The sequence below is a fragment of the Salmo salar genome, chromosome 13 (assembly GCF_965601325.2).
Source record: "Salmo salar chromosome 13, fSalSal1, whole genome shotgun sequence".
NCBI classification, from domain to species: domain Eukaryota; kingdom Metazoa; phylum Chordata; class Actinopteri; order Salmoniformes; family Salmonidae; genus Salmo; species Salmo salar.
Window position 1 is genome coordinate 55,248,653 of NC_138303.1, and position 144,179 is coordinate 55,392,831.

The 144,179-nt window shown below is 42.9% G+C and overlaps 4 protein-coding genes across 9 annotated transcripts in view; 1 reads left to right on the forward strand and 3 right to left on the reverse strand.

Moving 5' to 3' along the window:
• Nucleotides 1–12,992: 12,992 nt before the first annotated feature.
• Nucleotides 12,993–70,222, reverse strand: zzef1 (zinc finger, ZZ-type with EF hand domain 1). 4 transcript variants are annotated; one of them, XM_082960205.1, is made up of 56 exons: nt 69,667–70,222; nt 68,663–68,807; nt 68,244–68,438; nt 67,852–68,035; nt 67,282–67,481; nt 66,447–66,657; nt 65,918–66,034; nt 65,055–65,233; nt 64,424–64,525; nt 64,216–64,307; nt 63,881–64,026; nt 63,508–63,613; nt 61,498–61,716; nt 56,099–56,169; nt 55,587–55,819; nt 55,261–55,394; nt 55,064–55,134; nt 54,850–54,964; nt 54,393–54,561; nt 53,505–53,626; nt 53,097–53,219; nt 52,646–52,815; nt 52,306–52,387; nt 51,052–51,253; nt 50,718–50,836; nt 50,283–50,532; nt 48,676–48,755; nt 48,351–48,444; nt 47,670–48,228; nt 47,287–47,451; nt 46,982–47,101; nt 46,588–46,749; nt 46,120–46,252; nt 45,056–45,194; nt 44,736–44,901; nt 44,368–44,501; nt 44,097–44,225; nt 43,816–43,985; nt 43,426–43,630; nt 42,896–43,089; nt 42,314–42,600; nt 41,606–41,780; nt 37,178–37,310; nt 36,740–36,987; nt 36,211–36,525; nt 35,873–35,973; nt 35,488–35,623; nt 35,206–35,391; nt 34,757–34,930; nt 34,444–34,587; nt 31,627–31,795; nt 31,173–31,271; nt 30,730–30,895; nt 29,585–29,735; nt 23,931–24,002; nt 12,993–18,715 (listed from the first exon to the last, which is right to left on the reverse strand). In XM_082960205.1, exons 1-56 carry the CDS (start codon nt 70,078–70,080, stop codon nt 18,635–18,637), a joined length of 9,258 nt encoding a protein of 3,085 aa, XP_082816331.1. In that variant the 5' UTR covers nt 70,081–70,222; the 3' UTR covers nt 12,993–18,634. The 4 variants fall into 4 exon arrangements, with proteins under 4 accessions (XP_082816331.1, XP_082816329.1, XP_082816330.1 ...); XM_082960203.1 differs by having other exon boundaries at nt 56,099–56,190; XM_082960204.1 differs by having other exon boundaries at nt 61,489–61,716.
• Nucleotides 70,223–71,806: 1,584 nt separating this feature from the next.
• On the forward strand, nt 71,807–74,441 carry LOC123726158 (neuferricin). The gene is made up of 3 exons (XM_082959730.1): nt 71,807–71,812; nt 72,189–72,274; nt 72,821–74,441. The coding sequence occupies exons 1-3, from the start codon at nt 71,807–71,809 to the stop codon at nt 72,945–72,947; spliced, it is 219 nt and encodes a 72-aa protein (XP_082815856.1). The 3' UTR covers nt 72,948–74,441.
• Nucleotides 74,442–75,648: 1,207 nt separating this feature from the next.
• On the reverse strand, nt 75,649–114,416 carry LOC106567412 (ankyrin repeat and FYVE domain-containing protein 1). 3 transcript variants are annotated; one of them, XM_014136617.3, is made up of 25 exons: nt 114,063–114,407; nt 109,922–110,135; nt 109,484–109,602; nt 109,044–109,179; nt 108,650–108,773; nt 105,375–105,524; nt 102,954–103,119; nt 102,451–102,655; nt 102,147–102,215; nt 101,757–101,962; nt 101,477–101,574; nt 101,045–101,258; nt 100,814–100,912; nt 98,067–98,220; nt 97,625–97,793; nt 97,235–97,353; nt 90,451–90,607; nt 89,949–90,149; nt 88,892–89,068; nt 88,202–88,349; nt 87,823–87,913; nt 87,508–87,632; nt 81,959–82,105; nt 78,396–78,486; nt 75,649–77,849 (listed from the first exon to the last, which is right to left on the reverse strand). In XM_014136617.3, exons 1-25 carry the CDS (start codon nt 114,070–114,072, stop codon nt 77,717–77,719), a joined length of 3,522 nt encoding a protein of 1,173 aa, XP_013992092.2. In that variant the 5' UTR covers nt 114,073–114,407; the 3' UTR covers nt 75,649–77,716. The 3 variants fall into 3 exon arrangements, 2 of the variants coding, with proteins under 2 accessions (XP_013992092.2, XP_013992093.2); XR_014380108.1 differs by lacking the exons at nt 75,649–77,849; nt 78,396–78,486 and adding an exon at nt 86,415–86,595 and having other exon boundaries at nt 81,981–82,105; nt 114,063–114,416; XM_014136618.3 differs by lacking the exons at nt 75,649–77,849; nt 78,396–78,486; nt 81,959–82,105 and adding an exon at nt 84,670–86,595 and having other exon boundaries at nt 114,063–114,416.
• Nucleotides 114,417–138,635: 24,219 nt separating this feature from the next.
• LOC106567414 (ubiquitin-conjugating enzyme E2 G1) overlaps nt 138,636–144,179 on the reverse strand; it is a 10,215-nt gene continuing 4,671 nt past the window's right edge. Inside the window, exons 3-6 of the mRNA XM_014136621.3 lie at nt 142,790–142,887; nt 142,341–142,519; nt 141,748–141,871; nt 138,636–141,514 (exon numbers count right to left, since the gene is read on the reverse strand). Of these exons, the coding sequence (XP_013992096.1) occupies nt 141,785–141,871; nt 142,341–142,519; nt 142,790–142,887 (364 nt within the window). The 3' untranslated portion in view covers nt 138,636–141,514; nt 141,748–141,784. The remainder of the gene's footprint in view (nt 141,515–141,747; nt 141,872–142,340; nt 142,520–142,789; nt 142,888–144,179) is intronic.

Below are 144,179 nucleotides of genomic sequence, written 5' to 3' on the forward strand. Positions count from 1 at the left end.
CCTATTCTGAAGTGAAAGCCAGCCAGCCCTGTTTGATCTCTATGGGGCCAGCCAGGTGCTGTCTGTGCATTCTGAAGTATGAAAAGAGAGAATAGAGAGAGAAGAAAGAGAAAAGAGATGGAGAAAGATGAGAGGGAAAGGGAGAGCGAGAGAGAGAGAGGGAGAGAAGGGGGGAAGAGAGGGAGGAAGAAAGAAAGAAAGTGAGATAAAGAGAGAGAGGGGGGGAAATTGAGAGAGAGAGGCAGGAGAGATCTGTCAGTGCTCAGTGTTGCCTGGCCTCCACGCCTACCTGGTTAAGGCACAAACACCCAACACACCCAGGCTCATATTTAAACAGCCACGGGGACAGGGCAAGCCCTGACAGCCCCAACTCTGCTCCACCCCACTGCCTTCAGAAGGACAGGGCAAGCCAGACATAAACAAGGCAGACCATCGAGACCCAACTCTGCTCTACCTCACTGCACTCTGGTGTCCCTCCTGTCACTCAGAGCCCTGAGGAGCTAAACAAATCAAATTAACATGCTTAGCATGGCTGCCATGTCTGAGGTCACAGCTACCTATCATCACTATGCCTCCCCTGTTCTCACGTTGCCACACTCCCAAGTCGTGTTCATCACTGGGCTGTGAGGAGGAAGCCTAGAATCGAGGCAAGCCTCGACCTGATACCACAGGTGGGTCCTGCTGGGCTGACAGAAAAGTCTCTAGTCTAGAATGAAGAGAAATGAGATAAGACAAATTACATAAAAAACATGGCCTGTTTCTCTCCCCATGCAATCAGAGACAATAGCTGGTGGTGTGATCTGAAGTAGCAGCTAAATATGGGTGGAGGGATATCTCTATGGGTTGAGTATTGAGTTCAATACCTGTGTCTGATTCCTGCCAGGTTATTTAAAATACTCAATTACACGCAATCCTCGTGGGAGGTGACCCACCACTGCCCTTCCTGTCTCCAGTGGGCACCATGAAGTAGGTCTCATTATGACGACCAATCAGGCTGCCTGGGAACGGAGGAAGAAGTTGTGGAGCCAAGGGCAGTGGAGACAATGACATCACATCATCCCACCATAGGCTTGACCATCTGTTTCTTATGGATGCTGCAAAGCCCTGTGTTATTAGCCTGGTCTTAGATCTGTTTGTGCTGTCTTGCCAACTCTTATGGTCATTGTCATGCCAACAATGATCATAGGAGTTAGCAAGAGAGCACAAACAGATCTGGGACCAGGCTATTGCTAGATGCCATAAACTTTGACTGGGTCAAGGTACAAGTGCTTGTTGTGAAGACTTGAAAACAAGAGCATAGATTCTGTTGAGACAGCATAATAAAGGATTCCATGGCATCAGCCCAGTTACTTATTTTTCATCCAATGAACCGAAAGACAAACACACACGCACCCGGAATACTGAAAGAGAGGGAGAGGGAGGGAGAGCTGTAAGCTTATATATAGGCCACTGACATTTCATGGTATGTTTTTGAAATAATTTAACTATAACTATGGCATACATCTGCATAGTTTGAGTTTGGGAATAGCACCACAATAAAGAAAGAGAGAGATGAATCCAGCTTTGATGATGCCAATTTAGTGAACGTTATAAATTGAGTCAGTTTGATCTAATAGAAAATCACACAAAAACATGGCTTGTGACACAAATAATGTTTTAATGGCGGTTTAAGAAGGGAGGGACATGGGTGGGAGGGTGGCAGTGGCATACTTCCAGTGGCGTCACTGAAGGAGCCGCTAATCTTCAGCATTGGACAGGACTGCCCATTCCTCAGACTTATGTGTATGTAATGTGATGTTCTTACACACAGTCTAAAGAAGTAACATTATGTCTATATATAGTTTAAAATCAGTTATGGGGCAACATAGTTCTGGAAGATCTTGGAAGAGAAACAAAGTCCTTGAAAGTACATGTGGGCTTATAAAATAAAGTTTCCCCAAATTGAATTAAAGCAAATCGTATTTAGTGGGAGTCCCACCATAAAAGATTGAATTGGACCTCTCCCAGTGACGTCATGCCAACTGTGAACTGGCTGCCAGGTCTGACCAGCCAGACCAGGTAGGTAGACCTTGGCTTGATTGTTCCTGGAAAATAATATCAAGCCCTCAATTTTCTCTGCAGCCCCCTCTTCTCTTTCTACCTCAGTCTAAATTGACCATTGTTCTAGTGTTTTTACAGTGGTGCGGTGCTGATATCCGGCGTGCGTAGGCATCTGTAATGGGCTACGCACCATCAGAGTGTCACAGGTTATTTATAAGCCCACAGACTGCAGGATGTGTCCCCATGTGATGACATCACCATCACCACCATCTCTCTCTCCCTATTCTTCTTCCAAAATCTCTCTCTCTCCGCCCCCTCCTCTCTCTTGGGTGAACAGTGGGTGAGAGAGTTGGGATGAGGAGGGGGGAGATGGTGCCAGAGCACTGATTCACCCCTAGTGTGGGGCTATATTGTGTGTGTGTGTGTGTGTGTGTGTGTGTGTGTGTGTGTGTGTGTGTGTGTGTGTGTGTGTGTGTGTGTGTGTGTGTGTGTGTGTGTGTGTGTGTGTGTGTGTGTGTGTGTGTTTTGCAAAAGGGCAGTGAATCACCTCTCTGGAACCATTATTGAATATTTCCTCCATTTTATGTCATTATCGCCCGGACGATCATCATTCCCATCATCACCGGTGTCCCTGAAATTGTGAATCGTGCAGACAGAAGCGAAAGAGAGAGGAAGAGAGCGAGAGGTAGAGGAAGGGAGAGAGAGAGAGAGGTAGAGAGAAAGTAAGAGGGGAGCAGCTGACCTGTGGACAGAAGCGAAAGAGAGGCATGGGAAAAAAGAGGGAGAGGGGGAGAGAGAAAGAGAAAAGAGAGATGTATAGAAAGAGGGAGCAAGAGGGAGAGATAAAGAGAGAGAGGAGGGGAGCAGCTGAGGTAATACTGAACGAGGTAATGACCTTCTTCCTTCACTTTAAAGGCTGAGAAATGAGTTTAATTAATGTTAGGAAGTTGCATGTCCTGCCAAGACACAAAGAAAAAGGACAGCAGATTTCTAGAAATGGAATGGCAAGATAGGGCTCCAGATTCCAGAAAAATCAAAGAATGGTTACTTGGAGGAAAATGGGGGAAGGTCATGCTTTTTCAATTTCAGTTAAGGGGAGGGTTTAGTATTTTTTAAATCTAGTCATGTAATTTGTAAATTATGACATTCCTACATTTCTCAGTGTTTGATTCTCCGCTGGTCGTGCAATATCAAGTGTGCCTACAGGCTATTTAGTGTGGTTTCAATCAAATTATCCATAGCCTATAGGCTACAAAGTGCATGCTCAGAGAAGCACAGAGCAAAGTTATAGTCTAAGATAGCTGCTGGGATGGTGTAAATACAACTAGGCTGCATTACACACGGCAATGGATATTCCAACCCTGAGCCCCGGTCTGCTCTGCTCTTGCTAATCAACAACGTTTTTGTCTGCTGCCTAACCAATGGCTGTGCTGTGTAGACCTACAGTGGCAGTTCAGTAGGAGAGTCAAAGGCTTCTTCCATATTTTTTGTTTGATTAGGCCTAGTCCAAAAAATGTTGCGCGGTCTAGCCTATAACCTATGTTCTGTTAAGTTTGAGGAGAGTGCGAAGATGAGAAGAAGGACCGGAGGTCAACTTTGATAGCTTGCTACTACTATGTTTCTTGCCCATGATGTATTTATCAGAGTAAGACAGATTCGAGTAACTTACATTGTGGCGCTGAAACTTGAAGCAGCAGCCGCAGCACAATCAATTGGAAATGGACAGCTTGTGTTGCTGAAAGTAGGCAAATTCGAGTAGGCATAATTCATTTCAACCGTCTACATTTTAATTAGACTTTAACAACAAGAGGGCTTTGTGTTGGAGCCTATTTCTTCCTATTTAAGAAATAATAGGTACGCCAACCTGTTTTACAGATGAAATTAGGCTATAGGCTGCTATATCCATAGATTTGTTAGTCAATTCCTCCACCCACAATGCACTCTTTAAATAGCCTACCTCTGTCAATGAAGGGCTGTTAAGTTAAAACCAAGACTAGAATTGAGGGTGTAAGAGAGGGTATGCCATAGGCCTACGTTTTATTAAAGAACATTTCAAAAAAGCACAGGCCTACCCCTTGTTAGCTTAAGATTTTAAAGAACAGAAAATGGATCCGATAATATAAAGTGGTCAATCACAGCACTTTGGTCAACGATACTTTATGCTAGAAACCACCTGTAAAATACCCAGAAGCAAATGGGGATATTTGTTTAGTTTCTTAGACATTCAGAGGCTGAGCTACAACCTTCGATAGCCAAGGAGCCCAAAAAGGTGCTTTGCAGGTAAAATGGTGCCGACAGATAGGGCTGCCGTGCTTCGAGCTCTTAGGAAACTTTGCAGTATTTAGTATTTTTTTCTGTATTATTTCTTACATTATTGGCCAAGGATTTTTTTTGTGTTATTACATACAGTTGGGAAGAACTTTTGGATATCAGAGCGGCGGTAACTCACTAGCATTTCCAGCATTACAACCAGGAATAGGACTTTCCCGAACCTATGTTCGTATCCCCCAGGGCAATTGAACTGATCGCAGAGGCTGTTCTAAAACTCATCCGGCAGAAAAGAGGCACTCGGAGCTGACTATAAGTCCGACTCAGGAGGCGCGCACACAACCCACCACTTCCGAGTATATTACTCGCTAATGTTCAGTCTATGGATAATAAAGTTGATGAGCTCAGGGCAAGGACTTCATTCCAGAGAGACATCAGGGATTGTAACATAATCCGTTTCACAAAAACATGGCTCTCTCGGGATATACTGTCTGAGTCCGTTCAGCCAGTTGGGTTCTCAGTTCATCGCGCAGACAGGAATAAATATCTCTCCGGGAAGAAGAAGGGCGGGGGTGTATGTTTCATGATTAACTACTCATGGTGTAATTGTGATAACATAGAGGAACTCAAGTCCTTTTGTTCACCCGACCTAGAATACCTCACAATCCAATGACGACCGTATTACCTCCCAAGAGAATTCTCTTCGGTTATAGTCACAGCCGTGTATATTCCCCCTCAAGCCGATACCACGACGGCCCTCAAAGGACTTCACTGGACTTTATGCAAACTGGAAACCACATATCCTGAGGTCGCATTTATTGTAGCTGGGGATTTTAACAATGCAAATTTGAGGAAAATGGTACCAAAGTTTTATCAACACATTGACTGTAGTACTCGCACTGCCAAAACACTCCACTACTGCTACTCCAACTTCCGGGATGCCTACAAGGCCCTCCCTTTGGGAAATCTGATTACGGCTCAATTTTGCTCCTCCCTTCCTATAGGCAGAAACTCAAACAGGAAGTACCTGTTCTAAAAACTATTCAACGCTGGTCTGACCAATTGGAATCCATGCTTCAAGATTGTTTTTATCACGCAGACTGTGATAAGTTCCAGGTAGCCTCCGAGAACAATATAGACGAATATACTGATACGGTGTATAGGAAGTGTTTAGGAGATGTGGTACCCACTGTGACTATTAAAACCTGTATGTGGCAGGGTCTACAGACAATCACAGACTACAAAGGAAAAACCAGCCACGTTGTGGACACCAACATCTTGCCTCCCGGACAAGCTAAACACCTACTTCGCCTGCTGTGATTGTGTGTAGACCCTGCCACATCCAGGTTTTAATAGTCACATACATTGTTAGTGCTGGGCTGGAATAGAATCCTGCACACTCAGCATATACATCCAGGAGAAGGATTTGCCTGCTACAGTTGTAATACATTTGTAGCCTACATTGTGTGTGACTTTAAAACGGTATTGTTGTACAAAACATTTGCTAACATAAGTACACATACTGTACAACCCATGGCATACAAGGATGTGCCAGCAGTCTCTTGGGGCATTCCCTGGGACCTAATCTGCAGACAGGCTTTCACAGCTCTCCATAGTCCCGTGTGGCTCAGTTGGTTGAGCATGGTGTTTGCAATGCCAGGGTTGTGGGTTCGATTCCTGCCCTATATTAACCAGGACACCTACTCCCTTTTTTGACAGCTGGAGCAGGAAATCCTTTCACCCTCCTCCATTGCTGATTCCTACAAATGCATTTGGAGCATCCGTTTTTAATTTACAATGATAAATAGGCCTATATCAAGATAACAAGCTAACATGAAGTTAGCTAAGTGAAATATCATCAGCTAGTTATAGTATGTAGCTAACAAGCAGCTTATTAGCCTACACACAGTAGTAGTCTGCTGTAGTTAGCCAATAATACAGTTTCTTTTTAATGTGAACATGTATTTACTTACTTAAATAGCTTCACGCCTATGCCCATGAAGCAGCCAATCTTTTGGAGAGGTGGCACCGCTTCTGGTTGAAACGTATGATAAAAGTGCTGCCAAATCCAAGCTGAAGCCATGTGAGCACTGCTTTGGTCCCAGCTGCCTGGAGAAACACAGCGAGATCAGGGCCCGTATCCACAAAGCATCTATGACACCACCAAGCTCCGGCTCAAGGGCACCGACCTGGCCGGCTACATCAAGAGATCCGTGGTGTGATGCACCAAGGGACCTGGCCTGGGTCTGTCTGAAAATTACCACTCTTGTAATTTTGATTGAATAGACTGACAGACAGACAAGTGGAATTAGACGGGACAGAGGAAGAGCAGTGGGGATGGGATTCGAGAACATGCAAAACAAAGACGTGCATTACACATGTATTACACAAGATGTGTAATGTTGTACCTCTTATTCACGAAATTCATGCTAATGATGGGTTTTTCAGCTAGCGCTAAATTGTCTCCAATTCACTCTTTGAAGAAGAGTTCGCCTTGTCACAGAATTGCACAGAATGCAATGTGCGGCACATTGACGACACATGGCAACGTACATAATGTACACAATGGGCGTTAATACGATTTCAATGGAGTTTACCATCTCCTCAAAATAATCTCTGGTACTACTAGGAGGCAGTAGTATTGTATCTAGAACCATAAAAATTGAGTGTGTTCAGAAGTTCCTCAAATCCACAGAAACACCTGTAGTTCTTTAATAAAATAATAAATCCAAATAATTAAATGTTTTCAGTCAAATTTTTTGATAGTGACAAGTAGAGGAAATTCAATTATAAGGGAATGTATTTGTCAAATTTAAATATAAAAGTATTGTGTTTTCATAGGGAATGTAAAAGTCAACAACAAAAAATGAATTGGAAAAAAATTAAAAAAGATTAATAAAAGAGTATAAACTAACAAAATCTATTCAAGTTCCTGGTCCATAGTCTCACACTAAGTACTAGCGATCCTTCTGTATATGTTTTTTTTTTTTACTTGGCAAGTTTGTTAAGAACACATTCTTATTTACAATGATGGCCTAGGAACAGTGGGTAAATTGCCTTGTTCAGCAGCAGAACGACAGATTCATAACTTGTCAGCTCTGGGATTCGATCGAGCAACCTTTCGGTTACTGGCCCAACGCTCTAACCACTAGGCTACCTGCCGCCCCAAAATGGGGTTACTAAACTCTATGGACTAGGGAGCTGCATCAAGGAACATTTTAGCTTTACTGAAAGTGCTTAATCTTGAAAATGTACTGCTGACATGCACAATTTCTTCCCGCGGCATATCCCTAATGAAAAAGTCCAACAGACTGCACTGGATTCATCACAATTCACTGAATGCACTGCTTAGTTCATAGAACTGCGGTTAACGGAGTAACCTTAAATATTTGCTAGCGGTTGGGACAAACAGAGCAGTTTCTATTTTCCTCCTACGAATGTGGCTCTAGCTTTTGAACGGTTGGAGAAAACACCCAGAAAAGTGCTTTGAATAATAAAGCGATTGCCTAGCTAGCCGGTCCCTGGCACAAAAAAAGTTTGATAAACGCTGTTATAGAGGACATCTCCAGTTCAAGAAGACTGTTGCAATATGTTTTGAATAATGTATCATTTAAAATAGATGCCCTCTTTAACAGTGTTGGTGTTGCCAACTCCTCAGTAAAGGAAAGTAGCTATTGGCTGTCCTAAAAGTCGCTAGAAGTTGCTAAATGACGTCATCGCCTAATTTACATAATTGGCCATGTAATTGTGATGGACGCTGAAGAAGAGAGGAATATCGTCGTGGGAGAGACAAAAAGTGAGTAAAAAACACCCTAAATATGTTTAGAACTACAAATGAGCAAGCTGCAGAGAGTGGCACACACAGCGAATAAAAACCAGATATTTGAGGCCATACTCCTCCTTCAGCACTTTATGGACCCCATTGTTAATCTCCGTCATAACAGAGGCATTGTCAGTCCCTATCCCCAGGAGTTTCTCTTTTTTAAGACAACACTTCTCGAGGAAAGCCACAACAGCACGGGCTATAGATTTGGCATCTCCTCCCTCCAACTCAACAAGCCCCAGAAATGTTGATACAATTGTCTGCTTGGTGTCACTAAAGTACCTTATCACAACCCCCAGGTACTTAGAAACACTTACATCCATGGACTCATCGAGGAGGAGGCTGAAACGCTGGTCACCCACATCTGCAACCAACCATATACGACCATCTGCTAGAACACCATTAATCATTTCTGTGCACTTTGTCCTGTGCATTTTGAAGTGGGTAGCAGCAGTGGAGTCTGAGAAAGCAGCTCTACATGCTTCTCCAATGTGATCACATGCCAGCATATAGCTAATGCCATGGTGGCCTTAGCGTTTTTTGCAGAGTCAACTTTCTTAACCATAAATGGTATGAAATGTATGCATTCACTACTGTAAGTCGCTCTGGATAAGAGCGTCTGCTAAATGACTAAAATGTAAATGTAAAATGCAGCTTGTTTTGGGTGAGGCTTTGCCTTTTGAGTATGTTTTGAGTTGTCATGTGTTTTTTTACATCACTAAGTTTGGCGTAGAAATCAGCCTTACAATACAGGCAGTATGCTTGTGTATCATCTCCAATAAACGGCTTCAACCAGCCTTTGAATTCAGGGTTTGATTCCCACTCCTTTCTGTATTTTTAAGTATACAGTTTAGACTGAGACATGATGAGCTAGCCAGCTAGATGTTTAGCTTACGTCACAGAGAGGCACACACACAGTGGACAAGGTGAGTAAGTGACAGACTGTGTGAGTCAAATGCAGTGATTTATTTCAGACAAAGAACATTTTACATTTACATCCCGCCCTGAATGTAAGCCAGGGCGGGATCAGCCAGCGGCGGCTTCCCGCATGCGCGATTCATTTTCAGTCTGGACACGGAGGGGTGAACATCTCCTGCTCTGACTGCAGCTGGGAGGGACAGGGCCGCCTGTGAGTGCTTTGGGACAGGGGTGGGGCCCACGGCCGCACCCACTGCTTGTTGAGAAGAGTAAGAACGATACGTGCTTTCACGTCAGTCTCCAAAAATCTCCAATAACATCAGAAAAAGTCGCTAGATAAGCCGCTAGTCAATTTTTTGAAAATGTGTCGCTAGAGGGGTCTGAATACTCGCTAAATATAGCGACAAAGTCACTAAGTTGGCAACACTGCCTCACATAGTATATGCACATGTGCATGGGTTTGCTTCACGTGGTTCAAAGCATGGTAGCCAGGCCACTAAAACAGCGGAGAAGTTGAGCCTTGCGCTTCAACGCTCTTAGTTGTTGTGGAAATTGACCCACTATGCTGTTTACTTTTTACATCTACAACATATCGAGTCTACCTGTTAGTCCTTTTTTCACAGTTACTTGCGATTGAAAAATGTATGCATTTAACATTTTTGGCCTCCCATCCTATTCTAACCACCTCTCGCAGCTTTGTTACCTGATGAAATTGCTGTACAATATGATCTTGTTGCCATCTGATGCGCATTCAGGTGTCATAAATCAGCACTGCAGAGCTCTACCTGTTTTATTCTGTGCATTGTATTACTGTTGATGATATCTGGAAATGTGCATGTACACGCTGGCCCATCTACAGTTGCTAGCCCCAATTCTGACTTGTGCTCTGATATCTGCTTCACTGATTTCTGCTCTCATAAAAGCCTGGGTTTTCTGCACGTTAACACAAAAAACGTATTACCTAAAATGGATCATTTGAAAGTGTGGGTTCACAGGTCCAATCCAGATGTATTGGTCATTACTGAGACGTGGTTAACTTCTTTGGGATAGGGGGCAGTATTTTGACGTCCGGATGAAAAACGTGCCCAAAGTAAACTGCCTGCTACTCAGGCCCAGAAGCTAGGATATGCATATAATTGGTATATTTGGATAGACAACCCTCTAAAGTTTCTAAAACTGTTAAAATAATGTCTGTGAGTAAAACAGAACTGAAATGGCAGGCGAACCCCGAGGACAAACCATCCCCCCCAAAAAAATCATCCTACCACTGATTTCAATTGCTGGCACTTTTATAATAGGGCGAAATCGTGCCCCATTGCAGTTCCTAGGGCTTCCACTAGATGTCAACAGTCTTTAGAAAGAGTTTCAGGTAGGTTTTTGGAAAAATGAGCCAGAAATTGTAGTTTTTCTAGGTGGCTCCCATTTTGGCTGTAGTGTTTCCAAGCGCGTGAATGAGGGCGCGTTCTTTGGTATTTTTCTCCGGTAAAGACAATAACGATTCTCCGTCTTAAATTGTATAGTTTATTTGCGTATTAGGGTACCTAAGGTTTGATTATAAACGTTGATCGACTTGTTTGGATAAGTTTATTGGTAACGTTTGGGATTCATTTTGTATGCATTTTGAAGGAGGGAAACCGAGTGGATTATTGACTGAAGCGCGCCTGCTAAACTGAGTTTTTATGGATATAAAGAAGGACAATCGAACAAAATAACTATTTGTAATGTAACCTTTTGGAGTGCCAACAGAAGATCTTCAAAGGTAAGGCATATATTATATCGCTATTTCTGACTTTCGTGTCGCAACTCCCTGGTTGAAAATGATTTGTTATGCTTTTGTGTGCTGGGTACTGTCCTCAGATAATCGCATTGTTTGCTTTCGCCGTAAAGCCTTTTTGAAATCTGACACGGCGGCTGGATTAACAACAAGTTAAGCTTTATTTTGATGTATTGCACTTGTGATTTCATTAAAGTTTTATATTTATAGTAATTTAATTTGAATTTGGTGCTCCTCTAGCATCCCACTAATCCGCAAGAAGTTAAGGAAGAGTGTTTTGAATCCCCAAACAATTTGATTTGCTGGTTTTAAGCATGAAACTTTCAAATAGCTCTTTGTTGACTGTTGCTGGGTGCTATTGTCCTCCATCAGCACCAGCCTGTACCCTACCTGCCCTAAGCTCTCTCCTGGCCCCTTACACTAAGTCTGAATTTGTCCTGCTAGGTGACAAACTGGGACATGCTTAATCCACCTGACCTGAAGTCCTAAAGCAATGGGACTCCCTAAATCTTTCTCAGGTTATTACCAATCCCACAAGGTATGACTCCAAACACCCAGAAAAGGCTACTCTCCTCAATGTTATCCTCACAAACAATCCTGACAGGTATCAGTCAGGTGTTTTCTGTAATGACCTTAGTGATCACTGTTTTACAGCTTGTGTTCATAATGGCTGCTCAGTGAAATGACCTGTCCTGATTTGTCATAGACGCTTGCTAAAAAAATTGAATGAGCATGAACTGGCCTCTGTAAAATGGTATAGAATCAGCTTGATCCCCTCTGTCGAAGACGCTTGGACCTTCTTTTTATATTTTCAGTGGTATTGTTAACAAACACGCCCACATAAAGAAAATTAAAATTAAAAACAGGTTCAGCCCATGGTTCGATTGTGATCTTGCAGCGTTACTCTACCTCAAGAATTGCATTTGGCGAAATGCTCGGCACACGTATACTCAGGCTGACTGGCTCTTGTTCAGGAAAATGAGAAATAAGTGCACTCAGGCTATCTGGAAGGCCAAAGTTAGTTACTTTAGGGAGTGGCAGGTCAGGGTCAGCAACCGAAAGGTTGCTAGATCGAATCCCTGAGCTGACAAGGTAAAAATGTCTTTCTGCCCCTGAACAAGGGAGTTAAACCCACTGTTCCTAGGCCGTCATTGCAAATAAGAATTTGTTCTTAACCAACTTGCCTAGTTAAAGAAAAAGGAGCAGTTCTCTCTCTGTGGATCTAACCCCAAGAAGTCCGGGAAAATGGTAAAAGATCTGGAGAACAAACCCTCCTCACAGCTGCCCATGTCCCTTAATGTTGGTGATCTGGTTGTTACTGACAAGAAGCACATGGCTGAGTTCTTTAAGTAAGGATTCCTATTTGACGCCTCCTTGCCCGTCCAACATTTCCTCATCTCCCACCTCTTCTAATGCGACTATCCCTGATGCTCCTCCCTCTTTTTCCACTGTCCCGCTACAAAGTTTCGCCCTGCAGGCATTCACTGAGTCCGAGGTGCTAAAGGTGTTGCTGAAACTTGACCCCCCAAAAAACATCTGGGTCAGATGGTTTAGGCCCTTTCTTCTTTAAGGTTGCTGCCCCTATCATGGCCAAGCCTATCTCCAACCTTTTGAACCTCTCAATAATTCACTGACTGGCTTTCTTGATGTCCAAGGTATTCTCTCTGATATGCTTAGGTTATATTTCAGCTTAGGTTTTGGATGTGTCACTGCAACCTTAAGAAGGTCCTCAATGATGTCACCATTGCCCTTGATTCTAAGCAATGTTGTGCTGCTATTTTTATTGACTTGGCAAAAGCTTTTGATACAGTAGAACATTCCGGCTAAGGAGTATTGGTGTCTCTGAGGGGTCTTTGGCCTGGTAAGTGACCCCAAACTTTTTAACGGTAGTGTATATATATTTTTTTATCCCCCGTCCCCGCAGGAGGCCTTTTGGTAGGCCGTTATTGTAAATAAGAATTTGTTCTTAACTGACTTATCTAGTTAAATAAAATAATACAAAATAAAAAAAATCCAGTGACACGAAGGCTGTAATAATGTGGTATGACAGCTCCAATTTAATGCTGCCGAGTCTGACTTGTCTCAGAAAATATTTCAAAGTTTAGTTTCAAAATAAGTCCCTATTGAGTAGGAGCATCTAAGACAGAAAAAAAGACAGAGACAAACACGTCCCGCATCAAAATTGTGTTTTAATTAAAAACGGATAACAATTCAATCCAAGCAGTACTCCCCCCCCCCCCCCTCCAATGTGCCACTCATACAAAACCAAAAGAATCAAAGTGTCTAGTCTTCAGAGAACAATAGAATATATTATAATTCTTCTTTGTATGGGGGTTGATATGAAATACTTTCCTCTTTTTCCCCTGCATTATTATTACTATGTGCAATTAACAATATTCACAACTATGTACATTCAAACCTAAGTCAGTTTCAAATAAACTTCACCAACAAAAAAACCCAACAAAAACCTTTAAAAGTAAAAAGATAGAAAAAAGCTAAAATTAAACAATATATTTATCTTTAAAAATATAATTGAAGACATTTACAATAATATGAGAGTTCAATTATGATTTCTTCATTTTTATTTTACTGTAGGCACATTGTAGATATACTCCCCTACATATGTATTTTGACATTGAAGCTAAAAACGTTTAATTTGGCTCTATACTCCAGCATTTTGGATTTGAGATTAAATGTTATGAGGCCACGTCACCGTTTTGAAAGTATTATCCTACATATCTGTTTTACAGTTTATAAATGAAAGCACTTTATGTATCCAGTGCCCCCATTTGAAGGTGACATAAGTATTTGGAAAAATTCACTTACAGGGTACTCTTTAGCTGACAACCGCTTTGCACTGTTTTACTATGGCTGTATTCATCAATCTAGTAAGACGACCCAGAAAGCTATGGCCTTTGGCTTTTTTTTTTTTTTTTCTTTTTTTTTTAAACTTTTCAACCCATACGATCTAGTAGTACATAAAAGTATAATAAGCCATATACAAATATGATGATATCACAGTAAATTCATGACATGTCAATGAATAAAAATGTTCATACTTTATAATCCGTCTATACATAGTTAATCAGTTTTAGGAACATCTACCCAAAATATTTCACCTTTATTACTTTACCCAAAATATTGTGACATTAGTGATGTCATACCAACATTTTGGCCATTTAAACGGCACGCGTCCTCCGTATCAACAAGGGGAGATTCTCTGCAAAAAGGCATTTTTATTGGTTCTACTGATGTGCTTTGTGTCGGTCTTCGACATAAAAAAAACAGTGTAACTCATTTTAGGTTTAAGGAAGTGTGTAAGTCGCATTCTTTATCATATATATATATATATGACTAATTTCAACTAGGCATATGTCACGCATCACTACTTAACAGGAGAGCCAATTCAACGTAATCAAAATATTATTTACAACCATCTGCTCGATAGGAATCCAGCGTTGTCCGTGTCATGTCTGTGTCGTGAGCAAGTGAGGTCGGGCACTGACGTTGAGCGTTTAGGCCTGGGTAACAGTGGGCGTTCCAATTCATCCCAAAGGTGTTCGATGGGGTTGAGGTCAGGGCTTTGTGCAGGCCAGTCAAGTTCTTCCACACCGATCTCAACCAACCATTTCTGTATGGACCTCGCTTTGTGCACGGGGGCATTGTCATGCTGAAACAGGAAAGGGCCTTCCCTACAAAGCTGCAAGCACAGAATTGTCTACAACGTCATTGTACACTGAAGCATTAAGATTTCCCATCAGTGAAACTAAGGGGCCTAGCCCGAACCATGAAAAACAGCCCCAGGCCATTATTCCTCCTCCACCAAACTTTACAGTTGGCACTATGCATTCGGGCAAGTAGTGTTCTACTGGCATCTGCCAAACCCAGACTACCAGATGGTGAAGCGTGATTCATCACTCCAGAGAACGCGTTTCCACTGCTCCACAGTCCAATGGCGGCGAGCTTTACACCACTCCAGCTGACGCTTGGCATTGCGCATGGTGATCTTAGGCTTGTGTGTGGCTGCTCAGCCATGGAAACCCATTTCATGAAGCTCGAGACAACCAGTACTTGTGCTGACATTGATTCCAGAGGAAGTTTGGAACTCGGTAGTGAGTGTTAAAACTGAGGACAGATGATTTTTAAGCGCTATGCCCTTCAACACTCGGCGGTCCTGTTCTGTGAGTTTGTGTGGCCTAACACGTCGCAGACGAGCCATTGTTGCTCCTAGATGTGTTCACTTCACAATAACAGCACTTACAGTTGCCCGGGGCAGCTCTAGCAGGGCAGAAATTTGACGAACCTAGTGGTTCGAAAGGTGGCATCCTATGACGGTGCTACGTTGAATGTCACGGAGCTATTCAGTGAGGCCATTCTACTGCCAATGTTTGTCTACGTTTGCATGGCTGTGTGCTCAATTGTATACACCTGTCAGCAACGGGTGTGGCTGAAATAGCCGAATCCACACATTTTAAGAGGTGTCCACATGCTTTTGTATTTATAGTGTATAAAACGATGGGAAATGAATAAAATAAGTAATGTTAAAGTATTATCAGTCATTTCTTGTCTTAGTATTTGGTCCCATATTACTAGCATGCGATGACCACATCAAGCTAGTGACTACAAACTTCTTTGATGCATTTGCAGTTTGTTTTGGTTGTGTTTCAGTTAAGGTTGTGACCAAGAGAAATTCATGTAAATAATGAACTGTGATTTTGGAATCACTTATTGTAAAAAAAGAATATAAAATGTTTCTGAACACTTCTACATTAATGTGAATGTGACTATGATTACGGATAATTATAAATTAAATCGTTAATAATGATGAGCGACAAAAGTTACAGAGGAACAAACATCATACCAGCAAAACATGCTAACCTCTCACCATTACCAATAAAAGGGGAGTTAGTATTTTTGGGGGAATATAATATTGGTGCCTCTAATTTCTCACTCATCATTATTCATGATTCATTCACGATTATCTGTAATCCATCATTAGTGTGTTCAGAAACCTACTCTATTCTTATTTACAATTAAAGTGAATTCATTACTCATATAATAATTCATTATTTAGCATTCATTTCCATTGTACACAACAGAAACAACCTAAACAAATTGTAAACGCATCCAACACGTTTGTAGAGTCACAAGCTCGATGTAGTCATTGAGTGCTAGGAATATGGGACCAAAGTACTAAACTTCGGACTACTTTAATACACTAAGTGAATTTGGCCTAATTTGTATGGTATTTTCAAATGGTGCGGATGAGATACATTAAGTGCTTTCATTTCTAAACGGTGAAACAGATACGTATGAAAATAATCTCAAATAGAAGGTGATATTCTGTACTGTCGCCTCAAAACATTTGATCTCAAATCCAAAATTTGGGAATATAGAGACAAATTAAACTTTTAGCTTCCCTGTCCAAATAAAGATGTCGGGGAGTGTACGTGAGGCGCTGTTGAACTGGATTCTCTGGGAGGGAAGAGACGCCCATGTCGGCGGTCATCTTGGTGGCCATGTGATGGCCATTTTTAGATGCTCAACACTGGCTGACGCTCATGTAAACAAAAACACTGGAGACCATACAGCCTGTGTCATCGTCAGCTAGCACCCAGCTAACCCTCTCTAACCTGTTCTCAATAACAGTACAGGACCTCCAAAATAAAAGAACACATCTCTTATAGTTTTCCTTCCTTTCCCATATTTCCACACAATATAGAGCAGTTATGTGACAACACATCCATAAAGTGCTCTGGTTGGAAGAGATATCCTATCAGACACATTTAATGATTTGACAAAAAGGGTATTCTTTGGCATCCGTCGTCTTCCCTATTAAATTATGCCACACACATAAAACAAAAACAAAAATAGAACTCTGAATATTGCAATGAATTTCCATCACCATACTAAATAACACTGCAATAGAATCGTCGATCCAATTCACCTCAAGGAAGCTGTTTTAAAATAAAGGGCTTTCGTCTTTTAATCTATTTGATCAGGAGAATTTATCAAAAGGAAAAAAGGAATAAAAAATAAAAATAAAAAAAACAAAAGATCTAAAGAACTAAAACAAAAACAATTTAATTCTAAATGTGATCATGAAACATTAGAAGTTCATATGTTTCTGATAAGAACCAATCACACTCCAGAAAGCTCACACACCTATCTGACCACAACCAATCACATCCCCGCATCAATATCTCAATCTGGCATGTCATTCAGGTCAAATACTCACTATTTAATAGAGAGGTCCACATACTGCATGTGTTATAGCCAATTCTCAAGTAGTTTTAGCATGACAATGAAGGAACACAAGCTAGAGGTTGGTTATGGCACATTAAGCATGGACCGCCAGGCTACTATAATAAACTAGCCACATTATACGGTGTGTGTGTGTGCGTGTGTTTGCTGTACAATGGGCTTCATATCACACAGCTGACTGACCCTGTTCTCCCTTAGCTTTGAACAGAAATGTCAGGAACACACTTTTCCCTCATGTGTGTCCTTATAAGCTACAGTACAGTATAAAGCCAGAGTGTGAATATATAATATAACCCCATCAATACATGACCAGTGTCATGCAGACAACTCTACAGTGGTGCGTGGTGGTCGAGCATTTCACTCGTGTCATAATTAGCCAACACCAGTGACTGTCGACAAAAGTGAGTTCCCCTGTTAACCATTGGTGCCATGTCCATGCACTGTGTCATTTTACCATGTCAACAGGTGCATATACCTATAGTCTGTGTGAATATACTGAAATCCAATATACCTTGGAATATACTGAAATCCAATATATAGTGGAACCTAGATTACAATTTCTCCCATTACGTCGCTGCGTGAAAATACTGAAATCCAATATATAGAGGAATCTAGATTGCAACTTCTCACATTCTGTTTCCGAGTGAATGAGACTAGGAAGTATGACAACATGAGACTGTTTCCAGAGTAACCTGTATGACCCTCTAAATGAAGTACTGTGATATAGACAGATGACACTGGGGCCAAAAACAGTTGTCCTCTATGTTCACAAAAAGGAGGAAGCTGTGGAGAAAACACAGTGGAGATGTTAGGTCGGAGCTCAGTTCTCTATCCCCATGGTGACAAATCTGAGGCTCAGGAGCCTAAACAGAAATGTTCTCTCCTGTTCTGGGTTGTAGCTGTATTTTTAGTTCTGCTCTACATTGTCCACAGAGAGACAGGGCTTCGAGGAGCTAGGCAAGGTGACCCGCTTTCTCCATGAGCGACCGATTTTCTAAAACCAAGGTGGCTTTTGTTTAAAAATAAAAAAGAATAAACAGAAAATAAACAGAAAATAAACTTCTATTTCTCCACAGAAAGGTGACAAATTTGGCACACTTAATTTGCTTTAGCACAGCATCTTAATCCTAAACAAAGAGACACAGCTAGGCCATCTTCTTTCTCTGAAACCCACACGATGCTGATACATTGTATTCACCTAAGGCAAAAAGGATTGTGATAGAGTGATGTGTTGTTGTCGAGTTAGCCCCCCTTCTCCCCAGTCAGTAGAAATAGTACAAAGAGATGGAGAGGGAAAACAGGGGGATTGAGAGAGGATAGAAATGGGGATTGAGAGAGAATAGAAGCAGGGAAGGAAGGAGTGAATCCCTTTTACAGTTCTGCTGTTGTAGGAAGACATTCAGAGGGTGTTTCTTCCTTTCTCTCCATCCCCTTCATCCCTCTTTCAGAGCTGGCAGAGACAGGATGTGAGGATATCCACCCCTCCAAGTCGCTAGCTTTCATTTTCTCCTCTCTCTCTCCACTGTTCCGTCTCTCTCTCTCCATTCTCAGGGGGATGTATTGAGCAGCTTGGTGGATTTATTGGGGTAATTGATAGCCAGACTGATGGCTGCGATGTTCTTCAGAGCCTGTGAGATAATAAAAAAAAAAGAGAGGAGAGTGAGTGAATGAGCAAGTGAGTGAGAGAGGAGGGGATGTGGAAGTGAGAGAGAGAGAGAGTGAGAGGGGAGGAGTTGAGCAAGGAGAGAAGAGTAACAGTGCATTCGGAAAGTATTCAGACCCCTTGACTTTTTCCACATTTTTGTGACGTTACAGCCTTATTCTAAAATGTATTAAATTGATTCATCAATTTACACACGTCACCCCATAATGACAAAGCGAAAACAGGTTTTTAGAATTTTTTGCAAAAAAACCCCAAATACCTTATTTACATAAGTATTCAGACCCTTTGCTATGTGACTTGAAATTGAGCACAGGTGCATCCTGTTTCCATTGAGCATCCTTGAGATGTTTCTACAACTTGGAGTCCACCTGCGGTAAATTCAGTTGATTGGACATGACTTGTATAGACTGGTGTGTGCCATTCCAAGGCCCCAAGGTTGATAGTGCATGTCAGAGCAAAAACCAAGCCATGAGGTCGAAGGAATTGCCGTAGAGCTCCGAGACAGGATTGTGTCGAGGCACAGATCTGGGGAAGGGTACCAAAATATGTCCGCAGCAATGAAGGTCCCCAAGAACACAGTGGCCTCCATCATTCTAAAATGGAAGAAGTTTGGAACCACCAAGAGTCTTCCTAGAGCTGGCCGCCCGGCCAAACTGAGGAATCGGGGGAGAAAGGCCTTGGTCAGGGAGGTTACCAAGAACCCGATGGTCACTCTGACAGAGCTCCAAAGGTCCCCTGTGGAGATGGGAGAACCTTCCAGAAGGACAACCATCTCTGCAACACTCCACCAATCAGGTCTTTATGATAGAGTGGCCAGACAGAAGCCACTCCTCTGTAAAAGGCACAAGACAGCCCGCTTGGAGTTTGCCAAAAGGCACTTAAAGACTGAGAAACAAGATTCTCTGGTCTGATGAACTTTTTGGCCTGAACACCAAGCATCAGGTCTGGAGGAAACCTGGCACCATCCCTACAGTGAAGCGTGGTAGTGGCAGTGTCATGCTGTGGGGATGTTTTTCCCCATCGGCAGGGACTGGGAGACTAGTCAGGATCGAGGGAAAGATGAACAGAGCAAAGTACAGAGAGATCCTTGATGAAAACCTGCTCCAGAGCGCTCAGGACCTCAGACTGGGTCAAAGGTTCATCTTCCAACAGGACAACGACCCTAAGCACACAGCCAAGACAACACAGGAGTGGCTTTGGGACAAGTCTCTGAATGTCCTTGAGTGGCCTAGCCAGAGCCCAGACTTGAACCCGATTGAACATCTCTGGAGAGACCTGAAAATAGCTGTGCAGCGACGCTCCCCATCCAACGTGACATAGCTTGAGAGGATCTGCAGAGAAGAATGGGAGAAACTCCCCAAATACAGGTGTGCCAAGCTTATAGCATCATACCCAAGAAGACTCAAGGCGTAATCACTGCCAAAGATGCTTCAACAAAGTGCTGAGTAAAGGGGTCTTAATACTTATGTAAATGTGATTTCAGTTTTCTATTTTGAATAAACTTGCAAAAATGTATACAAATCTGTTTTTGCTTTGTCATTATGGGGTATTGTGTGTAGATTGATGAGGGGAAAAAACTATTTAATACATTTTAGAATATGTCTGTAATGTAACAAAATGTGGAAAAAGTCAAGGGGTCTGAATACTTTCCGAATGCACTGTATAACCTTCCAGTGTACCTACCTAGCTAATCCAAATATATATTTGCATTTATTGATTAACCTCAGCTTGAATTCATGGTGCTAGCAGCTGCACATAATTGGTTTTTAATGGACATAAATGAGCACGTGAGAGCAATAAATGATAAATGTAATAAAAACTGTTGCACCTACAAATGTAGTCATTCCGGCATTTAAGTCCAATTGTCACTTTAAGGAGGCTATAGTCTTGTTTCAATCCGATGTCTAAAATTTGAGCTAGGTAGGCACAAGAAATACTCTTAAAAATGAATTGCTAACGGCCCTGTCAAAAAAAATCTGGTATGTGGTTCTCGGTAATGGCCGGACGGTTCATGACGAGAGACGGGAGTGTATCGTGTACCTCCAATCAAGTTGATTTGCGAATTTTAATCAAGATTGGTGTCATATTGGAATAGATATGATGGTAGGGAGATTTGAATTGAACACTGAGCTTCAACCAATGCCGATAATAGACTAAGATCAATGAGGTTTTAGTCATCTTTAGACAGGTAAACCCTTCTCAGCTCTGACAATCAGACATTATAATTTTAATCGTGCATCTCCCACCCCCAGAATCCCCCCTCCCTTCACACTGCTTGCCTGCTGCCCCCTTGCACCTCTGCCCTGTTCGGGATCACAGCATAGCGGGGCGGAGATGATGTTCGCTAAGCCACGCATGATAATGAGAGGTAATTACCAGATACATTAGTACAGAATGCAGCAGCAGCCCACATACAGAGCACCGGAAGGGGTTTGTGTGTGTGCAGCCTGCTATGTGTCACTAGCATTATGATTCACCATTAGAGGAGGAAATGAGGAACAGATGAATATCATAACTAAAGACCACCGGTATTCTCACTCTGGGACTCATCACACCCTGATTGACAAATGGGAAAACAGATCAAATCAAATTATTTGTCACATGCGCCGAATACAACAGGTGTAGACATTACTGTGAAATGCTTACTTACAAGCCCTTAACCAACAATGCAGTTCAAGAAATAGAGTTAAGAAAATATTTACTAAATAAACTAAAGTAAAAAATAAAATAAAAAAAGTTACACAAAATAACAAGGCTATATACAGGGGGTAGCGGTACAGAGTCAATGTGCGGGGATACAGGTTAGTCGAGGTAATTTGTACATGTAGGTAGGGGTAAAGTGACTATGCATAGATAATAAACAGCGAGTAGATAATAAACAGCAAGTAGCAGCAGCATAAAAACAAAGGGGGGGTGGGGGGGGGGGTGTCAATGTAAATAGTCTGGGTGGCCATTTGATTAATTGTTCAGTCGTCTTGTGGCTAGAAGATGTTCAGGAGCCTTTTGGACCTAGAATTGGTGCGCCGGCACCACTTGCCGTGCGGTAGCAGAGAGAACAGTCTATGACCTGGGTGACTGGTTTTTGAAATATTTTTGGGCCTTCCTCTGACACCGCCTAGTATATAGGTCCTGGATGTCAGGAAGCTTGGCCCCAGTGATGTACTGGTCTGTAGCGCTACCCTCTGTAGCGCCTTACGTTCGAATGCCGAGCAGTTGCCATAACAGGCGGTGATGCAACCAGTCAGGATGCTCTCGATGATGCCGCTGTATAACTTTTTGAGGATCTGGGGGCACATGCCAAATCTTTTCAGTCTCTTGAGGGGGAAAAGGCGTTGTCATTCCCTCTTTACGACTTTCTCGGTATGTTTGGACCATGATAGTTTGTTGGTAATGTGGACACCAAGGAACTTGAATCTCTCGACCTGCTCCACTACAACCCCGTTGATGTGAATGGGGGCGTGTTCGGCCATCCTTTTCCTGTAGTCCACGATCATCTCCTTAGTCTTGCTCATGTTGAGAGAGATCAGGCCTACCACTGTTGTGTCGTCAGCAAACTTAAATTATGGTGTTGGAGTCATGCATGGCCACGCAGTCGTGGGTGAACAGGGAGTACAGGAGGGGACTCGACATGCACCCCTGAGGGGCCCCCGTGTTGAGGATCAACGTACAGATGTCTTGTTACAAACCCTTACCACCTGGGGGCAGCCTGTCATGAAGTCCAGGATCCAGTTGCAGAGGGAGGTGTTTAGTTCCAGGGGTCCTTAGCTTAGTGCCCACAAAGCTCATCACTATGGTGTTGAACGCTGAGCTGTAGTCAATGAACAGAATTCTCACGTGTTCCGTTTGTCCATGTAGGAAAGGGCAGTGGTGAGTGCGATTGCATCTGTGGATCTTTTGGGGCGGAAGAGTAATTGGAGTGAGTCAAAGGTTTCCGGGATGATGGTGTTGATGTGAGCCATGACCAGCCTTTCAAAGCACTTCATGGCTACCGACGTGAGTGGTACGAGCGGAAGTCATTTAGGCAGGTTACCTTAGTGTTCTTGGGCACAGGGACTATGGTGGTTTGCTTGAAACATGTCAGGTATTACAGACTTGGTCAGGGAGAGGTTGAAAATGTCAGTGAAGACACTTGCCAGTTGGTCCACGCATGCTTTGAGTATACGTCATGGTAATCCATCTGGTCCCGCGGCCTTGTGAATGTTGACCTGTTTAAAGGTCTTGCTCACATTGGTTACGGAGAGAGTGATCACGCAGTCGTCCGGAACAGCTGGTGCTCTCATGCATGCGTCAGTGTTGCTTGCCACGAAGTGAGCATAAAAGGCATTTAGCCTGTCTGGTAGGCTCGCGTCTCTGGGCAGCTCGCGGCTGGGTTTCCCTTTGTAGTCTGTAATAGTTTGCAAGCCCTGCCAGATCCAACGAGCGTCAGAGCTGGTGTAGTAGGATCCAATCTTAGTTCTGTATTGACGCTTTGCCTGTTTGATGGTTCGCCTGAGGGCATAGCGGGATTTCTTCTAAGCGTCCAGATTAGTGTCCCGCTCCTTGAAAGCGGCCGCTCTAGCCTTTAGCTCGGTGCAGATGTTGCCTGTAATCCATGGCTTCTGGTTGGGAAATGTACAGTCACTGTGGGGATGATGTCGCCGATGCACTTATTGATGAAGCGCCGTTGACTGATGTGGTATAGTCCTCAATGCCATTGGGTGAATCCCAGAACATATTCCAGTTTGTGCTCGTAAAACAGTCCTGTAGCGTAGCATCCGCGTCATCTGACCACTTCCGTATTGACAGCAGTCTTAAAAGTGGTATGTCAACGTCATTTGTATAGCATGGATGGAGTATGTTTTGGAATATTATGGAGATCTGGGTCTGGAGGCACAGTGAGAATGTCAACTAACCTATATGTTTGAGCCCACATTCCAAAATGCATCATTCATGATATTGATAACCATCTAGGTCACAGAGTAGTCCTAGGCAAAGTGTAAGTACTTAGAAGATATTTGAAATAATAGTTTCTAAGCAATACCATCCTGGGTGAGTAGAATATGTAGTTACAGCTCTAAATCTTTATATGAGATGAAAAAAGAATGTCGCTTTCTACATTGCTAGCATCATGATTCTGGTGGTCAATCCCTGTCTTCAACATTACCAAGTACAAAGTGGTGCAAGTCTAACTAAGTTCTTACCAGTGCTGTGCGGGCTAGGAGCTGCTCATTGGTGGTCAGGGCTAATAGGTACTCCTGGAGAATGCCTTCCTCCTGGAAAACAAAGACAATGGTTTGTAGTCCTTCTCAATAAGACCTTGCTCATCCGTCCTTACATGCTTGCTACACTGTGACTTCCACTCACAGGACATACATTGAGTAATAAAACTGAGATACAAACAGTGAATATACTATGGCTTTCAAATCATTGATTTCTGCCAAAAGTGCCCATACAACCTACAGTACACATTCACTGGAAAGAGTTCATGAAACATTCCAGAGACAATCTCATTTGTCACTGGGAGAGTTTCTGACCACTTAACTCAAGAGTACTGAGAACAGTTTTCTGTGGTATGTAGAATTTAGCGTAGGAAAATCCTTCAAAATTACTAACAAATAAAATAGAGCTTCCAGCAGAAGAAGCCAATTCTGAGAAAGAATAACTCTGTCATGAAGACCTGGGTTCAAATAGTATTAGTTTTCTGTCAGATACTTCAGCTGCGCTTAATTGAGCATGTCTGGCGCAATGGAACTCATGTAATCTTCCCCAGAAGTGCAACTCCAAACCTCGCCCACCTGGCACTCCAGACAGGCTCAACCACACTCTGGAATTAGACAAAAAAACTAATCCTATTTGAACCCAGGCAGGTCTGGTGTTACTGTTATTATGTAACCGTGGAGAGAGAGAGAGAAGAGTTCCAGAACATAGATAAGACTGTGACTGGCCAAATTGAGCTTTTATGGTGTAGCTAGTAGGAGAGGGAGACACAATCCAGGCCCTCATACCTCCATCCCTCAGTCTCGCAAGCTGCTAAATGTGACCCTATTCCCAATTTAGTGCACTACTTTTGACAAGGGTCCATAAGGCTCTGGTCAAAAGTAGTGCACTATATAGGGACTAGGGTGTATTTTGGGACATATCCTCACTCTCCCTATCCCAGCCTGCTGTTTATACCAAGGTAACATCTTGGACTATTTGTACAGCTGACAGTGCACGACAATCCCTGACATGTATACTTCAGGAGATATAGGCGAATATAACTAAAGGATCCATTTGATGATGTTCGAAAAGCCTTTATACAAGTCACTTCCTGTCTGAAGTACATTGTGTGTGTGTACCAAATAGCACCCTACTCACTACATAGTGAACTGCTTTTGAAAAGCAAAATTAGTGCACTATACAGGAAAAAGGGTGCTATTTGGGATGCAGCCTTTGTCTTAGAGATTAACATCTTCCCAAGGTGCTCTCATGCACATAGAACAAACGTTTCGGAAGTTGGGAACCCAGACCCAAATCTCCCATGCACGCCAGCCAGCTCTGTCACGTGACACTACATAAGACACTGTTTGGGGATGCAGCAGAAGTGACTGTATATTAACCACTGAGCCTTGGCAGTTCATACAGTATGTCTACTGGTTCTGGATGATAAAGTCCTGCACCAGATAGACCAGACAGGCTACAGTTGACAACTAGTCAAGCTGGCTTTATTTGGCACATTAACAGACATGTTGATTCAGGTCTATTGTTTCTGTCAAATTAACCTCAAATATGAGGAGCGTGCTATTTGGGAGGCTTACATAATGTACTTGGGTCCTCCTTGTTTGTTTTTTTGAAAACCTAATAAAGTAAAGGCTCTGAAACCTGACGCGTCAACATGTTCAACAGCACGCCATGCTCGCTGCATCAGTGTCAACATGGAACTGTGAACTACGCTGAATGTCATCACCTTACTGGGAACTGCCCCATTCGTCAACACACTGACAAAGCAGATTCAATGCTCATAATTATTTTTAGGACAAAGGTGACGACGTATCTATTACACCTTCACAACTCCTGTAGTCTGGTCTGAGCATAGACATCTGTATAATATATTGTCAGGGTGTGTGTGTGTGTGTGTGTGTGTCGATCTCTCTCTTTGTGTGTGTGTGCGCGTGTGTGTCATAGGACAGAGTTCATGAAGTCCATCGTGATAATGTCTAAGGTTTAGACACACACACACAAAACACAGACTAGTGAATGCTGAGGCTATGGTCAGTGTTTCCCCTCTGATTTTTTCAGTGGTGGTGGCAAGGGTAGTGGGGGTCATTTGGGACACACAAGAGTGTGCTATATGTATGACAAGGCCCTGCACACCTCTGGTATTCCCCTCCTCCTCTGTTCTTTCGCAGAACACAACACTTCACTACCCACCAGTTCAGATATGGAGAGTGAGTCAGCAGTAAATAGGCTTTGCAGCAAACAAACACATTTAGGTGTTTGTGAGAGTGTTTGTAAAAAAGCAAGTATTTTTCTGTGGGTTGATTATACAGAGAGAGATGAATTATATACAGTACCAGTCAAAAGTTTGGACACACCTACTCGTTCAAGGGTTTTTATTATTTTTTACTATTTTCTACATTGTAGAATAATAGTGAAGACATCAAAACTATGAAATAACACACATGGAATCATGTTGTAAACAAAAAGATGTTAAACAAATTAAAATATATTTTATATTTGAGATTCTTCAAAGTTGCCACCCATTGCCTTGACAGCTTTGCACACTCATGGCATACTCTCAACCAGCTTTATGCAGCAGTCACCTGGAATGCATTTCAATGAACTGGTGTGCCTTGTTAAAAGTTCATTTGTGGATTTTTTATTATTTTATGCATTTGAGCCAATCAGTTGTGTTGTGAGAAGGTAGAGGTGGTATACAGAAGACAGCCCTATTTGGAAATAGACCAAGTCCATATTATGGAAAGAACAGCTCAAATAAGCAAATAGAAATGACAGTCCATCATTACTTTAAGGCATGACGGTCAGTCAATACGGAACATTTCAAGAACTTTTTGAAGAAAGTTTCTTCAAGTGCAGTCGCAAAAACCATCAAGCGCAATGATGAAACTGGCTTTCATGAGGACCGCCACAGGAAAGGCAGACCCAGAGTTACCTCTGCTGCAGAGGATAAGTTCATTAGTGTTAAATGCACCTCAGATTGCAGCCCAAATAAATGCCTCACAGAGTTCAAGTAACACACATCTCAACATCAACTGTTCAGAGGAGACTGCGTGAATCAGGCCTTCATGGTCAAATTGCTGCAAAGAAACCATTACTAAAGGACACCAACAAGAAGAAGAGACTTGCTTGGGCCAAGAAACACAAGCAATGGACATTAGACCAGGTGAAATCTGTCCTTTGGTCTGATGAGTCCAAATTTGAGATTTTTGGTTCCAACCGCCGTATCTTTGTGAGACGCAGAGTAAGTGAACGGATGAAGCATGGAGGAGGTGGTGTGATGGTGCTTTGCTGGTGACACTGACTGTGATTTATTTAGAATTCAAGGCACACTTAACCAGCATGGCTACCACAGCATTTTGCAGCGATACACCATCCTATCTGGTTTGCACTTAGTGGGAATATTATTTGTTTTTCAACAGGACATTGACCCAAAACACACCACCAGGCTGTGTAAGGGTTATTTGACCAAGAAGGACAGTGATGAAGTGCTGCATCAGATGACCTGGCCTCCACAATCCCCTGACCTCAACCAAATTGAGATGGTTTGGGATGAGTTGGACCACAGAGTGAAGGAAAAGCAGCCAACAAGTGCTCTGCATATGTTGGAACTCCTTCAAGAGTGTTGGAAAAGCATTCCTCATGAAGCTGGTTGAGAGAATGCCAAGAGTGTGCAAAGCTGTCATCAAGGCAAAGGGTGGCTAATTTGAAGCTGGCTACTTTGAAGAATCTCAAATATATTTTGATTTGTTTAACACGTTTTTGGCTACTACATGATTCGATATGTGTTATTTGATAGTTTTGATGTCTTCACTATTATTCTACAATGTAGAAAATAGTCAAAATAAAAACACTTGAATGAGTAGGTGTTCTAAAACTTTTGACTGGTACTCTATATATACACACACACAGTATATCCAACAAGTCAGTTGGTCAAATGTCTGCCCTGCTAGAGCTGCCCCAGTCAACTGGAAGTACTGTTATTGTGAAGTGGAACCGTTTAGGCGCAACAACGGCTCAGCTGCGAAATGGTAGGCCACACAAGCTCATGGCCCGCTGAGTGCTTAAGCGCATAAAAATCGTCTGCGCTCAGTTGCGACGTTCGATGAGCAGGTGTGCACATACTTTTGGTCATGTAGTGTATATAGTTAGATAGATAGATAGGATGGATTCCTCTTAGGTGAATCAGTGTCTGGACTGCGTGTCGATCTCAGGCCATCACTATGGTACCCAGTGTAACTGCGTGAGTGCTAGTGAGAACTCCTACTGCCCCCTGCTGGTAGAACCACATAACACTCCCACATGAAAACAATCAACCTTAGTTTGAAGCCCCACACACACACACACACACACACACACACACACACACACACACACACACACACACGTCAACAACAAAAACAACAGCAACACATCCACCATAGGCATTAGCCCAAACCAGACAGACAGACACCCAGACATACTCATTTCCTCTCATCTCCCCAACAGCCAGCGGTGGAGATCCATCTCTGTGACAAGTAAACAGATCACTCATTTCAGTAATTTCACTGTTGGACTGGCAGCTTCAGCCTCATTCATTCAGTGGGGAGAGGAGAGGGAACTGGTCTAGTCGAGAGCCTTTATAGCCAGTCAGGTTGAATGGGTATCTATTTTTAAATAAGTAGACGTGACGGCTCCGTCTGCACTAGCTCATTTTAAGAAAAAAAATGTCTCCACCTGTCAGAAGACAATGTAGATGTGACTGGCTCAATTTAAGGGACACCAAGCTGGAAGGATCATTTCCTGCTGGACTGCAAAACACATGCACTCCTTCATTCAGAATTCAAGGCAGATTAAAGAGCGACTGGTCACCCACGCACCTATTGAAGGTTTCAGGTGGGCAGCTCTCTCGCGCGTCATCCTCGCCATCTCTCCTCTCGCTCCCTCTTCCTCCACTCACTCACTCACTCACTCACTCACTCACTCACTCACTCACTCACTCACTCACTCACTCACTCACTCACTCACTCACTCACTCACTCACTCACTCACTCACTCACTCACTCACTCACTCACTCACCCACCCACCCACCCTCCCTCCCTCCCTCCCTCCCTCCCTCCCTCCTCTTTCTCTCCCCCTCCCAGGCTCCATCCCTCTCTCTCCACCATCAAGCTAGAGAGATAATAAATAGTGGTGTGCCAGCCAGGTAGCAGGTGCCAGGGGCTGTGTTGTGTGACAGATGGCAGACCTGCTGCTCTCTGCCTTGGGCCTGGACTGGGCCCAGCAGGTGAACAGGTGGGCTGAATAACACACTGAGGGGTCAGGGCTATGTGACAGTGCTATATTAACCTTCCTAGGTGGAGACAGGCAGGCTAGCTGACAACACAGATTATCACATGTTAACACACACACACACACACACACACACACACACACATATATATATTGAGAAGAGCATTAACACAACTAGAGTGCCAGCACTATCCATAGACTGGTAACTGGTTCTTCACATTGACATGTCTGATAAAAAAGGACGAGCTCCTTCGGTATTAGTAAACTACGTATGAACCTGTACAACCTTTTACTTACTACCCTCATGTCATAGAACGTTATGTCCTTGGACAGCAGCAAGTGTGTCTGTGTGTGTATGCTTCTCACCATGGCCCTGGCTTCAGCGATGAAGAAGAGCTCAGTGAGTGCTCTGTGTAGGGGCAGCAGTACAGTGATACTGGTGGGGTCCTGACTCAGACCACTCTCCATGGTCATGAACAGCTGCCATAGAGGCCTCAGCAGGGTCAGCTCACAGCCCCTACACACACACACACACACAGAGATATAAGAGTTAGAGACTAGCACACACTCAAACACGCACGAGTGCCAACACACACACACACACACACACACACACTTGTTCAGTGTTTTTCCAGTGAGATGTGAACCTGCAAGTTGGGTCAAGTTAAGCTCCGTTAGTTGTCACCATTAGACGACATCATACATCTGTAGGATAGTGGGTTCGGTTCCTGGGATTACCCATTCGTAAAACGTATACACGCCTGTCTGGAAGTCGCTCTGGATAAAAGCGTCTGCTAAATCACATGTATTATTATTATTATTATTATTATTATTATAACACATTGTGTATTCTATTTTGTCAGGGTGATGTCACTACGGCCAGACGGGGCCAGCGGCATGGAAAATATGCAAATCCTCCAATAGATATGTGACCTCATCTCCATGGCAACTATCAGGACATTAGGCTTCTCTGGAATACTCTTAAGTAAAAACTGTTTTCTCTAGCTCTAGGGGAAACACAGACGCAGAGGATATTCTCTCTCTAGGGGGAAACACAGACGCAGAGGATGTAGATGTGTTCGTAATCTTCATACTGAGCCTTGAAATTGGGTACAAAAAGGGTCACCAGAATATCATCCTAGGAAACGATTAAATGGTTTCAGCTGCTAATCAGTAGGTTTTACCAACGTTTCAAGTATAATAGTGTACCCCAATATTTGGGACAAGTTTGCTTTATGGTTCTAGTAGGCAAAGAGTGCGGTTGAGTCGTGTGTTTGGGAGTGTGAATCCTGCTTGTTACTTTACGTACCTGATCCTAAACTAGGCTAGGTAGTGCCTGAAGTCCCTGAAAGCCTTGAGCAGGTGACAGAATGAGGTGTGTGTGTGTGCATACTGTGTGGATATACAGTGTGTGTGTGTGTGTGTGTGTGTGGTGTGTGTGTGTGTGTGTGTGTGTGTGTGTATGCGTTCAAGATGGATGCGAGGGACAGGGACACTGGGCGGAGTCTCACCTCTGTGATTGACACTGCAGGAGGCGGAGCAACAGGTGGATGGCCTTCAGTCTTTGGTTCCCGGTCTGGCGGCAGGCCACGCCCACCTGCCACTCCCAGATGTCAGCCAATGGGAGGTGGCTGAGCACTTGGTCGTCAGCCAACATTTGTTTTAGGATCTCAAAACCTGTTTGAGGAAGAGACAAAGAGAGATTTAGACGTGAAAGGATAGTTTCTATTTCCCTCTATGATCAGACAGAGCACTCAGTAGCTCTTTTTCTCGTGTGTCTGTGTGTGTCTGTGTTCAGTCAGCTGCATTAGACTCCCATTATAAAAGCTTAACCACATGTGACAGGTCCTCAGCTGATGCTATCCCCGGCCCACTTCGTTCATCAGTCTCACTCTCCCAATACCGCTGCAGTGTGTGTATGCAAGTGTGCGTACATGCGTGTGTGTAGACCGACCTGTCTGGAAGCGGCCCCTGTGTCCCCCGGTGACAGTGAATTTGTATCCCCACTCTGTGTTGCTCATGTCTGATATGAACCTGTAGTGCAGAGTATCCCCTGTGGAGAAAACACAGAACACATATCAGTAATCAACAGATCATGAGACTACACACACACCACACACACACACCACACACACACACACACACACACACACACACACACACACACACACACACCCGGTGAAACTATGTAGATAGAAACCACATTGTGGAAACATCTTTAATACCAACCCCGAAGCGATTCACTTAATTGGGTGGCATACTTACTCCTAGTCCACTCTCCCTCGCCCAGACCCCCCTCTCCCAGCCCCTCTCCTAGTCTCCCCGCCACCTCTCTTCCAGACCCCTCTCTCTCTCCCTGCCCTTTGTCCCTGTCCCAGCCCCCTCTGTCCATGCCCCTGTCCCCTCACCAGGGATCTCGAAGTCAGTCCATTTCTGTGGGGAGCCGCTGAAGTTGTGCAGGTCCTGGAGAAAGTCAGAGCTGCTGCCCATGATAAGTTCATCACAGCCCTCCTCAGTGTAACAGCGGGAGTCAAACTTCACAGATAGGTAGATGGCCCCCGGGATGTGCACCTTGTCCTACAGACAGAGACAGAGACAGAGAGAGAGAGAGAGAGAGAGAGAGAGAGAAGCTCTACAACGTCATTGCTCGGCTGCAGAACAGTCAGTCCAACGCAAGCTTCCTCCAGTAGGCCACAGTACATATCTGGTGTGGAATTATCTTAATATCAAAAGAATGAAAACCACTTCCACATGCTTATATTTGAAGTTATGTATCATTTTCTTGCAAATGCTCATTGATACTGATATACAGTTGAAGTTGGAAGTTTACATACACCTTAGCCAAATACATTTAAACTCAGTTTTTCACAATTCCTGACATTTAATCTGAGTAAAGATTCCCTATCTTAAATCAGTTAGGATCACCACTTCATTTTAAGAATGTGAAATGTCAGAATAATAGTAGAGAGAATTATTTATTTCAGCTTTTATTTCTTTCATCACATTCCCAGTGGGTCAGAAGTTTACATACACTCAATTAGTATTTGGTAGCATTGCCTTTAAATTGTTTAACTTGGGTCAAATGTTTTGGGTAGCCTTCCACAAGCTTCCCACAATAAAGTTGGGTGAATTTTGGCCCATTCCTCCTGGCTGAACTGGTGTAACTGAGTCAGGTTTGTAGGCCTCCTTGCTCGCACACGCTTCTTCAGTTCTGCCCACAAATTTTCTATAGGATTGAGGTCAGGGCTTTGTGATGGCCACTCCAATACCTTGACTTTGTTGTCCTTAAGCCATTTTGCAACAACTTTGGAATTATGCTTGGGGTCATTGTCCATTTGGAAGACCCATTTGCAACCAAGCTTTAACTTCCTGACTGATGTCTTGAGATGTCACTTCAATATATCCACATAATTTTCCTCCCTCATGATGCCATCTATTTTGTGAAGTGCACCAGTCCCTCCTGCAGCAAAGCACCCCCACAACATGACGCTGCAACCCCCATGCTTCACGGTTGGGATGGTGTTCTTCAGCTTACAAACCTCACCCTTTTTCCTCCAAACATAACGATGGACATTATGGACAAACAGTTCTATTCTTGTTTCATCAGACCAGAGGACATTTCTCCAAAAAGTACGATCTTTGTCCCCATGTGCAGTTGCAAACCGTAGTCTGGCTATTTTATGGCGGTTTTGGAGCAGTGGCTTCTTCCTTGCTGAGTGACCTTTCAGGTTATTTCGATAGGCCTTGGATGATTTCTTTTGATTTTCCCATGATGTCAAGCAAAGAGGCACTGAGGTTGAAGTTAGGCTAATTGACATCATTTGAGTCAATTGGAGGTGTACCTGTGGATGCATTTCAAGGCCTATCAGAAGCTTCTAAAGCCATGATCATTTTCTGGAATTTTCCAAGCTGTTTAAAGGCACAGTCAACTTAGTGTATGTAAACTACTGACCCACTGGAATTGTCATACAGTGAATTATAAGTGAAATAATGTAAACAATTGTTGAAAAAAAAAAAAAATTACTAACCGACTTGCCAAAACTATAGTTTGTTAACCTTCGCGATTTGACAACATCCAGTGAAATAGCAGCGCGCCAAATTCAAAAACAGAAATACTCATAATAATAATTCATAAATCATACAAGTGTAATACTTCGGTTTAAAGATGAACTTCTTGTTAATCCAGCCACAGTGTCAGATTTCAAAAAGGCTTTACGGCGAAAGCAAATCATGCTTTTATCTGAGGACAGCACCCCATCAAACAAACACATGACATTCATAATTCAACCCGCCAGGCGCGACACAAAACTCAGAAATAACAATAATTCATGCCTTACCTTTGAAGATCTTCTTCTGTTGGCACTCCAATATGTCCCATAAACATCATAAATGGTCCTTTTGTTCAATAAATTCTCTTTATAGCCCCAAAATGTAAATTTATTTGGCGCGTTTGATTGAGAAAATACACCGGTTCCAACTCACGCAACATGACTACAAAGTATCTAATATAGTTACCTGTAAACTTGATCCAAACATTTCAAACAACTTTCCTAATCCAGCTTTAGGTATTTTTAAACGTAAATAATCGATCAAATTTAAGCCAGAAGAAACTGTGTTCAATACAGGACGAAAACAAAGTGGAGCGAGCTTTCAGGTCGCGCGCCCCAACCACAACAGTACACTTGACTTGACCCTCGTTCTGAACAGCCATATATCTAAAGACTGTTGACATCTAGTGGAAGCGATAGGAACTGCAAGCAAGTGCCTTAGAAATCTAGATCCACATAGAAAACCCATTGAAAGGAGAGTGACCTCAAATTGTTTTTTTCCTGGATGGTTTGTCCTCAGGGTTTCGCCTGCCAAATAAGTTCTGTTATACTCACAGACATAATTTTAACCGTTTTAGAAACTTTAGAGTGTTTTCTATCCAAATCCACCAATTATATGCATATCCTAGCCTCTGGGCCTGAGTAGCTGGCAGTTTACTTTGGGCACGCTTTTCATCCGGACGTGAAAATAGTGCCCCCCTAGCCTTAAGAAATTTATGAAGAAATTTGTGGAGTGGTTGAAAAACGAGTTTTAATGACTCCTACCTAAGTGTTTCTAAACTTCCAACTTCAACTGTATATCCTATATTGAGAAACTTGTTGACTTTCTAGTGTGCCTGTAGAAAGTGAGATGTGCTAAGAGTTCTCAGTGGGGAATTAGATCTATGTGGTACCTACCTCAAAATTAGTGTTGTTGTCGTAGGGGTGTTTGGACTCCCTGACTTGCACGGCCATGCCAGGCTCCTCCATGAACTGACACGCTGTCAGAGACAAACTACCCAGCATGCTCTGGCTGCAGCCAACCAGCACTTTCTGTAGAATCTGGTGACCAGAGGAATGAGTTAACCCACATCAACATGTAGACACCCTACACACTTCCATACCACTCACTCACACACAAATTTGTGCACCCCCTCTCACCCATTTCCAGAGTGGAAGCTCAATAACTCCCAGTGTGAAACATCACACACACACACACACACACACTTACCCTCTCCCAGAGTGGTCTCTCTTCCAGCTGCATCAGCATGTCCAGGATGTAGGCCATGTGTGATGCCCCACTTAGCTCCAGAGCCTCCTCACTCAGTGGCGCCCCCTGGGGCCAGTCAGCCAGCAGCGACGCCAGCACGTGGCGGGCATACAGGGTGGCGATGGCCTGGTTCACCTGAACATAATGATATCATCATATCATTTAGAAGACCATTTTATCCAAATCCACTTGCAGTACAGTGACTGCATACATCTTGAGAAGGTACAGATTAAGACAGGTCCTGGCCTAAAAAAGCATGTTCAATGGCTTAATATGTGTCCGGGATACAAGCCTGTTTAGTAAACGTGATCCTTGCAGGAATCGAACCCATAACACTGGCATTGCTAGCTAATGCCATGCTCTTACAGTACCAACTGAACCAGACAGACAGGACCTCCACCTCCACCTACCTTGACTAGGTACTGTCTAACAGAGCGGTTGCTGCGTGCGTCAAGTTCCTTGTGTAGCAGGGCGGAGGACTTGGTGCGGCGCTGCTTGGCGTAGCTCAGCTGGAGGTCAGTCTCCGTGTTGGTGATCAGCTTTTGAGTCACCACCGTGGTCTCCTCCGTAGCCTTCTCACAGTGACTGGGCTTGGACTGGGAGAGGAAGGGGAGTGGGTTATTTATCCACTTGTTCTATTATCTTACTGACACCAATTCTTCAAACTACGTCATATGTAATGCAGTGCTCACCACACAGGGCACGACGATCATGTCAGTGTCCACAGCCTTGGTGCTCCTCTCCTCAGAGCGAGGTCTCTTGGTGGGCTGCCACTTCTGAGCCAGTGTCCTAATCGTCTCGTCCGTCTTTATCACGTCTCCATCAAACCTGCGGGTCGTCAACCAAGTCAGCCACCACCACGCAACGTCATAGCAAAACATTGTCTGGGATGGATGAAAGCTACACAAGTCAGGCATGAAAATGACATTGGTGCAATGGTATTCAAAACACATTCTTTATGAAGCATATATTTTTTTATTTCTGTAAAGTGTGTTGTGACTGTTAAATGCACTTTAACTCAATTGTGATTTGATTTGTATGGAAGAATGTATGACAGGAATGTGATCTAATTCTCACCTCTTTTGCACCTCCAGAAAGAAGGAGTCCGTTCTCTTCATCTGCAGCTCGTACATGGCGCGCAGGATGTGCAGGGGCGCGTTTAAGGCATCATGGGTAATCTGAAACAGACACAATTCAGAGAGATTGTTACAATTCAGAGAGAGATAGATCGTTACTTTCTCATCCAAGTGGTTTAGTGCTATTAAAGCAGTGGTTAACAAGTTTGCCTACAGACTGGAAACCCGGGTTTGAGACCGGAGATCCAAGGGGATGTTGCCCTTCGATACATTAGTGTCAGAAGTAGGATTTAAAAAAAACTAAAACAGTACAATGAGGATGTGGGCATCCCTGCTGACCTGGAAGCAAATCTTAGTCTCTTCGTCGAGCCCCTCCAATGGGTCAGGCCGGTTGGGGTCGGGGTCATCAGCACAACAACTAGAGTGGTCCGAGTCATGCTCCTTGTCTTGCTCCTTCTCCTCCCTCTCCCCGTCCTGGCCCTGGGCCATGCTGTGGATCTCTCTCTTGGAGGAGTAGAGCATTATGGAGAGGATCTCCAGGTCTCGGAGCAGCCACAGCTTACTGAAGCCTGTCCCCTTACTGCACTTCCTCACCAGAAGCTGGGTCAGACCGGATTGTTGGATGGCCTCCTGGGCCTCGGCAACGCCGTGCTTCTACAGGGAAGGAACACAACAGGAAATGTTAGACAAAGTCTTCAAGGTCAACCACTAGAAGACGGAAATGGACATTCAATAAAAAGAAGAAAAATTGAGAAGAAAAACACAGCACTGGTGATTAACATAAAATGTCATTTAAAAAGAGAGAGAAAGGGACATACTGTAGAAGTTGAGTGATGATAACCAAAAGGTGGCTTTGTTTCTGAGGTACCTTGAGTGTGTTGTAGAGGCCCTTGAGGGCCAGTGAGACGACCCATGAGGCCTCCACAGCGTCGGGGGTGCTGCTGTCCTGACTGCTCTGCAGCAGGTGGCTGATGATGGAGGTGAAGTTACTGAGGTAGCGGGTTAGCTGGGCCTGGGGGGGTCCCTGACCCTGACCTACGCCCTGGACCTGGGACCCTGGGCTGTGGGAGCCTGTAGCACTGGAGTCCTGCGGCTGGATCAGCTGGTAGTCCTTCACTGTAAGGACAGGAGAGGGGTGGCATACAGATTCAGAAAATCTTTATTGCCCCGTTGCTGGGCAATTTGGTTGCAGCAGTATAAAAACATAAAAACATACACACAAATGTGTGAGGGTTTAAAATACAGCTCTACTATGTGCACCATGAGCAAAATGTAAGAAATTAACTGTGACAGTCCGTCCTCTCACCTGTCTTTCTCTTGCGGGTCTTGACATCCACCACAGCAGCGTGGTTCTTCTCGGTGAAGTGCTTGAGTAGGATCATATGATGCTGCTCGTTGGCATTGTCTATGAACACTGACTGGGTGCCCATACACAGCACCTAGGATAGCAGAAACAGCCAGGGTCAGACAGAGGGCACAACAGTGCAGGGCAGGTCTACAAGCCCCTTGAATGTTGGACTACTGGAGGAGACAGCAGCAGGTTGAGTGATGCAGTATGAAGACACCAACACCATCATCAAGTTTGCTGAAGACAACGGTGGTAGGCCTGATCACTGACTACGCTGAGACAGCCTATAGGGAGGTCAGAGACCTAGCAGTGTGGTACCAGGACAACAATCCCTCCCTCAATGTCAGCCAGACAATCGCGATGATCGTGGACTACAGGAACCGGAGGTCCGAGCACGGGTCGGGAGCTTCAAGTTCCTCGGTGTCAACATCACTAAAAGATCTATGGTATCATGGTTCACACAAGCCAACACAGTTGTGAAGAGGGCACGCTTTTTCTCCCTCAGGAGGCTGAAAATTCTTTGGCACGGGCCCTCAGATCCATTAAAAGTTCTACAGCTTCACCATTTGTGAGCATCTTGACTGGCTGCCTCACCGATTGGTATGGCAACTACTTGGCATCTGACCGCAAGGCGCTACAGAGGGTATTGCTTACAGCCCAGTATATCACTGGGGCCGAGCTCCCTGCCATCCAACCCATGTCACAGACTGTTCTCTCTGACACCACACAGCAAGCAGTACCGATGCACTAAGTCTAGAACCAACAGGACCCTGAACAGCTTCTACCCCCAAGCCATACGTCTGCTAAATAATTAAATAGTTTACCCATCACATACAGTGTATTTGGAAAGTATTCAGACCCCTTGAGTTTTTCCACATTTTGTTACATTACAGCCTTATTCTAAAAAGGATGAAATAGTCCCCCCCTCAATCTACACACAATACCCCATAATTACAAAGCAAAAACATGTTCTTAGAAGTTTTGGGAAATATCACGTTTACATAAGTATTCAGACCCTTTACTCAGTACTTTGTTGAAGACCTTTGGCAGCGATTATAGCCTTGACTCTTCTTGGGTATGACAATACAAGCTTGGCACACCTGTATTTGGGGAGTTTCTCCCATTCTTCTCTGCAGATCGAGTTCAAGTCCAGGCTCTGGCTGGTCACTCAAGGACATTTAGAGACTTGTCCCGAAGCCAATCCTGTGTTGTCTTGGCTGTGTGCTTAGAGTTGTTGTCCTGTTGGAAGGTGAACATTTGTCCCAGTCTGAGGTCCTGAGCACTCTGGATCGCTCTGTACTTTGCTCCGTTCATCGTTCCCTCGATCCTGACTAGTCTCCCAGTCCCTGCCACTGAAAAACATCCCCACAGCATGATGCTGCCACCACCATGCTTCACCGTAGGGATGGTGACAATTTTCCCCGAGACGTGGTAATTCAGGCCAAAGAGTTCAATCTTGGTTTCATCTGACCAGAGAATCTTGTTTCTCATGGTCCGAGTTTCCTTTAGGTGCCTTTTGGCAAACTCCAAGCAGGCGGTCATGTGCCTTTTACTGAGGAGTGGCTTCTGTCTGGCCACTCTACCATAAAGGCCTGATTGGTGCAGTGCTCAGAGATGGGAGAACCTTCCAGAAAGACAACCATCTCCACAGAGGAGCTCTGTCAGAGTGACCATCTGGTTCTTGGTCACTCACTGACCAAGGTCCTACTCCCCCGATTGCTCAGTTTGGCCGGGCGGCCAGATCTAGGAAGACTCTTGGTGGTTCCAAACTTCTTCCATCTTCCACTGTGTTCTTGGGGACCTACAATGCTGCAGAAATGATTTGGTGCCCTTCCCCAGATCTGTCCCTCAACACAATCCTGTCTCGGAGCTCTACGGACAATTCCTTCAACCTCACGGCTTGGTTTTTGCACTGACATGCACTGTAAACTGTGGGACCTTACATAGACAGCTGTGTGCCTTTCCAAATCATGTCCAATCAATTGAATTTACAGGTGGCCTCCAATCAAGTTGTAGAAACATCTCAAGGATGATCAATGGAAACAGGATGCACCTGAGCTCAATTTCGAGTCTCATAGCAAAGGGTCTGAATACTTGTGTAAATAAGTTCTGTTTTTTATTTTTAAGAAATTTGCAAAAAATTCTAAAACCTGTTTTCACTTTGTTAATATGGGGTATTGTGTGTAGATTGATGAGGATTTGTTTTTATTTAATCCATTTTAGAATAACTAAATGTGGAAAAAGGCAAGTGGTCTGAATACTTCCCGAATACACTGTTTGCTGCTGCTACTGTTTATTATCGATCCTGTTGCCTAGTCACTCTATTTCTAGTTATATGTACGTATCTAATTCAATTACCTTGTACCCCTGCACATAGACTCGGTACTGATACCCTGTGTATATAGCAAAGTTATTGTTACTCATTGTGTATTTATTATTACTTTTCTATAATTTCTCAAGTTTCTTTCTCTCTGCATTGTTGGGAAGGGCCCGTAAGTAAGCATTTCACTGTTAGTCTACACCTGTTGTTTACAAAGCATTCAAGGAATAAAATTAGATTCTAGATTGAGTTCCAGTAAATTATTGTCAATAGTATGTAGGTATATAGCATTGGATGCTCCACAGAGGAGGACCAAATAAAAATGAGAATAGTGAAACATAAAAAGTTATCCTTTTTAGAGATATATAGTTTTATTTAAGCCACCAAATAATTGATTCAAACACACTGTTTGCAATGAAGGTCTACAGTAGCTTCAACAGCACTCTGTAGGGTAGCACCATGGTGTAGCCGGAGGACAGCTAGTTTCCGTCCTCCTCTGGGCACATTGACTTAATACAAAACCTAGGAGGCTCGTGATTCTCACCCCCTTCTATAGACTTACACAGTAATTATGACAATTTCTGGAGGATGTCCTCCAACCTATCAGAGTTCTTGCAGCATGAACTGACATGTTGTCCACCCAATCAAAGGATCAGAGAATGAATCTAGTACTGAAAGCATAAGCTACAGCCTACAACTAGCTAGCACTACAGTGCAAAAAATGGTGAGTAGTTGAAAGATAGTTGAACAGTTAACAAATGAAATTCTTCAAAAATTAAGGAGAAGCAATTGAGTTAGCTGTATTTTGTTGTATTTTTCACAATTTCAATTAGCTAGCGAATGCAGCAAGCTAGTTCAGCCTACTCAAACACTCGACTCAAACAGAGAGGAATGTTATGTTACTTAGCGGGATATGGCTATCCAACACTGGAACTCTTCCAAGTTAAGGTAAGCTTTGGGTTTTATGAATTTATTGCCACCGGGGGTCCCTGCTGTAGCTGTTAAACTGCTTGCTGCTGACAGTACACGGTACTGCATGATTGTAGCGGGTTTGCTAACGCGTTAGTTCTAGTAGGTATGTTGACAATGACTGTAATAGGGTGACAACAATGTAGGCTGTGTGTAGCGATTATGATGAAGGTTTGGCTTGGAAAGGTTTTGCGCCTGGTCACAGACAGCTGATGTGTGGTAAACTGAAGTCCACAAGTGAAGGGAAAAGGTGAGAGGAGAATAGATGCGAGAAGGAATTATACAAGTCAAAGGGATCATGCTGTTTGTATGTGGCTGCTATGAAAGTCAACTGTGTTTGATCAGGCGATTCTGTTGAAAAACGTTTCTTATACAGAAGCAAACGGAACGAAACAGGGATAAACATACCTGAATTTGTCCAATAGAAACTAATGTTTGCAACTGTTGGACTAATGATTACACCCTACATTGGTACCATATTCCTCTCACGTAACTACTACATGAAGCTTGTGACTACAAACTCATTGGATGCATTTGCAGTTTGTTTTGGCCTATGTTATCCCAAAAGTCTTACAAAACCGATTAACTAGCCTGCTAATATTGTTGCACTTGGCTATGTCTAGGAGTCTTAGGCCTAGTTAACTGGTCTGTAACCTGAATACATTTTTGAATTCATGTGAGAAATCAGCATTTGAGGACTGTGTTGGATGCACATGTGCCCAGGGAGACAGCAACCTTACGTTAGGTCCGGGGACAGCATTGTCTTGACTCTTTTGAGTCGGCGAGCCCAAGCAGATTATTATGGTCAGATGGTGACGGAAACAAATATATGCAAACAGGAAAACTACAAAACAGGCTAATAAAATGCCTCATAGCCAACAAACAAAACCAGCAGCCTCACGGCTTGCAAGCTGGGACACTGACAGACGATCACCCTAATTGGCAGCACCTGATGTGCTTATCAACCAGGCTCAGCACCTGGACAAGGTTGCTGCTGCCCCCCGTGGGAATGGAATGTGGACGCTATAGTGAGCTGTAGTGTGCTGTCTAAACTACCTAACCTATTCCATAAAAATAGTAACTGAATTAGTCAGTACCTCAGGGAAGCCGACCAGCACCAGCAGGGTGAAGAGGTTGGTGCGTTTGAGCGTGTGTGGTAGTTGCCGGACACAGTGGTCAGTGAAGGCTGCTATGACAACACTCCACTGGGGACAGGCGTTCAGGCTCCGCAGGATATCAGCCACCGAACACGCCCAGTCCAGACCTATACGACTATATTTCAAAAGAGAGAGAAAATATATCTAGTGACTTCATCATAACAATGACTGTCAAGCAACCTCTTTAGATATGTCCTATTTGACAAAGAATGGCGTTAGAACATTTCAGTTGAACGATTTGAATGCACAATCCAAAATGTTACTATGAGCTGCAAAATAACTCCTTTTTGTAAGGATTGCTGTGGCTTCTTTGTGGCAATATTCTAGGACCTTGCCATTCCTAGTACATATAACAGACATCCTACATGGCCACCTGATTATTTACAGCTTCAGTTTAGACCGAAACAAACATTTACATTCGCCACACACTACCTGCTATACTGTTTGCTAATGCTAGCGAATGTTGGTGGGTAACACAAAACAAATGGAATATGTTAGCCAACATTAGCTAACGTTTGCAAACCATTTCCCTCATTGAACGCACATCTAGATCTACTGGATGTCCTGTTCCACTCTCCGGTTCACTGTGGTTTACAACTCATATATAAACACAAACAGTGAATGCATGTCTATGGTGCCATTGTTTACCTGTCCAGACAGACAGCCCCCAGGCTGAAAAGTAGCTGGGTGGTCTTCCAGCCCTGTGTGTCAGCCCCGGAGGCAGCCCCCTCTCCAGGGGTGAGCAGCTCGTACTTATCGGCTAGGGCCTCTCTGACGGCCGCGTCCGCCTCCAGGGGTGGTATCCTCAGCAGCAGCTGCCCCAGCAGACCCAGGGTCAGGTGGTAGGTCTCGTTCAGACACCCGGCATTGGAGATGACCACCCTGAAGAGCTGTGGCAGGATGGGGCTCAGGCTGGACAGAGCAAGGGTGGAGCCCTGGGGGAGGGGGGAGATGCAAGAGGTCAGATGTCAATGGATAAATAGTTACAGCGGTAACTACACAGTAATAACTGTAGTAACAATATTGCATTAACATGTAGTTGCATAGTAACCGTTGTTAGTTATTACTGTGTAGTTACATAGGGCAACTTAAGTGACCGCTTGAACTTAAAAAACGGTGTATTGGCTCTGAGCCCCCTTGGCTATTCAGAACAATACAACTGAAGGCACTTCATAGACTCAGTATGGACTTCCTAGCTTCTCCTGCTCTCTTGTAGTACAACCATCTTACCGGTTTGGCTGGAGGCAGCATGGCAGCTAACAGTCCCAGGATCCTCTCTCTGGAGCACTCTGCAAACACATGCTCCTGGATGGGCACCTTGGCCATCTTCTCCATCTTCTCATCCCTCTCCTTCATCATCTCTCTCATCTCTTCTATGTCCTCAGGCGTTGGAGAGGTGATGGTCTCTGAGCCCGACTCTGGAGCTGGGGGATACAGGGAAACAGGCAAAGGTGAAGGCAAAGGTTAACTTAGCTTCATCTCCAGACTAGACTAGGCGCAACAGTCATGGACAAAGATGGATGGATGGATGCTATGATACAGACTGACACACTCATTCAAACAGGTCGGTGGACAGGATGACTTAACCAACATTCAATTCAGCTATAAGATATGCGCAACATTCTTGTACCATTTCACCAATTGGTGATGAAAACTAACAATGGTCTGACACGCATTCAATTGAATGGAATTCAAAGCGACTACTAAATTCCATGCGGGGGGCGATTAGAAAAGCACAAGGCTGGTCCTTCCCTCCTCACCTCTGACCACAGGAGAGAGTGTTCCCTCGCTGGACAGAGACGGGGTCTGGCTGAGGCTGGACGAGTCTAGGGTGTCCTGTTTCACCAGCTTCTTCTTCCCCTTCACCTGTCCTCCTCCTCCCTCTGACGTGGAGCACACCTCCAGGGCAGCAGGGGGAGACTGCACCTCCTTCTCCTTCCCTTTCTCCTTCCCCTGGGCTTTACTCTGATGGACAAACAGAAGAAGGATCGTCAGTGTGCGGTGGTGTATTGGAGCAGTAGAAGTGAACAGCTGCAGGGGGAAATTGATTTTGAAGCAGAATCATATGGGTAAAAACAGACATTTTACGAAGAGTAGTGACACAATATGGAAGCCGAGGCCTGGCTCCAGCCCAGGGTCTAGTAACTCACCTTGTCCCTAGACGGCAGTGGTGAGCAGATAGCAGTGGTGGAGCCAGACAGAGAGGAGGTGTCTTCTGTGGTGGTGTTGATGCTGAGCTCCTGGGAGGGTGACTCAGGACACAGCTCACTCTCTGACTCATTAGAGGCCAGCAGAGACAGCAGGGCAGAGGACCGCAGACCTGCACACACACAGGGATGGAATGATTCAACAGAAACCCTAACAAGTTGCGATATGTAACTGTATAATTTCCCCCCATCCCCATAAGATATGCAGGTGCTGTGAGGCCTACCTTTGCCAGTCTGTCCCTTGAGCAGGCACTCGGTAATGAGCTGTGAGCAGCGTGTCTGCAGGGCGGAGGCCTGGGTCAGGGTGTCTGGCCCCAGAGGCTCCCCCTCCTGCTGTCTCTCGCTGCTCAGGTCTGAGGTGTAAAGAAAAGAAACAAATACTTTTCAATGACAATTACAACTCCATCAAGTTGAGTGCTGGTCCCATTTTGTCATTGTTATGTGACAGACTATTGACTTTTTTTATGCCAGAGGATAAGAGTTGAGCACATTTACCTGAGGTGTACAGGGCCAAGGCAGCAAACAGCAGCCAGGAGTAATTGTGGATGTAGGGCTGGATGAGACGGTGGCGGTCACTGATCCTGATGGTCACCATGGGACAGACGGTGATCCGATGGGTCGGGAGGTGACTGGAGGACGACATGAAGGAAAAACAAGAGACAGGGTGAGAGATAGTAAGCTGTTGCAGTACCTGTGCATTACCACCACAGTCAATTCTACTGAGGAAGATGTATCAGCTTTAGCAGGTTTTACAGATTAGATAGAGACATAACATATAATAAGCCTTATTACAAGACATTATAAAACCTCATACACGCTTTTACCTAAAGTGTTTCTGAAACAAAAATGTCTTAGTATGTTACCTGTCGGGGTATTTCTTAGCATTGTAGCAGCCGAAGCAGAGGTCAAAGTCTTCACAGACATTACAGTTGATCCTGCTGCCCACAATGAGGCCCTGGCAGTGGTCACACGCATACTCCATGTTCACCATCTCATGGTCGTCCTCGTGACCCTCGGGTTTGGCACCACCTAGATACACACAGACGGTCAAGGTGGTTTTGAGGAAAGATGCAACTGTTTCACGTTCTCACGTTGAAGCTTAAACAAGACACTTCAGGTCCAGCTCTACACAGGTAGGGTGTGTGTGTGTGCGCATGTGCAATGAGAGTGTGTGTGTACTCACTGAGGAAGCAGGTCTTGCACAGGTCCATGTCCATACACTGCAGACAGCGGTACCGGTGCCAGGGGGCCATCCTCTCACAGCCATCACAGGAGATCACCACGTTGAGCAGGTCACAATAACGAGCTATGAACATGTGCATCTGAGGACAGGAAGGGGTTAACTACCTCAGCATTTTGGACAATATCATGGACACGGTTGGGGTCAATTACATTTCAATTCAAGAGGTAAACTGAAATTCTAATTCCAATTGTCCTCAATGCATTTCAATGACAAAATTGTAATTAGAATTTACATTTATGTTAAATTCCTAACTTCCTCATCATGGCCATTCTGTATCTCTGAGGTCCTGAAAGAACCCTGTTCAGGATAAGTGTGTACACCAGCAACGTATTATTTACATGGCAACTTTCCCTTGCTATTTTACAAGTGACCACATAATATATCAGAGATTAGGAGATGGTTCTCAGAAGAAGACTGAGTAAAGGTTTGCCAAAGAATTATTCAAACTGCAGAGATCCTGGATGTCTTTCAGGATCAGCTGCTGCCTTAAAATACTGACTCACTCAAATATCATGGGAGGTTATGGCAGAAGGGGTTGTCTGTTTTTATTTGACTAAAATAAGTAACTTAGCACATGACCACGCAGTAGGGATGTTAACAGTTAAATTTGACCAGTCATGCTTATCAGTCTATAGGTTAATTTGCATAATTTAGTGGAATTGAATTGACCCGTCTGTATTTACGTTAGTCATGCATCTTATTTATCCCACATGACACCCACCCTGTTTGACAACCCTGTTTCGAGGATTTTAAATTATATCTAACTCAACCGTTTATCTTTTAAATGTTTTGTCATTCAGTTCCAGAAAGTCACTTTCTGACAACATCTACCATTGCCAAATACGTATAAAAAGTTTAGTTCAAATCCAAAGCGGAGCGGTCAAAAAGTGATTGAAATCAAATGGAACGACCCTTTATCCAACCTCTCAGATCTACACAAGTGCCGAGGGGGTAAGGACTAGGGATTGAGTATTAGGGATTAAAAAGGTCTGAGTCCACTCTACCTTTCTCCTGTCCTCCATGGAACCCTCCTCGTCAATCTTGTCATACCACTTCTCAAACATCCCGTCCACACACTCGTCCATCCAGTCCCGGTTCTTCTTGTAGTCTGCTATCTCATCCTCCTCCGTCCACTGACTGGGGACAAAATCAGACAGGGTGAAAGATGAGACGGCCATTTTCTCACATTTAGGTAGCATGTTACCTTCAGGTGATATCCTACCCTTTTGGTCTGGCTAATATCTAACGAGCATGGTCTTCAAATAAAAACTGATAGATATTTTTTACAGGCCACAACACTCACTCTTGTATCGCATGAAGAAGAATGTTGTGTCTAATGCAAAAAAAATGTACGTTATGTGGCAGATATTATGAAGATAGAGTAGTTGAACCCTTGGTGAAATGCTACTAAACAGCGCCACCAATCCACACCACTAGTTGGCACCATTCCTCTGTCTCTCCTCAGGCAGTACCTGATGGCAATGTCGTGCACGCTGATGTTCTCCTGGGACATGGTGAGGAGGAGGTCAGGTAGTTTAATCTGGAGGAACAGGGGGAGGTCCTGCACCTCCCAGCTCATGTCCAGGAGATGCAGCAGGCATGTCTGAACACAGGAAAGGGCAGGCAGCAGGACCCTGGGGAGGGGAAGGGAAGAACACAAATTAGTTATCAATCAGCACATTTAATGGGAGACGGGAGGAGAGAGCAAAATGGGTTTCACTTACTTTCTCTATACTCACAAACGCTGTGTAATAACTGGCACAGCAACACAGCCGACCAGTATAAATCTTATAACACAGGCTTATAACACGTTATGTCTCTCTATGCAGGAGATTTTCAACTGAACAGGGATTAATGAATACATACTTCTCGTTGAGACTGCTGAAGCCTTGTACTGCCTCCACCAGCATGAGGACTAGTCGATGGTAGGACCGCCTCACCTTCTCTCTCAGCTCCTGCCCACTGCCAGACAACTGGGAGAAATAACTGCCCAGGGAAAACAAACAAACAAACCCTGAATGAGTGTCTTAACAGGAATATTAGGTGGAAATAGATCATTATATCAATACAAATCAGTGGATCTCAATCAGACCGTTATGTATGCAATCATGAAGCCTTTATGACAGCTACATTACACATTATAAAATCAGTCTTGATAGGGTCAGACGGACCTGGTGAAGTCTTTCTGGCAGGCCAGCAGTTCCTGTAAGAACAGAATGCAGGGGGCCTGGAAGAGGTGTGGCTTCCCCAGGGACAGTAAACACTGCTGCACCGTCTCCAGTACCTTACACACACTCTGAGCCTGGGCCTTGTTCAAGGACAGCGTCTGCCGGACACTGCACAGGTAGATAAATATAAATACACACACAAAAACAAAGGCTTAGCAAAACATAAATCACAACATTGGATCTAGAGAGCAATTCTGTTCAATCTAACAGTTTAAGATCGACAATATAATAACACATCTATAAATGAGTTAAAGGAAATCACTGCTTCCTAATCAACAAAGCCAAACAATGAACCCTTCCAGTGTGTGGATGACAGTGACACATACCTGACAGTAGTCAGTGTCTGGTCCTTCATGAAGTTGATGATGTGTTTTAGGAGAGGGTAGCGTTCCTTGATAGAGGGGGCAGAGCGAGGCTCTTCCACGGAGCGCAAGGAGAGGAGGCGGAGGCGGCCCCGGCTGAAGGAGGGAGCCTTCCGGGGGAAGGTGGATGGGGAGGCAGGCTCTGCTGCCCCTGGCTGGTAGGACAGGCTCTCTGTGGACCCCAGAAGTCCCTTGCTGGATGGGCCCGACCCTGGGTCAGAAGCTGTCGAACCTTGGGGATGGACCCTGAAAGAATGAGGGCAGCCTGGTGCAGGCGCTGGGCCCACAGCTCCAGACCTTGCCTCACAGCCCCCCACCTCAGAGCCTGCTGCCTGGGAGGAATGGGCTACCAACGAGGTGCTGGGCTGAAAGTCCCCCTCTGATATGGAGGTGGAGCGGAGGAGTCGAGGCTGTAGGACAGCGCTGCCCTCTGCTGCCCTGGAGGAGTCGGTGTCCAAGCGAGAAGAAGCACCACTGGGGGGGAATCTCAACAAAAGATAGGCCTTCCCAAGGACCATCTCAGCTAGAGAAGGAAGTGGCAGAAGGGAAAGATTTGAAGCATTTGTTCATAAATATGCATGATTCTAGTTAAGATATTTGTATCAGTACGTTTAAAATACAAATCAAAAGGGTTGTAGTGCTCACCGAGACCATCCATGGTTACTTCACAGCGGCCCTCCTTCTCCTCCTCCTCCGAGACATTCATTTTGCCCACCAGATACCGCTGCTTCATCTCCAACTGAAAACAACAGAAGAAAACACAACACACTCACACCACTGATAGGGGCCTTTGATTGTGTGTTATTTGTGATTCTTTCTTTTGTCTTCTGTGTGGCTGTGTGTATGTACGCAGTTCCTAGGTTCATTTCCACTAGAAAGATAATTAAATTGTGTCGTATTAAATTGTATAGCAAATGAATGAATCAAAAGGGATCATTTGAGTTTAATGACTCATTCAAAAGACACTCACCATCCATGTTTTGATGCTCTCAGCCAGTGAGAAGACCTGCACAAAGTCTTCACTCAGACTCGCCTGACCACCCTGGCTGGCTACTCGTACAGAAAGGGGGGGGGGGGGGGGGGTGAAGGAACGTATAAGTCAATTCATTATCCAAATTTAACAAATGTGAATCTAGTTAAAACAGTGGATATCAACAACAGCGCTGAACACATAACAACCATGATAGGGATTAGAGTCCTATTCTCACTGGCCACCAGTACGCCTTTTCACGTTTTCTAAACATCCATAGAAGAGCATAGCACGGAACAAAATGTAAAATAAAAATGACTTTTTTTCACCCCAGGTCTGTAAATATTGAATACTCCTCTTGTAATAAAGTTAGTTATGTAGGAGGAAGGAACTCAGTCGAGAGGAAAGAAAACTCTAAATGTCGCGTCCGTCTGCGACACAGCCCAGGATCGAACCCGGGTCTGTAGTGACGCCTCAAGCACTGCGATGCAGTGCCTTAGACCGCTGCGCCACTCGGAAGGCCCACCATTTTCATTTTTGCACGTCATCGCCACCTCCCTGTTAAGCCAAAAGATGACGTGGACATAACTCTGTCCCCTGGCTGTTCTTCAGGGAGGTGAGATGGATGAATGCAGAATCTTCCATGTTTATAATTGGATTACTTTCCAACGTTAGGGTCTCTAACCTTTGCAGCCCAAAGAAACTGTTCTCTGTAATCTGAAAGATCTTGTTAGTCATTAGGTTTAGGAACCTCAAGTCACTTAAATGTAAAGTCCATAATAGTGATATCATTCCAACCGTTCCAGATTTATCCAGCAACAGAACTGCTCTGCGATCTGAAAGCGTCACAAAGAAAGTATTTTCAGCCATGTGACAGGACTCTTCTGTGTGTCACAAAGAAAATGTTGAAAAGTACTAGGTGTTTACTAAGAAAACACATGGTGAATTGATAATTGGACAGTAATAACCTATGAATTACTTGTCTGTTTCTTTGGCATCTTCTCCCCTGTCTGTGGTAATGACAGTTCTCCATCGTGTTGTTTGCTCCACACAAGGTGACGTTTGAGGCTGGACCTCAGCTGCATTTCCTGTTCCACTCAGACAGCAGCAACAACGAGTGGGGCTATAAGTTCACAGTGACGGCCCACGGCCTGCCTGATATCACCGTGTCCTGGATGTCAGACCTGTAATACTTTTGTGCATCATTTGAGTGAGATTCTTCAAATAATGGATCAATCTCAGATTAATGGGGGCCTTAACACCAGCATAAAATCTGAAGTTGAGCACCTCAAGCCCTTGACAGTTTCTCACTGCAGATACTGCGTCGTTCGCAGAGTCATGGATTTATCAATCAAGTTCTGTGATAGTCTGTTAAACAGTATTGAGACTAAAAGGAAATGCTCACTGAAAGAAACATAACGCAACTGAGATGTTCGAATGCCACAGCACATTTTGCGTAAGGTTTTTGTGTAGCACATGCGGAGAATGTGAAAATGTGAAAAGGCATCCTGCTTTAGAAAACGTGAATAGGGTTGAGGTTAACAGGGTGCCATTTTTGTAATGATCAAATAAATTAAATGAATCACTCAATCCAATTATTCAATTACCATAGATCCTGAGAGCGTGGTTAAGGGCTGGCGTGTGGTAAATCATGGCTGCAAAGATGGCATTCACCGCCATGTCAGCCTTCCACCCCGCAACTATCTCGTTCCTAATTGGCTGCTTCTTGCAGGCCAGCATGAGGCTTTTCATCAACTGAGTCCTGCCGTCTAGTGGCTCCTCTGTCGGGTTCCAGTGACCAAAGTCGTCACAGAATCTCATGAAACAATCAGAACAACCTGGCTGGCATGTCTTCACCTGATTCACAGAGCAAGAGAGAATATTAGAAAGTGCCGTAACCATACATATACAATCAAATACTTTTCTATTTAATTCTGTGGCTGCAACAATATGATGTGACATGCATTTATGCATTGGCATTCAGCTATGGAGTGAGAGGTATATACAAATATAAACACTGACTCAGTGCTCGTACACCATACCTCATCTGTGTGGACGTGGGGAGTTTCAATGAGTCCGTGTCTGAAGACAGGCTTCCACAGAGGAGAGGACAGGACGTGGGCCATTTTCCCAGCAGGAAGCTCCTTCACACTGCGGATCTCTGATGACAACATATCACATATGATCAAAAACCACATATACCAGGGACGAGGGAGGGTAATACTTTTGGGTGCAGGCCTTAGTGTGAATTAGGAGACAGAACAGAAATGGGGAGATTTCTCTCTCTCTCAATATATCTGTCTCCATTGCGCTCTAAACCCCTTTCCTTCTTCCCTCCACCCCCTCTAAATCCCTCTCCCCATCCCTCCCTCTCACCGTGGGGTGATTTGAGGGCCATGGTCCTGGAGGCCAGGCGGCCCATGAGTCGGGCCACCAGGAGCTGTAGGTCTGACATCCAGGACACGGTGATATCAGGCAGGCCGTGGGCCGTCACTGTGAACTTATAGCCCCACTCGTTGTTGCTGCTGTCTGAGTGGAACAGGAACTGCAGCTGAGGTCCAGCCTCAAACGTCACCTTCTGCGGAGCAAACACGATGGAGAACTGTCATTACCACAGACAGGGGAGAAGATGCCAAAGAAACAGACAAGTAATTCGTTGGTTATTACTGTCCAATTATCAATTCACCATGTGTTTTCTTAGTAAACACCTAGTACTTTCTGTAATGTCTCGGGTAGCCGTGGTTACCTGCGCACACTGTTCCTGGTGCGCACAATCACAAAAACTGAAACAATTTCCGCATCCAAAACCCAACAAGCAAATCACCCTGAAGAGCCTGACTACTTGCTCCTCTGAAGGAGTCATCAAGGATATCCAGCGCCCTATACATCGGGAAGACCACACGCACACTGAGAACACGGATCACAGAACACAAAAGCTCTATTAGACGCAAGGATGACAACTACCCTCTAGCAGCCCACTTTACCCTGCACCAACACAGTCAATGAACTAAAGTTCTGGGCAATAGAGAAAATGCAGAGGAATGAGAGGGGCTGATTTTGACCGTTTCCTACTACAAAAATATACAGTTACTCCCCACGGACTAAACAACTAGAACTAAACATTTTTCTAGTATACATAGACGGACTAGTATAGCCTTGTGGATTTTCCTTGTTTATCTTGAGTTTTTAATAATCGCTATAGTCTCTTTTTTATAGAACGTGTTTTACGCACCAGTGCCTGTACTGTTCTTTACGCTCTTCCTTCGAATATATTCCCGTGTGTCATTTTTCATCTTGTGATGTGAAAATGTAGCATATGTGTTTTGTATATAGTTTATTTTCCTGTCATGTGACATTCACTTGTCCCCGCCTCTATTTCTAGAGACACGTCAGCTTCGGTCCACAATGCTGCCTGAGGAAGACTCTAGCAGTCGAAACGCCCTGCAGTCGTGCGTCCTCAAGTACAATGCTGAGCTGCTCCTATAGGTATTCTTTGGTAAATATTTTATGTTTATTGTTCACTAAAAGTTTATTGCAAAGTACTGGCCGCCTGCTGGTCCTTTATCTTGGATTACCTGCCATTTAGGGGCCTACCTTCCCACTGCCCTGATCTCAGCTGTGGTTACCTACCTTTGGCCATTTCTCAGTCCCGACCTTCATGTCGTAGCGGACCTTCCCTCCTCTGGCGTCTGTGAACTCTAGGTAGTCGTATCTGCCAGGATTCAAGAGAACGCTACATGAGGTAATGGAAATGTAAAGAGATTTCCTTAATCTCTTGATGATATTATGTCACATGAAGAGGAATTCAAATAATTACATGCATGCAAACAGTTGGTCAGATATGCTAAGAATAAGTGTATCTGATAAGGCATAATCTTCAATGAAAAAAACAGAATATAGAGAGAGAGGAAGAAAAGAGAGAAAAACAGAGATAAAGAGAGACAGAATGGTGTGTGGATCTTACGCTCACCTCTTCTCTGTCTCACTGCGTTCGTCAAACTCCACCTCGAAGGAAGTGGCCCCGGGGCAGGCGAAGATGGTGGTCTCGTGTCTGCTGTTCTCGTAGTTATGAGGAGACTCCATGTTCCAGGTCCTCAGGACCACCGGCTGCTGGGGCTGCTGGCAGCTCTCCAGGTCCACCTGGCAGGGACACAACACATATCACATTAACATCACATCTAGGGTTGCAAACTTGCAGTAACTTTCCTAAAATTCTGTGGTTTTCCAGAAATCCTGGTTGGAGGATTCCCAGATTTTCTCCATATTCTCTCATATTGGGACAGTTGCCGGAATGTTGCAACCGTAATCAAATCAGACAAAGACAGCATATGGGTTTATTAGGTTCCTTTTACATAAACCATCCAGTTCTTCATGACATCAAACAGTCCCAGTCCTCTACGGTAGTATGAAGGTTGACTGACCTTAGAGAAGATGTCTCCCGTTTCACTGGAGAGGTTTTTAAGCAGCTCAACCAGAGACGAGAAACTGGTGAGCAGAATACAGTGAGGGATGTCCAGGAAACACAGCTCCAACAAGAAGATCATCTGACAGAGACAGACAGACCCAGAGGGTTGGTATTAGCATTAACATCTGACAGACAAGAAGGTTAGCATGAGCATCTCTCTGGTTCAGTGTGATGGTACGGTTAGCTAGCTCAGTTTAGGTAGAACATAAAGGCCAGACATGCAACAGGTGGATTTTACAAACCACTGGGTCACTACTACATGTCCAGATTCACAGAACTGACTATTGAATGAGTGACATAGCACCCAGTAAGTGATAAGAGGCAGGGGAGTTTTTCCACAGTGATAGAAACAATGTGAGTGTACCATCTGTCTGGTGGCCATGGCCAGGATGGATCCATTGAGTTTGTCAGTGATTTCAGCTCCACTGTATCTCTGCAGCAGGCCTCCCAGCACTGTCTTAGTGCTGCCCAGGAACTGATCCACATCTACAGGGAGAGAGAAGAGAGACACTATTTATTCGCTGTGGATCTCTAATTTAATTCATTTACAGATGCCCTTCAACCTCACAAAGTGTAATTAAAGGAGTGGTTCACTTTTTTTCCCTCCCAAAATCCCTATTGTTTAAGAAAATGGCATGTTAGAGACACTTTTTGGAGGAATTGACTTGGTTTTGAGAAACTTTACCTTTCCGCAATAGACTTCCTCATTGCTTGTTCTGCAGTATGGGAACTACGGATAAACATCCAAAAATACCCCCAAACGGTTTTTTTAAATTATTATTATTTTTTATTTATTTTTTAGAAACTGCAAAGCTCTTAGCAGGTCTTTAGATGCTGCACACATGAAATTATCCGCAAAGTTATATTCCGTTTTGATGGACTTCAGCGTTGCATTTCCACGTGGAAGCATTTGGGTGCTTTTGGAGCCTTTGTTTATGTTTATCTGTGGCTCCCATACTGCAGAACAAGCAATGAGGAAGTCTATTGCAGGTAGTATAAGTTTCCCCAAACCAAGTTAAATTGCAAAAAAAAGTGTTTGGACCCTACTGTAAAAAGCTATTTACGTTGATTTGGTTAAAGAAAGTTCATCAGACCTTTAATTCATTGACCCACTCTAGCATCCATTGACAGCATTGTCCTATGTAACAACAAATCAATGACATGCTGTTCATTTATTCCTCTTCAACTAACTAACTAGGAGAGCCTGTACAAAGGGGATATTGAAAGTCAGACATATTGGTGAGACACTTACATTTGAGGAGGATATCTCTGGCCAGGTCTGCAGCGGTGGGGGCTGCAGCAGTCCCTCCTTTGAGTTGCAGGTAACACCAGGAGAGCAGGCTGCCCTGCAGAGCCCAGAACAGAGACAGTAGCACCTTCCTGCTGGCCCCGCCACTGACATCCACCATCATCACCTCACACTGACAGAGAGACAGAGAGACAGAGACAGAGACAGAGACAGGAGAGAGAGAGAGAGAGAGAGAGAGAGAGAGAGAGAGATACAGACGAGATTACCTACATTAACACAACATTGTCATTACAGTTTGGAACGAGGTCAAGGAAACTGCCCAAAACAGGTGCACTGTTTAGGCCATTTGCTCCACCTGGGGCTAAAAGGGATTATGGTTAAGTAAGTAAAGTCATCTCAGTTTGTGTATAACTGTACGAGATGAAAGAAAAAAGGAAGTGGGGTGGGAATGACGACTCACTTCCCGAGTGGCCACCAGTAGCAGGGTCTCCATGACACTGAGGATGGGGCTGATGTCAAAGTCTGAAGGAGCTCCTTTAGGAGGGAGCAGGAGAAGGCCACTGGGATCCTGGTCACTGTAGCAGAGAAAGGGAAGACAACTGAGCTCTAATTCACCAATTGTGTGTGTATGTGTGTGTGTGTGTGTGTGTGTGTGTGTGTGTACAAATTATTACCTGAAGTAATTACAAAGCGATTCAAACGTCAACTTCACAGACTCTGGCTGATCCTCCTCTGTGATGTTTTTCTGAAACAATTAAAAAAGAGAATATTGTGTATAGCTGTTAACAGCAACTTCAACAGAAACAGCACAAAGTTCCCCCAATGCCAATGGTCTGTCAGCAGCAGATGGAGCCATTTCCCAGTCACTCACCATCATGTGGAAGAGTTTGTCTCTTCTGCTTTGTTTGTCTGGGAAGAAGATGGCTGCTCCGCTCAGAACGGCTTTCACTGCCTCCTTCCTCAGGGCTTTGTCCACTGTCCCCTCAGCCTCTGGACCATCTACTACTGCTCAACACAACAACAACTTTAAACCTTCTCCACTTCCAATACTCTTTATACCAGTCTCCAGTAGCTTTTATATCGTTTTCTATATTTTACCTTGGCTTCCAAGAGCACATTGCATTTTACGAAAAGTAACACTGAAACTACTGATACACCGGTACCACTGTGTGTCTAATAGATGTACAAGGCCTTTACTTTGACAGAGGTGGGTGTAGAGCTCCCACACTGCCCTGGCAGAGTCTGGCTCGCTACTGGTGGATGTGGACGGGGATGCTGTGGCTGATGCTGAGGTTACTGCTCCATCCTCGGTCCCCCTGCTCTCCTCTAGGCCCTTGAATTCCAGGGGGCTGGGGCTGGGCAGCACGGCGAAACAGTTCTGGAGCAGCTGGAGCACCAGCACTCTGCTCTTCATCACCTCCTCTCCCTCACTGGGAAGACAGAGCGACAGAAGGTTGGTTAGACAGATGTCATACGCCGACCATACTCCGATATCACGGACCACAAACGCAGCAGTCCCATGTGTGACCGTGTGATTAGATGTCTTCATCCCGAACCACAATGAGGGGGTCAAAGGCAACAGTGACCTATTCACTGACCACGCCATAATTAAACCAACACAAACGTTCACTTTATCTATACAGAAAAGGCCATGGACAGAATAGGTAATCATGACTCATATCTAGTGTATAACGTCTCTCTGTACTCACATCTCCCGGAGTTTGTTGTAGAAGCTCCAGAACAGGATGAGGTTGAGGCCACTGAAATCCAGTAGAAACTTCTGCTTGAACAGGGACACATCCTACAGAGTTAGATACAGAGGAGATATATCACGTCTTTATCTAGCCATTTGATGCATAGACAATCAACATGATCATCAAATAACATCATTGTCAAAGCAATGTTATTCGTCTACCCCACTTAAAATCTGAGAGCTAAAAACGAATACAACAGCTGTATTGAGAACAGACAGACTTAAATTAAGTTCAGTTTAGTTCACTTAATTGGCCTTATTCATTTGTCTCCCATCTTGAGCTTGGATTTAAAAGACAATCAACATGTACAGACCACACTGACATACATAGTGTATAAGTGGGAAAATATAATGATTATTTTATTTTGCTACAGCAAATAGTATCTTATAAGCCCATTTAGGCTGGGCACCAATAAAGACGCATGACTATGACTGTTGCGGTCATGACATTGTTACAGCCAGTGATTGTCATGCAATTAACTGCAGATCTCTGTCATTTTCCGCCAACAATTAACAAACACGTTTAGCATCTCCGGCTTCCACGCATAGCCTACAAGCCACTGATGCAGACCTTTAGAACATTAAAAAAAGTATAATAAATACATTTAATATAGCCTACACCATCACAATAAAATCCAATATTTATAAATAAACATTATGACATGAAAAAAAAGTTGCCTATTTGAAAAGAACAGAATAGCCTATTCTGAGTCATCCTTATGTTAGGCCCTGATCTGGCTATGTCATATGGAGGTGGGCTATAGTAGTTATAATTCCAGTGGTATTATTTTATAGTAAAACCAATACAATTGAACATAGGTTAATAAAAGAGAAAGGATATTTTCTCCAAACAATTTGAGGGAGTGTGGCTATTCTGTGTTGAGCGGTTAACAAAGAAACAGGTACTCCTGCATGCCAAATTGACTTATTTATATAACTTTAGTTGTAATACAAAGCTTAGGCTATATGTTTTGATTTTTAATACATTCTAAGCCTGCATGATGCGACTAAGAATGATTTGAAAAAAGTCGCATGAAAGGCAATCGCTCTGCTCTGTTTCTTGAGCAGGCTGCACACACTTCATCAGTCTCTCATTCACAATTTGACCAGCACTTGATAATACTCTCACCCATCAGACTATTCTCAATTTAATCTGGTCTTTACATATATTAAATAATATACAGTTGCAAGAAAAAGTATGTGAACCCTTTGGAATTACCTAGACTTCTGCATAAAGTGGTCATAAAATTTGATCTGATCTTCATCTAAGTCACAACAATTGACAAAGTGTGCTTAAACAAATAACACACAAAGTATTGTATTGTTCTTGTCTATATTGAATACATAATTTAAACATTCACAGTGTAGGTTGGAAAAAGTATGTGAACCCCTAGGCTAATGACTTTGCCAAAAGTTAATTGGAGTCAGGTAACCTGGAGTCCAATCAATGAGACAGGTGATGTTGGTTAGAGCTGCCCTGCCCTATAAAAACACTATTCACAAGAAGCATTGCCTGATGTGAACCATTCCTCGAACAAACGAGATCTCAGAAGACCTAAGATTAAAAATTGTTGACTTGCATAAAGCTGTAAAGGGCTACAAAAGTAGTTCTAAAAGCCTTGACATTCATCAGTCCACCGTAAGACAAATTGTCTATAAACGGATTAAGTTCAGCACTGTTGCTACTCTCCGTAAGAGTGGCCGTCCTGAAAAGATGACTGCAAGAGCACAGTGCAAAATGCTCAATGGTTAAGAACAATCCTAGAGTGTCAGCTAAAGACTGACAGAAATCTCTGGAACATGGTAAAATCTCTGACGAGATTACGTAAAACACTAAAACACTAAATAAGAATGGTGTTCATGGGAGGACACCATGGAAGAAGCCGCCGCTGTCCAAAAAAACATTGCTGCACGTCTGAAGTTCGCAAAAGAGCACCTGAATGTTCCACAGCGCTACTGGCAAAATATTCTGTGGACAGATTAAACTAAAGTTGAGATGTTTGGAAGGAACACACAACAATATGTGTGGAGAGAAAAAGGCACAGCACACCAACATCAAAACCTCATCCCAACTGTAAAGTATGACGGAGGGAGCATCATGGTTTGGGCTGCTTTGCTGCCTAAGGGCCTGGACAGCTTGCTATCGTCGACAGAAAAATGTAATTGGAAGTTTATCAAGACATCTTGCAGGAGTGTAAGTAAGGCTATCTGTTCGCCAATTGAAGCTCAACAGAAGTTTGGTTATGCAACAGGACAACGACCCAAAACACAGAAGTAAATCAACAACAGAAATGCTTCAACAGAAAACAATTTACCTTTTGGGGTGACCTCAACTCGATTTGAGATGCTGTGGCATGACCTCAAGAAAACGGTTCACACCAGACATCCCAAGAATATTGCTGAACTGAAACAGTTTTGTTAAGAGGAACGGTCCAAAATTCCTCCTGACCGTTGTGCATGTCTGATCCGCAACTACAGAAAACATTTGGTTGAGGTTATTGCTGCCAAAGGAGGGTCAACCAATTATTAATTCTAAGGGTTCACATACTTTTTCCACCCTGCACTGTGAATATTTACACAGTGTGCTCAATAAAGACATGAAAACATATCAATGCGTGTGTGTATTAGTTTAAGCAGACTGTTTGTCTATTGTTGTGACTTAACCGAAGATCAGATCACATTTTATGACCAATTTATGCAGAAATCCAGGTAATTCCAAAGGGTTCACATACTTTTTCTTGCCACTGTACACTGAGTGTACAGAACATCAGGAACACCTTCCTAATATTGAGTTGAACCCCTTTTGCTCTCAGAGCAGCCTCAATTCGTCAGGGCATGGACTCTACAAGGTGTTGAAAGTGTTGCACAGGGATGCTAGCCCATGTTGACTAATGCTTCCCACAGTTGTGTCAAGTTGGCTGGATGTCCTTTTGGTGGTGGCCCATTCTTGATACACACAGGAAACTGTTGAGTGTGAAAAACCCAGGAGCACTGCAGTCCTTGACACACTCAAACCGGTTCGCCTGGCACCTACTACCATACCCCGTTCACAGCCACTTAAATATTTTGTATTGCCCATTCACCTGGTCAGTCTATCATGGAAAGAGCAGATTAAAAAAAGAAAAAAAAGACATGTAATCCGTATGCACTTGAATGGCGGATGCTTTTTCTGTGGTTAATTTTCATGCCAGCCAGGTAGGCTACTCTGAAGTTAAATATATATAAATATAGCAAGCCTATAGAAAGCTGATGGCCTCTATTAAAAAGAGGAGGATCCCATCAAAACTCCGTAATCTTACACAATTGCATAGTCTATAGAAATTAGAGGTCGACCGATTAATCGGAATGGCCGATTAATTAGGGCCGATTTCAAGGTTTCATAACAATCGGAAATCGGTATTTTTGGACGCCGATTTAACTAGGCAAGTCAGTTAAGAACACATTCTTATTGTCAATGACGGCCTAGGAACGGTGGGTTAACTGCCTTGTTTAGGGGCAGAATGACAGATTTTTACCTTGTCAGCTCGGGGATTCAATCTTGCAACCTTACGGTTAACTAGTCCAACGCTCTAACTACCTGCTTTACATTGCACTCCACAAGGTTACGCGAATGCAGTAAGAAGCCAAGGTAAGTTGCTAGCTAGCATTAAACTTGTCTTATAAAAAACAATCAATCATAATCACTAGTTAACTACACATGGTTTATGATATTACTAGTTTATCTAGCCTGTCGCTAGGTACACGTTGCTCCAACCATAAACATCAATGCCTTTCTTAAAATCAATACACAAGTATATATTTTTAAACCTGCATATTTAGTTAATATTGCCTGCTAACATGAATTTCTTTTAACTAGGGAAAATGTGTCTTGCAAACAGAGTCAGGGTATATGCAGCAGTTTGGGCCGCCTGGCTCGTTGCGAACTAATTTGCCAGAATTTTACATAATTATGACATAACACTGAAGGTTGTGCAATGTAACAGGAATAACGTTTTGCTTTCGAGATGATAGTTTCCGGATTGAACCATATTAACAACCTAAGGCTCGTGTTTCTGTGTGTTATTATGTTATAATTAAGTCTATGATTTGATAGAGCAGTCTGACTGAGCGGTGGTAGGCAGCAGCAGGCTCGTAAGCATTCATTCCAAATAGCACTTTTGTGCGTTTTTCCAGCAGCCCTTCGCAATGCATTGCGCTGTTTATGACTTCAAGCCTGTCAACTCCCAAGATGAGGCTGGTGTAACCGATATGAAATGGCTAGCTAGTTAGCCGGGTGCGTGCTAATAGCGTTTCAAACGTCACTCGCTCTGAGACTTGGAGTAGTTGTTTCCCCTTGCTCTACATGGGTAACGCTGCTTCGAGGGTGGCTTTTGTCGATGTGTTCCTGGTTCAAGCCCAGGTAAGAGCAAGGAGAGGGACGGAAGCTATACTGTTACACTGGCAATACTAAAGTGCCTATAAGAACATCCAATAGTCAAAAGGTATATGAAATACAAATCGTATAGAGAGAAATAGTCCTATATCCTAAAACATCTTACCTGGGAATATTGAAGACTCATGTTAAAAGGAACCACCAGCTTTCATATGTTCTCATGTTCTGAGCAAGGAACTTAAACGTTAGCTTTTTTACATGGCACATATTGCACTTTTACTTTCTCCAACACTTTGTTTTTGCATTATTTAAACCAAATTGAACATGGTTCATTAGTTATTTGAGGCTAAATTGATTTTATTGATGCATTATATTAAGTTAAAATAAGTGTTCATTCAGTATTGTTGTAATTGTCATTATTACAAAAAAGAAATTAAACTTTTTTTTATTTATTAAAAATCGGCAGATTAATCGGCATCGGGGTTTTTGGGCCCCCAATAATCGGCATTGGTATCGGCGGTGAAAAATCATAATTGGTCGACCTCTAATAGAAATGTTGTGCAACATGAGCTTATAGGAACACTTATTTCATTCCATGATTCAACCAGCTACAAGGAGCTGTTTCTCGCTGTGCAAAAGGTGAACCTATCCCGGTCAAACTCTGAATGCCAGGGCTCTCATGAAGTGTTTGATTAGATTATCGATTGATTTTTGCATTGATGTCAGAATGATTAGAGGGACAATAGAGCGCTAGCTGTTAGCAAGTTTGGTAGGCTACTAATGACTATCAGTGGCATCACAGTTTTGGAGAAGACCAGTTATCGTGAATCAAGGGTCAAATGTAATTTTTCTGCGGTCATAACTTGTGACTGCCGGTGTGGTGGTAATACAGTCAACGTAAAATCCCTAAGCATAACACTTTAATAATAAAATAAATCTAATCTTACAGTGTAATGACTGAGGGAACTACTGACAGTGGGTACCATGTCTCGTGTGAGCTGCTGGATGAAGAAGAGGGTCTTCTTGAGCAGGGTGAGTCCAGTGACCATGTCCCCCTCTGAGCCATCTCCCTGTGGACTCAGGTCGTCCAGATCATCCAGCCTCTCGGCCCCGGGACACAGGTACCCACTGAAGGACAGGGACTGGACCCCCAGACGCTCTGCACTGTCCTGCCGCGCACACAGGAACTTCACCATCAGGAACTGGGGAGGGGGGGGGAAGAGAGTCACTTCACAGTTGTCAGTGTGAGTGTTATATAAATGTGAATGGTGGGACTATTCTTACACTGTTAAAAACCCGTTGTGGATAGGGGGCAGTATTTTCACGGCCGGATAAAAAACGTACCCGATTTAATCTGGTTACTACTCTTGCCCAGAAACTAGAATATGCATATAATTAGTAGATTTGGATAGAAAACACTCTAAAGTTTCTAAAACTGTTTGAATGGTGTCTGTGAGTATAACAGAACTCATATGGCAGGCAAAAACCTGAGAAGATTCCATGCAGGAAGTGGCCTGTCTGACAATTTGAAGTCCTTCTGTTGCATGTCTATCAAAATTACAGCATCTGTGCTGTTACGTGACACTTTCTAAGGCTTCCATTGGCTCTCTAAAGCCTTCAGAAAGTGGAATGACCGTCTCCTGTCTCTGGGCAGATAACAGGAGCAGAGTTTGTAAGTGGTCTGCCTGGGGACAGAGAGACTAGAGATGCGCGTTCATGAGACCTCGCCATTTTTTTCTTCACCTCTTTGAATGAATACAACGTTGTCCGGTTGGAATATTATCACTATTTTACGAGAAAAATAGCATAAAAATTGATTTTAAACAGCGTTTGACATGCTTCTAAGTACGGTAATGGAATATTTTGAAATTTCTTGGTCACGAAATGCGCTTGCGCGTTACCCTTTGGATAGTGACCTGAATGCACGAACAAAACGGAGGTATTTGGATATAACTATGGATTATTTGGAACCAAAACAACATTTGTTGTTGAAGTAGAAGTCCTGGGAGTGCATTCTGACGAAGAACAGCAAAGGTAATCCAATTTTTCTAATAGTAATTCTGAGTTTAGGTTGCCCCGACGTTGGCGGGTGTCTGAATAGCTAGCCTGTGATGGCTGAGCTATGTACTCAGAATATTGCAAAATGTGCTTTCGCCAAAAAGCTATTTTAAAATCTGACATAGCGTTTGCATAAAGGAGTTCTGTATCTATAATTCTTAAAATAATTATGTATTTTGTCAACGTTTATCATGAGTAATTTAGTAAATTCACCGGAAGTTTGCGGTGGGTATGCTAGTTCTGAACATCACATGCTAATGTAAAAAGCTGGTTTTTGATATAAATATGAACTTGATTGAACAAAACATGCATTTATTGTATAACATAATGTCCTAGGAGTGTCATCTGATGAAGATCATCAAAGGTTAGTGCTGCATTTAGCTGTGGTTTGGGTTTTTGTGACATATATGCTTGCTTTGAAAATGGCTGTGTGATTATTTTTGGCTGGGTACGCTCCTGACATAATCTAATGTTTTGCTTTCGCTGTAAAGCCTTTTTGAAATCGGAAAATGTGGTTGGATTAACGAGAGTCTTATCTTTCAAATGGTGTAAAATAGTCATATGTTTGAGAAATTGAAGTTATAGCATTTTTGAGGTATTTGTATTTCGCGCCACGCTCTACCATTGGCTATTTGGCGAGGCGTTCCGCTAGCGGAACGTCTGTCCTCAACAGGCTAATTGATTGATTCACACAATTAACATTACATATTGGGACACATAGTAATATCTGATTTCTGCACATAGATACTCTTATTTGATTGGTAGATGGGGAGGAGAGGGAGGAGCAGGGGATTGAGGGGTGTTGAGTGTCAGAGAGAGAGAGTATTGAGGAGTGGTTGAATGAGGAAGGAGAAACAATAATATGGACAGGGCAGAGAGTAATAGTAAAACTAGAAAGAAATGAGAGATAGAGTGCGCGAAAGAGTGTTGAGTACCTTTGCAACGCGACACGTCTGCAGTTTGATCTCCACATCGTTCCAGTCATCCTCCAGCTCAAACCAGCCAATGGGCTCATCCTCCGCCTGCAGTGGAATCCTCAGACTGCAAGGTAGGTCACATGACAAACCAGGGGTCAGACAGTCATATGGAACTGTCTCATTCATTCATTCATTAATTCATTCATATGGAACAGGTCACTATACTGACTGTAGTTCAAGGCCTCGTTTTATACCAAACCTTACGAACATGGGTAGGATGTCTGGTGCATGAGACTACTGTACTACTGACTTACTACCGAGTTAAATCCAGAAGAAAATAAATAGGCAGTTCATCAGGGTTCAACAGGTACCACTCCAGGGAGGTCCTTACTTGTCTTGCACAAACTCCTTGTAGTCCTTGTAGTTCCAGGAGTCATACTTCTTAAACCTCTTGAAGTGTTTTTCTGCATCAAAGGTGTCTCCTTCACTGTAGGCAAACACCAGGCCACACTTTGCTCCAATGGCACCTTTACGGACCTGTTGAAAAACACAGGTAGATTGAAGCAAACAGCAAATGGTAGGGAGCAAAAGTGCAAACCCTTGCTTGAGTGCTAACACACACTATACCACAAATACACTGATATAAAATGCTTAATACTCCATGAGAACCCCATTGCTGTGAACACCAATGCACTATTGCAAGATTTGAACACTACACACACTCACTTTAATCTTCATCTGAGTGACCTGGAAGTTGCTCTGGTCTTCTGTAGACAGGATCACGCTAGCTCTCTTCTTACCACTTTCTGTAAGAAACCCTGTACAGAACATTAGAGCAACTGATTAAGCATGCAAACTCAAACATGCACATACTTGGAGAGCGTGAACGAGAGAGAGAAAGAGACAGAGGAGAGAGAGACTGCAGTAACTATACCGTCTCCAGTGGCGGCGGATTCAGTCAGCATGTTCTCTGGTCCCGACTTCTCCTCTTTGCCCTTCACATCACAGGCCTGCAGGTGCAACTGAAGGTTCTTCCCTAGAGTAGGGCACAAGACACACAATCACTTCAGAACAGCCATATCTAAAGGCGATGGTCGCAAACCATTTGTAATCTAACTAGGGTTGCAAAATTCCCCAAATTCACAGGTTTTCTAGAAATCCTGGTTGGAAGATTCCCGGAATCAGGAGGGAATCTACGATAAATTCAGAATCCTCCAACCAGAAAATCCAGAATCCTCAAATTCTGCAACCCTTAAGTTTTCTTGTGTCCCACAAATACGTTTCTATTCAGGAACTAGCGTCTACACGCGATTCAAAAAGAATCAGGCTTGATCCTGGCCCAGCATATTGGAAACACTGTTCTAAAGCATAATCACAGCACTATAGCCAGAATTGTCTGGTTAGCAGCCCATTGTCTCAACTACTACGGCCATACTGCTTCCACTCCTAATGGTATGGATGAAAATGACCACTTAACACCTGCATGAGGGACATAGTAGATAAGGTAAGTGGGGTTGGCTGAAGACTGGGACAAGGATACTGTAAGTGGGGTTGGTTGAGGTTACCGTTGCGGTAGAGCAGGCGCAGTCTCACTGAGGCCATGGAGGAGATGAGGGACGAGGCTCTGTACTCTGCCTCCAGGTGCTCACTGATACCAGACAGGGATTGGAGGATCTTAGCCACACTGCCCCGGGCCAGGGCAAAGGCTAACAGGGTCAGTTCCGCATCAGGGGTCACACAGCAACTACAGGGGGGTGAAGAGAGAAAGAGGAAAAAAATGGTGTGAGGTTGAGAGTGATTGAGTGTAAGACAAACAGAAAGATGGTGAGTGGGTGTGAGATATACGTAAGATAGAGTGTGTGAGAGAAAGAGTAAGCGGGTGTGAGATAGTGTGTGAGGGAGAGAGAAGAGAGAGAGGATGTGCATGTGTGCATGTCTACATGCGAGAAATAGATAGTGAGAGAGTATTCAAAGAGTCAAGGTAATACAGAGAATATCACCACTCAATCAATGTGCTGATATCTGTACAGACACACTCATACACATGCTAAGACACATACACATGGATTTTGTATAGTAGATAAAGTATGTGATGGTAGAGGCCTGAGGGAACACACTTAACGTGTTGTGAAAAGTGTTATGAAATGTAATGTTATGTAATATTTGTAATTGTATATAACTGCCTTGATGTTGCTGGACCCCAGGAAGAGTAGTTGCTGCCTTGGCAGCAGCTAATGGAGATCCATAATAAGTAAAATACAAAATGTCAACATAATCATGTAAGCATAGTAGTCTCTCTGGGCTCTGAGATTATCAGCATAGTGAGGTCAGTGTAATCACAGGATCTATGAATTATTCAGCTCTTCTCATTTCAATGTTTTTATTGTCAGTCATACTCATTATATAGTTATTACTACTATAGACTTACTCTGCTATTCTGAGCAGGAACCCGTCCACCTCCTCAAGGATGTTCATGGAGAAGAACTTGGGGAACTCAGTGGACGACGGCGTTAAGGACAGTGGTGGCATGTGCTTTAAGGCTTTTCTATGAGGCGGGAACAGAAGATACCAAGCTCTTAGACACAGTGCCACAACAAAAAGTCAAGTCAAAGCATTCAATTACTGTTGACAAAAGTGAAATACTGTAGAACATCTTCATAATCATGACAACTAGGAGTTGTTCCTGGTTAGGTCAAGTGGTCAGAAAAAAACTCCTAGCATTAATGATGTGCATGCAATAGACCCATTCATAACATCAGAGCCCGTATCCACAAAGCCTCTCAGAGTAGAAGTTTCACCTTTTAGATCATAAGGAATAAAAATATATAGGGACAGGTGGGGGGACCTGATCCTAGATCAGCACTCCTACTCTGAGACACTTTGTGGCTATGGGCCCAGACCCCTAAATAAGCATGACATAGCACCCTTCCATAACCCTGTCTCTAGTTGGTACTCACTGTGTGCTCTGTAGGACAGTCTGTGCCAGGACAGGGTTGGTCTCCATTGAGGCTGTGACCAGGGATGTGAGCAGTGACAGGTACCAGATAGCCGAGGCATCAGACACAGACACCTCTTTACTCTTGGTGATCTGGTAGCCCAGGGTCTTCAGCCCGTGGATCCGCGTGTCACAACCATCACTCAGGCACCGCTTGATGTTGATCTGGATGTCTGGAGGCCACAGAGTGGAATGATTTGAATGGCGTAGGATAGGATCGGACAGAAATACTTTACTAATCCCGGAGGGTACATGTCTTTAGTTGGCACACTGAACAAAAACATATTAAACTAAAAACTCTGTCACTAATCGGTCACCAGGGGTGGTCTACGGCCTGATGAATTTAGTAATAAAATAAATAAACACATCTAAAACTAGATAGAAAGTATGCAGAAATTATCAAGGATATACGTTTTGAAATAACTGCTATTTTTCACCAATGAATTTCAAAATCCCGATGTGGCCCTTGAGCCAAAAAGTTTGCTGATCCCTGATGTATACCGTATTCAAATTCCAGGGAGAATCGATTTCAAACAGAAGCTTAACCAGAGAAGCAGACTTCTAGCCTCCCCAAAAGACTACCTGGAGGAACTAGATGAATTGAGTAGTGTGTAATACAGTAGGAGCTTTCACATTAGACTCATGATCCGGGTGGATTGCACCCACATCGATCTGCATCATTCTTTTCTGGAGTGAAAGGCCCTAGTGACTGACTCACAGAGGTGAAAAGTTAGGTCCAGACAGACAAGCAGACAGGCAGAGAAGACATGTAGGCAGGCAGACAGCGACTGACTCACAGGGGTGAGTGATGTTGGCGTTCTCCAGCAGGGCCACGTAACCTGTGACGTTGGAGGGGATGCGGACATCCTTGATCTCCTGCAGCGAGCGCCGGTTCTTGCCCACAGCCACCGACACCAGCTGGGGCATGTAGCTGTGGTCGTTGGACGCCACTGCGATGGCCAGGCGACGCAGCACCACGTCCGGCTTCATCTTCAACCTGAAAATACGACGATAAGGTAAAATTAAAAGTAGGGCCCTGAGTTTAACCTGAGAATGTGACTTGATCAGATCAAACTCATTGCCCTAAACATGACACTTTCCTGGACACAAGGAAATCAAACAACATTTGAACTCAAAGATAATAGTGTACTCCTCATGCAAATCAAACATTGCACAGAAGCTGGATAAAAAAAAGGAGCCGAACAAAAAAGGAAAACGTTACATATCTACTTACTGTTTAAAATTTTTAAAGAAATTAAACTACAGAGGTACATTAGAAAGCAGCCACAGCTCCCTTTCAAACTGTATGTGAACGCTTGGATCTAACCCTGATTAAAAAGCCATGCTTATTAGCTGTTGTCTCTCACCTTATCCAGTGTGAGCGTGCACTGCCGTCTGACTGCCAGAAGGTCACAGTCTCTCCGTTGGTCATCTTGTGGATGTCCGCAGCATTGGATGAAGCTTCTATGAAGTTGTAGCACTGTGTGACCACCTTCACTTTATCCACCTCTGGGTCCCGGTTCAACTCTGCCCTGTACTGGATGTCTAAGTCTGGGAGGAGGGAGAGAGGAGAACCAGAGAGGCTCAATGAGACAGACTGAGGTGTTGTTTCATTGTGAATAAAGAGTAAACTAGTATTACATGACATTCATGATCTGAAGATGTGTGTAATTGTTAGTACAAGGCAATCTCCTTGTGCTAATTTAACAACATTCATGTTCCAAGACTGTATTCTATCGATATTTTATAATACTTTTACCTTTCTCCTTCTGAAGGAGGAACTCTAGGAAGTCCTGCACCACGGTAGACCTCATGGTACAAATGCTGTTGTATCCCTCTAGAACAGGGAAAGGAATGGCACTACTAGGAATACGGTTCCTGTGGAGGAACTTCAGGATCTTTGAGGCATGCGCTCCCAACCTGTCTTTGGACTTGGAGAATATGTCAACGAATCCTAAAATAAAGAGAGAAGATAAACGTATAAGATTTATCATGCTGTTAGTGAACACATCCCTTTTACTACATCTTTGCCTATCCCTCTCTCCTCTATGCCCTCTGCCCCTATCCTTTCCCCAATCTTCCTGTCACAACTCTCCACAATGTACAGAATACCCACCACCATATAAACTCCCCATTAACCTATAACATACATCAGTATCACATTGGGTCTGTTCCTACCTGGGGTTAGGGTGCATGCCTGGAGTTGTCTGATCACGTGACTCAGCTCTCCCTGTAGATTGGCCCCATTGGAGTTCTTCAGAGCCATCAGCATGTTCTCAACGTCCACCACTCCATCTCCCTCTGCATCAAACTGACCAAAGGCCTAGAGCAGGGACAGAGAAACATGAGAAAAACACTCAAATTCATAGGGACATAGACATTCAACTTCGTAGGTTTTTCACCTCTGCTTCAGTCTACACTAGGACGTCACCTGGGTGACGGGGTTAGGAGAGAAGCTAATATTTTTGACACACTGACCTGAGGTGGACACATTACCAATGCCTTGACCCCCCTGGCCTTTACAACAATCCTCCTAGTAAAGGCCTGACAACTGTCAGCTCTGGATAAAAGTGACATTGACCCTAGAACCAAAACATGGAGCTATTTGATATCTGCCTATGCTGATAATCTGTTATGAGATTACACTATAATGTTTTATCTCTCTCTGTCAAACCAGACAGGTATACTGTTTCTATGGATTGTGGATGTTACTGAGTCAGGATTCCATTGCATTCTGAAGCATGCCTTCCCTGCCACAGGCATACAATGTCCTACCTTGACAGAGATAAAGGCAAAGCTATTCATTACAGAGCAGGTCCTATTCGTATATCAACTCGTGACAGAAAACGTAGCTAAAAGTTCTACAAAAAGAACAATGCCGCTTGTTGTAGATAGAGCAGAAAAGAGGAAGGTTTGGCATCAAAATATCAATGGTCACTGACAAACGTAAGGGTCTGACAACACATAATGTCCCTTTATGGCTCGAGGTGTCGTGACACACTTATTGCTTGGCATGGGTTGGTCAGAGGACATGTAACCAGGCCTACAATGTAAACAAACCACTTTCAGCCACTCAGCTGTGAATCACATAATGGTGGACACTCGCTCTTTCTATGATAACATTGAGGTATAAGAAATATTGTGGGCTTTATATTATGGTAGTTATCGCGGAAATACTGTACCTCCTCGCACTCATCTCGCGGAGCGTCTCGGCTCTCGAGCATCTCGCAAAACTGTTCCACATTTACAGACTCCTCTCCCCGGCTCAACCGGTCCTCGAGCCACCGCACCAGGACGCCCTCATTCCCGGCCAGGACCGACTCAGGAATGGCGACCCCCGAGTCGCTAATGCGGGCCGCCGCCTCCCTCAGTTTGACTTGCTCTAAAAGCACCCCGGGGGTAGGAGGTCCGCAGCCCGGCACTGGAGGGTTATTCGATCCCCTTCCACTCCTTCCAGAACCAGAGCCTCCACTGTTTGCAACGCCGACGCCCGTGGCCGCAGAGGCCGGACTGCCTTCTGCGAACCCGGGGCTTTCGGCTTCGACATCCTCCTCGTCCCCACTACCACCTCCGCAGCCGCTCTCTGCGTTTCCCATGATGTATAGCGGCCTCTGGCTTTCCTAAAATTCGTAGAGGTCCGCTTGGAGACAGTTTTGTAAACGGGATTGAAAAATCCACAGCCCTTTCCAACCTGTGTTCTTCCGTTTCGTTCCACTACCGCATTGACGTTCGGTACGTGCCCTACTAGTTCGCTCGCTACGTCATCAGAAACTTTGGACCCAATGGGCGGAGGTGTACGTTCTAGGCCCGGATCATGAAATAGCGTAAATGCATATAGAAAACAATATTTGATGTAGGCCTATTCTTATATACAACTATTCATGATATAGCTGCAGTACAAATCTCTCATATTCCCTATTATACCGTGCATTGCTGAACGTGCGGACACCAAGTCAAACCAGGGAGCTATATAAGCAGATGGTTTGTAAATCTGCACTGATGTGAGCATGCGCTGTGGATTAAACGCATACCCGGAAATGAAAATACAGAAACGGCGATTATTTTTTAAACATGTTTAAATAATTGACAAAATGTAACGGCACATGACAAGGAATAGCTGAGGTGCGAAGGCATCGGCATAATGCTAGGGTTTAACATTTCATTTATTTGTGTATTAGTGGCAATACTAATACCACCGATAGAACAATGAGAGGATCTTTACTATTACTACACCAGGACTGGGCCCACATCACTGACGATGCACCACCTGTGCAGCGCATAACCAAAGAGGAGTTATCTCTGTACAGCGGAGAGAACAGCAAGGGCCTTTACCTGTCCATCCTATAATGTTTACATATTTTGCACAACTCATTTCATATCTATATACTATATTATATTCTACTGTATTTTAGTCTATGCCGCTCCGACATTGCTCGTCCAAATATGTATATATTCTAAACTCCATTCCTTTACTTGAAATGTGTATGTATTGATGTTTAATTGTTAGATCTTACTTGTTAGATATTGCTGCACTGTTGGAGCTAGAAACACAAGCATTTCGCTACACCCACAATAACATCTGCAAAACATGTGTATGTGACCAATACACTTTGATTTGATCCTAGGACAGGTGTTCGATGTAGAAAAAGGGATGAAGCACTATGGACCTAGCGGTGGTTATAATTTCTTTAGAGGTGATTTTCTCTACCGAGCTAGCTAACATAGTTGACTGCATTGGCTAGCCAAAAAGGACTCCATTTGAAAGTTGCATCATCTTATCCTTTAAGGCTTTAAAAATGTTCTTACACTGATTTTTGAACATTCAAAGCAACTGCGACGCATCCGTGGCAGGCATTGTTGTCACCTTAGCTTGCAACATAACTTTTCGTGATAGGAACCCTGAGCACCACCAGCAATCAGTCTACACCACTGAGCACACACCCGTTGTTACTATGACAACTGACTGCTGTCTGAACACATGCAAATCCAATTTGTTACTTGTCTCTTGCTGTTTTGGACAGTTAGTATTCCAAAACGGATTAAAAAAATGATTTGAGCTTTAAGGCCTGCAGTGAGAACAAGCATTAAATGTACATAAAAACATGTACAAGATTATATAACAAATACACTTCGAAAGATACACACAGATTTTGGCAGACTTGTGAATTCATTTTCTGCTGCATCTCTGGCCTTTGTCACTGGGGACTTTACAGATACCAGTGTGACTGATGATGTGTCCAGTCTGACCTCTGCTCAGGTGGTGTCCCTGTAAGACTGGCTGACCTTCTATCACAAGGACTACAAGCCTATGGGTGGGTATCAATGCCTGTAGGCCATCGTATCTTCATACAAGGGTCCATTTGACCAAGGAACTTTTGTCATTGATACTAGCACAGTTGATATTATTGCACTCAATACTAGCCTGGGTACCAGTCTGTTAATGCAGTCTTGCCAACTCCTTATGGAATTGTGATGCATTTGCAAGCAGTGGAGTGCAATGATACTTATTGAACAGATGGGTACCCAGGCTAGTTCATTACATACGTGAAAATAAGGTTCAAAGGCCCTCGCATACAACCCGAGAACCGAGTTTGGAAAACCATGTGTTAACCCAAAAGGACAAGAATATGCAGAGAATCCTTTGACAGTTGTGAGATTCAAGTCCTCCCTCTGTGATATGCTGCAGGCAGACTGATGGGGGCAGTTCTACAGTGACGGTGGAGGGCCCACAGAGGCCCTGCTGCAGGTGGAGGCAGCCCTCAAGGACCAAGCCCAGGCTGAGGCTGAGAAGTAACACCTCCCAGCCTGCAACTCAGAGTGGAGTGCTGCCAGGAGAGGACGGGTCTGTTGCTCCACCAAGAGGTACTGACATCATGGTGCACAGAAAAACTTTGTGCATGTTTGACATTGCAGTCGGCAGTGCAGACGACTACCGACTGATTGATCTACAAATCACCCTGAATCATAACTACTCTTTTATTATTTGTAGATAAGTCAGTAACAATCAACAATATACCATGGATTTGATGTTCTCGACCACGGCCATTGTATTTACTAGCCTTAGGTTGATGGTGGCAATGTGTACAGGCCCTAACATGCTGAAGGATATCATACACTAGGGGGCGCTAACTCAAGCTTAAATAACATTAATTGTTGCCTCATATCAACTAGTATGGATAGAAGTACCAATTTGTAAGTCGCTCTGGATAAGAGCGTCTGCTAAATGACTTAAATGTAAATGTAAATGAAGCATTCACAGCCATCATAGAGATCAGTCTATGCTCTGGAAGCATTACTAGGGAAGTGTGTTTTTAAGCATGTAGCTCTGATTTGACTGTCCTTTTCTCTACTCGGTGGTGGAGTGCAGAGAGACTCGGCCGGCGTACCGAGGGTACTGTTCTTTCCTGGCTCGGGCAGCTCTCACTGTGTGTGTGTCCAGAACTCCTCCAGTGAAAAACCCTAACATCCACGATTATGAGGGCTGCCCCCCGCCCCTCACGCTGAGTCATGTCCTGTCAGAGAGTAGAGGGCGAGGTTAGACAAAAGGGGGCTCTGTGAAGGCTTGGCCACCTCACACCTCACACAAGGACTATCTACAAGGGCCTATATACTGTTATCTAAAACTTCAAGAGTTCTGAATTAGAATTACTGGGTATCTGATTGTCAGTTTGAAGATAACCTCTGTTGAATGGTTTCTGTTCTTTATGCATGCACATTTTAGTTCAATTAATATGCAATATGTCAACTAATTGCAAGTGCAAATGGCCAAATACTGTACACACAATAATTAGGAATAGAAGGGAAATGTTTAATACTACACTGAACCAAAATAAAAATGCCACATGTAAAGTGTTGGGCCCATGTTTCATGAGATGAAATAAAATATTCCAGAAATGTTCTATGCACAAAGATAACGCATCCACCTAATGCCAAGATAATCCATCCACCTGACAGGTGTGGCATATCAAGAAGCTGATTAAACAGCATGATCATTACACAGGTGCAACTTGTGCTGGGGATAATAAAAGGCCATTAATGTGCAGTTTTGTCACGACACAATGCCACAGATGTCTCAAGTTTTGAGGGACCATGCAATTGGCATGCTGACTGCAGCAATTGAATGTTAATTTCTCTAGCATAAGCCGCCTCCAATGTCATTTTAGAGAATTTGGCAGTACGTCCAACCAGCCTCACAACCGCAGACCACGTGTTTGGCATCTTGTTGGCAAGCGGTTTACAGATGTCAACGTTGTGAACAGTGCCCCATGTTGGCATGGGATTATGTTATGGGCAGGCATTAGCAACGGACGAGCACAAATGCATTTTGTCGATAGCAATTTGAATGCACATAGATACCGTGACGAGATCCTGAGGACCATTGTTACGCCATTCATCCGCCACCATCACCTCATATTTCAGCATGATAAAGCACGGCCCCATGTCGCAAGGATCTGTACACAATTCCTGGAAGCTGAAAATGTCAAAGTTTTACCATGCCCTGCATACTCACCAGACATGTCACCCATTGAGCATGTTTGGGACGCTCTGGATAAACAGCATGTTCCAGTTCCCGCCACTATATTTCGCAGATACATTGAAGAGTGGGACAACATTCCACAATCAACAGCCTGATCAACTCTATGCAAAGGAGATGTGTCGCGCTGCATGAGGCAAATGGTGGTCACACCAGATACTGACTGGATTTCTGAGCCATGCCCCTCTTTTCAATTCAGATAATAAAAATGCATTGGTCACATACACATGGTTAGCATATGTTAATACTAGTGTAGTGATATGCTTGTATTTTTATTTGGGGGGGGGGGGGGGGGTCTGAACAACAGACACATATCTATATTCCCAGCCATGTGAAATCCATAGATTACAGCCTAATGAATTTATTTCAATTGACTGATTTCCTCATATGAACTGTAACTCAGTAAAATATTTGAAATTGTAATGTGTATATATTTATTCAATACGCCACACACAAAAATAAACATGTTTTATAAAACATGTTTGTACTTCAACTAACTGGTAATTGTCAGAGGATATTCATTTGTGGTTAAGAAAAAGGACAGGAGAGAACATGTGTTGTGAAGTTGTACTAAAACATGTCTTGGATTAGCTGATTTTAGCAACACGGGTGTTTTTAAATACACTAGCATTGCTCCCAATTGTAATAGTTTGCACAAAAACAGTCCCCGGGAAGCTAGACGTTAAATACAATTCCATTTAAAAACTTACTGTACCGGTGGGCAGGAAAGTTGGTCATTATGATGGGTGAATGAGACAATAGCTCGAGGAAGGGTATTATTAAACAGACTTACCCATCACTGTACCTGTACACAACCCATCTGTAAATAGCATACCCAACTACCTCATCCCCATACTGTTATTTTTTTGCTCTTTTGCACCCCAGTATCTCTACTTGCACATCATCATGTGCACATCTATCACTCCAGTGTTAATGCTAAATTGTAATTATTTCACCACTATGGCCTATTTATTGCCTTACCTCCCTAACCTTACTACATTTGCACACACATTAAAATAGATTTTTCTATTGTGTTATTGACTGTACGTTTGTTTATCCCATGTGTAACTCCATGTTGTTTTGGTCGCACTGCTTTGCTTTATCTTGGCCAGGTCGCAGTTGTAAATGAGAACTTGTTCTCAACTGGCCTACCTGGTTAAATAAAGGTGAAATAAAAAAAAATACATAAAAATTTTTTAACAGACTTGCCAAACGTAGGTCTGTTGTAGACCCACTTCCTCTCTGCTAACCTCATGTCAAAAATAAAAGTCCCCCAAAATGTATTCCTTTATTGTCCACATGGCGCATGTACAGGACTTTTATTCTGACATGACGTAAGCAGAATGGAAGTTGGTCAACAAGAGACCCACGTTTGGAAAGTCCTTTTGATAATACGATCCTTTAGATATTTTCTCAAATTAACCCCATCATAATGCCCAATCATCCTCTCCACCGGCATAGTAAATTGAAATGGAATTGTATTTAACTTCTGGCTTCCCACTTACTGTTTTTGTGCAACCCAATACAATTGAGAGAAATGCTAGTGTATGCTAAATACACTCACGTTGCTAAAAGCAGCTAGTCTTGGACATGTTTGTATCTAAAGTACAGAGCAAAAAACAAGATCCTGTTCTTATTTTGATTACCTTTATGTAAACTCGACCTCCTTTCGCAAGGAAGAAACAGGCTAGATATCTGAGCATACAGAAACAATGTGCATAAAAGATTAACAGAGGCAAATATTTCAGTTCACAATTACAAAAAAAGCTAACTGCATTAAGTACAAAACAGTTGTAGTGGTCAAAAATATTATACATTTATCTGTACAATTTAACAATACCTAGAGTGGACCACCGACAGGCCAGTGGCCACCACCAACTCCTCTCACATCCTCTCCCCTTATGATCAGAAATGTCATGTAATCTTGATAAAGTGCACCTGTAAGGTTTTGAAATCAAGAAGCACAAAAAAAAAAAAAATGGCTTGTTTTCTTGACACAGATTAATAAACCTAGTTCTGGACTCGAAGGCATTAACATTTTCATTGAAAGTGCTTTTTAGTCAAGGACTTCGCTTAATCTGGTTCGGGGAAACCAGACAGGTAGGTCAAGACAACACCTGATTTGAGGCAATACCAATTGTTACATATAACAAATCCCCAACAAGAGGACCTTACTATAGGCCCGGATTAAATGGAATGTACATGTTGGTGATCTGGGTGACAAACATAGTCCTCACGAATTATGATATTATAATAAAAAATGTATATGCTACAAATTAAATGACATGCATAGACAGGCATTTTTTTTAACTTTCAATGAAAATGCAAACTTATAATTTCATAGCGAGGATTATTTTGCATTTGGGACTAACAAAACCTTAATGGTAAAGGTTCTCACCCTTTCCAGTTCTCTTGGAAAATACATTGATTACACTTAGTAGTTGAGTGTCTTGTCCCATTTATCGATTAAGTTATACATCTTTTGACCGTGTGGTCTATAAATGCTTATGAGGTTGTTTTATGCAGTTAAATTGAAATCATGTGAATATAATCTCTTTTTTTTCTCCTCTCTTTCCAATTTTACAAGCAGAGAGCTCACTTCTTCAACCAGTGACAGAGTTAAAATTGAGTGTTTCATTAACATTTTAATCATTGAATCAAAAATGTAATGTTGAAGCATTGATTAGAAAAAAAATATTATTTTGTGTGAAAAAGCTGTAGTCCCAACAACAACATGATCTGCTTCATAGTAACTCAACTCTATTCCCTTAAAATCCAACACACCGGTCTCTAGTTCTTATTAGAACCAGCCACACAGCCAACAGTAAAAAGTGGAGGGCAAAAAAACAAAGTGATTATCTTAAATTGACAGAAGTAGAACAGAGATGAACACCTGTAAACACTACAACAGAGGGGGTAAACCCAGCCCTGCATCCCAATAATTTGTCATTTCTACCAGTGAACACTGGTGAAATTTTTATAGCAGTCCTTTCTTTAAAATCCATGAAGGGAAGTCGGGAGAAATGACAGGTTGTGATGCAGGGCAGGTCTTGGAGAGCAGCAGGTGTTTTGCTTTCCGTCTCAGCAGCACAGTGCAGTGATGGATTCATTTGATGAGTGGGCCTGTGAGTGGCTGCTACTGGAGAAATACTGTCTGTTTGTTCTTCAGCTCTCAACAGAGACCAGAGTCTAACCGCTCCTGCAATCTGACACCATTACATGTTCATCACTGATTCTCATGATTCCTTCAAAACACTTGATAAATTATATCTGGGGTCAAAACCATCATCAATCCTTAGTAAGACAATCTGAATAACATCTCCCCTCCCAACTAGCCCAGTCCTGGAGTCACTGAGCCAGCAAGCAAGCGTTTAATTTTATCCAATTTCACATCATGATTACTTTGATCAAAAAAACAAATTTTATAAATTCTACTTCATAAGTCCTGCTAGAACTTTAACATATTTGTATAGACTGGAATGACTAGTACAGAGGTTGTGGTCCGTCCGTAACTCTGTCCAATTACTTTCCAGGAAGTTAGACCTGGCTGCTACTGCCGTGAAGCCACCTTGCCTGGTGTTGCCCAGCCCACAGTGCCATGGTGGTGAGCCATGCACGACTGGCACCCCATAACAGGAAGATGAAGGGAGGGAGGGAGGGAGGGTCAGATGGATGGAGGGGCATGCTATCCAGTGCTGTTAGGACACCCCACCCAAAGTCAGCACGTCGAAGCAGATGTCACAGACCCTCACAGGCTTGTTCAGGTCAAACTTAATGATGGGGATTTCCTTTATGGAACACTTGTGGCAGAGCAAGCGGCCGCAGTGACGGCTGGGTGGAGACAGGAGAGAAGGAGGGAGACAGGGAGCGGGAAGGAGATGAGTAAGAAGAAAAGAGTGGGGGAGACAGAGCGTTAGGTAATTAAGGTCAACAGGACAGACTCAAATTCAGATATAATATTTGACAAAAATGTTTTAAAACCTTGTGGGAATACTTTGGAAGAGATTTACAAAGCAAAAAAAAATGTAAATCACATGGAGCTGATTTGCTGGTGTTTTTACAGTCTTATGTCCCAAAAAAATAAATAATACAATCACCCGCGAGTCGCCAGTTGGGGAACCCTGCTATAAAGTATTTGTTTATATTTACATTGTTTACAATGTAAAACATTGGAGTAAAACAAGCTGATATTTTGGGTTCTGAAGTTCAACCAAGCTCACGGAGGCATCAATAGTGCTATATTACTCAAGAATCAATGGCTATAATTCATTTATAAGTATAATTTTTTTTTTTTTTTTTTTAAAGTCACAACTGCAGATTGCTCCTTTAAAAGGACTGAAGCAGTCTTTATTAGGAAACAGTTTTTCCTGTTCTTACCAGTGATGTTTTCTTGTGGTGACTCCAAACTTGGCAGCACATTCATAACAGTTTGAGCCATCACACCACGGGGGCTCTTTGGACAACATATCTAAAACACACAAAAGGTAAGGTTACCTGCGTAACCCTGGTTATCTGTGTAACCCTGTTTATCTGTTAATATGAGTGAGATGTATCATGTGGGGTTTGCTAGGACCGCCTACTCTATTGGAAGTACCTATCAAAAGCTTCTCTGTTGTAGACAGACTGGTAGCGCCGAATGAGAAGAGACCCTCACTTCCATAAAAGGAGCCACTTTCCCGCCCTCTGGTTATCCTCAAGCATGCTTCTCTTTCTCACGCTCTTGCAAACAGGAGAATGCGGGATACAGCTCAGTCATTATCAAAGAACCGGAGTTACGCAAGTAACCTTAAGTTCTCTTTCAAATGCACGTGGGGATATGGCCTACTCCGGTTTGGCAAAGCATCCTCTCCGAAGCCAGGGTAGTCCCAACATCAGCACCCCTCAGGTCCCAAAACTATAGGAGTATGCACCGAGAAGGTGCAGGGACACCACCCATCGGGGAAAAACATAAAAGTGAGGGAAGCCCAGTACATGCCGCACAAAAACAGTGCACAAGAGGTACATTCGTCTGCAGGAGTGCGCTCTTCAAGGCCCCTCCGAAGGCCATCACCCATGCCATTATAAATACATATAAATGGTCTCCATGATCCGGCAGGATATAGTCAAAAAGAGAACGATTAGGTTTCCCCATGCCTTGTTGTATAGAGTAGCAGCGCCCTCTGTCGGGAAAACTGGAGCGGTGCATACCAAAACTGGCTAGACTGGCAGTCCGCGCCATAGCAGTCAGAGGCAAAAGGCCATAGGCACGGGGGGAAAAGAGCCACAGTGGATGGCGAAAGAGATTGCCTTACTGCTCCATGTGTCGGTGAGACCTGAGGGAGTGCTGACATGCAGACTTCTGCCACTGGCTGAAAACCTGAGAAGGCGCTGGGGGGAGAGCTTGAGGGAGGCAGGCACTCGGGGGAGGACACACAAAGTGCATCTACTCCATTCTCTCATATAAGCACGGTCATAAAAGTGAGCTTCTGCACAGATACGTTTTTTTTCTTAAAGCAGCTCTGCATCCCCACTGCTGCGAAACTCGGAGTGGAAGGAGTAGCAACCGTTAAACCCAAAGAGAAAGAGAGTAGGGCAGAAAGCCGTAGACCCTGCACACCAGCTTCCTCAGCCAAAAGGGCTGCGCCCTAGGTTGGCCGACCCTTACCTTCATTACGAGGGTTAGAGGGGTGGATCCTTGATGCTGCTGCAGTGTAAAACTACTTCCCTACAGGTTTGAACTGGTTCAGGGGCCTAGCCTGAGTTTTGGCAGACTGTTGTGTTGCAGAGGATCTCATTCCCCCAAGGCCAGCTCTTTGTTCCTTGCCAGCTGTGAGCAAGATGCAGGAACCAACAGGCTGCCACAGGGGCCCCGTTAGCTAGCTGTTTCAAGCCATCTCGTGGACCGGATCACCACCTAGCAGGGCCGGCTCATTAAGCACAACGCAATCAATGCTAGGCAAACTAAATACCAGTGCTAAGCTAGCAATAGCCAGACTGGTTAGCTAGCTGGTGTTAGCAGTGAGGACTAGTAGACTGGCCATGCACATGCCTGTACTCAGTAAAATCTCACTCGCAGGACTTGTTAGAGAATTTCACATTGCAGGGGCCATAACTCTGGGGGAAAAGCATTGCATAACCGGGTTATGTGTGCTAGTCAACGCTTAGCCATTAGGCTTTCGGTGTTGCTAGCTAGTGTTCACTCACCTAGCTGGTGAATGGCCGAGCTAGCCAGAACCATGTTAGCCAAAGACAACCGAGTGAATAGCGTTGTTTCTTCGGGTTTGAGAGTCTCTTTTTACCATAGGACTGTAAGGTGTAGCTGGTCAGTTTAGCCAATGAAAGTGAGTGAACATTAGGTGTACTAAAACGAGAGAAGCAAGCTTATCAGCATTGCTGCAAATTAGCCTTGACAGACGTGAGCTACTTCATTAGATGCCTCACGGCTAATGGCTAGCTGAAGTGAGCACTATGTATGAATGCTATAGCCATGAGGCTAGTGTAGGCGTTAGCTAGCTAGCAACCACCTTGTGAGGCTAAGGGTAATCTACAGCTAATATAGCGCTATCCGAAAGGAACAGCATGGGTGCATTGTTTGAAATCGGGCTGAAAATCTCCACAACCATAATGCCGTGAAACTAAACCAGTCAGTCGAGTCAACACAAAAGAGTGAACATAGGTTGTACTAAACGAGAGAAGGGAGCTAGCAATACTACCATCTGGGCAGGAAGGGAACTCGTTTCTGCGTTATCAAGCCATGCTAATGCAATCGTACGTGTAGGTAGGAATGCTAGTGTGGTTAGCTTGCTTTTCAGCGAGCTAGCCACAGTAAGATAGCTAGTTAGAAGCCTCGTGGCTAATGCTAGCTGGGGTGAGCATAGTAATGTGCACGCTAGCATCTACCTCGTGGCTAAGGAATGCTGTATCTAGCATAGTGCTAGCCGAAAGGAACCGGATGGGGGCAGTTCAACTTCGGGTAGGTATTCTCCCACGACTGCAGTGTCGTGAGGTTAGCCAGTCGCTCTAGTTAATACAAACAAATAAACTTAGGCTAAACGAGACAAGAGAAGGGAGTTAGCAATATTACCATGTTGCAAGTAGTAATGCTGATGTAAATGTAAATGTAATGCTGGTGTGGTTAGCTTTCCTGGGGCGTTAGCTATCAAGCAGCTACATTGTGGTGAAGGTCTGCCGTGGCAAGCTCAGTGTTGGCTGAAGGAAACCGTGTTGGGGCAGAGTTGGCCTTAAGATTGTGCTCCCGCGACCGACTGAGCCTTGAGGCAGAGACGGTCGGTCTAGTTAACACAACGGGTAAACGTAGGTTAAACTAGACAAGAGAAGGTAGCTAGCAATGCCACCATGTTGCAGGTAGGGTATTCTAGTGAGGTTAGCTTACCTCTCAGCGAGCTAGCCATGTTAGCCTTGCAGCGTGGGCTAACAGTCTCAATAGCTAGCCATGAGACAGAAGTAGAAAAGGAATTTCTACATAAAAAAAAACAACTTAAGATTCAACCAGCGATATCAACCAGCGATATCCTTCACGGTTATCTTGTAAGCAGATTAAGAAGGCAAACCGGTATCCAGCCGATATGAGGAGAGCTAGAGTAGTGAGGAAGAGAAGCAATAAAAAACAGAGGGTGGGAGAGTGGCTCTTTTTGATAGGTATTCCCAAGAGAGAAGGCAGTCCTAGCGATACATCAAAACGAGTATTTGAAAGTGAACATAATGACAATTGCACCCCTTCTTAAAAATACCTATTAAAATTGTACAGACCGTGACGATCATGATTAATGCATAGATCAAAAGATCAAATAAACTCTTCTCTATGCTTAACTGATATATAACTACTGTAAACTACAGACTGTATTCTTATGAACTGTACTCTATGCTGAACTACTGTACAACAAACCAATTGCAGTGAATAGCATATCTATTCAAGAGTACACCAGGACCAAGCGTCTCACCTAGAAGGCGGAAGAGCAGCTGCTTGGTGGCTACTTGGTAGTTGAAGATGTTGATTCCCTGGTTGTTGTTGAGGCCCATACGAGCTCCAGACCTCACAATGGCACGGCAGAGGTTAGCATTGCCCTTCATGTAGGCCAGCAACAGAACTGAGGAACAAAAATGTTTGATGTTATTCTTTAGAACAGGGGTGTCAAACATATGGCCAGAGGGTGGTTTGAGGAAAACATTTATTTTCTGCCATTGAAATGATTGAAACGGTGTATAAATGAATCTACCTACATTTATAGTCTTCACTCTGTCCAACTTGCAAAGAGTCATCGAAACAAAAGCTAGACAGTCAGGGAGCATCGAATCCCAAAAGCGAAGGAAAGAGGACTATTTATAGCTCATTTTGACCGTGAGGAAATATAATACATTTTATGTTTGAAACCACTGTTCTAAAGAATAACATCTTAACATCAGTAAGACCAAGAAAGAGGAGAGAGAGCACACCCCCATCCACATCAACGGGGCTGTAGTGAAGCGGATCGAGAGCTTCAAGTTCCTTGGCATCCACATCAGTAAGGAGTTAACATGGTAGACACACACCCGCACAGTCATTAAGAGGGCATGACAGCGCCTCTTCCCCCACAGAAGGCTGAAAAGATTTGGCATGGGCCCTTAGATCCTAAAGAAGTTCTACAGCTGCACCGTCGAGATTATCTTGCTTGGCTGCTTCACCGCTTGGTATGGAAAATGCACCACCCTCGACCGCAAAGCACTACAGAGGGTGGTGCAGACAGCCTATTACATCACTGGGGCAGAGCTCCCTGCCATCTAGGACCTCTATACCAGGCGGTCCAAGTGTAAGATCAGAACAATTGTCAAAGACTCCAGACAACCAAGCAATAGACTGTTGACTTTGCTACTGTCCGGTAAACAGTACCGGAGCATCAGCTCTCAGACCAACAGGCTGCGACACAGCTTGTATCCCCATAAGACTGTTAAAATAGCCATAAGACTATTAAAACTAGTTAAAAGGTAGAATGTGTAGAAATCGTTAAGAAATTTCCTTGTTGCTAAAATTCTAATAGTTCACCTCATTTCAATTTATGCGACAAAACAAGCAGTCGTGTAGAGAATCATTGTACCATCTAAGCTGCTGTGAAATATATTTTCCATAACCAAAAATATTATATTTTTAGCTGTTTGAAGCTGGTGTACAAAACCGATAGTAAAAGACGCAAAAATGAAACAAGCACGGGAACCATAGAAACAGCGCACATTGAACAGATCTACTGCTTCTTAGACTTGCCTTCATAGAAAATGACAAATCAATAAATCACATTCCTATGTGAATTTGGTCGGGTCGCCGAAAAAGTTACATATTGCAGCTTTGATTAATGGTTACCCGGACTATCTGCACTGACCCTATCTTGCAGTGACTATGCACACTAACAAGACTATATACAGTGCCTTCAGAAAGTATTCACACCGCTTGAGTTTTTCCACATTTTGTTGTGTTACAGCATGAATTTAAAACCGATTAAATTGTGTCACTGATCGACACACAATACTTCATAATCGCAAAGTGGAATTTTGTTGGTAGACATTTTTGGAATGTAAAGATACCTTAATATAGAATGAAAAGTAAAATGTGAGTCACCCAGTAAAATTCTACTTGAGTAAAAGTACATATACTTAAAATAAATCCTTATAGTAAGCAAACCAGACTACACAATGTTCTTGTTTTTTACATTTACGCACAGCCAGTGGTACGCTCCAACACGCCGACATCATTTACAAACAAAGCATTTGTATTTAGTGAGTGCGCCAGATCAGAGGCAGTAGGGATGTTCTCTTGATAAATGTGTGAATTGAACCATTTTCTGTCCTTCTAAGCATTCAAAATGTAACGAGTGCTATTGGGTGTCAGGGAAAATGTGTAACGTACATTATTTTCTTTAAGAATGTAGTGAAGTAAAAGTCAAAGTTGTCAAAAATAAATAGTAAAGTATAGATACACCAAAAAACAAATGAAGTAGTACTTTAAAGTATTTTTACTTAAGTACTTTACGCCACTGAATGCCTTTGGACAATAAGTATTCAACCCCTTTGTTATTTTACCTTTATTTAACTAGGCAGGTCAGTTGAGAACAAATTCTTATTTTCAATGACGGCCTAGGAACAGTGGGTTAACTGCCTTGTTCAGGGGCAGAATGACAGATTTGTACCTTGTCAGCTCGGGGATTCGATCTTGCAACCTTACTAGTCCAACGGTTACTAGTCCAACGCTCTAACCACTAGGCTACGCAGCCGCCTAAAACTTCAGGAGTAAATATACTCTTAACAAATCACATAATAAAAGTTGCATGGACTCATTCTGTGTTCAATAATAGCGGTTAACATGATTTTTGAGCAACTACCTCATCTCTGTACCCCACACATACAACCATCTGTAAGTTCCCTCAATCAAGCAGTGAATTTAGAGCACAGATTTAAGCACAAAGTACAGGGAGGTTTCTCAATGCCTTGCAAAGAACGACACCAATTGGTGGATGTGATTATTATTTAATTTTTTTAAATAAGCAGACGCTGAGCATGTTGAAGTTATTAATTTGGCTTTGGATGGTGTATCAATACACCCAGTCACTACAATGATAAAAAGTGTTCTTCTTAACTTGCAGGAGAGGAACAAAACTGCTTAGGGATTTAACATAAGACCAATTGGTGATTTTAAAACAGTTACAGAGTTTAATAGTCATGATAAGAAAACTAAGGATGTATCAACAACGTAGTTACTCCAAAATACTAACTACAGGTCGACCAATTATGATTTTTCAACGCCGACACTGATTGTTGGATCAAAAAAAAGCCAATACCGTTAATCTGACAATTTTTACATATATATTTATAATAATGACAATTACAACAATACTGAATGAACACTTATTTTAACTTAATATAATACATAAATAAAATCAATTTAGTCCCAAATAAATAATGAAACATGTCCAATTTGGTTTAAATAATGCAAAAACACAGTGTTGGAGAAGAAAGTTAAAGTGCAACATGTGTCATGTAAAAAAGCTAACATTTAAGTTCCTTGCTCAGAACATGAGAACAAATGAAGGCTGGTGGTTCTGGCAAATTAATTACGGTCTTTGTTAGGAAGAAATGGTCTTCACACAGTTCGCAACAAGATAGGCAGCCCAAGCTGCTGCATATACCCTGACTCTGCTTGCACTGAAAGCAAGAGAAGTGACAATTTCCCTAGTTGATATTGCCTGCTAACATGAATTTCTTTAAACTAAATATGCAGGTTTAAAAAAATATACTTGTGTATTGATTTTAAGAAAGGCATTGATGTTTGTGGTTAGGTACATTTGTGCAACGAATGTGTTTTTTGCACTTTTGTTAAATAATCACTTAGGATTCACTTTTGGCAAAGTTGAAGGAGGATGTGATTCGATGATAAATTAACAGGCACCGCATTGATTATATGCAATGCAGGACAAGCTAGTTAAACCAGTAATATCATCAACCATGTGTAGTTAAGTAATCCAACAACACATCAAGGAGTACCACTCTTCATATTTTCAAGCATGGCGATGGCTGCATCATGTTATGGGTATGCTTGACTAGGGAGTTTTTTGGGGGTAAAAAGAAACAATACAGACATAAGCACAGGAAAAATCATAGAGGAAAACCTGGTTGAGTTTGCTCTCCAACAGACACTGGGAGACAAATGAATCTTTCAGCAGGACAATAACCTAAAACACAAGGCCAAATCTACAGGAGTTGCTTACCAAGATGACATTGAATATTCCTGAGGGGCCTAGTTAGTTTGACTTAAATCAGCTTGAAAATCTATTGCAAGACTTGAAAAATGGCTGTCTAGCAATGCTCAACAATCAAATTCTTCAAGCTAGGCAAGTCAGTTAAGAACAAATTCTTATTTTCAATGACGGGCTTGGAACAGTGGGTTAACTGCCTTGTTCAGGGGCAGAACGACAGATTTTGTACCTTGTCAGCTCGGGGATTCAAACTTGCAACCTTTCGGTTACTAGCCCAACGCTCTACCCACTAGGCTACCCTGCCGCCCTGCCTTAGTCTCCAGGTGTGTAAAGCTCTTAGAGACTTATGGGAAAGTTTCCATACATCATTTAAAAAAACATGTTTTCAATATGCAGGCCTGGGCAATTCCAGTCCTCAAGGGCCTGATTGCTGTCAAAGTTTTGCCCCAGCTAACACAGCTGACACCAATAACCACCTAATCATGATCTTCAGCAAAATTGTGAGTGAGCCCACTCCCTTGCTGAGAAGCAAAACCTACAAATGAACGGTCTCAGGATGCTTTACTGCTGGCATGACACAGGACTGATGGTAGCGCTCACCTTGTCTTCTCCAAACAAACTTTTTTTCCGGATGCCCCAAACAATCGGAAAGGGGATTCATCAGAGAAAATGACTTTACCCCAGTCCTCAGCAGTCCAATCCCTGTACGTTTTGCAGAATATCAGTCTGTCCCTGATGTGTTTCCTGGAGAGAAGTGGCTTCTTTGCTGCCCTTCTTGACACCAGGCCACCACCAACACTCACACCCGTGTTAACAAGAGAATCACTGACATGATGTCAGCTGGTTCTTTTGTGGCAGTGCTGAAATGCAGTGGAAATGTTTTTGGGGGATTCAGTTCATTTGCATGGCAAAGAAGGACTTTGCAATTAACTTCTTGTAGCTGGCATTATAGAAAATAAACACAGGTCTCAAACAGTCTCTCAAGCACAAGCCCATGTGCTAGCTAGCTAATCTTTATAATTCAAGTTTAGCCAAATTGGATCCATTTGCTAGCTAACAAGGTAGAACAGTTGAATTGTTATGAAAACACTCTTCTGTCCGTCTCCAACTGAATGTAAAGCATGCTACCATGTGCACTTTGTTCAGATGTTGAAATCTACCTTATTTCTCAGTATGAGAACGAGTTGCCAATTCCTTATATAAATTGTGTTTTATGCTTATTGCACATTTATAAAACAAACTAGACAGCCAATATCACAGTCTTTGCCTAAAATGCTGCCAGCAGTACCGCAATGCCGCGTGCGGCAAACTGAGAATACATTTTCCAGAATCAATGTTCTTAATACTCCTGTTTTAGTAGTTTCTGCTCTGCGTGCAATTTGAGTAGTTGATACATAAAAAAGGTATCATTAGAAAGGTTAACTCCTCTATTACAGTTAAATAATGTCTCAAAGTCTTTCGGTGTCCATATGATCGATACTGTTGGACCAAAACTCAAATAGTGAGTTGAAACCGCTTGTCAGAGAGGAAGAAGTGATCTCAAATCTTTTTTATTGTGAGTGGCAGGGGAAGGGGTTTGGTGTGTATGTGTGTAAATGGGAAGGTGTACAGTCACAGCAGAAGGAGCGAAGGAGATGAGACCAAAAAGACAACAAGTGGACATAAATGCTCATAAAAAAAATAAAAAAAATAGATTTTTGCAATACAGGTATCTGGAATATCTCCCTAAAACATTACATTTGAATTAAATGTGATATATTACTCAGTCCTACCTGTGTTCCCTTCATTGTCCGGTTTGTCCAGAGGGTACTCAGGCATACATTCCAAGAACAGTTCAAAGATGGCCGCTGCATTCTCTTTCCCATATTGCCCCAGAACGTGCATCGGTGACTGGCCCCTACAAAACAAACAATATCTCAGTGAACAAACACATTTAACCTTTCTCTTTGTCCTTCAACATCTTGATCTTACTTGGTGTTTTTAATGTAAGAGCTTCGGCGAGAAAGATGTCCAATGTATTTTTACATTAAGTAAATCAATTTGAACTGTAAAATTGAACTGAAGTACTGTTGAGAGAGGGAGTGTACCTGAGATTGAAGGCCTCCGCGTCAATGTTGGACTCTGTGAGAAGGGCACGCACATTATTAAGGCGACCCTGCATTACGGCCAGGTGCAGGGCTGAGGAGAGAAAAGACAGAAGAAAACCTGAGTATTAGCACGAGCTAAACTGAGATTAGAGACAAAGAAACAGTTAAACGAGAGTGCAGGGTAATGGTACTGCATAGTAGAATTTCAAACTAATTCAATTTCAGGAGTTGGGAATTGAATCTAAGCTGAAACAGCCCCATCTACGGTTGTGTCCCAAATGGCACCATCATCTCTACTTCCCTGGTCAAAAGTAGTGCACTATATATAGGGAATAGGGTGCCATTTGTGTTACAGCCTACATTACGGCTCAGTCAGTACCATTGTTGCCATTCTCATCTACAGCGGTGAAGTCCACTCCGTTCTCCAGCAGCACAGAGCAGATAGTAGCAAGGTCCTGCTGGGCTGCCAGGTGTAGAGCTGTCTGTCTGTGTTTGGTCAGCTCATTCACTTTGGCCCCTGCCAGCAGCTGCAATGGACATACAAGAGTCAGATAGGAGTCGAAATCAGACACACAAGCATCTCAGACATGCACACAGACATTGGTTGCATTCCAGGTTGTGTCTTTCACATTTGAGTTGCGTATCTCAGAACAGCATATTAAATGTGGTTCCTGACATTAAACACTTCACAATCTGATCATCTGCACACCATGACTGCAATTATGATGGAACATCCTTGACAGACAATTGGGGCTCTATTTTGCTGGGTTTGGATAATACCACCACACAGTTACAGTATTAAGCCACGGAGCATGTTGATTGGCCAGTGAGTGGTCAAGCCCATGTCACACCTGTAAGTTATTAATGCATCAAAAGCCAGCCCTTTCTTGCCACAGGCAGCTACTGCGCCATTGATACCCACTGTGCTACAGCGCCACACAAGAGCGCCAAGATCGACTTAGGTGTGTTAAAATAGAACCCAAAGACAGGTATTCACACAATAACAGCTTATCACACTGGTGAGAAAGCCGCTTAGCTACTGGTGAGGAGGTAGGGTAGGCATCATTACTAGGTTGCGGACGATGATCTCCGAGCCAGCCTGAACAGCCAGGTGTAGAGGAGTCTGCTTGGCAGCGTCCTGCACCCGGGAGTTCACGTTGACCTGGACACTGATCAGGAACAGAACACTCTCGATGTCAGAGTTCTGCACCGCCACATGCAAGAAGTTACGCCCTTTGTTGTCCACCTGAGAGGAAAGAGAAGGATGGTGGGGTTTAGACTTCTTCATACACAATGTGTTTGGCGTTAGTAACAAAGTAGGGATGGGCACGTTTATTTCAATATCCGAACGGACGTTAGGATTCGGCCTATTTTAACTCTTTACACTCGTACCTGTATACGGACTCAAAATAGCAGATTTGAAAACTGATAAGCACCTAAATTGGAACACAGTGGCTGTACAGTAACACCTTATACATTATGTCAGAGCTCAAGGTCTCCGCTTCACAGCGAAGTATTGTTTTGACTGACAGCGGATCTGAACTTGAACTCCGCGAGAAAAGAAGTGGCTCCCATCACTCCCGCTAATTGGGCGACATTGCAAATGTTTTGTTGTCGGAGTGAGGGAACTGCTTTAAATAGGACTCAATGTATTTTCAAAGAGGAGTATTATAATAATTACCGCTTTGATGTCAAACAAGCAATCCAAGCACCCGTTAGTCCAAATGTGCACTTCACATATCCAGATCATAAAACTCATGTCATACACATTGTCAATGTTTATGATCACCATGCTTGATGTAAAGCTACAAGATGACAAAGGATCATACGTTGGGTTGTTCTGAACAGAATGAGCCTGTTTGTCGTATTGTGAAAAGATTTGGCAGGGAACACGACTTGAATGCACCGGACTATTCTAGGCGCACTTAAATTACGATCGTATTTTGTAACATGTTGGCAATAGAACACGCTTTCAAATGATTGCTCTATCCCGAGAAAGTCTCCAATTAAGTTTAAAATATATATAAACTGTAATATTTATTTAGATTATGCAGCTATACCCCCCCAATTATATAATTTGAATAGTGAAATCATTTCAAATGCCCATACCTGTGTATGTCTCTCACCTGTTCGGCAGCCCCGGGCTCTCTCTTGAGGATGGACTCTGCAGCCTTGTTGTTTTTGTGTGTCATGGCACAGGCAAAGGGGGTCATGCCCAGCCGATCACGCGCGTTCAGACGTATGTCCGGGTGGGATATGAGCTGCTGGATGATGACATTGTGCTGGCTGCTAATGGCAACGTGGATAGGCGCTCGGCCCTCTGCGTCCTGGGTAGACACAGCTCATATTAGCCACAATAAACGGGGTTTGATGGGACAGACACGAGATACTCCTCACTCACTCATTAAGCATGCTTTTGGATCACAACTCTCAAAGTGGAGGAATCGATTAAAAGTGAGGAGTGGGAGATGCCTGTGCTTAGAGGAGTGACTGCCTGGTGAAACTGACCTGTGGATTGACAGACAGTGAGACTGCATATGCTGAAAAACTGCAGTAGATTGATTGCCTAGGCTCCAGGAGGAATAAAAAACCTAAGTAAGTAAGTAAGTAAGTAAGTAAGTAAGTGACCTGTGTGTTGACATTGGCCCCAAACTCCAGAAGGCACTGCACCACCTCCTCCAGCCCCCAGCTGCCTGCCAGATGGAGGGGTGACTGTCCGTCCCTGGCCTCCTCATCCCCCTCTCCGTTAAGACCTGGACGCCGTGGGCTGTTCACATCACAACCACTAGAGGAGAGACAGGGTTAGATTAGACACAGTCATTAGGCACAGATCACACTGGTTAACCATGAAACTACTTCCTCTTGCTGACTCATTTAGAACCAAGATGGATTCCTCAACTATGCTGAATAAAAATATCTAAAAAACGCAACGATTTCAAATATTTTACTGAGTTACAGTTCATATAAGGAAATCAGTCAATTTAAATAAATTCATTAGGCCCCAATCTATGGACTTCACATGACTGGGCAGGGGTGCAGCCATGGGTGGGCCTTTGAGGGCATAGGCCCAGCCACTGGGGAGCCAGGCCCAGCCTATCAGAATATGTTTTTCCCCCACAAAAGGGCTTTAATACAGACAGAAATACCAGCCTACCTCATTATTCAGAACTACACATACTGGTTTAATTATTTATTTACTCGCTTACTAAATAATAACACAATACACATACACCCTTTACATGAGAAAGGTCCTTAGTGGACCGGCAAGATATGACTGCTTGTTACAACAGATACAGTTGAAGTCGGAAGTTACATACACCTTAGCCAAATACATTTAACCTCAGTTTCATAATTCCTGACATTTAATCCTTGTAAAAATTCCCTGTCTTAGGTCAGTTAGGACCACCACTTTATTTTGAGAATGTGAAACGTCAGAATAATAGTAGAGAGAATGATTTATTTCAGCACATTCCCAGTGGGTTAGAAGTTTACATACACTCAATTAGTATTTGGTAGCATTGCCTTTAAATTGTTTAACTTGGGTCAAACATTTCAGGTAGCCTTCCACAAGCTTCCCACAATAAGTTGGGTGAATTTTGGCCCATATCTCCTGACAGAGCTGGTGTAACTGAGTCAGGTTTCTAGGCCTCCTTGCTCGCACACGCATTTTCAGTTCTGCCCACAAATTTTCTATAGGATTGAGGTCAGGGCTTTGTGATGGCCACTCCAATACCTTGACTTTGATGTCCTTAAGTGATTTGCCACAACTTTGGAAGTATGCTTGGGGTCATTGTCCATTTGCGACCAAGCTTTAACTTCCTGACTGATGTCTTGAGAAGTTGCTTCAATATAGCCACAAGTTTCTTTCCTCATGATGCCATCTATTTTGTGAAGTGCACCAGTCCCTCCTGCAGCAAAGCAACCCCACAACATGATGCTGCCACCCCCGTGCTTCACGGTTGGGATGGTGTTCTTCGGCTTGCAAGCATGCCTCTTTTTCCTCCAAACATAACGATGGTCATTATGGTCAAAAATTATATTTTTGTTTCATTAGACCAGAGGACATTTCTCCAAAAAGTATGATCTTTGCCCCTATGTGCAGTTGCAAACCGTAGTGTGTCTTTTTTAATGGTGGTTTTGGAGCAGTGGCATCTTCCTTGCCGAGCGGCCTTTCAGGTTATGTCGATATAGGACTCGTTTTACTGTGGATATAGATACTTTTGTACCTGTTTCATCCAGCATCTTCACAAGGTCCTTTGCTGTTGTTCTGGGATTGATAAGCACTTTTCGCACCAAAGTACATTCATCTCTAGGAGACAGCGCGTCTCCTTCCTGAGCGATATGACGGCTGCGTAGTCCCACGGTGTTTATACTTGCGTACTATTGTTTGATTTTCCCATGATGTAAAGCAAAAAGGCCTTGAAATACAGTCACAGGTACACTTCCAATTGACTCAAATGATGTCAATTAGCCTATCAGAAGCTTCTAAAGCCATGACATAATTTTCTGGAATTTTCCAAGCTGTTTAAAGGCACAGTCAACTTAGTGTATGTAAACTTCTGACCCACTGGAATTGTGATAGGGAATTATAAGTGAAATAATCAGTCTGTAAACAATTGTTGGAAAAATGACTTGTCATGCACAAAGTAGATGTCCTAACCAACTTGCCAAAACTATAGTTTGTTAACAAGAAATTTGTGGATTGATTGAAAAACAAGTTAATGACTCCAACCTAAGTGTATGTAAACTTCCGACTTCAACTGTAGATAGCGAATGAGAGCGAGAGAACGAGAGAGAGGACGCTTATCATGGATACATTCTAGGACTGTCCTCATATTAATCATATAACTTGCATACGAACCGGAGCCAGTTTGGATTAAGAAATCATTAATGTATTTACGTGTGAAATGCCTTCATTCATCGTTTATCTCGGTCGGAACCAAGCTTTCTCTGAAATTTGTTGGCCTTCCCACTGTATGGCTCTGATTGTCCGAAAGGGGTCTCCACTTTCCCGTCTTCTACTGTTGTTCACTCTGGAAGATAACCAGCCATGTCGACGGTTTCCATTGGTGATGAGGGTAGTACGATAGTCTCACTTTTATTCGCTTTTCTCGATATCTGACTTAAGACAGCTATTCAGCTGTACCAGTGATTGTCTGATGTGAGCTTCTCGCCTCTTCCTCCTCGTGTTGGTATTCAGGATTCAGACAACGATGTACATAAGCTACATCTCTTCGTCTCTCTGGTCCAAAGGAAGGCGAGTTCATTTCTTCACCTCATGTTGAGGTTCAAAGCGTCAACCATTTCCAACATGAAGCTACCCGCCTCACGTTTCAAGGTTGAAACCTGTTCCAAGCCTTTATGCAATCTTGGTCAAAAGGTTCATTCTGTCATGCTGACAAGCTCTCTGACCTCACCTCGGGGCGTGGCTACTTAAATGTGCAAAGGATATGATTACAAGTTATCTTAAGACTCCTAAATTCACATTCCTATCTTAACAACATTACTTTCATAATTTGGCATATTGTATGCACCACATATTGGATGAAAACTTGACAGATAAAGGGGGTATCATTTCCAAGTTACAGTATTTGATCATTACAGTTTTTACTGACATCACAAATGGCAAAAAAATCAAGTTTGTTTTCTACATCTACCCACTGACCATTCCCCACGTTCTTCTGTTAGAAATATTGTTCCGATATTCACTTTTTGGACATTAGAGTTTTGGGTGGGCAAAAGTCTCTCTAGACAAAGGCTTTCCTTTGGTTGATACTAAAACGGAGAAAGAGAGAGAACGAGATCTCTCCTGCTTAAATTTACGCCCGGGTATGAACGGTCAACCATCCAGCACCCCCCCTCTCCCCTCTGTGGCAGAAAGAGAAGCCTGGTTACTGTCACAATCCCACCAGTCTGATCCTCACAGGACAGTCATGACAATAGTGATACCACAGGGTTTGCCACGCCAATAATTAAACAAATATAACAAACCCCATCACTGTCTGCACACCCCAGCTTGCCATCATGTCTAAATATCAAAACTGATGGCGATGCGCAGAAAGAACGGACGATGAGAAGCAGCTGAGTAGGCTAATGGCTGGTTAGGGGGATGCGACTGGCTGCTCACAGCTGTCACACAGGATATTGGATGAAGCACCCATTCTGATAGAACATATCTGACATCACACTCTGAACTCTGATACTATATTTGTAGGGCAAGGATGCATTCTTTGCTCAGTCATTAATTTCGAAAGAGAAGGTAGTGATCACACAGGGAATAGATCTGTTCGCGGCCCTCTTTTATAGCTCAATTGGAGATACACTCTGCTTCTGCGCACTTTGTCAGACCCCCCTCATGACTTTCTATGCGCACCAAAATTACGATCCGTTTCTCTGAATTGTCTTGTGAAAGCTTAGCACTAAGACCGTATTTTATAATTTAGCTAGTCATGTTGGCAATGGAACAAGCTTTCAAATCATGCCCACCTTACCCAGATTGCGATTTATAATACACCGTTTTTGGATTGCCTAAAGAGTAATTGTGTGATGGCAGGGACGCAGGGATGTGTTCCAAATTAACTTAGTGTGCTTGCTCTAGTTCCTAAACAGCCCAGCTAAGAGAGCTCCAAAAAGTACCTTATAGTTGAAGAATCTTCTTTGAGTCAAAAGTGCATTGAAATTGCTTAGGAACTGTGTACACTTTGGACAGGTGTGTGACCACTTGGAGACACCAGTTAGTCCTCATTCAAACCCTTGTAAATGTTTTGTTTTACAGTATGGTTGCACCTAGCCCACATTTTCCACGAATAGTCTCATGTTACTGAATGTATCCAGAGATGGGGCTGAGCGGTGTACCGTATTTTACTATATACCGGTATTGATGCAAAGACCAGTTTGGGTTTTTACTTTACCTTGTATTACGGAATTTGAATGTTTGGTTTGTTAAAATGTGATATGCTGTGTTTTACGTACATCTTTATAGTTTACACCACTACTTGAGTCATCCCTCTCCACTCTCTCTGCCACTTTCCACACAGAAATAGCCCTGCCCCATCACTCAAGGAGCACATTGGCTGTTGCTTGACCAGGGGGGGACTTGTGTTCAGTCTGCATGGTCAATGCAGCACATGCAACAATGTTGATGACAACGATGTTTCCACTTTGCTTATTAATACAAATCCACAAGCGTTCTATAAATGCACTATTAGTTTGTGTTTCTTACTTCTGCAAACAGCTAGTTTGTATTTTCTTAGCAAGTTTTAGCTAAATTGTGTTAGCTAGCTCGCTAATAAATCTACTGAGTCAGAGCTATGCAGCCTGATACCCGTGATGGCATAGGCCTAAATTAGCATATTGTTTGTGCAACAGTATCTTCTAAATCAAAGAGGAATAGCCAAAGAAGAAACATTTAATGTAGCCATTGTTTATACAGTCCCCTAGATAAACCACTGACAAACACTTTGGTTCCTACCCAGTCAGAATAACTCCTCCTTGGCATTTTCATTTGTTGTCATGGCAAACACTGTATTCAAAGTGCCCTCAAATTTCATTGATTCCGACAGTTCACCCAAGTGTTTTGATCTAAATTGTAAGTCAAATAGCAATTGCAACATTAGGTTAAAAATAAGGCCTTGGTTTTTTGCCCATATCGTGCATCCTTAAGTGCTAGTGTGAAAATTCCCTCAAATCAGTGCAGGAAATTAAGAAATTGATAAAAATACGGGGGGGGGGGGGGGGGGTTGAACAGTATAAAACAATCAGAATGGAGAAAGACCCATTGAAATCCCTTAGAATGTATGTGTTGCCACCCTAGGATCACGCACTACTCATAAAGCAAAATGTGTAACTTTTATTATTCAAAAAACATGACACAGCGTCAAAGATATGAAAAAATATTGTGATACTATATTTGGCCCTAATTGCCCAGCCATATCCAGAGTATTTTCAGATTTAGTTATCAACAAATGGCGCAAAAAGTACAGTAAATGTAAAAGGCACATAAAATCAACAGTGTAATGTTTGGATTCAGCCTTGTGTCAGGTAAACTGTTGTGTATTCACCTTTGGTCTAATAATTTGTATGCAGTTGAAGTCGGAAGTTTACGTACACTTAGGTTGGAGTCATTAAAACTAGTTTTGGCAAGTCAGTTAGGACATCTACTTTGTACATGACACAAGTACATTTTCCAACAATTGTTTACAGACAGATTATTTCACTGTATCACAATTCCAGTGGGTCAGCTTTTTACATACACTAAGTTGACTGTGCCTTTAAACAGCTCAGAAAATTCCAGAACATTATGTCATGGCTTTAGAAGCTTCTGATAGGCTAATTGACATCATTTGAGTCAATTGGAGGTGTACCTGTGGATGTATTTCAAGGCCAACCTTCAAACTCAGTGCCTCTTTGCTTGACATCATGGGAAAATCAAAAAAAAATGGTAGACCTCCACAAGTCTGGTTCATCCTTGGGAGCAATTTCCAAACGCCTGAAGGTACCACGTTCATCTGTACAAACAATAGTACGCAAGTATAAACACCATGGGACCACGCAGCCGTCATACCGCTCAGGAAGGAGACGCGTTCTGTCTCCTAGAGATGAACGTACTTTGGTGCGAAAAGTGCAAATCAATCCCAGAAGAACAGCAAAGGACCTTGTGAAGATGCTGGAGGAAATGGGTACAAAAGTACCTATATCCACAGTAAAATGAGTCCCATATCGAAATAACCTGAAAGGCTGCTCAGCAAGGAAGAAGCCACTGCTCCAAAACCGCCATAAAAAAGCCAGACTACGGTTTGCAACTGCACATGGGGACAAAGATGGTACTTTTTGGAGAAATGTCATCTGGTCTGATGAAACAAAAATGTAACTGTTTGGCCATAATGACCATTGCTATGTTTGGAGGAAAAAGGGGGAGGCTTGCAAGCCGAAGAACACCATCCCAACCGTGAAGCACGGGGGTGGCAGCATCATTCAGACAATAGATGATTTGCAGTATCGATCAGAAGGTCATTACCACTAAATTAATTAATAGGGAAACTTTAGGTGTGCCGCAGAATTTTATATGCCATCAAGATGCCACAAAAAAAATTTAATGTTGGAAACCACTGCTGTGTAGCTCAGTTGGTAGAGCATGGCACTTGCAATGCAAGGAATATGGGCACATTGAGGGATAAGGGCATTAAAAGGTGAGGTGCCACTCAGATATAAAAAACAGTTTATATATTTGCTATAAAGAGGGATGAGTTTAATTTGCTGTGAGACCACAGTAAGGGATGAGTGCAGCCACCCGTTGAGGGATGAGTGCATTAGAAGGTGAGACGCGTCGGCAACACTCGCTCCATTATACAAATATGTTAATTTGATCAAGAGGAATGAGTGCGTTGTGAGGGATGAGTGTGATTAGACAGACCTGCGGATGAGGAAGCAGGCGGTGACCTCGTTGTTCTCGTCCACAGCCCTGTGGAGGAGGGTCTGCTGACAGCCTGAGGGACCAGAGCTCCAACTGGTGGCGTCACAACCGTGTCGGACCTACAGTAGCAGAGACAAGCAGACAATCACATACCAATCCCACTCAAAACTAGGACCGGCCAGAAGTTCTCTCCTGACCTGGATGACTCCTGGCCCTACTCATGACATGCACGTTATTGACTAGAATACTTGAGGCTCTCACATACAACCATCACGGGATTACATGGTCACTTATTTACATTCACCTGTGGGCTCCCATTTCCACAACCACCCCCTTCCTCTTCCTCCCCCCATCGCTTTCTCCTTTACCCCCCTCTTCCTCCCCTCTCACCAGTGTGGAAGCGATGTCCTCGAGACCGTTCTCCAGGGCCAGCCACAGAGGGGGGTGTCCCCTCTCGTCCACCACGGACATGTCGGCCCCCCGTGTGCAGATGGCGTCCACCACCAGGGGGAGTTGGTTACTGATGGCCAGCTGCAGCGCCGTCTCACCCTCCTGGGTTCTGCAGGGAGAGAGACACGTTGTTTTTTACACCTACTAACAAACACCTCACAGGGATACTCAGCCAATGTGTAACATTACAGATCATAGCACCTATGGCTTGTGCTTCCATACATCTTTGCATTGTTGTATAAAATGGGAGACTGCTCCACAGTTTCTTTATGATACGTTATCTGACTTTTAAGATGGCAAATTAAAATTCCCCTCAAGGGGAAATAAAGAACTGAGAAATGCATCTGCTGGTTTATGAAGCTCCTGATCTGAGTCCTCCTACTTGACATTGATGTCAGCCTGGTGCTCCAGGAGGAACAGGGCACTCTTGCTGTCCTGTCTGCGGATGGCCATGTGCAGCAGGGTCTGACCGTTGGACATGGTGTCGTTGATGGACGCCCCAGAGCCTAGGAGTTGGGCCGCTATGGTGTGCATACCTGAGGGACAGACGAGAGGACACAGACATACTGAAAGCTGTGGATCCCGAATGGCACCGAGGTTGAACACATGATCTGATGCAGATCATTGATCCGTGAGACCAAACTACCCTTTTAAAATCCTGTCAATTGCACTCCACATCTCCACTGTTAATTTGTTCGGTATCTTGATCTAAGAGGGGGAAAAGTCCAAAAGGAGCAGGTGCAAAGCACAGGCAAAGCAGTGGAGCACACAGCAGGATCCAGAACTCAATCTGGGATAATCTGTAAGGGGAACTACAGCTCGACTCCAGCGAGGACTACGTCTATAGCAGCGGTTCCCAACCTTCTCCTTTCCGGGGACCACCAAATTAGTCAAAAGCTTGAGGACCACCATTTGCAGAGTCAAAAATCATTTTAACAAAATCTCTTGGCGGTCAAATTTAGTCCATTTTAGCAGTGAAAGGCCTATTATTAACAATTTGCATTGTGAAAAGTAAATGTAAAAATTGCTTAAAATACTATAGTTTTTATAGGAAGTATCAATAGTAATTAGGAAGAAAACAAATCTATATTTTTCTTAAGTTTAAAATGTGTGGACCCACAGGTTGAAAACCACTGGTCTATGGACTTTGTTTTAGGTTGGATTATCATGACTAGATACGTTTGGCTGCACATACCTCCTCTGTTTGTCTCGCTATCCATGGCATGCGAGACTGGAAAAGGAGGAGGAAGTGTGAAGGTGTGAGCCCTACAAGGACATTAAACTACTCCGTTTTTAAAGTGATACGCCGCAATTCTGGCAATTAAGTCATCTTTCTACTTACCCAGAGTCAGATGAACTGGTGGAGTACCCGTAGTCTTCCGATGACTGGAAGTCTACAGGTAGGTATATTAGCATATGCTAGCGTACCTGTAGAGTTGAGTCATTGCGCTTACGCTTGTTAACCTGTTGGGTCTAGGGGGCAGCATTTGCACGTCTGGATAAAAAAAATGTACCCGATTTAATCTGGTTACTAATCCTACCCAGTAACTACAATATGCATATACTTATTATATATGGATAGAAAACACTCTAAAGTTTCCAAAACTGTTTGAATGGTGTCTGTGAGTATAACAGAACTCATTTGGCAGGCAAAACCCTGAGACATTTTCTGACAGGAAGTGGATACCTGATGTGTTGTATTGACTTTAAACCTATCCCATTGAAAAACACAGGGGTTTAGGAATATTTTGGCACTTCCTATTGCTTCCACTAGATGTCACCAGCCTTTACAAAGTGTTTTGAGTCTTCTGGAGGGAGATCTGACCGAACAAGAGCCATGGAACGATGATGGCCCATTAGACACCTTGCGCGCGAGTTGATGTTGGGTACCCTCGTTCCAATACGTTATAAAAGAGTATGCATTCGTCCACCTTGAATATTATTCATGTTCTGGTTAAAAAAGGCCCTAATGATTTATGCTATACAACGTTTGACATGTTTGAACGAACGGAAATATATTTTTTCCCCTCGTTCATGACGAGAAGTCCGGCTGGCTTACATCATGTGCTAACGAGACGGAGATTTTTGGACATAAATGATGAGCTTTTTTGAACAAAACTACATTCGTTATGGACCTGTGATACCTGGAAGTGACATCTGATGAAGAGAATCAAAGGTAATGGATTATTTACATAGTATTTTCGATTTTAGATCTCCCCAACATGACGTCTAGTCTGTATCGCAACGCGTATTTTTCTGGGCGCAGTGCTCAGATTATTGCAAAGTGTGATTTCCCAGTAAGGTTATTTTTAAATCTGGCAAGTTGATTGCGTTCAAAATATGTAAATCTATAATTCTTTAAATGACAATATAATATTTTACCAATGTTCTCTAATTTTAATTATTTAATTTGTGACGCTGACTTGACTGCCGGTTATTGGAGGGAAACGATTTCCTCAACATCAATGCCATAGTAAAACGCTGTTTTTGGATATAAATATGAACTTGATAGAACTAAAAATGCATGCATTGTCTAACATAATGTCCTAGGAGTGTCATCTGATGGAGATTGTAAAAGGTTAGTGCATCATTTTAGCTGGTTTTATGGTTTTGGTGACCCTGTCTTTGACTTGACAAAACATTACACACAACTCTTGAAAATGTACTGTCCTAACATACTCTAAATTTATGCTTTCGCCGTAAAACCTTTTTGAAATCGTAAAACGTGGTTAGATTAAGGAGATGTTTATCTTTCAAATGGTGTAACATAGTTGTATTTTTGAAAAATTTGAATTTTGACATTTATTTGGATTCAAATTTGCCGCTCTTGAAATGCACCTGCTGTTGATGGAGTGCACCACGGGTGGCACGCTAGCGTCCCACCTAGCCCCAAGAGGTTAACATTGGCTCACAAAATGACCTCTAATTTCTTTCATACTGCACGCAGAAAGATAAAAATCGTGTCCACAAGTTAATCCGACTGTGGTTATGTAGACAAAGGCCATAATCTCACAGTATCCCTTTAAAAGCATTTTAAATTGAGAGAGCGTCGGCAGGCTCTTTCACACTGACATAGCTAGTAGCTACCCATCTGATGAGTAAAGCGTTTTTGTTGTTGGTGAAACCTACCTGTCCAAAGGGCTAGGCCCAACACCGTCTGGTCCATGGAGTCTTTGAGGCTGAAGTCTGGGATGATCTGCAGGTTGTTGGTGGCGTGAAGAACATTGGCTGGAAACACCAGGAAATGAAATTGTCAGTATGCAGGTAACAATTCCAATTTTCCCTCTGGGTGTCAATCATGTTCATTCATCTCCCTGGGCTGCTTGACATGGAGATGCTGCCCACTGTCCACTAACCTACCTTTCTGCTCCAGGATGACTGACACCACGTCGGGGTGGTTGTGTATGATGGCCATGTGGAGCGGGCTCTGCAGGGACACCCCCTGGGCCAGGGCCAGGGTCTCGTCGGGGAGGGCCTTCTGCGTTTGCAGGTTAGGGTTAGCCCCCTGATGGAGAAGCTCTGCCGTCAGGCCAGCCAAACCACAGCGACACGCCGTGTGGAGAGGGGTCTCACCCTATGGGGGAGAGGAGACACACACAGAGTCAGACATACAAACAGACAGGATGGGGGGGGGGGGGGTTTAGCTTGTATGACGCAGTAGTTTGTGATGCAGTGCAGTTTCAAGCAGTATAACTTATGATTCACTATTGCACTTTAGTGTCTGAAGTAGTAATTTGTGATGAACTGGCAGAGATTATGTTTCATGTGATCCTGCAGTACATCATTACATACCCATTTGTTGGCATGGTTGACCTTTGCCCCGTGTGTGGCCAGGAAGAGGGCAGCAGCCTCACTGCCTACACCCGTTGCCCTCTGCATGAGACAGTTCTCTGAGGAGGAATGGGGGGGAATATGCGAGAGAAAGAAAGGGGAAAAGAAAGTAAGATTCAAAAACATAATAGTGCACTGATTTCCGTATTGTTTAATACTTTATTTTATTGCATCATATTCATAAACATGTACATAAACATGTATACATTTTAGCATGTTCCCTTCAAATCAGACATTTTACCTGTGGCTGTGTCTGGTGCGTCTGGGTTACTGCCTCTCTGGATGAGCTGGGCAGCAAAGCTGTTTTCATCAAACAGTGTTCCATTCTCCACCACCGGAGCATCGTCCTCAAATGGGTTAACGTTGGCGTCAGAGGACACGGTGATGTACTGCAGGGCCAGCCACAGAGCTGTGCTCCCCTCATGGTCCTTCAGCTCCAGGTCCAGCCTCAGGAGAGAGTCACAGGAGGGAAGTGAGGAGGAAAGAGCAGAGGAAAGAGGGAGGGACGAGAGGAAAGATGACAGAATTACACCAGGAAATAGAGGCTACTCCATCGGCTGTTTTAAATAAGGTCAATGGGGAGTAGGACCCAGGTCGTTGGTTTAGTAAATGTTTTTCTGTTTTAACTCACTGTTTACACTGTAGGAGCTGGTTGAACACAGGCTCATTCCCCGACACCACTACTTCATGTAGGGGAGTTCTGGGAAACAAAAAATGTATAAAGTCACAGTATCGGGATCATGACAAAAATACGTCATGTAACACAAACAGATCAAAGTATTGGAAGCAATGGCAGATTTTCTCTATAAAGTTCGGATGCTGATTTGAAGTCAGAACAATCAGTCGAAACATCAACTCCCATTTGAATAGACCGTTGCTATATTACACCAGATGGGCTCAATGGATCAGAGGGATTGCCATATAGTATTACCCACCTTCCCTTGCTGTTCTGCCTGTTGGGGTTGGCCCCTGTCTTGAGCAGGGCCTCTGCGATGTGGGCCATGCCACTCATCACCTCCCCAGAGTGCTTCTTGGGGCTAAAGGAACACACCAGGTGCAGGGGGGTCTCTACCGCCCCAACCGTGGCCGCGTTCACCTGGGCCAAGTGGCGGATCAGGAAGGTGGAGGAAAACTCATCACCTGCGGGGGCGGAGGGAGAGAAGGGGCCAGGGGAATCATGATCTGTCTCTCCATTCTCCACACTTTTCCATTCCATGACTGGCTGTGTGCAGGTGCTGTAGTAGTGTGCACATCAGGAGACGTGTGGAGAATTAGGACGCACAATGGGGTGTATCTTTACCCTTAATATTCAACACGGTTCATCTCTAGCCCAGCATTGAGTTTACATAGGGAGGGCTGTGTTGTTGTGGATAACGCAATGTGCCTGAAGCCATATAGTACGTGACATATGGTTGAGAGAATGTGCGGCACCCCCTACCTCTTTGGATGGCTTTGTGAAGGAGGCTCCAGCCACTCTGGTCCACCATGTCCACATCTGCTTTGTTGTTGACCAGCGTGGTGGCGATACTCTCCAGTTTACGAGACAGAGCCAGGTCCAGGGCCAAGTCGCCATTGTTGTCCAGTTCATTCAGCTTCCCAGGCAACTGCAGATGTGGAGAATACAAGATGTATATAAAATAAGGGAAAAAAAAGGTATAGTTGGCTTCTCAACACTGGTCTGTAAACTGATCCTTTATCAGCACTCCTCATATATCCAATTCATCTTTTAGCGCCATGTTCCAAATTGCTGTATCGCAAGAATCAAGGTTTTTATATTTTTTCATTTTTGTCTCTTCTTCGCTCCTTCCCACTTGCAGACACTAAGCTCCTCCCCCTGCCACTCGACAATGACAAAATATCACTTATTTCTCTCTGACAACAAGCAGTTTCAACTCGCTATTTGCATTTGAGTTTTGGGCCAACAGAAATCGGTTGATTCCCTTACCCTTTTTTATGTATCAACTTCCAAAATTTAGCAGAGCAGACCCTACTAAAACGAGAGTATTAATGATTGCGGAAAATTACGCTCAGTTTGTCACACTGCTAGCAGCATAAAATGTATTTATATAAGGAATTGACATAGCAACTCGAGAAATGCTTATCTTCTTATCCAGGTAGGGCACTTGATTTCACTAGATCTAAACAAAGTGAACAGGTTGTTCTAACAGTTGGAGGTTGGAGACAGACAGGAGGGTGTATAACGATTCAACCTTGTTAGCAAGCAAATAGATCCAAGTTGGCTAAACTTTAAATATAAAGATTAGCTGGCTACTGACTTGCATGTGGGCTTGTGCTTGAGAGATTGTTTATGGTCATTATTAGTGAATGTGCATTATGCATGGTTCTGGTAAAAATTGTAACAAAAAGGGCATTTTCATAGACAGACTTGAAAGCCAGATCCGTGACTATTGAAATAAAAGCAGGTTTAACCTGTCTGGGGTATGTGGGACACACTGCCAACAGCCAGTGAAATAGCAGGGTGCCAAATTCAAAACAACAAAAATCTCATAATTCAAATCTCAAAACATACAACTATTTTACACCATTTTAAAGATAAACTTCTCGTTAATCCAACCACATTGTCCGATTTCAAAAAGGCTTTACAGCGAAAGCATCGCATTAGATTATGTTAGGACAGCACCTAGACAAGAAAAACCACACAGCCATTTTCCAAGCAAGGAGAGGCGTCACAAAAACCAGAAATACAGCTAAAATGAATCACTAACCTTTGATGATCTTCATCAGATGGCACTCGTAGGACTTCATGTTACACAATACATGGATGTTTTGCTCGATAAAGTTCATATTTATATCCAAAAACCCCATTTTACATTGGCGTGTAATGTTCAGAAATGTTTTGCCTCCCATAAATGTCCAGTGAATGAGCACATCAATTTACAGAAATACTCATCATAAACGTTGATAAAATATTAAACTGTTATTCAAAGAATTATAGATACACTTCTCCTTAATGCAACTGCTGTGTCAGATTTCAAAAAAACTTTACAGAGAAAGCACACTTTGCAATAATCTGAGTACAGCGTTCAGACACAAAACCAAACCCGCCATTTTGTGGAGTCAACAAAACTCAGAAATAATATTATAAATATTCACTTACCTTTGATGATCTTCGTCGGAATGCACTCCCAGGAATCCCAGTTCCCCAATAAATGTTCATTTGTTTCGATAAAGTCCATATATATGTCCAAATACCTCCTTTTTGTTTGCGCGTTCGGTCGAGTACTCCAAATGCGCTGTGCTCACGCATTAAATTCAGACGAAAAGTCTAAATAGTTCCATTACAGTTCGTAGAACCAAGTCAAATGATGTATAGAATCAATCTTTAGGATGTTTTTATCATAAATCTCCCATAATATTCCAACCGGACAAGACCTTCGTCTTCAAAAAAGAAAAGGAATACAGCTAACTCTCACGTGAGTGCGCGCATCTGAGCTCAGTTTACTACGGGCATGCCTTTCATCCGGGCGACAAAATATTGCCCCCTACCCTAGAGAAGTTAAACAATTTCGATAAAATATTGTCATCATTAGTGGGTCTTATGGTTGTTCAAGGCTTATATTTAGCCTAGATATATTTTTTTACAAGGCCTAAATTCATTAGAATATCCCTAACTGTTTGAAATAAAGTGTATTGACCTTTAAATTGCGCAACAAAGCTTATTTAAAGAAAAAGTTTTAGAAAATATATATAGTGAATCGGCCATCATAAATTGGCGGGGCGGGGTATGACTTTTAGGACATATCGCCCAGCCCTAATACAGGCCCTGCTCCAACTGAGAACAGCATATTGGTCTTCAGTGAAATTACTTGTCAGAGGAAAACCTGTGAAGCTCTCTCACCTGCGAGTCCATCTCAATGAGGTAGAGGAAGACCACGTCTTCCCTCTCGACTTTGATGGCTTTGTGAAGAGGGAAATCTGTTTTAGACTTGATCATCTTGAAGAGCAGTGGAGCACTCATAGTGCTGAAGTCCTCTTTCCTCAGGTCATCCTGTTGAGACAAAGATAGGAGTTTATTAAAAATAATATATGAAAAAAGCTCTGTAATCTGGGTCCTAGAAGTATTACTAGAACAGACATTCCCATTGAAAGTGGCCTTAAGGAGGGACTTTTTACCTTCTAGAAATTCTATGATCTAGGAGGTGTTACAATTAGACAGGTGGATGCATTTTTATTCTATATTTCATTTTACTATTTTCTTTTGTCTTTAATGAAACCACCTGACAGTGCCAAATTATATTCATATTGAAAATCAGTTCAATCTCCTCAGTCCAAACCTCTAATCAAAGCCTACACCAGAGTAATTAAGTATAGTGAAACAGCAAATTGGAGGCTTCAGGAGCCACAGCAGTCAGTCAGACATAGTCAGCAGCAGCACTAACAGGAGTCAGTCAGATGAAGAATGCTGAAAAGTAATTTCCTCGGTCCTAGTCATTAACAGAAACTTGAGAATCACAGGGATCTGGCCTCTGAGCACGGGACTAATGAGGTGATAAGACGATGGGCTCCTTGACACGCAGAGATATAACTCAGGTATGGGCTCAGGACTTAAAATACATGGGATACACCCCACAGACTGGACACAAGGAGACAGTACAGATGACCAGTTGCAGTGTTTCCCCTACAATTTTTTTCAGCAGCGATGGGAATGACCACTGGTCTGGTCTCTGACCTACATTTTTTGAATCTGTCCTTTTAGACAAAATGTTGCTGTTTAAAAGCACATTTTCTGTTCTACACATTTTGCCATGGGCAGAGAAAAGTACAGTTTTAAAGCAGGTTTCCTGCAATTCTACACATTTTGTCATGGGGCTGAGAGAAGAAATGGCAGTTTCAAAGCTAATTTCCTGCAATGCGACATTTTGCCATTGCTTATGCCGTGTTCTTATGCTATCCGAGTGACTTAAAAACAACAACAACAAAAGCCATGGCCCATGGAATTTTTGATTCTCCCTGACTGTCTAGTTTATTTTGGTGATTGTTAGTGCTCAATTATGATATTATTTACAAACATATTGATATATTATCTTTTCTAGATACTGCCTATCCTGGTTTCAGTCATTTAAGTTTACACTGACAACATTATACCATCCAGAAAATTGTAAAAAAAAAATATATATAATAAAAAAAAAAAAAATGTCTCTCTCAAAAAAGTTATCATACAGTATCTTTTGCAGTGGCAGCCTGCTGCTGCTGAATAAATATAGGGTAATCACTGCCGTTGCTATGGGAAACTAGGTAGTGATACCATAGAGATTCAGCTGTTGAGTACAACTTGGCTGCTAGATTATTGACTGGATTGATTTTAATTTTAAAGAAGGACAGGTTGCACGATATATTTCCAAAAATCTAACAGCGTAGATGGAATATAATCTATTTAAACGCTCTATTTGCAAAAGTTTATGCACAACAAATATTACGGACTTCTATTTTCGCAATTTGAATTACATTTGTCAAAAGCTCATACCAACAATACATTGCGGCTTTGACGTCAAGAGAAGAAAGGCCTGGTGGTGGCGGGAGTGCACTGTTCACCGGCATGCATGTTTGGTCGAAATTTCAAGAAGAAAGTTGTACCACTTCAGGCAGACTGGGTCATGGGAATCCCTGGCCCTTCAGACATAGTTGGGGCTCACAGGGCCTCCCGAACGCTGCATCGCAGTGCGAGCTGTGTTACTACAGATCCTGGTTAGATTCCAGGCTGTGTCGCAGCCGGCCACGACCGGGAGACCCATGAGGTGGCGCACAATTGGCCCAGCGTCGTCCGGTTTAGTGGAGGGTTGGGCCGGCCGGGATGTCCTTGTACCATCGCGCTCTTGCAACCCCTGTGGCAGGCCAGATGCATGCACGCTGACACAGTCACCAGTTGTATGGTTTTTCCTCCGACACATTGATGCAGCTGGCTTCCGGGTTAAGCAGTGCGGCTTGGTGGGGGTCGTGTGTCGGAGGATGCACGGCTCTCGACCATCGCCATTCCCGAGTGCGTACGGGAGTTGCAGCGAAGGACAAGACTAACTACCAATTCGATACCACAAAATCGGGGAGAATTTAACAATTCGTTTTTTTAAATGTAACGGTCAAATACCAATCGGATTAATGTCATTGTTCATGTCTTTATTTTTGCTGAACTACCTGGTCATTATTGGCCGATATAACATGCAGGATATCATGGAAGGCAATGTTTGTGTCAGTAATTATCCCTGGATTTACTACTGCTAGTAGTAGCACTCAGGTTGGCACGTGGCTAGACATAGCTACCATCGGCCAACAACAGAGTTTTAGCCAGTTTGGTTATAGACGTTTAATGTCTACTATGATGGTAAAGGTTTATCTTGATTTTGTGTAACAGTACAAGAAATACTGATGTGCTGAATTGCTAATAAGTGATGTGTTTCCAGCCTGCTAGTGGTTAGCTAGTAGGGGGTAAGCCAACAGGGGTGGAAAAGGGTCTATGCTAAAAGCCTGCGCACTGTGTAAGATTTTTTTTTTAACGATACAGAACAATGAAATTAGAGGATATGGTCAGATGATAAATTGGCTTTTTTTAATGTGCCAAAATATTTTTGCAAAAACAATAGGACTCGTTCTTTACCGTCTTATGTGGACAGTGGTTTGCGTCACTCCTGCTTGTGTATTGCTCCTCTTTACGTCACTTTTCCAAACAATTTTCCGATGTTACTTCGGTCAAATTCACATAAAATATAAGTTTTTCCCAAAATACAAATGTCAAGTGATATGTCACATTGGGACTTTTAGTTTGAAGGATTAAACAAATTAGAATGTTTAACAGCAACCTAATCCTGCAATCTTCCCTTTAAAGGTGTTTTGAAACAGAGTTTTAGTTGAGGTTAAGGAGAGTTAACAGGTCATCATGTAACAGATCATCCATATGGGAGCTAGAGAATAATCAATAGCACTGTAAATTGAGATCACACTATAGTGATGCATGATCAGGCCGAGCACTTCGGGACGTCAACTGAGAGATTAAATGGACTGTGTATTGATTCAAGCCACTTCAATCTCAGGCATGACTTTCCCATGAACCCGGAGACAGTCTTGTCCACAGTTGGATGGTCAGTTGAACAGTTAACAGTCCGTTGGACAGTGGAGACTCACCCAGTGGCTGGCGATAATCTCTCCACAGTAGTTCATGAGTGTTGTGGCGTCCAGCTCCTCAGCAGTCTGGTAGAACCGGATACAATTCCTCACATTCACAGATGACATCACCCCTTTCTCACACCTGTTACAAGAGAACAAAAGCACTGTTTAAGAACACTGATGTCAATGGGAAATATTGGACCATGCATTTATAGCTGCCCTAGAGGAAAGGAAAAACACAAAGAGCACATGTGCCCTTAGGCAGTAAACACACCATTTGCCTTTAGAACAACTTCCAACCCCCAGAGTGTGTGTGCGCGCGTGTGAATGAGATGACAGTCGGTAACAGATCAGTGACTAAGCAGAATTTGATGCTCTCAAACACAGCCAATGTGTTTCAGCCCCTGCCTACCTCTCTCGGAGCAGCTGCAGCTGGAAGCGGTTGGCCAGCTTCATCAGGTCGATGAGGAAGGCATCGTTCTCACTGAGCTCCAGATCATCTGTGTAGGCCCAGCGCAACATCGCCATGGCAACCTCCGGCTTGGCATCTGGAACACCCAGCATGGGAGAAACGGTGTTAACTACCCAGAGTGGAATGAAAGATAACGTCAATGAACTAAAGCTACAATATGAATGAACTGCTTTTAATGCAGTTGTTGGAAGGAACAGTTTGTGGTGCATTTTCCCAAAACTGTGAACACAACGGACTCGAGGGTGGAGACTTCATTTTTGAGCAGCAAGTTCATGGCGTAGCAACCCAAATTACTGCGAGATTTTACTTCTTTCTGTGTTTACTGAGATTACATTCTGGGTTATAGTGACATGAGTGTGACAGCAGTGAGGGTAGCTCACCAGACAGGTCCAGTTTGGAGGTTGAGGCCAGGTTGGCCAGGCTCCAGGCATCACTGCGAGCAGCCAGGACAAACTTGTGAGCGTTGAGCGTCGTCTCTCCAACCGTCACCTTCAGATCACTAGAAACATGAAAACAACCACAACATAAGTGAGGAAGAATATATGTTCATAGCTAACGTAACTAGTTAAGTATTGTATAATTTCACAGGATTTCTGTAGATAGCTGTGAATCAGAAAATCTAAGACCGGCTTGGTATAATCAATGCGATTTTGAAAAATGATATTACATCAAGTGCAATTATTTTCTTGTTCTTGGCTTTCCACCTCAAGAAAAACAAAGGAGAAATGGCAAAGCAGGTCCTCTTACCGGGTATAACCATGACAGTATGTCGCTGCATACATCACAAACTACATGCCCCCACACACACCTCCCCTCACCTGTACTGGTCCTGCTGGTAGAGCTCGGCCACAATCTCCAGCAGGCGGCTGATGAAGGTGTCTTCTGACCTGGCTACGGCCTTGGTGGAGCCCTGGACAGAGGCCTGAGCAGCCAGCATGGCACAGCGCCTCTCTGTGTCAGCCAGCTTCCGCTGCATCTTCACATACTCCTGCCTCAGCAGGGCTAGGTGCTTCTGCAGCTTGGCCACCTCCTCTGTCACAGAGAGAGTAAAGAGATAAAGGAGGGGAAGAGAAGAAGAAAGCTGGTTAAGCATCAAGTTAATACCGTGCACTTTCACCACCATGTGAAGTTCATCACTTATTTAATTTGTAGCCTAATAATTCGATATGATGGTTATTATATAAATATTCGTGCATAAAGGAGTTTCCGTCACCATTTCTCCCATAATACATTTTACAAACACAAAAATATATCCCACCATGTCAAACGAACAAATGATCTGTCGGCATTTATAAAAATTGTACCAAAACTTCCTGTTTCCATCATAGCGGTTGTGATTTATTTTATTTATATGGTATGACATTACTCACATAAAAACTGGATGGATACGTGGTTATTTTCTCTTGCCGAAGTATCCCTAATTGAAGTTGTATTGTTTAAAGAAGACTTAGTATTTTGCAAGGCAGCTTCTTGTCTGGATATAGGCTATGGATGTTTCACATTAGGGTTTAGTACACGTCTGAGCCCACTCAGCCCAGAATTGCACTTAACTTCCCTCTCCCACTTCCCTCTCCCTAAATTTGAGTGAAGACAGAATGCTGAGGCGGCACATAACTTCGCCCTCCCTCGGGTCAGAGTGTAAGGCTAACACTAGCTTGCTGGCTATAGTCATGGGTAGAGGTCGACCGATTAATCGGAATGGCCGATTAATTAGGGCCGATTTCAAGTTTTCATAACAATCTGTAATCGGTATTTTTGGACGCCGATTTCCCGATTATTTTTTTTAATCATATTTTTTAACTAGGCAAGTCAGTTAAGAACACATTCTTATTTTCAATGACAGCCTAGGAACGGTGGGTTAACTGCCTTGTTCAGGGGCAGAACGACAGATTTTTACCTTGTCAGCTTGGGGATTCAATCTTGCAACCTTACGGTTAACTAGTCCAACGCTCTAACCACCTGCTTTACATTGCACTCCACGAGGAGCCTGCCTGTTACGCGAATGCAGTAAGAAGCCAAGGTAAGTTGCTAGCTAGCATTAAACTTATCTTATAAAAAAACAATCAATCATAATCACTAGTTAACTACACATGGTTGATGATATTACTAGTTTATCTTGCCTGTGCTGCATTGCATATAATCGATGTGGTGCGCATTTGCAAAAAAAGACTGTCGTTGCTTTAACGTGTACCTAACCATAAACATCAATGTCTTTCTTAAAATCAATACACAAGTATATTTTTAAACCTGCATATTTAGTTAATATTGCCTGCTAACATGAATTTCTTTTAACTAGGGAAAATGTGTCACCTCTGCAACAGAGTCAGGGTATATGCAGCAGTTTGGGCCGCCTGGCTCATTGCAAACTAATTTGCCAGAATTTTACGTAATTATGACACAACATTGAAGGTTGTGCAATGTAACAGGAATATTTAGACTTAGGGATGCCACCCGTTAGATAAAATACGTAACGGTTCCATATTTCACTGAAAAAATAAAAGTTTTGCTTTCGAGATGATAGTTTCCGGATTTGACCATATTAATGACCTAAGGCTCGTATTTCTGTGTGTTTATTATATTATAATTAAGTCTATGATTTGATATTTGATAGAGCAGTCTGACTTAGCGGTGGTAGGCACCAGCAGGCTCATAAGCATTCATTCAAACAGCAGTTTCATGCGTTTTACCAGCAGCCCTTCGCAATTCTTCAAGCATTGCGCTGTTTATGACTTCAAGCCTATCAACTCCCAAGATTAGGCTGGTGTAACCGATGTGAAATGGCTAGCTAGTTAGCCGGGCGCGCGCTAATAGCGTTTTAAACGTCACTCGCTCTGAGACTTGGAGTAGTTGTTCCCCTTGCTCTGCATGGGTAACGCTGCTTCGAGGGTGGTTGTTGTCGATGTGTTCCTGGTTTGAGCCCAGGTAGGAGCGAGGAGAGGGACGGAAGCTATACTGTTACACTGGCACTAGTAAAGTGCCTATAAGATCATCCAATAGTCAAAGGTATATGAAACACAAATCGTATAGAGAGAAATAGTCTAATAATTCCTATAATAACTACAATCTAAAACTTCTTACCTGGGAATATTGAAGACTCATGTTAAAAGGAACCACCAGCTTTCATATGTTCTCATGTTCTGAGCAAGGAACTTAAACGTTAGCTTTTTTACATGGCACATATTGCACTTTTACTTTCTTCTCCAACACTTTGTTTTTGCATTATTTAAACCAAATTGAACATGGTTTCATTATTTATTTGAGGCAAAATTAATAGTATTTATGTATTATATTAAGTAAAAATAAGTGTTCATTCATTATTGTAGTAATTGTCATTACTACAAAGATTTTTTTTTAAATGGCCGATTAATCGGTATCGTTTTTTTTGGGTCCTCCAATAATCGGTATCGGTGTTGAAAAATCATAATCGGTCGACCTCTAGTCATGGGTAAGGCAGTACCAACTGATCAACGACCACAGGAAAGGTTCACTGATGAAATAGCAAGATAGGCTGAGCCGTTGAAAAAAAAAAAAAAAAAAATGTTCATGCTTTACCCCAGTGCCACTCATACCTGTCACACTTAATTCATAATATTCCTTTCATTTTGAAGACAGGATATGAATGCGTTTTTTGTGTGTGCATGTTTTAAGCTTATTACCTTCAACTCAGCACTTATGGGCATCATTAGAATACACTTTATAGGGGCAATAAAACTATAGCCTTATCCAACTGTACGCATCACTTGGGACTACAAGTGAGTGACAAACTTATGAAATCTAACGTTTGCTTGTGAAAAATGATTGGCTGACTTAGCATGACAAAAGGGAAAAACAAAAAAAAATCAATCCATGCAAGTTTTAGGCAGCACAAACACTAGCTGAGTTTACTCAACTCCACGACGTGCTAGAGCTACACAAACACCTACTGGTGTAGCATTATAATTGACACCGAGTAGTTAGTTAGCATGTACTGTAGGCCTACTTTATATGCACTCTTCAAGGAGGCTGCCACACAGTTGAATGAGCAAAAAAAAATAAAAACTGGCGGTAGTCACATTATTCAAAACATTTTCACTGTACTGACAGCGCTGTGTCAAATCGGGTAAATTTGTTGTTGACTCGAGTTACATTTATCTTCAGTCGAGATTAATTGCCATCTATCCCACAAACTCATTCAATCTAGGCAGCTATACTTTTAGCTCACTGGCTACAATAAAAACAAAAGCGTTCAATAATGCAACACCAAATTGAGTAACTAAAGTTCAGTAGCCAACTAGCTAGCTACATTTTAACGTTATTCTCGACATAAATTGACTCTTTTGTGGGGGTCGAGTTGTACAGTTAGTTTTAACTACAATATCGACAAAAAAACGAAAGTAAGAAGTGTATAATCACTTCCCTTAGCCTTATGCATTCTGCGTTAGCAAATTCGGCTTTCTTAAAATATACCAATCCAGTTAATTGTGTTCAAACACCCCGCGAATTAAAGAAGTGTCTAGCTACACAAGTATTGCTGGCAAGATGCTTTCTCCGCCCAACCCACACCATCAACACCAGACCACCTTACCAGCTAGCTAGGGTTTCCACTAGATAGCACAGGCACTAAGTTAAAAATTGGCTATATCGTAACAATTCATGAACAATAAACGTAGCCTTTTGGTTAATTTAAGGTTATGGTTAGCAGTGTGGTTAAGGTTAAATTTCAAATAGCATGTTAAGAAGACACATTGTAGAAATGGGCGGGGTGTAAGACGTTGTGGCTATAGTAACTAGTTACGACCCCTACCTAGCTGCAAATTAAAATAAGCCGCTAACTGCACAAGAAAAAGACAGTTGTTTATTTTTTTTAAGCACTGCCAATCCCCATTAAATCAAATCTCGTATAGTCATTCAGCGATTCCTGTAATACATTTAATTCGCATCTAGCTAGCTAATAAAGAAAGGGCGTAAAAATGCATATACCTTCCGCCATGTTGGTTCTGTTGCTTTTGGTTTGCCAGCGTTTTCTTCTTCTTTGGTACAATTGCGATCGCAACAAGAATATGTGAATTCCGCCACCTACTGTGCGGGTGGATATTAAAGATCCGAAAGTTGGCGGGGACAGTAAATTCTAGCTCAATATCTTCTTCATAAAATATATATTGGAGAAAATTAACAGTGAGTTGCATACACCGCCACCTACTGTAGTGGATTGTGAGGCCGGTTACTTCCTCCCTATTCATCCATTTACAGTTGAAGTCGGAAGATTACATACACCTTAGCCAAATACATTTAAAACTCCGATTTTCACAATTCCTGACATTTAATCCTAGTAAAAATTCCCTGTTTTAGGTCAGTTAGGATCACCACTCCATTTTAAGAATGTGAAATGTCAGAATAATAGTAAAGAGAATTATTTATTTCAGCACATTCCCAGTGGGTTAGAAGTTTACATACACTCAATTAGCATTTGGTAGCATTGTCTTTAAATTGTTTAACATGGTTCAAACGTTTCATGTAGCCTTCCACAAGCTTCCCACAATAAGTTGGGTGAATTTTGTCCCATTCCTCCTGACAGAGCTGGTGTAACTGAGTCAGGTTTGTTGGCCTCCTTGCTTCAGTTCTGCCCACACATTTTCTATAGGATTGAGGTCAGGGCTTTGTGATGGCCACTCCAATAACTCGTCTTTGTTGTCCGTAAGCCATTTAGCAACAACTTTGGAAGTATGCTTGGGGTCATTGTCTATTTGGAAGACCCATTTGCAACCAAGCTTTAGCTTCCTGACTGATGTCTTGACATGTTGCTTCAATATCTAAACAACATATTTGTTCCTCATGATGATCTATTTTGTGAAGTGCACCAGTCCCTCCTGCAGCAAAGCACCCCCACAATATGATGCTGCCACCCGGTTGGGATGGGATGGTGTTCTTCAGCTTGCAAGCTTCCCCTTTTCCTCGAAAATTAACGATGGTCATTATGGCCAAACAGTTACATTTTTGTTTCATCAGACCAGAGGACATTTCTCCAAAAAGTACAATCTTTTTCCCCATGTGCAGTTGCAAACCGTAGTCTGGCTTTTTTATGGCGGTTTTGGAGCAGTGGCTTCTTCCTTGCTGAGCGGCCTTTCAGATTATGTCGATATAGGTCTCGTTTTACTGTGGATATAGATACTTTTGTACCTGTTTCCTCCAGCATCTTCACAAGGTCCTTTGCTGTTGTTCTTGGATTGATTTGCACTTTTCGCACCAAAGTACGTTCATCTCTAGGAGACAGAACGCGAATCCTTCCTGAGCGGTATGACGGCTGCGTGGTCCCATGGTGTTTATACTTGCGTACTATTGTTTGTACAGATAAACGTGGTACCTTCAGGCATTTGAAAATTGCTCCCAAGGATGAACCAGACTTGTGGAGGTCTACAATTCATTTTCTGAGGTCTTGGATGATTTCTTTAGATTTTTCCATGATGTCAAGCAAAGAGGCACTAAGTTTGAAGGTATGCCTTAAAATACATCCATAGGTACACCTCCAATTGACTCAAATGATGTCAATTAGCCTATCAGAAGCTTCTAAAGCCATGATAACATTTTCTGGAATTTTCCAAGCTGTCTAAAGGCACAGTCAACTTAGTGTATGTAAACTTCTGACCCACTGGAATTGTCAAACAGTGAATTATAAGTGAAATAATCTGTCTGTAAACAATTGTTGGAAAAATTACTTGTATCATGCACAAAGTTGATGTCCTAACCGACTTGCGAAAACTATAGTTTGTTAACAAGAAATTTGTGGAGTGGTTGAAAAACGAGTTTTAATGACTCCAACCTAACATGGAACCCAAACCGGCTGCGCGCGTGCACCATCGTGCGCTATCGTGCATAAATTCATTTTGTCCCCCTACACCAAACGCGATCACGACACGCAGGTTAAAATATCAAAACAAACTCTGAATCAATGACATTAATTTGGGGACAGGTCGAAAAGCATTAAACGTGTATGGCAATTTAGCTAGTTAGCTTGCACTTGCTAGCTAATTTGTCCTATTTAGCTAGCTTGCTGTTGCTAGCTAATTTGTCCTGGGATATAAACATTGAGTTGTTATTTTAACTGAAATGCACAAGGTCCTCTACTCCGTCAATTAATCCACACATAAAACGGCCAACCGAATCGTTTCTAGTCATCTCTCCTCCTTCCAGGCTTTTTCATCTTTTAACTTTTATGGTGATCGCATCTACACTTTCATAGTATTACCACGACAACCGGCAAAACAGTTTGTCTTTCAATCACCCACATGGGTATAACCAATGAGGAGATGGCACGTGGGTACCTGCTTCTATAAACCAATGAGAAGATGGGAGAGGCAGGACTTCCAGCGCGATCTGCGTCAGAAATAGAAAGGAGTTCTATTTTAAACCTTGGCATCGCAGACGCTCGTTGGTGTGCGCGAGCAGTGTGGGTGCAATAATTGAATAACATGGATTTCTAAATGTATTTTGCGACGGTTGCATACGCGATGTGTCCGGTCTGGTCAGCATGTAAGTGTATGTAAACTTCCCGACTTCAACTGTATACAGTTAACACACACAACCTCTTCCACTGGTACTACACAATCATTTGTCTCATGCCCTTCTGCACACTTCTGACATGTATGAATCTCCCTCCTACAAACTGCTGCAACATGACCATAAGCTTGGCACCTAAAACACTGTAATGGGTTTGGGACAAAAGCTCTCAAGGCACATCCTAACTTAACTTAACTGCCACATCCTAACTCAACTTTGCCGGGTAAAGACTCTGCATACAAAAATCAGCAAAACAGACAATGTCTTCTCTTTTTCACCACGATCTCTACCAGGTTTAAGTCGCAGCAAACTGGGGACATCACAGACACCGGGAATCTTCCATTTCAATTGCTCCTCCTCAACACGTAATGCCATTCCAGTTATCACTCCTTTCAACAGCGCCCTGCTCCGGAGAGCAAAGCAAGTAACAGGACTTGTCCCTAGGCGCTTGGTATGAATCGCCCACTCCCTCATCACGAGTTCACTTCGAGTTACTTTCACCAACTCAACAGTCCCCGACCTCTTCTCCACTATACCTGACACCACATATGGATCCTCCAGACTGCAAGGATCCATTCTCTCCAAAAGTCTCACTCCCACTTGGCCAGAATCATCATTGTCATCATCAGGATGAGACTCAATCTCAGCGGTTTTCACCACACCTGCCACCAGGTAATTCATCCTTACTCTTGTCAGGTGTAGTAGTAGATGTTGCTTGTTTGCACTTTTTGCTTTTATGTTTTCCTGCCACGCTGGATTCCTTTCGTTCGACTTCCTCTTCCAACCCATCCTCGCTCTCGTCAGGTGTAGTGGTAGATGTTACCTTCTTCCATCTTTCAATTTTCTGTTTTCCTGCCATGCTCAACATACTTTCATTGACCTCCACGCTCTGCCATCACATGCGGTCTCTTTTCCCCTATTTTCCCCTTAGTTCGTCAATTACCTCATTGACACAGCTAAATTCCCTCTCTCAACATCCTTCCAACAAATGTCCTAAAAAGTAAAGTACCCACATGGAGATAGATAGAGGACTCATCTTTGTATCTCTGCCGTTATAGCGTCTGTGACAGCATGGGCAGATTCATTTTGAAGAAGCCCATTTTCTTCTTCACGATTTGGCTGATTCCTCCTGATGACCCGGTTGGACACCAACAGGGTCAACAGGAGCGATCAGCCAATGAAGTTTGAAGTCCCACCCAGTTGACTACATTAACATGGTGGAAGCCCTCAATGGCGTTGCCAATGCTAATATGGCCTTTTTGCCAGTAGAGGCATCTATCATTCTCCATGAGTACCCCTTCTTGAGGCACATAGAACAGGGCGGGGTCAGCTGTGGGCGGGGTCGTAGCCTGCGGGGTGATAGATCAGCACTACATGGGGCTGATTAGCTTGTTAGCTGGCTAACATTATAGGTTTACGGAGTCACGTTTAACGTTAAAAATCATTGTTTTCTAATACATTTTTGGGTTAGTAATTTATGTTGCCTGTAAATCATTTTTATGCATGTTTATGGGGATATAACATACACTTTTTTCATAAGTAGAACATTTTAGTTTACTCTGTTGCTATGGTAACTGGCTGCTGTCATCTCGTGTGTGTTTGGGGGTTCACTTTCAAAATAAAAGTCCCAAATTGACAGTGATGCAAACGGACACAAATAGTGGAATCATGCCATATTTGGACTAGATAATGCTAAACAAGATTGGAATGTATGGAGAACCAAATCTGCAGTAATTAGAAATAAATGAATGAAAAAATGCACACATAAATAGATAAATAAATGGATGAATGAATGCACACATAAATAGATAAATAACTATTTCAATAATTAATCACACTTTCTTTCATTTTATTCATTTATATTATTTCTTCATTTATTTATTTCTGTATTTTTTCCACATAGCGCATTGATCGATGCATTTGCCTGGGCTGCGTTCAGTTTGACAGAACGGTTTTCAATGTTTAAATGCTATGTTTCACATAAGCACCCCCCCAAAGGCGGGGGAAATGACAGCGAGTAGTGCGGACGAAATGGAGGAAATGGAAAAAAAGTTGGTGAAGCAACAGCTGTGCTGGAATAGTATGGGTGTCAATTCTGATGGTAATGAGCGGGAGAAAGAGGGTCAAGAACCGGAATGGTCGGTAGTGGAAAGGCATAGGAAGAAGAGAGATCATGATACAGAATGCAGTGGAGCGTCTAGTAAAGGAATCATAAAGAGGGCCAAGGTAGGAAGCAAGAGTAATGATGTGTTGGAGTGGAAAGTGGTGATAGTGTTTGATGAGACCACAGGGCCTCACTTACACCCTATCCGACTAACTAATGCCGTAGAGAAAGAGGTAGGGGAAGTGAAATTAGCTCGGTTCATTGGAAATGGTAGATTGTTAATATTGTGTGGTAGCTAGGCTCAGCAAGAGAAGATTCTGAAAATGGAAAACGCTTAACGGGAATTAGATTAAAAGCCATGTCCCTGGTGCTTCAAATCAAATCAAATTTTATTTGTTACATACAGATGGTTAGCAGATGTTAATGTGAGTGTAGCGAAATGCTTGTGCTTCTAGTTCCGACCATGCAGTAATATCTAACAAGTAATCTAACAATTTCACAACAACTACCTTATACACACAAGAGTAAAGGAATGAATAAGAATATGTACATAAAAATATATATGGATGAGCGATGGCCGAACGGCATAGGCAAGATGCAGTAGATGCAGTACAGTATATACATATGAGATGAGTAATGTAGGGTATGAAAACATTATATAAAGTGGCATAGTTTAAAGTGACTAGTGATACATTTATTACATCCAATTTTGAATTATGAAAGTGGCTAGAGATTGAGTCAGTATGTTGGTAGCAGCCACTCAATGTTAGTGATGAGGGCCTTGCGATAGAAGCTGTTTTTCAGTCTCTCGGTCCCAGCTTTGATGCACCTGTACTGACCTCGCCTTCTGGATGACAGTGGGGTGAACAGGTAGTTGTTGTCCTTGATGATCTTTTTGGCCTTCCTGTGACATTGGGTGGTGTAGGTGTCCTGGAAAGCAGGTAGTTTGCCCCCGGTGATGCTTTGTGCAGACCTCACTACCCTCTGGAGAGCCTTACGGTTGTGGGCGGAGCAGTTGCCGTAACAGGCGGTGATACAGCCTGACAGGATGCTCTCGATTGTGCATCTGTAAAAGTTTGTGAGTGTTTTTGGTGACAAGCCAAATTTCTTCAGCCTCCTGAGGTTGAAGAGGCACTGTTACGCCTTCTTCACCACACTGTCTGTGTGGGTGGACCATTTCAGTTTGTCCGTGATGTGTACGCCGAGGAACTTAAAACTTTCCACCTTCTCCACTACTGTCCCGTGGATGTGGATAGGGGGGTGCTCCCTCTGCTGTTTCCTGAAGTCCACGATCGTCTCCTTTGTTTTGTTGACGTTGAGTGTGAGGTTATTTTCCTGACAACACACTCCGAGGGGCCTCACCTCCTCGCTGTAGGCGTCTAATCGTTGTTGGTATTCAAGCCTACCACTGTAGTGTCGTCTGCAAACTTGATGATTGAGTTGGAGGTGTGCATGGCCACGCAGTCATGGGTGAACAGGGAGTACAGGAGAGGGCTGAGAACGCACCCTTGTGGGGCCCCAGTGGTGAAGATCAGCGGGGTTCCTACCCTCACCACCTGGGGACGGCCCGTCAGGAAGTCCAGGACCGAGTTGCACAGGGTGGGGTCGAGACCCAGGGTCTCGAGCTTAATGACGAGTTTGGAGGGTACTATGGTGCTAAATGCTGAGGTGTAGTCGATAAACAGCATTCTTACATAGGTATTCCTCTTGTCCAGATGGGTTAGGGCAGTGTGCAGAGTGATTGATATTGCGTCGTCTGTGGACCTATTGGGGCGTTAAGCAAATTGGAGTGGGTCTAGGGTGTCAGGTAAGGTAGAGGTGATATGATCCTTGACTATCCCCACAGTCTCTATGGGGGTACCACAGGGTTCAATTCTCGGGCCGACTCTTTTCTCTGTATATATCAATGATGTCGCTCTTTCTGCGGGCGATTCCCTGATCCACCTCTACGCAGACGACACCATTCTGTATACTTCTGGCCCTTCCTTGGACACTGCGCTAACAAACCTCCAAACGAGCTTCAATGCCATACAACACTCCTTCCGTGGCCTCCAACTGCTCTTAAACGCTAGTAAAACCAAATGCACGCTTTTCAACCGTTCGCTGCCCGCACCTGCCTGCCCGGCTAGCATCACCACCCTGGACGGTTCCGACCTAGAATATGTGGACAACTATAAATATCTAGGTGTCTGGTTACACTGTAAACTCTCCTTCCGACTCATATTAAACATCTCCAATCCAAAATCAAATGTAGAATCGGATTTCCATTTTGCAAACAAAGCCTCCTTCACTCACGCTGCCAAACTTACCCTAGAAAAACTGACTATCCTACCGATCCTCGACTTCGGCAATGTCATCTACAAAATAGCTTCCATTACTCTACTCAGCAAACTGGATGCAGTCTATCACAGTGCCATCTCTTTTGTTACCAAATCACCTTATACCACCCACCACTGCGACCTGTATGCTCTAGTCGGCTGGCCCTCGCTACATATTCGTCGCCAGATCCACTGGCTCCAGGTCATCTATAAGTCTATGCTAGGTAAAGCTCCGCCTTATCTCAGTTCACTGGTCACGATAACAACACCCACCCGTAGCACACGTTCCAGCAGGTATATCTCACTGATCATCCCCAAAGCCATAACCTCATTTGGCCGCCTTTCCTTCCAGTTCTCTGCTGCCAGTGACTGGAGACTTTTATTTCCCTCACCAACTGATCGCTGCAGATGTAAATAGTCCATCTGTAAATTGCCCACCCAATCTACCTACCTCATCCCCATATTGTTTTTATTTTATTTACTTTTCTGCTCTTTTGCACACCAGTATTTCTACTTGCACATCATCATATGCTCATTTATCACTCCAGTGTTAATCTGCTAAATTGTAATTATTCGCTCCTATGGCCTATTTATTGCCTACCTCCTCATGCGTTTTGCACACACTGTATATAGACTTTCTTTTTTTCGACTGTGTCATTGACTTGTTTATTGTGTTATTGGCTTGTTTATTGTTTACTCCATGTGTAACTATGTGTTGTTGTCTGTGTCACACTGCTTTGCTTTATCTTGGCCAGGTCGCAGTTGTAAATGAGAACTTGTTCTCAACTAGCCTACCTGGTTAAATAAAGGTGAAATAAAAAAATAAAATAAAAAAATAGTCCCTCAAAGCACTTCATGATGACGGGGGTGAGTGCTACGGGGCGATAGTCATTTAGCTCAGTTTCCTTAGCTTTCTTGGGAACAGGAACAATGGTGGCCCTCTTGAAGCATTTGAGAACAGCAGCCTGGGATAAGTATTGATTGAATATGTCCGTGAACACACCAGCCAGCTGGTCTGCGCATGCTCTGAGGACGTGGCTAGGGATGCTGTCAGGGCCGGCAGCCTTGCGAGGGTCAACACGTTTAAATGCTTTACTCACGTTGGCTGCGTTGAAGGGGAGCCTGCAGGTTTTGGTAGCGGGCCGAGTCGTTGGCACAGTATTGTTCTCAAAGCGAGCAAAGAAGTTGTTTAGTTTGTCTGGGCAGGACATCGTGGTCCGCGACGGGGCTGGATTTCTTTTTGAAGTCTGTGATTGACTGTAGACCCTGCCACATACCTCTCGTGTCTGAGCCGTTGAATTGTGACTCTACTTTGTCTCTATTCTGATGCTTAGCTTGTTTGATTGTCTTGCCGAGGGAATAGCTACACTGTTTGTATTCGGTCATGTTTCCGGTCGCCTTGACCTGATTAGAAGCAGTGGTTCACGCTTTCAGTTTTGCACGAATGCTGCCATCAATCCACGGTTTCTGGTTGGGGAAGGTTTTAATAGTTGCTGTGGATACAACATCACTGATGCACTTGCTAATAAACTCGCTCACCGAATCAGCGTATTCATCAATGTTATTATCCGACGCTATGCGGAACATATCCCAGTCCACGTGATCGAAGTAAACTTGAAGCCTGGAATCAGATTGGTCGGACCAGCGTTGAACAGACCTGAGCACGGGCATTTCCTGTTTTAGTTTCTGTCTATAGACTGGGAGCAACAAAATGGAGTCGTGGTCAGATTTGCCGAAAGGAGGGCGGGGCAGGGCTTTGTATGCGTCGCGGAAGTTAGAGTAACAATGGTCAAGGCTTTTTTTCCGCCCGGGTAGAGCATTCGATATGCTGATAAAATTTAGGGAGTCTTGTTTTTAGATTAGCCTTGTTAAAATCCCCAGCTACAATGAATGCAGCCTCAGGATATGTGGTTTCTAGTTTACATAGTCCAATGAAGTTCATTCAGGGCCATCGATGTGTCTGCTTGGGGGGGGGGGGAATATACGGCTGTGATTATAATTGAAGAAACTTCTCTTGGTAGATAATGCGGTCGACATTTGATAGTAAGGAATTCTAGGTCAGGTGAGCAAAAGGACTTGAGTTCCTGTATGTTATTATGACCACACCACGTCTCGTTCATCATAAGGCATACCCCCCCTGCCCTTCTTCTTACCAGAGAGATATTTGTTTCTGTCGGCGCGATGCGTGAAGAAACCAGGTGGCTGTACCGACTCCGATAGCGTGTCTTGAGTGAGCCACGTTTCCGTGAAACAAAGAACGTTACAATCTCTGATGTCTCTCTGGAAGGCAACCCTTGCTCGGACTTCGTCTACCTTGTTGTCAAGAGACTGGACGTTGGCGAGTAGTAAACTCGGGAGCGGTGCGCGATGTGCCTGTCTACGGAGCCTGACCAAAAGACCGCTTCTTCTGCCCCTTCTGCGGCGCCGTTGTTTTGGGTCGCCGGCTGGGACCCGATCCATTGTCCTGGGTGGTAGACCAAACAGAGGATCCGCTTCGGGAAAGTCGTATTCCTGGTGGTAATGTTGGTAAGTTGACGTTGCACTTATATCCAATAGTTCCTCCCGGCTGTATGTAATAAAACTTAAGATTTCCTGGGGTAACAATGTAAGAAATAATACATTAAAAAAAAAAACACTGCATAGTTTCCTGAGAACGCGAAGCGAGGCGGCCATCTCTGTCGGCGCCGGATTGAGGGGAGTCATCACTGTGGTTCCAATATCTATGTCCATAGATGATATTAAAGAAAATGTGAAGGGAGGCAGAGTGATTGAGGCCAAAAGGTTGATCAGTATGCAAGAGTGTCAAAGAAGTGAAGGCTTATCAGTGATGCTGAGGTTTGAGAAAGTCTTGCCGGAAAAAGTACAGACAGGATTCCTTAGCTCCATTGTTAGAGAATTTGTCCCATCTGCACTGCAGTGTTTTAAATGCCTAAGAATGGGACATGTAGCTGCTCAGTGTAAAGGAAAGAAAATATATGCCAAGTGTGGAGGGGCACATGATTATGGTGAATGTGGAAGCAATGTGATGGTTAAGTGCTGTAATTGTGGGAGAGAACACAGTGGCGCATTTGGTGGATGTCAGGTACAGAGAGAGGCTCAGAAATATAGGCTCAGTCATGATGTATCGTATGCAGAGGCCTTAAAACAGACTGGCAGAAGTACAGTGCGGACTGATGGAGCTTACATGATGTACCTGTAGTAAGTGAACCTACTGTTGGGGCTGGTGCTTCTGATTGTCCTGGAATGGTTTCAAAGCCTATTCAGAAATCCTGAGTTCATGAATGTGTGGTGTCAAAGCAAGCAACACTGAAGCATGCATGAGAGCACCAACTGTTCCGGACGACTGTGTGATCACGCTCTCCGTAGCCGATGTGAGCAAGACCTTTAAACAGGTCAACATTCACAAGGCCGCGGGGCCATACGGATTACCAGGACGAGTATTCAGAACATGGTGGACCAACTGGCAAGTGTCTTCACTGACATTTTCAACCTCTCCCTGACCGAGTCTGTAATACCTACATGTTTCAAGTAGACCACCATAGTACCTGTGCCCAAGAAAGCAAAGATAACCTGCCTAAATGAATACCACCCCATAGCACTCACGTCAGTAGCCATGAAGTGCTTTGAAAGGCTGGTCATGGCTCACATCAACACCATCATCCCAGAAACCCTAGACCCACTCCAATTCCTCTTCCATCTGGACAAGAGGACCATCTATGTGAGAATGCTGTTCATTGACTACAGCTCAGCGTTCAACACCATAGTGCCCACAAGGCTCATCACTAAGCTAAGGACCCAGGGACTAAACACCTCTCTCTGCAACTGGATCCTGGACTTCCTGGCGGGCCGTCCCCACGTCAACACTTCTGCCATGCTGATCCTCAACACAGTGGGCCCCTCAGGTGTGCGTGCTTTAATATTCTCCTGTACTCCCTGTTCACCCACGACTGCATGGCCAAGCACAACTCCATCACCATCTTTAAGATTGCTGACAACACAATAGTGGTAGGCCTGATCACAGACAATGATGAGACAGGCTATAGGGAGGAGGTTAGAGACCTGTCAGTGTGGTACCAGGACAACAACCTCTCCGTCAAAGAGAGCAAGACAAAGGAGCTGATCGTGGACTACAGGAAAAGGAGGGCCGAGCACGTCCCCATTCACAGACAAGCTGTAGTGGAGCGGGTCGAGAGTTTCAATGTTCTTGGTGTCCACATCACCAACAAACTATCATGGTCCAAACACACCAAGACAGTTGTGAGGAGGGCACGACAACACCTTTTCCCCCTCAAGAGACTGAAAAGATTTGGCAGATCCTCAAAAACTTCTATAGCTGCACCATCGAGAGCATCCTGACCGGTTACATCACCACCGGTATGGCAACTGCTCTGCATCCATCCGTAAGGCGCTACAGAGGGTAGTGCGTACGGCCCAGTACGTCGCTGGGGCCAAGCTTCCTGACATCCAGGACCTATATGCTAGGCGGTGTCAGAGGAAGGCCCAAAAAATTGTCAAAGACTCCAGTATCCCAGGTCATAGACTGTTCTCTCCCCGTAGTTTTTACACTGCTGCTAATCGCTGTTTATTATCTATGCATGGTCACTTTACCCTTACCTACATGTGCAAATTACCTCAACTAGCTGTACCCCCACACATTGACTCAGTACCGGTACCCATGTATATAGCCTCGTTATTGTTATTTTATTGTCTTACTTTTTATACAATTTTTTTTACTTTAGTTCATTTAGTAAATATTTTCTTAACTTTATTTCTTGAACTGCATTGTTGGTTAAGGGCTTATAAGTAAGCATTTCACGGTAAAGTCTACACCTGTTGTATTTGGCACATGTGACAAATTTTATTTTATTTGAAAGGACACTTTGATAATGAACAAAGTTGACTTCATAGTTTTTATTAGTAAGGTTATCAATACGACTCAGGTTATGGAAATGCAGAAATGCCAAGTTGAAGGTTATTGTGGAGACGCTAAAAGAGATATTGGGGTTAACAGATGTTACTGTTGAAAATGTTGTGGACATGCTGAACAATCCTAAGGGTGGAGTGTTTCAGCATGATATAGATCAAGTTTAATGGGATGGGGAGGAGTTTTGGGGGGAGGGGGAGGGGGAGGGTATGGTAGAAATCAGGGATTGATTTGGTTTTGAATTTATTAGTATTTTGTCATGGTAGTACAGAATTGGGCAGATCATGATCGCTCGTACATTCAAGCACTGTAGGTGGCGGCATGCACTTAAACGATTGTTTGCAGACCGCCATGATATCATAGAAGAGGAAGAAGCACACACACACACACACACACACAGCAAACAATAATGTGTAGCACATATAGATCAATATGATATCACCTTTTTTGGGTGGAAATGTAAAATGTAAATGTATTATATGCTGCTGTGCCACACACACAGCATAAAAACACACAAAAGGAACATTATCCTTGCTTGACATAGAAACAGGTAAAACGTTTTGGAACACTGAGCCATTAGCTGTGATCGAATACTCATATGAACATACTGTATACTAAATACTTAATGAGTATATTCTGCATACTATTAGTTCATTTTAGTATAATGTAAACGAACAGTATCCATTCAGTTGAGTGTACTAGCACTTCCCCTGTCTACCGGAAGTTGATGCTGTTGCTATGCAACTTCTTGCTAGCATAACAAATTACTAGCTACTGCAGACATCTTATGACTTCATTAACAATGTCCATTAAGAACGCACAACGACTATACAACTTAGCTAAGCTAAGAATGACTCGAATAATCAAGGCAATATGTTACTTTCAGAAATTCACTCTGGCTGTCTACTCCGATTTCAGAGCAGTCGCAAAGAGAATGCCAAGAGTGTGCAAAGCTATCATCAAGGCAAAGGGAGGCTACTTTGAAGAATCTAAAATCTAAAATATATTTTGATTTGTTTAACACCTTTTTGGTTACTACATGATTCCATATGAGTTATTTCATTGTCGTCGTCACTATTATTCTACAATGTAGAAAATAGTAAAAATAAAGAAAAACCCTTGAATGAGTAGGTGTCCAAACTTCTGACTGGTACTGTATATAAACTCAGCAAAAAAAAGAAACGTCCTCTCACGGTCAACTGCGATTATTTTCAGCAAACTTAAACATGTGGAAATATTGTTATGAACATAACAAGATTCAACAACAGACATAAACTGAACAAGTTCCACAGACATGTGACTAAGAGAAATTGAATAATGTGTCCCTGAACAAAGGGGGGGGGGAGGTTCAAAATCAAAAGTAACAGTCAGTATCTGGTGTGGCCACCAGCTGCATTAAGTACTGCAGTGCATCTCCTCCACATGGACTGCACCAGATTTGCCAGTTCTTGCTGTGAGATGTTACCCCACTCCTGCACCAAGGCACCTGCAAGTTCCCGGACATTTCTGGGGGAGAATGGCCCTAGCCCTAGCCCTCATCCTCCGATCCAGCAGGTCCCAGACGTGATCAGTGGGATTGAGAACCGGGCTCTTCACTGGCCATGGAAGAACACTGACATTCCTGTCTTGCAGGAAATCACACACAGAACGAGCAGTATGGCTGGTGGCACTGTCATGCTGGAGGGTCATGTCAGGATGAACCTGAAGGAAGGGTACCACGAGGGAGGAGGATGTCTTCCCTATAACGCACAGCGTTGAGATTGCCTGCAATGAAAAGCTCAGTCCGATGATGCTGAGACGGTTTTGGAGCAGTGGCTTCTTCCTTGCTGAGTGGCCTTTCAGGTTATTTCGATATATGACTCGTTTTACTGTGGATATAGATACTTTTGTACCCGTTTCCTCCAGCATCTTCACAAGGTCCTTTGCTGTTGTTCTGGGATTGATTTGCACTTTTCGCACCAAAGTACGTTCATCTCTAGGAGACAGAACACTTCTCCTTCCTGAGCGGATTGAAGGCTGAAAATTGCTCCCAAGGATGAACCAGACATGTGGAGGACTATAGTTATTTTTCCTGAGGTCTTGGATGATTTCTTTTGCATTTCCCATGATGTCAAGCAAAGAGGCACTGAGTTTGAAGGTAGGCCTTGAAATATATCCACAGGTACACCTCCAATTGACTCAAATGTCAATTAGCCCATCAGAAGCTTCTAAAGCCATGACAACATTGTCTGGAATTTTCCAAGCTGTCTAAAGGCACAGTCAACTTAGTGTAAGTAAACTCCTGACCCAGTGGAATTGTGACACAGTGAATTAGAAGTGAAATAATCTGTCTGTAAACAAATTGTTGGAAAAATTACTTGTCATGCACAAAGTAGTGTCCTAACCGACTTGCCAAAACTATAGTTTAAGAAATTTGTGGAGTGGTTGAAAAAAAAAAAAAAAAAAAAGTTAATGACTCCAACCTAAGTGTATATGACAGATTGCACACAGGTGGACTTTAATTTTGTGACTTCTGAAGGTAATTGGTTGCACCAGATCTTATTTAGGGGCTTCATAGCAAAGGGTGTGAATACATTTGCACGCACCACTTTTCCATTTATAAAACAAGTTATTTTTTTCCATTTCACCAATTGACTTTTTGTGTGTTCATTACATGCAATCCAATATATAAAAAAAAAAATCTATTTAAATTGCAGATTGTAACGCAACAAAATAGGAAAAACGCCAAGGGGGGGGGTTGAATACTTTTGCAAGGCACTCTATGTCTGGAGATTAACAAAGAAAAAGCAGGTCATCTGGACAGCACTGCCAGAGGTACCTATGTGGCGCTAGCCACAATGACATTTAGCCACAAAAGCTGAATTTGTTCACCTTCAAAAGCTAAGTCCTGCATTGAAACTGAAGCAAACAGAGGAACAATGCCTACAATTGGATTATATAATATTATCTATATAATGCTTAACAAGTTTGGAATGTTGTTACATAAATTCAAGAAAAACAAGTTAATGACAGAAAGGACAAATCAGTTGAAATGGCACTGATGTATTAGACTTCATAATTGCATTCGGGGCATCCTTATAATTAACTGTACAGCCTTATGGATTGTGGGTCAATGAAATGCGGTATCAGCCCATTCAGTGACATCCACAGAACACAACTGTTAAGAGTTTACACATGCAGTGCCGTTAGAAAGTATTTAGACCACTTGACTTTTTCCACATTTTGTAACGTTACAGCTTTATTCTAAATGTTTTCTCCCCCTCAATCTACACACAACACCCCATAATGACAAAGCAAAAACAGGTTTAGAAATGTTTGCAAATGTACACAAATATTAAAACTTCAGTATCACATTTACATAAGTATTCAGAACCTTTACTCAGTACTTTGTTGAAGCACCTTTGGTAGCGATTACAGCCTCGAGTCTTCTTGGGTATGTCGCTACAAGCTTGGCACACCTGTATTTGGGGAGTTTCTCCCATTCTTCTCTGCAGATCCTCTCAAGCTCTGTCAGGTTGGATGGGGAGCGTTGCTGCACAGCTATCACCTCCCTCACCAAGGCCATTCTCCCCCAATTCCTCAGTTTGGCCGGGCGGCCAGCTCTAGGAAGAGTCTTGGTGGTTCCAAACACCTTGCATTCAAAAATAATGGAGGCCACTGTGTTCTTTGGAACCTTCAATGCTGCATCAATGTTTTGGTACCCTTCCCCAGAGCTGTGCCTCAACACAATCCTGTTCCTTCAACCACATGGCTTGGATTTTGCTCTGACATCCACTGTCAACTGTGTGACCTTATATAGACAGGTGTGTGTCTTTCCAAATCATGTCCAATCAATTGAATTTATCACAGGTGGACTCCAATCAAGTTGTAGAAACATCTCAAGGATGCTCAATGGAAACAGGATGCACCTGAGCTGAATTTCGAGTCTCATAGCAAAGGTCTGAATACTCATGTAAATCAGGTATTTCTGTATTTCATTTTAATACATTTGCAAAAATTTCAGAAAACCTGTTGAAATTTTGTCATTATAGGGTATTGTGTGTAGATTGATGAGTAAAAACTAGAATACGTCTGTAATGTAACAAAATGTTGGAAAACTCAAGGGATCTGAATACTTTCCAAAGGCACTGTATATTTGTCCTGGCAAAGCGGTTTTATGCGCTGACTGAATGGAAGCTGATAATTATGAGATTTTTACTCCGCTGGTCTCAGCTGGTCTTGGGAAGAAATAAGGACTCCGCTCTGTCTGAGACCGAGTCAAGACCGAGTAAAAAAGTATCCTTCACTGAGACAAGAACGAAACACTCAATATGTGGTCTGGAGACTGGACTCAATCTCGAGTACTACAACACTGCCACCCAGGTTCAGACCCAATCAACCTGTAGGCCCACAGTTGGACAGTACTCAAACATACACCAACCTTACAGCTGTTTCAGCTCTACTTCACCACCTCTGTGCTGGGGACACTAATTTCCAATACCAACAATTATGGGCACAAGAAGCAGCAGGGGAGAAGAAGAAGCACTGGAAACATGTCACGATGGGCAACATGCTCTTGTACATTTCCCTGGTGATGTACATGGGACTGGCGATGAAACGTTGAAAAACGTTTCTTGGCCATCAGCTGTACTCTTCACATAAATTACCCACAGAAGGATGAGGAGAATGACAAGAAGAAGGGGACTGCAGGGTATGATCGTCTCACAGGAGTCAAGCCCAGTTACATTTATAATGTATATCTGTTCTCATTATTTTTCTTGCAAATAATTCTTATTAATGTAGGACCAATGCCTTTTAGACTTATTCACTGTGTAATAGCAGTGGAAATACCCCATTCGGACACTTTGGAGAGGTTGAAAGGACATTTGGATGTCCCCTGACACCACCACAATATTTGAGAGAGGTTGATATTGTAGAAATGTTGTTTTTATGGTGGCCAATAGCTTTTAGACATATTCAATGTGTAATAGCAGTGGGATCACCTCATTTCACTTAGGACACTTTGAAGAGGTTGAGGGGACACTTGGAGATGTCCCTTGACCGTACCTGACACCCCTTACTAGTGTCTACCAATTCCATTTCCCCCCAGACTTTTTTTGACTTATGGAAGCCATCTGATGAGTTTCAAGCTCTATTCATCAATAAAAGACGACTTTCAAAATAACAAAACTTTACTTTGTGTGCTTGATCTTGTGTGATCTGAACTGTGCCATTCATATCTATGTTCTGACCATTTCCTTGTAATCACCCAGGTGTTTTATTTCCAATGATATCTAGTTTATGCACGTCCTTATCATATAACTGCTCATTAAAAGCAGTTACTTTTGGGTATGTCTATTTTGGGGGAAATCTACATTTTTGCCATTACATTGACGCACTGTGGCTGATACCCCATTTCATTAAACCCAAGATCATGTAAGGCTGTACATATGAATGTCCAATACACACAACAGACCCTGGTGAGGCAATGTGCCATATTCAAAGTCATGCAATATAAGCTACAATGCTCATATTTGTGTAAACTCTTCACAGTTGTGCTCTGTTGGTGTCACTGAGGAGGCTGGTGGGAGGAGCTATAGGAGGACAGGCTCATCGTCATGGCTGGAATGGAATAAATGGAACAAAGTCAAACATGTGGTTTCCATATGATTGATGTGTTTTTAACCATTCTAGCCATTGCGCTCCAGCTATTACCAGGAGCCCGTCCTCTCCAATTAAGGGGCCACCAACCTCCTGTGCCCATTTCAAGATCCATAGGTAAAGCTGTACTTTGCAATATGAATGTTAAATACAAACAATAGGCTGAATAATGAGGTGATTTCCCACAGTTAAAGTCCTGCAATAAGAGCTAAGATGCTAATATTTGTGTAAAATCTTCACAGTTGTTATCATTTCATGGACCCAAGACCCATAGGCAAGGCTGTACAATGCATACAATATGCCCCGAATTCAATTCTGAAGTCTAATACATCCACATTGCGACTTCAACGATTTTTATTTAGTTATTGTCTTTTGTTGAATTTATATAACAGCATTCCAACCTTGTTAAGCATTATCTACTCCAATTATGGCATGATTCCACTATTTGCCTCTGTTTGCATCTGTTTCAATTAAGGACTTTTATTTAGAAGGCGAACAGCAAATTCCCCTATTGTAGCTAGCTTCACATAGGTGGCGCAAACTTAGACAAAAAAATGCAAAAGCAAACAAGCAACGTGCTGTTACATTGATCAACCAATGTTGTGTTAGATACCACCCACAGACGTTTGATTGACACCCGCTGTTTATCATGTTGGAAGACGAAATACAGAAATTAATTAATTAATAAACATATAAATGAATTAAAGTTTGAATAATTAGATAATACATAGATAAAGAAATACATAGATATGTAGAGAAAATGAATTAATTTTAAATAGTATTTTTGTATTTCCTTGCTCATTTAATTGTGTGTTTTTTTTTCATTCATTTATCTATGTGCATTTATATATGTATTTCTAATTATGGCAGGTTTGGTCCTCCCTAGGAATGTTGTTACATAATAAAAATGTAATACAATAATTAATTAGCTTGACAATAAACAGAAAAACTGTTGAAAAACCACTGTGGATGTATTAGACTGCATAATTGCATTGGTGGCATACTATCGTGCACCCATGAAACGGGGTATCAGCTTACTCAGTGACACCCACAGAAACAACTATGTAGATTTTAAACATTAGCGTTTTAGCTCTTATTGCAGGACTTTGACTGTGGGAAATCACCTTCTCAGTCAGCCTATTGTGCGTATTGAATATTCAAATTGCAATCCATAGGTAAGTCTGTAGAGTGCAATATGAATCTCCTATACACACAATAGATTGACTGGGAAGATGATTTCCCACAGTCAAAATCCTGCAATAAGAGCTAAGGTGCTAATATTTGTGTAAACTCTTGATAATTGTTTTCTGTGGGTGTCACTGAGTTGGCTGATACCCAGTTTCATGGTTGCACAATCCATAGGTAAGGTTATAGAGTGCAGACACAGTGCCTTCAGAAAGTATTCACACCTCTTTACCTTTTCCACATTTACAAAGGGTAATTAAAATGGATTTAATTGTAAAAAAAATTGGCAATGATCTACACAAAATACTCTGTAATGTCAAAGTGGAAGAAGAATTCTAACGTTTGTAAAAAATGTATGAAAAATAAAACATGAATATATCTTGATTAGATAAGTAATCAACCCCCGAGTCAATAAATGTTAGAATCACCTTTGGCAGCGATTACAACTGTGAGTCTTTCTGGGTAAGTCTCTAAGAGTTTTGCACACCTCGATTGTACAATATTTGCACATTCTTAAAACAATTCTTCAAGCTCTGTCAAGTTGGTTGTTAATCATTGCTAGACATTCGTTTTTAAGTCTGGCCATAGATGTTCAAGCTGATTTAAGTCGAAACAGTAACTAGGCCACTCAGGAACATTCAATGGCGTCTTAGTAAGCAACTCCAGTGTATATTTGGCCTTGTGTTTAAGGTTATTGTCCTGCTGAAAGGTGAATTTGCCTCCCAGTGCCTGTTGGAAGGCAGACTGAACCAGGTTTTCCTCTAGGATTTTGCCTGTGCTTATCTCTGATCTGTTTCTTTTTATCCTAAAAAAAATCCCTAGTCCTTGCCAATGACAAGCATACCCATAACATGATGCAACCACCACCATGCTTAACAATATGAAGAGTGGTACTCAGTGATGTGTTGTGTTGGATTTGCCCCAAACATAACACTTTGTATTCAAGACAAAAAGTTAATTTCCTTGCCACATTTTTTGCTGTTTTACTTTAATGCCTTATTGGAAACAGGATGCATGTTTTGAAATATTTGTATTCTGTACAGGCTTGCTCCTTTTCACTCTGTCAATTAGGTTAGTATTGTGGAGTAACTACAATGTTGTTGATCCATCCTCAGTTTTCTCCTATCACAGCTATTAAACTCTATAACTGTTTTAAAGTCACTATTGGCCTCATGGTAAAATCCCTGAGCAGTTTACTTCCTCTCCGGCAGCTGAGTTAGGAAGGACCTTTGTAGTGACTGGGTGTGTTGATACATCATCCAAAGTGTAATTAATAACTTCACATGCTCAAAGGGACATTCAGTCTGCTTTTCTTTTTTGTTTACCAATCTACCAACAGGGTCCCTAAACCTCCCTGATCTTTGTGGTTGAATCTGTGTTTGAAATTCACTGCTTGACTGAGTGACCTTAGAGATAATTGTATGTGTGGGGTACAGAAATGGGGTAGTCATTCAACAATCACTATTATTATACTATTATTGCACACAGTGAGTCCATGCAACTTATTATGTGACTTATTCAGCACATTTTTACTCCTGAACTTATTTAGGCTTGTCATTAAAAGGGTTTTGACTTATTGACTGAATTTTTCATTCATTTGTAAACGTAAAAAACATAATTCCACTTTTACTTTATCGGGTATTGTGTGAAGGCCAGTGACAAAAATGTTCAATTTAAGCCATTTTAAATTCAGGCTGCAACACAAAATATGTATGCCCCCAATGGAATTATGCAGTCGAATACATCCACAGTGGGATTTCAACAGTTTTTTCTGTTTATTGTCAAACTAAATAATTATTGTATTTAATCTTAAATTATGTAACAACATTCTGACCCGTGTGTTATTATCTAGTCCATATATGGCACGACTCCACTATTTGCGTGACTTTCAATGACGAAAAGCATCCACAAATGCAAAACGTGTGCTGGGTGAGGTCAGGTCTTCTCTAAAAAGTGACTGGCATCTTTGAATGCAGGGCCAGTCCTTACGCCCTAAGCGAGATTTGGTTGTGGGGCGAGGGAAAATGTTGCAGTTTTAAATCAAATCAAATTCAAATCAAATGTATTTATATAGCCCTTCTTACATCAGCTGATATCTCAAAGTGCTGTACAGAAACCCAGCCTAAAACCCCAAACAGCAAGCAATGCAGGTGTAGAAACACGGTGGCTAGGAAAAACTCCCTAGAAAGGCCAAAACCTAGGAAGAAACTTAGAGAGGAACCAGGCTATGAGGGGTGGCCAGTCCTCTTCTGGCTGTGCCGGGTGCAGATTATAACAGCACATGGCCAAGATGTTCAAATGTTCATAAATGACCAGCATGGTCAAATAATAATAATCATAGTAGTTGTCGAGGGTGCAACAAGTCAGAAACTCAAGAGTAAGTGTCAATTGGCTTTTTCATAGCCGATCTTTGAGAGTATCTCTACCACTCCTGCTGTCTCTAGAGAGTTGAAAACAGCAGGTCTGGGACAGGTAGCACGTCCGGTGAACAGGTCAGGGTTCCAGCAGGTCTGGGACAGCAGGTCTGGGACAGGTAGCACGTCCGGTGAACAGGTCAGGGTTCCATAGCCGCAGGCAGAACAGTTGAAACTGGAGCAGCAGCACGGCCAGGTGGACTGGGGACAGCAAGGAGTCATCATGCCAGGTAGTCCTGAGGCATGGTCCTAGGGCTCAGGTCCTCCGAGAGAGCATATTTAAATTCACACAGGACACCGGATAAGACAGAGAAATATTCCAGATGTAACAGACTGACTCTAACCCCCCGACACATAAACTACTGCAGCATAAATACTGGAGGCTGAGACAGGAGGGGTCAGGAGACACTGTGGCTCCATCCGATGAAACCCCCGGACAGGGCCAAACAGGCAGGATATAACCCCACCCACTTTGCCAAAGCACAGCCCCCACACCACTGGAGGGATATCTCCAACCACCAACTTACCATCCTGAGACAAGGCCGAGTATAGCCCACAAAGATCTCCGCCACGGCACAACCCAAGGGGGGGCGCCAACCCAGACAGGAAGACCACGTCAGTGACTCAACCCACTCAAGTGATGCACCCCTCCTAGGGACGGCATGGAAGAACACCAGTAAGCTAGTGACTCAGCCCCTGTAATAGGGTTAGAGGCAGAGAATCCCAGCAAAACATTTTACATTTACATTTTAGTCATTTAGCAGACGCTCTTATCCAGAGCGACTTACAAATTGGTGCATTCACCTATAATATCCAGTGGAACAACCACTTTACAATAGTGCATCTAAATCTTTTAAGGGGGGGGGGTTAGAAGGATTACCTTATCCTATCCCAGGTATTCCATGAAGAGGTGGGGTTTCAGGTGTCTCCGGAAGGTGGTGATTGACTCCGCTGTCCTGGCGTCGTGAGGGAGCTTGTTCCACCATTGGGGTGCCAGAGCAGCGAACAGTTTTGACTGGGCTGAGCGGGAACTGTGCTTCCTCAGAGGTAGGGAGGCGAGCAGGCCAGAGGTGGATGAACGGAGTGCCCTTGTTTGGGTGTAGGGCCTGATCAGAGCCTGAAGGTACGGAGGTGCCGTTCCCCTCACAGCTCCGTAGGCAAGCACCATGGTCTTGTAGCGGATGCGAGCTTCGACTGGAAGCCAGTGGAGAGAGCGGAGGAGCGGGGTGACGTGAGAGAACTTGGGAAGGTTGAACACCAGACGGGCTGCGGCGTTCTGGATGAGTTGTAGGGGTTTAATGGCACAGGCAGGGAGCCCAGCCAACAGCGAGTTGCAGTAATCCAGACGGGAGATGACAAGTGCGTTATGCAATTCTACACATTATGCCATGGGGCAGAGAGAAGTTTAGCGATTTTATAAAACTTTCATGCAAATCTACAAATATTGTCATGGGACAGAGAGAAAAAACATACAGCTAATATTCTGCAATTCTACACATTTTGACTTATGCCATGTAAATTATATCTGAGTGAGAGTGACTAACAAAATCAATGGGGGCCCCCAGGAGGTCAGGGCCCCTGGGCACATGTACTGTCTGCCCAGTCACTATTCGGCGATGATTACTACAAGTTTAGATTGCTGGCAAGACTAGTCAAAAAATGTGGACATTTTGGGTAACTGCATACGTGGAGTGTCTGAAAGTGGGTGTTGCGAAATCAGTGGGAGGATCAACATAAGTAGGTGTATGGAAACAGCTAATTGGGCAGATTGATTGCCACTCGAGACCGTTTTGCGTGGCTGCTCACTGCTTCCTTGTAGCATTTTATCTAAGCCGGTTAGGAGAATTAACTCATCAGGTTAGGATCATTAACATGGCAGGTTGCTCTTTTGCTCCTAGCTGGGTTCATCATCTTTAAAGTGAATATAAAAAATCTCACCTATTTGCATTTGCACACAAAATAACCCGAAGCTAGTTTTAGATTCTCTTTGTCTTCCTAGGGTTACCTCGGTGGAAGCCAACAATCTTTTACAGTTGGACGGTCGACCGCTGAAAGCCCTGACGCCCTACACTTCAATGAAGCACAATAGACAAAGAATATTGAGCTTTGGTTGACATTTGAGAAAGCAAGAAATGGTAGTTATGCTGAGTTTATAAAAATGTGCCTCTTCAATTTACCTCTCCAAATGACTTTAGGACCAAGGACTGTCCAAGCCCCCATGAGGTATCCTATCCACCAGAACCAATGAGTTCGGATCAGTCTGATTGTCTGTGCTCCGAGTCGGAGGGGGACCATCTTGAGGTAGGCTATAACTTCCAAAAGTGTTGAAAAGTACATATCCCCCATTTATAACACTGCACTAATCCATCACATTTTCTCACAGTAAAGTGTAACCTGTGTGTTTACATGTTAACGTCTCTGTCTGCTACCCTGTTCCCTTTAACTCTGCTCCTGTTCTGCAGGACCTAGGGGTTCAGCCCAACACACATGGATCCACCTGATGTCCTCCATTACCAACCACCCTCCAACTTTTCATTACATCATCTACAGCTACTGTTGTTGTCATGTTGTCATTATCTGCAAATATATATTTTTTGCTCTATCATACTGGGCACATAACATGTGAGATACACAGATTAACTCAGAACAAAGAGAGCAGCAGTGCCTGGACTTTTCAGTCTCCCTCTTCAAGTCCCCCTTCCGAGACTGGCTGGCTGTTGAGAACAAGTGACAGGCAGAACCTCCCACCCACACAGCAACCACCTTCTATATTCCACACACCAGAATTCAGTATTTTACTCTATGATTGCCATGTGTGTACAAAAAATCTGTGAAAATAAATTAATGACACAACTGTAACAAAAAATATAAACATTTATGTATTAAAATCTTAAATATTGCCAGGTTGGTTTTCACAGCTGTTTCACAAGGTGTTCATTATTGTAAGAGGTATGGTGTCCTATGATGGTATTTATTTGTTCCACATTATTCATTGTTGTATCCTAGGACCTACAATAGATACATACATGAATATATATATATATATATATATATATATATTCAAGGGTGTATTAATGAGATATGTGAGATAGGAAAAAAAAAAGAATCATAATGGAGGACTTCTGAAATTATATTATTTCAGTGTAGATAAGGGAAGGGCAGGTTAAAATAAAAACATGAGTCAGACAAGCCAGTGTATGAATCAAATGGATTTGCCTATGAATGGAGTGGAAATTAGCTGACTTGATGATCTGTAAAAAAAAATGTTTTTTTAAACATGTATTGTAAATGTTTATCAGCACAGAATTATGACAGCATTTTCTAAACTGCACGTTTTCTTTGCCATTTCCGAAACGTAGTAACGTTTAAGACATGGATTTCATGTTGTAATGTTAATAAGGTACCAAAAAGTAGTTAGAATTCATGTTATTTTATTAGCGAAACAAAACTTGTTTCAACAAAATTGTCACGGAAATCAGCCTTGTTTGCATAGCGATGATGAAAATTACATAATTTAGGCTGTAAGGATACCTAAAATTCAAATCATTAGGTCATCACACCATTGCTATAGCAACAGACGAGAATAGTTTATTGAATCCCATCGTGACATAGAGGGACATTATTTGGCATGACAGGCCCCCTAGCAGCCAGGGGCCCAAAGTGACCGCTGATGTTGCTTAGGCCTGGAGCCCTGTTTGACTGAAATGCATTGTGAAATACACAGTAGGTGCCTAATCTTCATTGACTGTGTGTGAGAATACAAGTGGTTATCAACATTGATAGAGGGGGTTGATATTGAATGGATGGACAAAGATAGTATTTTTTTTCTTTGAGTCAAAAACTAAAATATTAATACTCTACCCTGAATATTGTTTCAGATCAGTTCCACTTGTTCAGAGTTACAGAAATACACACATTAGGAGTTTAGCTATAGTACAAGTCAAACATTTGGACACACCTACTCATTCAAGGATTTTTATTTGTACTATTTTCTACATTGTAGAATAAGTGAAGACAACTAGGAAATAACACTTATGGAATCACGTAGTAACCAAAAAAGTGTTTTACAAATCAAAATAGATTTTATATTCTTCAAAGTAACCACCCTTTGCCTTGATGACAGCTTTGCATTCTCTCAACCAGCTTCAGAAGGAATACTTTTCCAACAGTCTTGAAGGAGTTCCATTGAATGAGTAGGTGTCCAAACTTTTGACTGGTACATGTTAGAAATGATCATAATAATAATAATAATAATTGATTGCAGAGGGTGAGACAAATGGTCCTTGCCTAGTCTAGACTGGAGCCTGTTCTTGGCACAGCTCCCTGAAACCCATCCAAAAATAGACAAATCTGCTCTCCAAAGATCTCTGCCTGGCCAATTGTTCATGTGGGATAGGGATAATTGTGAGACAACTCGGAAACTCAGTTAAAATTAACATACACTTTTTTTACGTAGAGCTTCCTATTGGTTGAGTTTCCAAGTCAGAAATGTCAGAGTATTCTTGAACGCGGCATAAGTCTGTGGCAATCAAAACACCAACACCTCACTTGGTGTAATGTTGTTACATGGCTTTCTTCTGAATATGGGACACTACTGTACACAGAATACACTTGACCCATATAATATTCTCACCTTTGTGCCAAATGACAGTATCCTATCACTAACACTTGTTAAATCTAGCGTAATGTGTTGCATGACAAGTACATGATATGTTTCACCTAGGGGCCAGACACCACATGATAAAAGGCAGGGAGCTTTGGTCAGGACCAGGTAATGACATGCTAGGAAAGAAGATAATGTGTGTATCAATCATGCCTGATTGTATGACAAAACACTGCAGATATGAATTTCATTAAAAGAAAAAACACCAGCAATTATTGGGGAAAAAAAATCTTATTTTAGAAGAACTCACTACATAACACAGAAAATATACATTAGTATTTTGTCTTTGTACATTAGGCAAGTAAACTGCAATAGTCCATCAGAGACAGAATAAAATAATAAACAAGGGGAAAATCGAGGATCAGGGGAATAGAGGGTAAAGAAAAAAGGGCACGGGCGCACACACTCTTTCACACATTTTAAATCAAAACCCCAAAACTACCAGCAAGAAAACCTAAAGTTAAAAGCATGCATAACAAATCCTATCTAGGACACTACACAATTCATATCCTTCATCAAGGTGAATACAGGAGAAATAGGTCTCCACACCACCTGAATATCAGAATAGATTTTTTTTAATAAGACGGTACACCACACAGAGGGGAAAGTTATCGCTAAACCAAATTTTAACCAATATTTGAATTACACATTGTCCTGATGTTATAGAATAACTGACACGTTGTACAAACTTACAGGGTGTTTTGCAATTTCTCATATTTTTCTGAAACTCTGGTTCAATACAGGGGGCAATTGCCAAGCAATTTAAGAGGAGGCACTTTTGGAAAAAAATACTAATTAAAAACTTACCTATGACTTCAATTTGTGCATGCATGACTTGTAATGGTTATATCCATCTCCGAAGAAACACACATGAACTTGACAAATTGGGTCATGGTAAGGGGCGCACCGCATGGTGTTAAAATCCAAAATAAAGACTTGCATTTATAACCTTATTCATATGTTAAATGGTGACTTAGAGCAACTTTTCCTGAAGTGCTGAGGTGAATGAACCCAACATGACAAGCAAGCTACAGTACGTGTAATGCACCCTTATGTCCATCTGCCATAAATGCAAATTCGGCCTGATATTTCGGTCATTCTAGAACCAAAGCAGCTCTCCTCCAATAGAGGGATTCTACAACAGCATTGCATTCTTACCATTCTGCTCCCTACAAGGCCTCCTGTCCGTCAAAGCAACCTGTAACAAAACTGAACTCATGCACACGAGAGCATATGTTGAAGAAGGGGGAAGTGGAATAAAAACATAAGAATCTATAGGACTCAGATTCTACCTACAGAAACACTATTTATTTGGTACTAAGTGTCTTGCTGGATGGATAGGGACAATTGATATATTATCCAGTTTTATGTCTGTGCTATATACAGGTCTTTACAATATCTTCCTGAAAAGCAGTTCATAGACTTTAAAAAAAAACTTGGTTATTCATCTTTTGCTTTGTTGTTGTTTTTGAGTTGGCACTTGCTTGGCGGTTTTCAGTCAGGATCTGGTAACAGCTGTTATGTTCTATTGCAGCCTGTTGTTGCCAGACGGTTTCTGACAAAGTCAATGAAGACCAGCCATGCAATAGAGTGCAGGAAAACATTGCCATGTTATTTCTCAATTGGAGACCTGTGTAAGACAAGAACAGGCAACTTAGCACATATTGGATATACTGTAATAAACTTCCGGCATAGTCTTTCAGAGACTTCAAGAGGTATGAATGAACCATCTACATATTTAATTTGAAGTGTGAACAGTGTAATAAGTTACTCAGAGATGCCATATAATAGCATTGGGACCTCCTCAAAATCACAACACTTGGTTTGTAAAAGATCCAAGAGGCAAAAGTCCACAACACTTACCCTGAAAAAATGAAGCAAGAAGCCGCTTGATAAATAATCACTCAAAGGCAGTCTCTTGGCTCTTTCTTACACAACGGGCCACTTTCCTTTTGAATTCCCCATGTCGGTCTTCCCTCCACTCTTTCTGCAGGGGGAACAATGAAGGGTGAAAAGATTTTAGCTGAAAGATGACAGATTCTTGCTCTCCAAAGGCAAATATGATGTTTGGGAACCTGGAACATTCAGAATTCTGTGCACTACAGGATGGAATATACCATTAAAAGGTCCAATGCAGTCGTTTTAAACTCAATATCAAAAAAATTCTGGGTAACAATTAAGTACCCAAACTCCATCCCACCAAAACAGGCTGAAATTTCAGGTGGTCTTTTCAAACAGCTCTTACACGAAAAGGGCAACATCAGCATTTCCACAAAATGATTATAACCTCAGTGTGGAAATGTATATAAAACACAGGAAATCATGTTTTTGACTGCACTGGGCCTTTAACTCCTTTTGTCCTAAATAACCATCCACAGATTGTCGATTTATAAAGAACAGTAATCAGAGTGAGCTCAAACCCCTGATTTGGCCCCTCAGGTGAAAATGAGACTTACTGCAGCGTCTACATTGGCAGGCGAGTCTCCGTTAGGGTCCGCCAACATGGAAATAACACTAATCATAATGGTTTCCACTGTGTGGATGGGCAGCCAGCGCTCCTCAGGCTTCTCATAGCCGTACTTATCTTCACCAGGCTCGTGCAAAATAGATATACATACGTCACCGTTCTTGTCAACTGCAAACAGGATAAAAGACATGAAATTAGAACAGATTTATTTACTTGTTTTTGTGTGCATGCGTGTGTGTGTGTGTGTGTGTGCGTGCATGCGTGTGAATAACTGCCAGAGTAAAGGATTTGTGGGTTCCAAAAAAGTATTACTTTACTGAGAAACACTACTGATCCTCCTGAGGGATAGCCTACATTTATTTCCCCAACAGTAAACAGACAAAAAAGTGCTAATAATTTCAAGAGAAAACATACCCAGTGCAATACACTCATACTTACCATTAGGGTGCCATATATCTGTGATAAATTTCATTTTAGGTGGCCTGAGAGGGTAGTCTTTGGGAAACGTGAGATGTGCTTTAAACACACCGCCTTCACTGTGGCAGAGAGAAATATGGTTCATTATGTTCAAATATCAGGGGTTGGAATATAGGGATGTGACAAATGGAAAAAGTCTAATGTTTAAACAGCAATTAATTTTTTTTCTTCTGTTAAAACAATAAGAAAAATTCCTATAATTCCACGTGATGATCACATTTTGTCCGGACCTCTGGCAGTCTCTATGAGGGTGCCACAGGGTTGAATTATCGGATCGACTCTTCTCTCTGTATATATCAATGATGTCGCTCTTGCTGCGGGTGATTCTTTGATCCACCTCTATGTAGACGACGCCATTCTGTATTCATCTAGCCCTTCTTTGGACACTGTTAACAAACCACTAAACGAGCTTCAATGGCCTCCAACTGCTCTTAAAACGCTAGTAAAACTAAATGCATGCTCTTCAACCGATCGCTGCCCGCACCCGCCCGCCGCCTAGCATCACTACTCTGTACGGTTCCGACTTAGAATATGTGGACAACTATAAATACCTAGGTGTCTGGCAAGACTGTAAACTCTCCTTCCAGACTAATATTAAGCATCTCCATCCCAAAATTAAATCTAGAGTCAGCTTCCTATTTCACATCAAAGCCTCCATTCATGCTGCCAAACATACCCCCGTAAAACTGGCTATCCTGCCGATCCTTGACTTCGGCGATGTCATTTACAAAATAGCCTCCAACACTCTACTCAGCAAACTGGATGCAGTCTATCACAGTGCGAACCATTTTGTCACCGAAGCCCCATATACTATCCACCATTGCAACCTGTATGCTCTCGTTGGCTGGTCCTTGCTACATATTTGTCGCCAAACCCACTGGCTCCAGGTCATCTATAAGTCTTTGCTAGGTAATGCTCCGCCTTATCTCAGCTCACTGGTCACCATAGCAACACCCACCCGTAGCATGCGCTCCAGCAGGTATATTTCACTGGTCATCCCCAAAGCCAACACCTCCTTTGGCCGCTTTTCCTTCCAGTTCTCTGCTGGCAATGACTGGAACGAATCGCAAAAATCATTGTAGTTGGAGACTCATATCTCCCTCACTAACTTCCCCATATTTGTTTTTTTCTGCTCTTTTGCAAACCAGTATTTCTACTTGCACATCCTCATCTGCACATCTATCACTCCAGTGTTAATTGCTATATTTTAATTACTTCGCCACAATGGCCTATTTATTGCCTTACTTCATTTGCACACACTGTATACAGATTTGTTCTATTGTGTTATTGACTGTATGTTTGTTTATCCCATGTGTAACTCTGTGTTGTTTTTGTCGCACTGCTTTGCTTT

Coding starts and splice junctions, on each gene's coding strand:
- LOC123726158 (XM_082959730.1), top strand. Junction 72,275..72,820: donor GCCCAGGCTGAGGCTGAGAA/GTAACACCTCCC, acceptor TCTGATTTGACT/GTCCTTTTCTCTACTCGGTG.
- LOC106567412 (XM_014136617.3), bottom strand. Junction 98,221..100,813: donor GGGCCTAGCCCTTTGGACAG/GTAGGTTTCACC, acceptor TCTGTCCCTCAG/GTATGCACACCATAGCGGCC. Junction 89,069..89,948: donor AGCCCGGGGCTGCCGAACAG/GTGAGAGACATA, acceptor CTTTCCTCTCAG/GTGGACAACAAAGGGCGTAA.
- zzef1 (XM_014136613.3), bottom strand. CDS start 70,080: ATGGGAAACGCAGAGAGCGGCTGCGGAGGTGGTAGTGGGGACGAGGAG. Junction 68,808..69,666: donor CGCGAGATGAGTGCGAGGAG/GTACAGTATTTC, acceptor TCCCTGCTCTAG/GCCTTTGGTCAGTTTGATGC. Junction 43,090..43,425: donor ACTCTCTCCTGTGGTCAGAG/GTGAGGAGGGAA, acceptor TGTATCCCCCAG/CTCCAGAGTCGGGCTCAGAG.